The sequence below is a fragment of the Folsomia candida genome, unplaced genomic scaffold (assembly GCF_002217175.1).
Source record: "Folsomia candida strain VU population unplaced genomic scaffold, ASM221717v1 Fcan01_Sc047, whole genome shotgun sequence".
NCBI classification, from domain to species: domain Eukaryota; kingdom Metazoa; phylum Arthropoda; class Collembola; order Entomobryomorpha; family Isotomidae; genus Folsomia; species Folsomia candida.
This window is the reverse complement of record NW_019091239.1, coordinates 57,384-180,702: the sequence shown is the minus strand read 5'-3', so window position 1 is coordinate 180,702 and position 123,319 is coordinate 57,384. Positions and strand designations below refer to the sequence as shown.

Sequence of the window (123,319 nt, the reverse complement as noted above, 5' to 3'; positions counted from 1 at the left end):
TGTAAATACGTGTGTGTATTGGCATAATTAGTATGTATAAATACTAATACATAATCTAGTAAAATTTTTTAATTTGGTTCTATTTTTGTAGTCATAGTCCAATTCGTCCTGTTCATTTCAAAATATTATGCATACGCTTTCCAATTTTTTATAACATTTATGCATGTGTACATATATCTACATATGTACATAGGTAAGATAAATACTAACAAGGGAAGGTCCCCGACTGCTCCACGAGTTCAGGGTACCCACTATGTTTTTTTTTAATCTACTAGGACCCTAGGTGAACGATCCATGGATATATACGTGCAAAAGTCATATTTGGCGCCATGGCGTGGCGCCACATTCGCCAAATAAGTTTGGCGCCACGCCACGGCGTGGCATGTATCCATTTTGTCCGCTTATTTTGCACCTTCGGTGCCAAACTATATTCTAATCATTATTCCAGGGTGAGCTACTTCTAACGTTACTACGGTTTATTAGCTCACCCTGCGTAGCATGAGAGCTATTGAATTCCCCTTGTCCGTCTGTCCGTCTGTCTGTCCGTCTGTTAACGAGTTTTTTGCATCAATTGATGCTAATTAAAAATCCCCTTGACCATTATTGGATAAGTTCGGCGCACCATTGGTATCGAATAATCCGTGGCGTAAATGGTGCGAATTAATTGTGCAAGTACATCGAGATAGGACTATAATTATGGAATAAGTAGCACCATTAGTATCGAGCAATTGGTTATTAAAAATGATGCGTAACAATTGGGCCCTTTATTTACCCCCAAAAATCAATGAGGCGTAACAATTGGACCATCTATTTCCCCCCAAAAATCTGTTCTATTTGTTCGATTTTCCTGCACCATTGACGCTAAAATATATAAATTTTATAATAAATAATTGGGGAATGGATGTCCTACGCACCAATGATGCAGAATATCGGGAGAAAGAACCATACAATTTTTTCAAAGTTTTCAAAATTATGTACCCCGTTGGTCGCTAATGTTCCACTAGTGGTGCAAACTATTTTCGTTCTTCTTTTTATTTTTCCGTTTATATTACACCATTGGTGCAATAATCTATGAGAGTTATAATCTATTTTGTCACCTTATTCCGTACCTTTCGTGGAAAGTTATATGGAAATCATTATGACAGGGTGAGCTAATAAACCGTAGTAACGTTAGAAGTAGCTCACCCTGCAATATAAATTAGGATGTATACAATTTTGCACCAATGGTGCCGCATAAGTGCACAAAGTAAGTATAAAACTCTATAATTTGGTTCCAATGGTGCATTATAATCGGAATATGTAGGTGTAGAATTTTGAGATTTTTTGCATCAATAGTGTAGAATAAGGCGAGGATAAGGTTCATAATGATTTACACATAACTTTGCACCAAAGGTGCGGAATAAGCCGACAAAAGAGATCATAATTTTTATATATTCTTGCACAAAGGGTGCAGTTTAACCGAAACAGAATGCACCACCTGCGCAGTATGAGAAACCAAGGGCCATATTTAACTTTGGAAACTTTATGTCAAAATTGTAGGATTATCTTTTCCGGATATTCTGCACTATTGGTGTGTTTTACATCGCTTCCCCCAATTATTTCGCATCATTTTGTGTTACCAATTGTTAGACACCAATGGTGCTATTAATTTATAATAAAATGGACCTGGTACATTTTAATTAGCATCAATTGATGCGAAAAGGTCATTAACAGACAGACGGACGGACGGAAAAGAGGAATTCAATAGCTCCCGTGCTACGCAGGGTGAGCTAATAACGTTACTACGGTTTATTAGCTCACCCTGCGTAGCATGAGAGCTATTGAATTCCTCTTGTCCGTCCGTCCGTCTGTCTGTCTGTTAGCGATATTTTTGCATCAATTGATGCTAATTAATAAGTCCCACGGGCATTTTAACCCTACTTTGTAGCACAATTGGTATCAAACAATTGTTAACGCAAAATGGTGCGAAATAATTGGAGGAATCGATATATTCCGCACCAATGGTTAGGATTAACTGAAAGTGTAAGTTAGCCTCGCCTGTTGAAATCGTGTCAAAATTTAGTCCCAATTTTAACCATTTCGGCTGCACCATTGGTGCAACATTATATCAAATTTCCGTTATCCCCCGTTTATTCTGTACCATTGGTGCAAGATTATATGAAAATTATGTATCCATTTTGTCCGCTTATTTTGCACCTTTGGTGCAAAGCTATATCCTGATTATTATTCCAGGGTGAGCTACTTCTAACGTTACTACGGTTTATTCTAATATTATTTGCACGTAAATGATTTTCGTGCATTTTCGTGCATTTTCATGCACTTTTCCGGATTTTTGATGGGTGTTATCAAACGTTTAAAAACATTTTTATGCACTAATTTCGCGCAGGTGTTTTTTAACAGCAGAAACACTGGCTGGCGGTGACTTGTTGGAAGAACTTAAATAGATAGAAATGCTTGTGATAAAATAAAGTATAAAAGTATAAACATGGATCATCAGATCACAAGACTTGAGCAAATGAAATATTAAGATAAGAATAAACCGTTGTAACGTTAGAAGTAGCTCACCCTGGAATAATTAGTTGAATATAATTTTGCACTAAAGGTGCAAAATAAGTGGATAAAATAGATTCATAATTTTTATATAATTTTGCACCAATGGTTACAGAATAAACGGGAAATAAAAAAATTGATATAATATTGCACCAATGGTGCAGCCGAAATGACTAGAACTTTCAGCTAATCCTAACAATTGGTGCAGAATACATCGATTCCTCCAATTATTTCGCACCATTTTGAGTTAACGATTTTTTGATACCAATTGTGCTACAAATTAGGGTTGAAATGGTCTTGGGACTTATGTATTAATTAGCATCAATTGAGGCAAAAAACTCGTGAACACACAGACAGACGGACGGACAAGAGGAATTCAATAGCTCTCATGCTACGCAAGGTGAACTAATAACTTATAACTCACAAGTATAAATCGAGCACAATTCGGTCCCATATTCACAATTGTTATTCTTATCTTTACTAATAAATAAGAATGACACAAGAAAATGAATAAATATTTTTTTCAGTGTTTTTACGATTTTAATACTTGCCTACATACTTATTTACATAGATTACTGTGTCGTAGAATTTAAACCCGTTTAAATATGTGCATAAACCGATTTCTTTTTACATGCGAATAAAGGCTTGACTAAAGTAAACCAAATACAATACCAACACTTATCTTAAATGCCTATCTTTCCCACGAAGCAAGTATACAATTAGTTGCATTAGAATTTTCTATCATCATATTCATAAATACAAAAGGCGATCAGACATGGTTTTCACGATTTCGCGCTTGAATATCTCTGGTGCAAATTCGAATTTTGAGCTGATTTTGATAGTCAAGCAAGATAATACTCTCAAAAAGATATCTCTAAAATTTTAAGGCGATAGTTTCACAAATGTCCTCTCCAGTGCCCCCAGAGTTGGAATGTGCCAAAAACATACTTTCCAAACTTAACTATTCATGTGGCATGATTACCAAAGAGTTCAGAGGTGAAAAACTGTTTTTATTATAACCCCAGATAATTATTGTATCTAATAATAAAAGAATCCGTAATGAATAAAATAATGTGGGGTTTCCAACATCGCTGATATTTTGCCCCAAAATGCGATCAATCCGAGCTTGCACGGGAAAATTGACCTGCTGACCTTGAAAGCTGACCCACTGGGTCAAATGACGATTGAGGGTAAAGCTGAAAGTGTGCTAAGTAATATTAAACCAAACAGTCAGCATTTTTGGTAAACAGTTTTGGAGAAGGACCCGAGCTAATCAGCTGACACCGAATCTTAAAAAAAACTCGTGAACTAATTTGGAAAATTAATGGTCAAATTTTGTTGAAAATAAATTTTAATAACTTTTTTGTGTCCCCTACTGCAGAACTATTCTACCTACAAGGTACAAGTGACAAGATGTTTAAATTAATGCGTTTTGGTTAGTTAAATTCTTTCTGAAGTTCGACCCGGATAACGACGGGAGCTTTTCTAAAAAATTTATAGGGTTTGATGAAAACTAAGTCCGTGGGGTGTAACCACTTATCAAAATTTTGTCAACCTACTTACAGTGCAATATACTATATGTACGTTGGATAAAAACAACTTTAGGGATTTTTAGCATCAAAGTCTTAAAATGTGGGGGCCTTAAAAGTGAAGGAGTTGCGTTCACAAGAGCATTCCATCAGGACAAGTAAGAATCTAGACTACAAAATGGACTTAAAAGATAAGCATGAGACAAAAGTGTTTTTATACAGTGAAAGGCATGCTAAGTCCCTTAAAAATAGTCGCAATGGCGATTTTTGCATCAGGACCTTAGAAAAAAATATTTTGTTCGACGCCATTTTGTAAGAACACTGATTTGGAGAACTAAAAAAGGATACCTCTCCAAATTTGACCTTGCCTCATGACCCAGAGTGCACAAAACCGGATATGTTCACCATATGTTCACCTATAGTTTGAGATATGGGCTTTCACATAAAAAATGCTAGAAATCTCTCCAACGAAAACCCATCTCGTGATTTAATTGTGAATTTGTGCAAACCATGTCTAATCACCTTTTGTACATAACATGTACATAAATAAATACTAAAATAGATTTTTACGTCCGAATTTGCAAAACAATTTTGTGAAACAGAATATTGACAATGAAATAGAAGACTTAAAGTATTTCCACTCTAAGAAAAAATACCGGTATTTACCTATGGCAAAATAATGAATACAAATTTTATTAATCCAAACTAAGCGATTCAATAAAAATAATTTAAACGATGGTTAATCTTAAAAAATATGAAAAACGGGTTTCCCCTGAATTCCTTCCTATTGTTAATTCAACATACACGTTTATGTATATATTTAATAATATTTTTTCTAAATTCGCTTAAACATAAACGACATAAGACTTAAGGAAAGTCCATAAATTATGTCACGCACAAATCGCGATTTTCTAAACCTTCCTCGCCCCCTTTAACATGTGTCACATAGACACGATATCATTGCAGCCTTGAACCCCCCTCCCCTCCACGTCACATGATTTATAGACGGTCCTTGATGTGCATCCTGAAAGGGTCGTATTCTTCCTTAAAAGGCAAAATATGAGCTTGGCCAAAAGACAAGTCTGAGCTACTTATGATCCTTTTAGGTCCACCAGTGACCCTGATTTTATAGTAACGTCCGGCATAAAAACCGCTCGATTCCGTGTGCATGCTCCTCACCGCGACTGATATGGCGCTTCTCACTATGGACAAATTATCCTCGACATATCCGTCGCTTTCGGCCATGATATAGTCCGCCTCGTCCCGAGAGACGTGCCAGTATTTCAAAACGGGTCGTTGAGGAAGGTGAAATGGAAAAGAGTTGAACTCCATCCCGACCGCGGTCGTGTCGTTGGTCAGGAAGTACACTTGATTGCGCAGAAGGCCCGGCTTGTAGCGGGAGGGGATATGTGCGAACGCGGTGAACCAGACGGGACCCACGTCAGAAGTTACGCACTTTCCGGGGAGTAGCGTCTCGGTGAGGAAGTAGGTGAAAGCGACCGATACGCCGGTGCTTATCGGGACAGCCGCCTCGTTGCAGAAGGTTGTTTGTGCAGCGCCCATAGGAATCTGGGGAGAAAATTTATATATATGTATCTATTTACATAATTTAGTTGTGCACGTATTAAATAATAAATTGTTAACGAGATGTCTTAATTTCTATACTTATTAATATATATCTCAATCTGTACGAGTTCGGAGTATTACTAGGGAAATAAATAATGACAAAAATTATTGATTAACTATGATGCAAATGTTACCTGCAAATTAGTATTTGATTGGTGGTTTTTAAAAGTAATAATTTCGGGATTGAATGTGATTAGTGAGTATAATTCCACCCTCTTCGCGTAAGTTAAGTATTTATGTTGGCCACAGAATATAGATTCTACCAGAAGAATCGATCTTATGTATTCGAGTGACGCTTATGGAGGAACGGGAGAGCCAACCAAATAACTCGGTGTACATTTGGCCCACCTGGGGGATGGCCCTCCGCATCATCATCATCTCCTGGCATCAAAAAATGATGATGAAAGCACATAGGTGGCGGTGGCACCCCCATTTGTGCACCAGAACACACCCTCGTAGAGCATCAAATTTGTGGAGACGCAGCTCAGAATGGTGTGTTCTGGTGCACAAATGGGGGTGCCAGCGCCACCTATGTGCTTTCATCATCATTTATTGATGCCAGGAGATGTGGCGATGATGATGATGCGGAGGGCCATCCCCGAGGTGGGCCAAATGTACACCGAGTTATTTGGTTGGCTCTCCCGTTCCTCCATAAGCGTCACTCAAATACATAAGATCGATCCTTCTGGTAGAATCTATATTCTGTGTATGTTGGCAGGAGAGAGGCTGCATGGCTACTACATATTCCTGTGTATTAAATGAATACGTGCGATTCATCCAACTCTACATAAACTAAGGAGGGTATATGTATAGCACACGATAAGAAATGTAGCTCTGTTAGATAGATAGCTCAACTTGCCTCAACTTGGTGCGGTGCACGGGCCTTTCCACACTTAGCACCAGAGCACGTCCACACAGAAAAGTGTGCATCATATTACAATACAACAAATGATCTGAACGAAAATCATTCATTTTATGGGTTATAATTTAATCAAAATAGCGGAAATAAGTTTTCAATTTTTTCACGGCGGTCTCGAAAAACAAAAACGTTGTCAATTTTTGAAATTTGGTATAGAAATTATGGTAAAATTGCAGTATAGCGGCCTAGCTCGGATTTGACTGAAATTTTTTGTGTGAATACCCTAAGGTCCCATATGCATAAAAATACCTTTTTTCGCGGCGGTTTCAAAAAATAAAATTTCTAAAAATTTTTGAAATTTTGTATAAAAATAATTTTTCTCTTAGATTTTCATGAAAATGGCTTTTGAAAAAGGAGAGCTAGCTAGTAGTGCTACCTAGGAGAGCTAGCTAGTAGTGCTACCTAGGAGAGCTATCTGGGAGAGCTAGCTAGTAGTGCTACCTAGGAGAGCTAGCTAGTAGTGGTACCTAGGAGAGCTAGCTAGGAGTGCTGGAAACTAGAAATCTCATCTTACCCCGAAAATCTGATTTTACCACAAAATATTCCTATCGTGTGGGAAACTGAGACAAAGTCTTGAAATTCTCTGGAACATCCAAGAAAAATTTGTATACAAAATTTCAATAATTTATAACTTTTTTACTATTGAATGTTTTTCAAAAAATCCTTCATATTCTTGTTCAGCATAGTTTAATTAGTCTATAAAATCATTTTCAGGAAAATCTGAGGCAAAAAATAATTTTTATACAAAATTTCGAAGCTTTCTAGAAATTTTAATTTTCGAGACCGCCGCAAAAAAAAAGTATTTTCTTGCTCAGGGGACCATAATAGGTATTTACACAAAAATTATCAGCCAAATCCGAGCTAGTCCACTGAAATAAATCCGAGCTAGGCCGTAATAATGCAATTTTACCAAAAATAATTTACAAAATTCACTCCCCAATCACTACAGAAGAGAATAAGAACCAGTTCAAAATAATAAATTAAAGAAGGAAGGTTGAAGTTTATTAATTATTTGGAACATTTGTTATAATTTATAATTAATTCTCCAGTATAATTATTCGACTTGAGTAAACAAGAGGAGAGAAAAACAGAACGAGAGTGGGCATGGATGAGTGTTCAAAAGTTGTTTTCCCACGTCCAAAAAGCATCCTCGCGAAAGAAACAGTCTATTCCAAGATATATTTTGTCGTATGTATGTATAGTTATAAATTACAATTTGTAATTTACAAATATGCGTATTTTGGCATAGGATAATATTGACTGCCTGTAAGAAATACTTCAATGTATTTATTCCAGCACCAAAGAACCATCCATGAGTCATTATCATAGATCACGAGACTTGTTGTGCCATGCCAGCCGAAATGTTTGTGATTGATTCTGAAAATATTTATCATTACTTGCAGAACATGAATGGGAAACACCACGTTTGAGACGAATGTCGCAGAAGCTTTGCTTTTAGTCGTGGATATGTACAGAAGTATTTAACGATAAGTGGCTGTAAATGTCATGATACCGATATACATATAGTTTGGGTACTTTTCATAAGAAGTATGTGATAGATTGGGGAAATTTTGACATCAACCAAAACGACTGAAAAGGGAAACTTATGAAGTTAAAGATCGTGAAATCAATAAAAAATGATTGTTTACATTTTGTGCAAAATTTTGAGATTTTCTTAATCATGGGGAGTAGGCAACAATTTTTTTTGAATATGCCAAAACTTAAAAAGTTTTTATTAACTGATATTTCTTAAATGCTTGACCTTTATGATCATTTTAAACCCAAAATTTTGAAAATCCCTAGGAAACTGCAAAACTTGTGGTGTGAAATTGGGTTTTAATGAAGATTTTCAAGTTTGGCGCCACACCTCGGCGCTGTACATGTAATGTGCTGGCGGTGTATTAAATTTTGAATTTACAGATATTCAGGCACCAAAGATCGAAATTAAAATGAATAAATGAATACCTTCATACATAAATTAATTAATAATGATTTATAATTTATTTCGCTTTTCCTTCTAATTGACAGTGTCAATTTGACACTTGTTAGTTATGTAAATATTATTCCTGTCATGATAACGAATCATTATACTGCAAAAAATATGGAACGTCCATATATTACGTTATCAAACAAGTGGTAACTGGTTCGCCTATCTAAGTTCAACATGAGTAAGATTGTGCAAGGGCGGGTGCGAGGTTAAAAAATAAGCCTTTTTTAACAACGTACATAATACATGGACGTTCCCATAAATAATCCGCTCAAGAATCAATGTGCAACTGGAACGGGTCAAACTTGTACCTGAAAGGTAAAATTTGCACTTGATGATTATCCTCGTCAAATTTCGGAATGGTCCTCTTCGGTCCGCCCGTGACCTTGATTTTGTGACTACTTCCGGCATAATAACCCATCAATTTGATATAGACGCTGTCCCAAGCGTCGTAAATGGCACGTTCGACTGTTTCCAAATTATCTGGAACGAAATCGTCACTTTCCTTGATGATTAAGTCGACCTCTTCCCTAGTGACGTGTAAGTATTTCAATTCCGGGGGATAATAAATTTCCGGATTAACATAAAATCGTTCCCCCACCGCGGTTGTGGTGTTGGTCAGGAAGTAAATTTGGTTGGTGCCGAACCACGGTTCGTAGCCGGAGGATAGGTGCGCAAACGCCGTGAACCAGACGCGACCCACGTTATAGGTGACGCACTGTCCGGGGAGGAGCGTCTCGGTGAAGTAGTATGTTACCCAGACCGATAAGCCCGTGCTTATCGGGACAGCCGCCTCGTTGCAGAAGGTCGTTTGTGTCGCCCCCATGGGAGAATCTGTGGTGAAAAATTATGCATGCATTTGTGTTATTAAATTAATCGAATTAGCATATTCGTATGTGCATATGGGCACGTTGGCCACAAATACTTAAATAAGTATTTATGCAGGCACTTTTAGAAATCCAGTATTAATTTAATAATCGGATATAATGCTACAATAAATAATTCCTAACTGGTTTATTAAGAGCGTGAAATTTATTAAGAACATGAAAATTTTGGATTGTCTACTAAAAAGCATTATTTAATTATTTTAATACTATTAAAATCATCTGTACCTACATAGCTGTGTAGGATCAGCTCAGTATTAAAGTTTTACCATAGCGGGAACAAATTTGTACTAATCGGAGCAATTCTAATACCATGCGGTGACAAATTTAATACCGTGAAATGCATGGCTGCCTGACTGAATATATCAGAATTATTAGAGTGTATGTACATAGATATGTAAATATTTGAGTAACAGATATGTTTACCTATGGGCTTCACGTATTTATGTGTACAATTTTTCAGAAACGTATTAGTATACGTAAATGTGCACTTGTGTAAGCAAAGGTTGTAAACGATTAGCAAAAGTAGAATAATTATTTATAAACAATTCAGCTGTCGAGCGTGAGAGAGTGAGTAAGACTGGTTTAGCATCTATAAATGCATACTTACATATGTACATTTGATTGGAAGTATGTACATAACTCCATAGTCCACTATTTACATACATCGGTATAAATATGTTGATGAGTCATATTTGTGTAGTTGGGCTTTGGATTCACATGCATTTATTCTGGAATGATTTATCCAAGAAATCGAGATTTTTGTGTTACATTACATAGTTTATAAACGTCCCCTTATTTATCTACTTCCATAAAGCGTTAGTGTTAAGTCGCTGCCTGACTCTGTGATCGAGTCCAAGTTACCCCGTAGAGAAGACAAAGAAGGACGCGGAGTGAATTGCATGCATGAAAATGCTGCTCCCTACTGCATGAGTCTGCACAATGAGTCTGAACTTCGCCTGCACGTGACTTTCACGTACGTACACTTGCCATCAAACTCAAATTAAATGCCTTTGTATATAAACACAGTGTGCAAGTAAATTGAGTGAGTGAGCAGTATACATACATACATCACTCATCAATAGTGGTTATCATGATAAGTGATCTTGATAAACACTATTAATTAATTATTTTACTTTGATAAACTCCACCCACAGCGAGTGGCATATCAATTCGAATGTATTATTGACGCTGAATCCAACGCCGTCAATGGTTTTGACCTGCGAGGCCTCCGTGACCTTCCCGTGACCGTGGGGTTCAAATATTGCTTATTCGTGATGTCGCATATCAATTCGAATGTATTTTTGACGCTGAATCCAACGCCGCCAATGGTTTTGACCTGCGAGGCCTCCGTGACCTTCCCGTGACCGTGGGGTTCAAATATTGCTTATTCGTGATGTCGCATATCAATTCGAATGTATTTTTAACGCTGAATCCAACGCCGTCGATAGCTTGGCGTTAATTGTAGAAGTTAAAGGGGATTGTGGAAGTTAATGGGGTTTGTGAAAGTTAACGGGGTTTGTGGAAGTCAATGGGAGCGTGGAACGTGAGAATTTAAGTGGTTAGCTATCCAGCCACTCCCACAGGGGGAAATCAGATTGTTCCGTAACCAGGGAAATTGAAATACAGCATGACTTGGGCACTTTGATGCATGTATGCGCTATGACAAGGGACAAAGTCTCTACTGGAAATTATTTAAAGTTTAGGGATTTTGCGCTATGGGCACACCCCCCTCTGGGGGCCTAGAACCCGTTCTTGAACGGGCCTCTACTCTAGTCGTTAAATAAATGCATAATACGTACATATGTACATACTCTCCATTCGCATACTGTTGAACTTTTTCAGAAATTGAGATTTCTGAAAAACTATGCTACTTCTACGCTCGTCCCTCGTCATCACAATTTGAGGAAAATTGAGACTGACAGTGCCGTAGTTTATCAGAATTCTCAATTCCTGTAAAAGTTCAACAGTATGCGAATAGAGAGTACTACGAACCTACGTACATACATAAAACAATGTTTCTGTTCATGACATTCGCCTGACATGTGATCTTTGGGAAAATCTCTAGTCATGTTGTACAAATAGGATACATAAATCGTTTCAGAATCTATCGGAAACATTGCAGCCATAATGTTTTTTTGATAAATTGAAAAATTCTCTATTGTTTGATATGAATTAGTGCACTCGGTAACGAATTTGTTATATATTTTCTGATGGAAAATATTTATTGCGATTTGTCGGCACAAAAAAATTCGATTCATTTTCTTGAGTAAGACTCTTACTCAAGAAAACGAATTACTGTAAGAGTAAGAGTAAAAATTGACCTTATGGAACCGAATTCTTCTCGATTGATACTTCTGAGTCACAAGAAGTTATTCTTATCTTAATATTTTCATTTGCTCAAGTCTCGTGATCTGATGACTCATGTTTGTTCTTTGTTTCACAGGCTTCTCTATTTAAGTACATATTTGTCACAGGTCATTCGCAGCAGTATCCTAAATTTAATGTGCTTATTCTGGAGTTGGGAACATAGATAACATTTTTTTTTCTTTTATGTACAAATTGTGAAAAGGTATCATTATAAGTTACAATGAAACCTTTTTAAGCTACACCAGGATTGTATAGCGAGTTACCTATGTTAAAAAATTAAGCCAAAAATTATGGGTAACATGGTACTTATCTATCGGTCGAATCACCTCTTTGAGGATAAATATTGGTGGCAAAATTCACACGCACGCCTTGATTTTCGCCCCTTGAACGAAAAATGGAGAGAAAAATTGAGCCTTGCGGCCAATCCTTTTCTTCAAAGGGGCCTCCAATCAACGGAAAGATCAGTGTCGCGTGATTCCTAGTTTTTGGCTTGATTTTCTGATATTTATAACTATAAGTATGTACTCAATCCCAGTGTGGGTTGAAAAGGTTCCATTTCTAGTTTATAAAGTTGGATGAATAACACATATTTAGGATCAGTCGCCACACAACCTCTCTCCTGCCAACATACGCACATAACTTGAATTTATATTTTAGTACATATTTAAATATTTGGAGTCACCATTGCCACGAGGTTGGAATTATACTCACTTAACCACCTTACACAATTTCCTACAAAATTTCCACACTTACATAATTCGGAAATTATTAACTTCAGCTAAAAACTCACGTGCAGGTAATACATATTAACAGACAGATTAGTTGTAAGCCAACAATTTTGAGTATTATTTATTTCCTGGTATAAATATGTAAAATACGTGCATGATATTAAATGCATAAATTTACACAGGCGGGTTTAAAGTTGAATAACACCATTATACATTTTAAACCTGACTCTGCCCCCACTAAACGTTTTTAAATGAACATTTCTAAAGTGTAAACTTAATTTTTTGTACTACAAACCTATCGAATTGAAAAGAAAATTGCTGCTTTATTTGTCCTTTCTTCTTTACAATAAATTAGTTCACTATTTTTTCAATTCTATGTAACGTTTGTCAGTATTAAAAATTAAATTTCCATTAAAAGTTCCGTTTATCTCAATATTAATGAAATTAACGCAATTTTAGAAATTTTCATGCATTAAAGCACATTGAATATTTACGGGAACTGTGCAGAAAGCACGTGATCGATTTGAGGGGAAGGGGGGAGTCGAGAAGGGCCAGGCCATCCTAGCATTCCCATGTTAATTCTAACATTGGGCATACATGTATGTAACATGGGGGATAGGGGTCAAAATAACTAACGTCCCTCAAATCGATCACACGCTTTATGTACGGCCCCAAAGAGTACAGCTAGATTAAAAATGTGTTCCACACCAAATGCTTATCTTATATATGTGTGTGTATTTAGCGCTAAATTTAAATTAAATAACGTTCATATCTAATTCTACTTCATAGATAGATTCTACCATGGGCGCCACCCAAACCACCTTCTGCAACGAGGCGGCCGTCCCGATAAGCACCGGCTTATCGGCCGGCATCACGTACTACTCCACCGCGACGCTGCTCCCCCAATGGTGCGTCCGTTATGACGTGGGTCGCGTTTGGTTCACCGCGTTCGCGTTTCTCTCCTCGGCCCGCTACGACGCGCCCGTCGGACTTAATCAGATTTACTTCCTCACCAACGAAACGACCGCGGTCGGCGCGCAGTTCACGGGGCAATTTGACATTCCGATACAACCCGTTCTAAAGTACATACACGTTGCGGAGGAGGACGCGAACAATCTCATGGCCGCAGGGGACGGCTTTGTCCAGAATAATTTGTTCAAAGTGAGCGGAGCCATATCGGCCGCGTTGGACAGCGAGTACACAGAATTGACGGGCTAGTATGCCGGAAAAAATCACAAAATCAGCGTCTCGGGTGGGCCTACGGTGGCCATAAGAGGAATTGACGATTACAACATTCTCGTGTATATATTACCTTTTAAGGAAAAATTTGAACCGTTTATAATGCGTGTTGATTGATTGCTAAGTAGCGTGGGTAAACGTTGTAACTGATTTTTCATGTTATTTTCAAATTAATGTGTCCTCCTTTGAAATTGAATTGGTTTTATGAATTACTATTTATGACCCCCATAGGTCTTTGCTTAAATTATTTAGTTTTATCCACTTTAAGTATAAATTAAATATTTCGGTATGATTTTGTGTATTTACATCATACATGTCAATATTTTCGCCTAGACGTCCATACAACCTAAATAAATGTATGTATGAGTTTTATTTAATCAGAATAAATACATCTGAAAAATTGTTTTGTGAATAAAATAAAATACGACGTTTACTTTCATAATTTCTTAATATATGTACATAGATAAAACAAATATGTGTTTATTTGTAATAAAAGTCTCTACAATTAGTGTTCTATAAAATGAGTGGTCAAATTAACTCAGCCATCTTTGTTCTCCTTGCCTGGAACCCATTCAAGAAGAAAGAAATCTTTATTTTTGTCGCAAATTGTATTCCGGAGCGTGTGTACAAGTATTTACATGCATATTTACTCGGATGAAAAACTTATCACCTTATTTCTGCAAGAGTTCCAAACTGTGACATTTTATGAGGTTGATCAATCCATGAAATGAAGATGGATTTGATTACCAGGAAACGACATTTCTCCTTTGTTAATTTTAGTACATGGTATGATATGTCCGGGATGGTGTTAAAATTTCCCAAATTCGATTACATGTATTTATTTATTTTGTGTGAACCCTTAAAAATATGTATGGTCACATGACGAGGTCGCATACATTCTTACAGAATTAGTGACACATTCGTCCCTCCTTGCTCATTATTTTAGATTAAATGGAAAAATACCAACAACTTAGGGGACGTTCATTAATTACGTAACCCGAGAGGCGGGAAGGGGGTCTAAGGTTCAAATAATTGCGTGCCTATGTGGGCCACATAATGTGACGCATGTTAAAGGGGGTGGGGGTGGGTCGGAAAATCGCAATTTTTGCATTACATAATTTATGGAGCTCCCCTTAAGTCTTATGTCGTTTATGTTTAAGCGAATTTAGAAAAAATATATACATAAACGTGTATGTTGAATTAACAATAGGAAGGAATTCAGAGGAAACCCTTTTTTCATAATTTTTAAGATTAACCATCGTTTTAATTATTTTTACTGAATCGCTTAATTTGGATTAATAAAATTTGTATTCATTATTTTGCCATAGGTAAATACCGGTATTTTTTCTTAGAGTGGACATACTTTAAGTCTTCTATTTCAATGTCAATATTCTATTTCACAAAATTGTTTTGCAAATTCGGACGTAAAAATCTATTCTAGTATTTATATATTTATATGATGATACTTATTACTTGCTTCGTGGGAAAGATAGGCATTTAAGATAAGTATTGGTATTATATTATACTAGCGTATAAGCCCGTCTCCCGCCGGGCGAGAGCTTATTTGATTTTTATGAAAATTGAGTGGAATTTTGCAAAACACTAACCAATTAAATATTTTAATTTATATTATAAGCTGAACTTCTCTGTCGCCGACGTAAGTCAAAGGAATTTGTGATGAACGTGAAACGGGTGTAACATCTTTCAATCGACAAACCCTAGCTAATGTCGGGCACCCCTCTATTACTTCCAGCATAGCGCATAGCGATAACTTTATTCCACACATGAAGGGAACGGAATCCATTCCCTTTCCCTTCCCTTGATGTGAAGATTCCGCTATTTCATCTGAAGTATATTCAAAGGGAAGGGAAAAGGAAGGGAATTCCACTCCCTTATGTGGAAGCTACGTAAATCTATCTTGTAATTTAAACAATTCAATGTAAATGTGGGGTACCCATGAAGGGAACGGAATCCTTTCTCCCTCCCATCATACAGGCATATCACTGGTTTGGAAACGGGCCTGAATGAATGGACCTGAACGGAACGTCGGTAACCATATATAAGGGGGGCACGCCATCCTACTCCCCCAGCAGAGCGATAACCCTATCCCAGGGGGGCACACCCTCTCACTCCCCTCAGCAGAGCGGTAACCACATCCCAGGGGGGCTCGCCCTCCCACTTCCCCCAGCAGAGCGGTAACCCTATCCCAGGGGGGCACACCCTCCTCTTCCACTCAGCAGAGCGGTAACCCTATCCCAGGGGGCACACCCTCCTCTTCCACTCAGCAGAGCGGTAACCCTATCCCAGGGGGGCACACCCTCCTCTTCCCCCCAGCAGAGCGATAACCAGATCCCAGGGGGGGCACGCCCTCCCACTCCCCCCAGCAGAATGGTAACCCTATCCCAGGGGGCACACCCATCCTTCTCCCCAGCAGAGCGATAACCATAGCCAAAATGGATACAACCAATTATTCCCCCCAGCAGAGCGACAACCGCACTTAATTATGTCCGTTAACTTCCCTTCCTGATAAGCTAACCAGCAAGTCCTGGATAACTGACTTATCAACTTTCCAAAACAGTTGATATGCAAATCACTTTCTCCACTTTCACTTCCGTCACGGAAAATTACTTTCACTTCCGTTGCCAACAAACATTTCCAGCTTATAATATAGATTTGATTTATGGTACTTTAGTTAAGCCTTTATTCGCATGTAAAAAAGAAATCGGTTTACATATTTAAACTGGTTTAAATTCAACGACACAGTAATCTATATAACTATGGACTGGTCGGTGAAGTTACGTGTCAAGGTTCCCCCTATTGGTTCAACCGGTTAATAGTTAATTTTGCATATGTAAAAATCATAAAAATTGGCAAATTGGATTAGCTTCATAAAACCGAAAACAGAATTTGATTATCTCTTTTCATTAGAAAATGACACCACAAAATGTAAAGCAGGTGGAAAAATTAGTTTGCCACTCACGCAAAAAAATGATTTTCTCGGGTCGGGAAAGGGCTCGTGACCACTTTATCCGTCAAGGGATGCACCGGACAAAATTCATCATACACTATGCAGATATAAGGATCGTGAAAATCCAAAATATAAAATTTTGCCTTGTCGACCTGTCCACCAACAGACCAAAACACGGACGAGAAACATGAAAAAACTTTTACGGAAAACCCCAACATATCCGTGAGGGTTGCACCCAGAAAAAAAACTATCTTCGCAAGATCAAAGCCAATAAGATGGGCTTCAAAACTGATAAGACTAAAACGCGTCCCCTGATCGTGAGATAAATACATATGTATGTAGGCACATATATACATACCACGTTCCTATGCACACAATGTAAGTATATAAAGCATTTCTGTTCATGTCATTCGCCTGAAACCTGGTTTCTCCAAAAATATCTATATTATACACATGTAAATCGTCTCAGAATCTATCGGAAACATTTCAGACGGGACACATGACACAAATTATTTTTGATAAATTGATATTTTACTTTGTTAGAATTAGTGAACTTCGTAAGGAATTTGGTTGACTTTTTTCAGAAAGTTTTGTCATTTCTGGGCGGGAAATATGAATTCACTGTGTTTAAATGGTAATTCAATTTTGTGCACGTAACAGAAGCCATGGAGTGGGCAACAAAGTGAAGCCATCTCGAACCTCTTAAATATGTATATGTAATACTTCTGAGCCTTTATTATTGTTCTCTCTTAAGAGGACGGGTGACTGACGAAAGTTACAAAACTAACGATTTTTCAAATCGCTGGCATTTCAACAATATTGGATGAATTTTTTTCATTTTTGTTGAAAAATGATCCCAATGAGTTGTATTTTCAGATTCATTAAGAATTTTGATTTTTTTCGAAGGTCAAAAAATTGAATGTACTAAGGCCAAAGGTCACAAGGTCAAGGCTCACAGCCCTCTGAATGGGGTACCATTGGAAAGGTCTTGATGAGAGGATTCAGAATATATATACTTTGTGGGGTCTTGGACCACCCCCTGATTAATTAGAGGCCAGTGAACATTTTTGAGTTTTGGTTTTGCAGGTATACAGACGTTAACACAGGAGCAGATTGAGAGCTAACATGGCACTAGATCGAGGAAAACTCAATAATGCTCATCGGTCTCTAAATAATCAGGGGGTGGTCCTACACCCCATAAAGTATATATATTCTTAATCCTCTCATCAGGACCTTTCCAACGATACCCAGTTTATGGGGCTATGTGAGATTTGACCTTGTGACCTTTGTCGTTTGCGCGTGAAATTTTTTAAATTTCAAAACAATTAGAAATTTGAAAATATAACTCATTCAGATCATTTCTAAAAAACAATGAATCAAATCCATCCACAATTGTTGAAATGCCAGCTGTTTGAAAAATAAAAACTAGGAACTAGGTCACAAGAAAATCTTGTGCACCACACCCACTGGCTCTACAGACTCGGTTTTGGTCTCAAAATAAGCTTCAGAATATTCTTCTTCTAATCCCGGACATAAACATTTTTTTTTAATTGGTGGAAATGCAAATTATCTTTTTTAAAAACTTTGATACATTATCTCAAACATTTTCAGCAACTTTTTTAAATGTTTATATCCGGGAGTAGACGAAGAACATTCTGGAGCTTTTTTTGAGACCAAAACCAAGTCCGTAGAGCCAGTGGGTGTGGCGCACAAGATTTTCTTGTGAACACGTAGAATAACATGCAACGGTATGGACGAATAGATGGCGTCGCATATTTCACCTGTGGGCTTAAATATACGTATCTACATATGTACATGCTTATGAATATTGAATGTACGAGCAGCAATAAATATTTCCAGTGTCTATGTATCTACATAGAGTGCGATTACAAAAGAAAGAAACTTTTGAAAAAAAGCCTGTAAAATCCGGAAAACTTAATTAATTCCAATGATATTTTTAGGGGTTAAGAACAAGGTCCTTAGCATTCAATTTTTTGCTTCATACGGTCCACAGACCCTCATCCTTCCTATCTGGCGAATCTTTTGTCTCGCGGTCCCCAGAAGTGCTTTGCCACTCTTTCTCGCTACCTCCTTTGAGGTGCGTGACAAAATCTGACGGAATCATTTCAAGTTTTTGGCTGGTTTTGTTCGACGACTATATTCTCTCTTGAATAATGCCCAAAATCGTTCAATTGGTCTTGCCCGAGGGACGTAGGGAGCATATTCCTTTTTTGCAACAAAATCGATTTTTTTCGACCGCAGGTAGTCCAGAACAAGTTTTGAATAATGAAATGCTGCTGTGTCCGGTCAGAAAAGTACATTACGATTATTGATAAAGGGGATCAAGATCTTCTTTACACAATCGTTCAGATATCTCTCCGAGGTCATGGTGGCTGTGGTCACGAATGGCTTTGAGACGTCCCCCAATAAGTCCAATTCTTGCCCGATTATGTGCTGTGTGGGGAATTTTGACTTCGGCGTGTATTTGAAGGAATCTTTAAAGGTTTTCTTATTAGTACATAAGTAGTACTTCCTCCCAGGGACTTCATCTGGATCAATCGAGCACTTGGTCTCATCATCCACGACCATAATCACGGGCATGTTTTGCTTGACTCGTTTTTCAGCAATCTGCCGAGAGTTGGGCTTTGCTCTTTTTTGCTGACCTTGGTTGTACTTTGGTACAGGTGTCGCCCTATAGGATTTGACCCCCAACTTCGTATGTTTAATGTCATGTAAACTTAATTTTGCTATTTTCAATTTGTAGCCCAAATTACCATCTGATATCCCAAGGTCATTTTGGCATTCCTGCTGAAGTCTTCGTATCACTTTGGGGGTCGCTGCACGAGCAGGACGATTTTTTTATTTTTTGAATTCAGCATTCCTCCTCCCCTCATACATATCTAAAACTCTGCAAATTGCCCCATTAGGAATTTTTGCTCTTTCGAAGTGGCTATTAACCATTATCCGGACACGCTCGCACACGTTTACGTAGTAGTGGCAAATCATTTTTGCGAGTTGTTCCCGATTTTTTGTTCTCATTTTGGAACTAGTCGAGATATCGACTTCCGGTTTTCTGATTTGGGTAGCTAATCGCATGGACTACAAAACCACGGCGTTTCAATTCAGTGGCAATTTTTCTTCCATATGAATAAATACATGTTCCAAAAGTTTCTTTCTTTTGTAATCGCACTCTATGAATTAGAATATCCCAAGCAAGTATTCATATCGGTCACACCATAATTTTAACAACTATTCACGAATGCCGGATAATATGCGCACACATCCCTCGTGTGTATTTACATAAGTAAAGTATATAAAGTTTTAATTCCAACGTGGGATTACTACTCAAACCATCCTTCCTTCACGTTACATTCACCAGTCCACCACAGCTGAATTACATAAATAAAAATATTTAAGAAACTTGCTGTCATAGTTTCAATCATTACATACATGAATATTTCACGCCTACACTTACACAATTGCTTCTAAATAAGTTTCAGAAATATTGGGTCCATTAGAAAAAAAGAGGTACATAAATACATATTTATGCACACATATTACACGTTGGTATGGATAAATCTAGTAGATATTATCTACATAAATATATTTCCACCTGTGTAAACATTCCATACATGTAAAGTGACTCAATTAGATAATAATTCCTTTAATATTTAACACCACAGTTTCCATAGGCGGGACACAAACGACCTTCTGCAATGAGGCGGCTATCCCGATAAGCACCGGCTTATCGGTCGCTGTCACGTACTACTTCACCGAAACGCTCCTCCCCGGACAGTGCGTGACCTACAACGTGGGTCGCGTCTGGTTCACGGCGTTCGTGTATCTCTCCTCCGGCTTCGACCCGGACGGCGGAGGCCAGCAGATTTACTTCTTGACCAACGAAACCACCGCGGTCGGAAGACACCTGCTGCCTCTTTTTAGCTCGGTCGCGTCCTACTTACCCGTCACGAAGGAGGAGGCCAAGTACCTCATGGAGGAAAGTGACGGTTTTGTCCGGGATGACTATGACGCGGTGTGGAACGCCATTGTGGCCGCGTTGTACAGCGTATACACAACCTCGATGGGATACTAGGGTTGCCGCGGGTAACAGGTCGGGTACCCGTTACCCGCATACCCGCACGATTCTTGCGGGTACCCGTTATCTGCGGGTAGCAAGAACTACCCGCACGGGTAACGGGTAGTTCAGTTTTTATTTAATTTTCGACATAAATCAGTTCACAAAGAAAGTTAGCAGCAACTTAGTCCATTTACCTATAAAAGTGACAATTTATTATTTATCCATTTCAAAATTTGCCATTTGCCAGCAACTGGCGTTTATAGCGAGCGTGTTTATTCGGAGGTCACAGAAGCCTACGGCAGCCTCAAATGCTTATCACATCCCGAAAATGCAGAGAAATTATTGTTTCTCAAGCATAATTAGCCTAAAATATCAATAATAATTTGTCCTGTATTAGTGTCTATTTATGTTATACTGACGAGATTTTAATTTGTGCTTTGAAGGTGAAAACCTCAATCCGACTGAAAGCAAAAATTTTATTCGTAGACAATTTTTTATTGAAAACTTCATTGAAATCAAAGTTTAAAAAATCAAACTAAAAATTTGACCTTTTCTCAAGGTATACACGAAGATTGTCTAGCGAGAATATCAGAAAGTAAAGCCAAAAGTTTGGAATCGTGTGATACTTTCCGTTGAATGTCCACTTTAAAGAAAAACATTGGAGCCAAAGTTCAATTTTTAAGTAAATGATCTGCATCTTTTGCCTCCACTGGACGAAGACCATGGTTGATGGTGGACTTTGAACTCTCCCCCCCATAGTTTTCTTTAAAGGGAATGTAACGGAAAGATCAGTGATAATTCATAAGTTTTGGCTTAATTTTTTTTATATAATTTGCTAAGAAATCCTGGCATAGCTTGAAAAAGGTTGCATTGTAAGCCAAAAAGTCTGGTTTGAGAATCATCTAATGATATCTAGCAAATTATGGCATTCGTAACCTGCACAGCATTATCTCAAACTACTGAACATCCCAAATTAGCAAATAATTCGTTAAATTTAATTAATTCTGAAGGTTGGTTAGTGTTTAAATTAATTCTCATAACGGGTAGCGGGTAACGGGTACCCGCACGGGTACCCGTGCGGGTACGGGTAGTTGTGCTGCGGGTAGCGGGTCGGGTAACGGGTAGCGTTTTCGCTACCCGCGGCAACCCTATGAGATACTATGCCGGAAGTGATCACACCATCCGGGTCACGGGCGGACCGAAGAGGACCGTTTCGAAAATTGACGATTATATCGTGCCCGTTAATATTTTACCTTTTAAGAATAAGTTTGACCCATTCGTGATGCATATTGATTGATTACGCCGAAAATGGGAAGAATGCGCATCGCAAAATGCACTGATTTTTGTTACCTTTATTGATTGGGTTTAAACTATAAATATGGAACATGGGTAATTTTAAACATTTGATTTATGCAAACCAGGTATAGTAATTTTGTGCGAATAAAGGAAGGGTGTTTTCTTGTATAAATTTTTAAGCGGAGCGGAGTGACCTCGAAGGAGAAAATTTTCACTCCTCCGCTCGCCCGCTTGAGAAAAAAAAAGCCGCTACTGTGAACTTTGCCCTCAAATATCTGACCTCCAAGTGCCCATTCAACGGAAAGATAAGTACCACGTCATTACTAATTTTTAGCTTGATTTTTTAGCATATGTCACTAAGCTTATCTCGTGTAGCTTGAAAAAAGGTTCCATTGTTAGTAAACGGAACGAATTAGCGTCCGATTCCAATCCCTGTTTTACATAGTAAATATGCCTAATGAGGGAACCTTTTATAGTGCCCGGAGCTCCCAGCATATACACTATATACATTAGACACAGTTTTTAATACAAGTCCAATGATGTGACAAAATCTCCGTGTCAAAATGACATTTGGTCAAGTGGTGACGATTTTGGTGACGCACGGAACGGTCATTTTCGCCGATGATTTCAATAGCGCAGGTACTCTTTTCACCACACGCTTCTAATCTCACTTCTAAAATTTCAACCCATTTCAAATCACTGACCACACTGGTACTTAACTTAACTACCCTTGCAATATCATTATAATTTACTATTTATCAATATTATTTTTTCCGGTCGAGTTTAAAGATTACAACATTCTGACGCCCACTTCGAAATCTGTGACGAACAAATCCCTCCACTTGATTAGATTCATAAAAAGTTGTAGCATTTTTTTCTACATAATTTTTAAACTCATATTTTAAAGGAAAAGAATAATATTGACAAGCTATAAACAGTAAATAAATTGCAATTATATTGTAAATACAATTAAATTAGGTGCCAGTGACCTCGATGAGCAAATGGCTTGAGATTTCAGTGAGATGAATGAGGAGCGGGTGGTGAACGGGTATCTCCGCTACTAAAAGCATGGGGAAAATGACTGTTCCGCGCGTCACTAAAATCGTCACCACTTGACAAAATGTCATTTTGACACGGAGATTTTGTCACATCATTGAACTAGTATTAAAAAATACGTCGAATGTATATAATAGTTATGCTGGGAGCTCCGGGCACTATAAAAGGTTCCCTCGTAAGTCAAATACGAGCTAAACAGTTTCGGTTTCGAATCCAATGAAAATATTGACTCAGTTCCGGATTCGACTTAAGAAAGCTACTTATTGCGGGCGATTTCTTCATCTATCTATGTATTTTTCCGCCAGCTTTTTGAATGAATAAAATCAATCAATCTCGCTTGAGTTCTACTTAGCAGATTATTTTTCAGTACTTCGCTTTTGTTACTTCATTATACTTGTTACTGGAATTAATGTAAATAGAATACCAAGTTTAGCCTTTTTAATAATGAGTTGCACACCCGTTAAAAATTGGTTACGCAGATATTTTCCTTTTTACTTTTTATTTTTTAATGATTCAAAGTCAGAAAAACACCCGTTTAAAACCAAATAACAAGATTAAGTACTTACGTTCAAAATTTAAGCAGTATCGCACCATTTGCGTCATCCCTTGAGCAATGCGAGTTTGAAAAACACTCGTAAAAACCAGCATGGCCGATCCGTAGATAAAAATGAACGAGAAAGCGAAGGACACATGGAAATATTTATTTTTGCTTCCCCCTTTGTACAGAAATATTTGAAGGGTTCTCCCACAAAAAAATGATGCGAAGAATAGCATTATTATTATGGCTGAAAGGATCACTCGAAATTTTGAAAACTTCACGATGTAGAAAATTTTCCGTTGTCCGTTAAAATATACTCCGTTCACGCCAAGAAACACGGACGGCAGGAGGGCTAGCCGGATTAGTTGAGGGAAGTGTTTTGAATACATTTCCGAAAAATTGAAAGGTATGTACTAAAAATATTTCAGTACGCTCTTAAAAATTGTGTTCCCCTTTTGAAATAGGTATGTACAAACTCTGAATTCTGTATTACGTTCACTATATACTAAACCCGTACCTGTTCACTTTCATTCATTTGACGGATTATTACGATGAAGGATAGTGAATTAATTTCCTGTCATTTCCATGGAAATGACTGAAAGATTTCTTCATTTCAGATGAATAACTTTGAATCAACAGGACTTTTCACTCCATTCATTTTGCACCCTCTGCATAATAGATACATGCATCAAGTAAGAAAAGAAGTCCACTCACTTGAAATGAAATGAATTTGAACGAAGTGAATGAAAATTTTCAGTCAAAAGTCAGGGTGACTGACTATTTTTTTCACCCGGGATGTCTAAATCCAGAGTAACGTTAACTTCATAAAGAGTGAAGTTTACTCTGGCTGGATCTAGCATAATTTATCTAATTTAGAATCCAGAATGTATTTATTTTTCAAAACGGGAACACTATTTTTAAGTGTGTACTAAAATGTAGACTGAGAAGAACAGAGCAGCATTCTGCGACCTTCTGGCCACAAATCAACACGATTTTGCACATAATTTCAGCGACTCGCAATTATAGCTCTCAGCCCGGATGTATTCAACCCAGCTGAACATTAATTTCAAGCTATCAAACTTAAATAATAGACTTGGTTAGAAATGTATTTATGAGAATTATTGGAATTACGAAAATTTCGCAAAATTCAACCGAGTTGATTTTTATTTTGATAATTCTAAACCATTCAGGATTATTATAGTTTTGATGGTTTTGCATGCATGGGGTTGTAGCGCGACTTCACATCCTGTAATTTTTGTAACTTAACTTACAAATAATTCCATTGGTAATTCGTTGATCAAAAATGACATTTAATGACACTGGGAAATTATACTGGACTGCAGTATATGTACAATTTTTTCTGAAAGGTTAATCAAAGGTATTGGGTAAAAGTATGTACATAGCATGCCCAAGCTAACTGGGAGTGAAATAAAACGCTGTGGCTTAAACAGTTTTTGCTTTACAAACTTCTAGTTAATTTTAATGGAAAGCCAGTTAATTTCTGAATAGAAAACAGTTTTTAGTTTTTGAAATTTCCTCCCCCTGCATTAATGCAGCGCTGAAGACGCTGCCTCCAGTCTTCGATTGGTGCACGCACTAAATCCTTGGACAAAGTGTATCATTCTGTGGTCAAAGATTTTTTTTAAAGCTTCTACACGTCTGTGAGGCTTAGACCATACCTTCTGCTCTAACTTTGACCATTTTTCATGATCCGGGGATTTAAATACAGCCAGAGTGATGGTCATTCCGAAGTGGAAGTAAAGTGCAGAATTTAGTTTTTTAGCCACGCTTGCATCATTTTTTCCACTATTTGGTGATGCCGAATCCTTCTGGCAGGTCCATCCGATTCCATTGAACTGGATCTCATTGAGGCGATGTACTACGAACTCAAAAACGTATTTTAAGAAATTTGATCTCCCCACCTTCCCCCCATCTTCAATGAAATGTAGAGGAATCATCCCAATTTGCTCCCACCTACTAAAACCATCATAAAACCTGGATAATATGCCTTTCTGACCTTTTGTCTATATTGGGAGATGTCTTTGACCGATTTTTCGTAGATTAGGTCAACTCGTTTGTTAAAAGATTTTTTCGATGTCAAAATCTTATCATCTTTAAAAAAAATCTTCTCCATTTTTTTGGTGCGTACCGCTTGAGGAGAGCCCTTCATTTCTTTAGTAGGGCTTTGTTTGTGGGTATCATCAAGGGGTGGCAAGTACCACATTTCAAAGCCCCAAGCCTAAGGTTCAGTTTGAGCGCTCGTTGGATAATCTGCGTCAACAACGTCAGCTGTGAGGCTATTTTCCGTTGGAATTTCGTAGATTTCTTCGGATTCTGTCTTTCAGCGCCTTCACGGTGGGTGTGGTCCTTGGAGGTTTTGAAAAAATTCTTCTTCGACTGTACTTAGTCGAGTTGGTCCCTATGAACGTTTTTGTAGCCCGTTTGACTAAATTAAACTGCACGTTCAATTCATGTCACACTTTTCAAATTCGCTATTTCTCTTCCCATTGTTTTGATGAAAAATTATCGCCGCCCGCGTCCCTTTAATATTTTCCCTGTTGATATGCTTTGCAATAATAAAAAAATCGATTATCGGCATTTACGCAAAATCGCACGAGGAATCCAATGCACTTGTCAGATTTTCATTATCTCTAGCGGTTTCGGAGTAAAGAGCTACTACCAGTTACCTTGGGCATGCTATGTATGTAAATAACTACATGTATATACATAAATACGGATAAGCTGTGGTAGAAATGATTGCTCTTATTACATAGACTAGGTAACAAGAACATATGCATACAAGACGTGTGCATACAAGTCTTATGCGTACCTGTTCATTTTCATTCATTTGACTGATTACTGATATGATATTTGTCAGGTAGTGAATGAATATAAATTTCCTCTCTGAAGGATTCCGTCATCTTTGATTAAATCAATGGCCGTGAACGGATTGATCATCACTCGTTTCATTTTAAAACGCATGCTTAACGTATGGGGAAGTACGCACACGCATACGCATAATGAAGTCTAATGAAATGAGATGCTATGTGGATATCAAATGGATTCAAAGAAAATGACTGAATGTGAGTGAAAACCTTAAGTAAAAAATCAGGATGACGGAGATTTAAGTTAAATTGAAACCAATTCCTTAAATAGATGTGCACTTATTAGTTTTACACGAACCAGTCCTTGTGTTACAGTTCCAAATGCGTTACCCACCCCCTAATACATTCCCCTAAACTACCAATTTATCCATATGGCGTTGTCACAAGTTAACCACCTGGCTGAAGCATATTCTCCATTTTCAACGATTCTAGCTATGTCTCTTGCTCACGCGTCAAAACACGGATCAGGTACGTAAATATGTGCATGCATATCTATCTATGAATGTATTAGGCATCTTCCAGAGCTTGATTAGTTTCAGTTCTATATATGCACATCGATTTTTCATACGATTTGAGTTTATTTAAATTATGTACATACGTCTTAACTGAAGGGTAAAAATATTCATGCCTTACCTGGGACATGCATACATAGATAGTTAAGTGGTCAAATAAATTGGGTGAAATCCAATTCGCTTATGCAAGATTACCTTGATAAGCCTTGCATTCGAGAATGGAAGAATTGAAATGGCTTATTCTTATAATAAGGGTATTCAATCGTTATGTTAAGTTCGCATAGACAAAGAACTTTTTTATGTTTTCCGCACAAAATATGCGCTCGTTTGGCGTGTAGACAGCTTCCTAATGTATTACAAAAGTGTTACTATATAAATCTTCTACTTGACTTACATAATTGTCATGAGGGCATTGGGTGTTGGTGAATACGATTCATAAACTGAAGACATAGGGAACATTCATAAATATATTACATACGTAATCAAACCGGGGGGTGAATGATTTTGGGTCGCCTGCCTTACTCGTGTTAAGCTTAAAATAAGTAGGATAGGGAAGGGTTGTGTGATTGGCCTAAAAATCTGTTATTTTTAATGACGTGATATATGTATTGACGTTCCAATACCCTGGAAGTCGGCAAGTTTACGAACCTTCGTAAATGAAAATTTCCACGGCAGTTTTTACGAACTTGTAATATAAGGTTGTTTACGACTTATTTAAGCGAATAACGAATGAATATCCTCAATATTTTGATACACACATACGCCAATAATAAAATAGGATATAATAACATCAATAATTACTCTTGCAGCAACACAATTACAATCATTTTCAAAGAAATTAGATACTAAATAATAGGATTTATAAATACAGGTTTAATATGCGCATTACTTTAGCCAAGGCAAATTTTGTCAAAACAGTAAGCAATGTATGTATTGGTGAATTTTGCGCTAGATTCACACGTCCACCTTGTGTAGTTACATGCTAGCATAAAGTGTAATTTATGGCTAATTGTATCCCTAAAGAAATCTTTAGTTTTTAATTCGTCAATTTTACCATAAATTTTTCGGGATATTTCTGAATTGCGTACATTTTTATATCCTGAGTTGAGTCTTTCATCATTCAAATAATGAGTTTTTTCAACCAGAAATACATTTTTATTTTTACTTTTACTTTAGCTTGTCAAAAATCTATGCAACATATCTCAAAGCCTGAAAGATTCGATAACTTTTGCTCACAATGGAACCTTTTTTCAAGCTACACGAGATAAGCTTAGTGACTTATACTAAAAAATCAAGCTAAAAATTAGTAATGACGTGGTACTTATCTTTCCGTTGAATGGGCACTTGGAGGTCAAATATTTGAGGGCAAAGTTCACAGTAGCGGCCTGCTTTTTCTCAAGCGGGCGAGCGGAGGAGTGAAAATTTGCTCCTTCGATTCACTCCGCTGCCTCCACTCTCGCGTCTTCGGGTTTGCACTTTCATTCAATGCATATTATTTTTGATAAAATTTCACAATCTCGTAAATTGGTGCATACATTCATATAATTTTAAATCGATCCTACATACTATCCACCGATCCGTTATAAAAAAGTATCAATTATTTCCCCGTTTTCGCAATCAATAAAACTTACATCACGCACTATACCACCTAATAAAAATAAGAGTAAATTCGTAATAATTAACACAAATGCTAATAGCTATTCATTTATCACTGATTTTCATTTTCTTCAATAAGTATGTAATTGTAAGTTATCTCTTGCAGCTTTTCTAGTAAAACTTCAGGAATTAGGAAATTTTCTTCATCTGGGTCCGATTCATCATCCTCGAAATTGTATTATTTGGGTGAATGTTTTAGCGACGCACTTATAATTTACTGCACCCATCGTCACTTTTGTAAGGATAGATTTAAAAAGTAAATATAAAATTATATGAATGTATGCACCAATTTACGAGATTGTGAAATTTTATCAAAAATAATATGCATTGAATGAAAGTGCAAACCCGAAGACGCGAGAGTGGAGGCAGCATAGATCGGATATTTTGCGTACTCCGGCCTCCGCGTACTCCGGCCTCCGGCCGGCCATGCGTACTCCGGCCTCCGCGTACTCCGGCCTCCGGCTGGCCACGCGTACTCCGGCCTCCGCGTACTCCGGCCTCCAGAAAAAGTCGCGTACTCCGGCCTCCGGAGGCCGGAGTACGTACTCCAAGCCCGGACTTCTCCTATCTATGTGATCGGAAATTTTGCGTACTCCGGCCTCCGCGTACTCCGGCCTCCAGCCGGCCATGCGTACTCCGGCCTCCAGCCGGCCATGCGTACTCCGGCCTCCGGCTGGCCACGTGTACTCCGGCCTCCGCGTACTCCGGCCTCCAGAAATAGTCGCGTACTCCGGCCTCCGGAGGCCGGAGTACGTACTCCAAGCCCGGAGTACTCCGATCTATGGGAGGCAGCGGAGTGAATCGAAGGAGCAAATTTTCACTCCTCCGCTCGCCCGCTTGAGAAAAAACAGGCCGCTACTGTGAACTTTGCCCTCAAATATTTGACCTCCAAGTGCCCATTCAACGGAAAGATAAGTACCACGTCATTACTAATTTTTAGCTTGATGTTTTAGTATAAGTCACTAAGCTTATCTCGTGTAGCTTGAAAAAAGGTTCCATTGTCAGTACGATTTGTCCTACCGCAAACTGATCATACTTTCCAGCTGCACAATATTCCTTCCCTTCTGGACGAATATTTCCAAATTTTGGGAATTAACTTAATCGGAAAACTAAATATCTCCCTTGATTCGGAAGAAAATCAAAATTTTAAGGACGATCAAACCTTAAAGCAACTCCGTTTCACTAATCGATACCATGCCCAGTGTTACCTGCACATCTTAGTTTTTCTAAAACGGGCCGAATCTTTCAATATGGTACAAAAATCTGGATTTAATTTCAAAACAACATCATCCTGGTTCTTCTGGTTGGTCCATGAATCTGAATCTTTGAAAGAGCTAGGAAAAAATACAGACCCAGATATGGATGAAGATTCGCCCGAAAAATGGTGGATCAACGTGCACCTTATTTTAATTAAGGTGCCCCTAAATCTCAGCGTCATGTGGGCAATGTATTGTTTTGCATGCCTGAAAAACCAGCTAAATTGGAGATCGGATAGTTTACTCTCATACGAAGTAATGACTTCCGACTATTTTGCGCAAATTAACCAAATGAGTAACAAATACCCACGAATAATCGCCTTGCAAGCATTAGGCATAACTTTTCGCCCGGAATCCTGCTACATGAACAAATTCATTGCACGGGACTTATTCGAATGCTCTTTTTTCGAACCACCCATAAATATTGTCAAATCGAGAGAAAATCTTACCCTGAAATTTGTCCAAACCGAGGCCGACCTTACATTTGACCCAAATCAACTCTTACTTAAAATAATGTTTCTTCAACACGAAATGTTAAATGAAGACGTTGTTTCAGCTTTTGTCATGTCTAATTCCATCCTGAAGCATTTGATTATCGAAAAAATTCGGTTTTTATACTGCAAATGGGCTGGAACAGGGTGGAAGCTGGAATGGAAGGTGTTTTTAAGCCCGTTCGCATCGAAAGTTTGGGCCCTTGTGCTGGTGACGATTCAAATTTTGGCGGTTTGTGGGTTAATTTTTAAGGGTAAGAGTCATGCAGTCTACCCGTTGGTGGCTGAATACTCAAAAACGGTGCTCTCCGTATCATTATTTTTTGTGAGTGGGATGTTCAACAAGGATTTAGTGGCGAAGGTTGGCATCGTAATTCTTGGCTTTACTGCGGTGACGAATGTATTTCTGGTGAATGAATATCTCGCCGTGATGACGACGGATTTTATCGCGTACCCGGTCGAGCAAGGCATTTCAAAAGTGGACACTCTCCTCCGTACTGAAGGGTACAGGTAAATAATTAGTGGGTGCCAATTTAAGGGTCCAACGAAATCATACTTTATCCCATCTAAAATTAATAATGCTTCCAATCTTCACGTAGAAAAATCAAACCAATATTTATTTATTCTGCAACAAATTTCATAAACATACCCAACAATATAATTAAATTTCCAAACAAGGAATGAAGTGGACAAGGAGGAATTTTTACCGTTGTTGGATATGGCTTCCATTATTGCGCGGATTATTGCTTTTGATTGGGCACAATTACATTTTCGTTGGGGGTATGTATAAAATTAATTCCTAATTAGGTAACATGATTAACCAGTTGAATCGCAACTACATAATTTAGCATAAATTTTCAAAACTGAAAGCTTGCCTGCAAGATAAGAACGTGCAGATTTTCTGAGTAATTTTCCTAATTAAAATTATAATTCGATTTTTTTTAAACTGTGCAGGATTTTACTGGCAGACGAAGAGGGAGTCGCAGCTTTCTACCTTTTGCAGAAGGATATCGAGGCCAAATTGACAGACGGGTATAAATTAGCCCTCGGAACGAACACTATCCATCGAAACGTTACCCATCGCTATACTCAAGAAATGTTTAATATTATGGTTGAAACTAAAAGCTGCGCGACGGTGGCAGGATCAACATTTGCACACAGGAAAATCGACAACGATCAATTCACAACTTTGGGCGTGAAATGTTTCTTCTTACCAAAGATGGAATTCGTAAAGATAAATATGTTTGCCGGGTTTAAATATTTTCATGCAGAAGTGGCCGCCGGCATTCTGCAGCGTATCGACGAGGCGGGAGTTTTAACGAGGTGGCTGGCTTTAGACAGTTATTCAAAAATGTTGATTATGTATGTAACGCAAAAAGCGGAATTTCAGGAGGTCGATGAATTTCATAAACTCGATTTAGCATCACACCTACAAATATTATTTTACTTGTGGATGATTGCGCTGGGATTGGCGGGATTTTGTTTTGCTTGTGGACTTGTGTCGGTAATGAGGGGTAAATATTAATGTCTGCCTTATATGACTGAAACAGTGCCTTATTAAATATGCCTTACGATGGACTGAATGTTTGCCTTAAACATTAAATTGTGTAGGATTACATATCTGAAAACGGCCTTATTTTCCTAATTAATATCCTCAAATACGCCCCTCATAATGATCAACTTTTGTTCACTCCAGCTCTCCACTCTGTAGTAGAAAGTACATTTATCTGTAGTTTTCTAAACAAACTTTACAATGACCGAGTTTGAAACCACAATTCTCAATATTTCTGATACGGAGTCATCAGACGAAGACAATTTACCACCAAGAAAGAAGGCCAAATTCAAAAGAAACTTCTTAGACTACTTTAAGGGTGCAATTTATGAAAACTTAACAATTGCGGAGGAAATTCTGAAGGCCGAAGGAGAGTTTCGTTTCAAATCTGCCAATCAAACCGAATGTGGCATGAAGCATTTTTATAAGTGCAAAGTATCCAGCAAGTGTTCTGCTAAGCTATATCTGCTTCTCGCTGGTATGTAAATGATTGGCAGTCAATGACCTAATGTAATCGTAAATTATATATTCTACTTTTACTCTCAATATTGTATGATATATGTATAGAAGACGGACAAGACGTAATTCGTTATCAGACCAACACTGCTCATGACCACCTACAGAAAAATAAAACAAGCGGAGTTCAAGGCCCAACGCGACAATTAATGGTCAAATTGCTTAAAAATGGCATCTCGGGTCCCTCTCAAATCCAAGCAAGTATTCGTGATTCCGGTCTTCCAATACCAAATCGAAAGCAAATTTCAAATGCCAAAGCCTACCTAAAATCAATTGAGGCCCCACGAATTGTATCATTAGGGGACCTTGAAAAACAACTATCTGCACTCCTAACAGAACCTACTAGCCAAGATCAAACAATTTTGGTAGGAAAGATCATTGACTTTGAAAAGAAAACATTCCACTTCATGCTATCTACGCCAAGATTGATGCAAGTTCTCACATTTGGAGATTGCTTACATGCTGATGGGACCTACAAATTGGTATGGGAAAATTTTCCAGTCCTTGTTCTTGGGACGTCGGACAAAAATAGAAATTTCCACCCAATTAGCATTGCTGTATCAACCGGCGAAACAGAGCAAGATTATGGCAACATTTTTAGGATTTTAGCGAGTTCATGTGGCACTAAATATGAGCCAAAAGTATTAATTGCTGATTCAGCAGAAGCAATCACAAACGGCTTCGAATCAGTTTTTGGGAGCAACTTCGTTCGAGTGTATTGTTGGTACCACGTGAGTGCAAAGATCAAGGATCGATTAAAACAAATAGAATGTCCGGAAACCAGGCGTGAATTAAAGTCTGACATAGATTTACTTCAGTTAGCAGAAGATAAACTTGATTTCGATGCGGCTGTACATTTGTTTAGGCAGAAATGGTCCGGAGTTGATGCCGTCAAAAACTTCGTTGGCTACTTTATTGGAGAATATATTGACCAAAGGTGCGGCTGGTATGAAGGAACTGCCCCAGGGTTCCCTTCCACTAATAATGGACTCGAGTCAATAAATGGACTCATCAAACGTCAGGGAACACTTCGGAAGAGGCTACCTCTTGGAGAATTCGTCAACTGTATCTCCAAGCTTCTATCTGGTTGGTCCAGTGAGAGAGACCCTCAGTTACCGGATTACAAACGATTTAGACTCGAACCAGTTATAACAATTGCGGCCATGACCGATGCCTACAATTGGCTTAAAGATACCTCTCGTCCATCAACGAGACAAAAAAAGATTAACGATACCATAATCAAGTTTTTCGTACCAGCCAAAGGAACAAGGTCACTAGATGAAAAGGACATAGCCAACTACATTCAGCTTACAGAGAAAAAGTCGTGGAGAAAGTTCGAAACATACCGGAAGACGAAAGAAAAGCTTTGGGTGATAGAGTATGATATTATAAATTGGATGCAATCCCGTTGCAATTGTCCCATGTTTAAAAAACAGCATATTTGTAAACACTTAATTGGGCTCGCTGCCAACCGCAAAGATTTTAATATTTCTGACGCCTGCAAAAATGTTCCAATTGGTATAAAACGACGCCCAGGTCGCCCCAAACAATGTAAACAAGCTCTTATCGTTGAATAATTATATATTTTTTAATTACATGTGTGATCTGGGTTCAAAGATCATGTAAATAAACAAATTTTAATATCGGGAAATTAAGGCACTTTTTTCAGTCGATTTCTATTTTTTTTCAACGTTTAAGGCAAACATTCAGTCAATCGTAAGGCATATTTAATAAGGCCTGGTTTCAGTCAAATAAGGCAGCCATTAAATACCACCCGGTAATGAGTGACCGGGTAAAATTAATTGATTGATTTAAATTGTTTACAAATTGATTATTTAATTTATTATTCATTAAAATTAATTGTCCAGAATTGGTACGACATGATAGCATAAAATTAAATCTGTAGCTAAGTCAAATACACGGAGAATAAAATGTAAGCAAATTGCTACTGAACGGTGGGTATATATGACCTCACCGGTTTGGTAGCGATTTGCTACTGAATTGCAGTATATTTGCTACCATATTTTGACCAACCGTAACAGCGGGATAAGGAAATGCTCAAGATGGTAGCAAATTTACTACAATTCTGTAGTAAATCGCTACCGAACCGGTGAGGTCTTATATAGACACCGTCCAGTAGCAATTTGCTTACATTTTATTCTCTGTACAAATTTCTAAAATTTCCACAAGGAGAATATTGAGAAATAATTATTCCATGAATTCCATACATACCTGAACATTATTCTATTAGATTTCTAACAATAGTATGTTATGCAGCTCGTGCATACATCTGATCAATATCCGCCTGATACTTCTCTTGCACTGGTCGCCTCCTGATTTTAAACGTTGTCGTAATCATGGCATTGATTGGAGTCCAAATTTCCGAACAGATTTTAACCGCTGCAGGGATTTCAAATCTTTGTAGTTTCGCGGTTTTGCAAAAACTCTGAACTTCCTGAAGGTAGAACGCTTCAATTTGCGCATCAGAACACATCTGCTCCCAAGTAATGTTCGATTTGTTAAGACATAACGCAACCTCGGTCATCTAAATAAAATACACAAAGAGCGATTTTTAAAAGTACTTAAAATTACTGTTTGTTCAAAAAAATTGAGACAACAAAATCTGAGAGATTATCTGGCAGATATTTTCAAATGAAATACAGTTCTTTTAACCGTTTAGAAAAACTTCAGGGCTTTTCCTCACTATTTTTTGAACGACGTGTAAGTTCTGAATTTTGATTGTCTTTAAAATTTTACCATTTTTTCGTTCGGAACTATCAACGCGACACAAAAGTTTTTTGAGGAATCTCCAACAATGCAAATGTTATCAATATAAGGACACGTTTTTAGGATGGACTCCACCCTTCCGAGACTTAGGTACTCGCCCATTGATAACTTAACAAAGTCCTTCTTTCTATCTGAAAATTTAATCAAAAAATAATTTTTGGAACTATATATGAAAATAATTCCAAATTTCTCACCAATTAACCGGAAACTCCCGTCCCCCTCGACTTGTCCGATATCCCCGGTTCGAAACCATCTAGTGCCATCCTCCTCGAAAAAATCGTCCTTATTTGGTCCATTCTGTTTCAGGTAACCGAGCGCCACAATGGGACCACCCACACAGATTTCTCCCCTTGGGAAGGGCTTATCTTGAACGGAATGGTTGCCTTCGTCCCAATCGATTAAGCGGACGTCGCAGAACTGGGCGGGGGAGCCAATCCGACCCATGGACATGTCATCGACTACATTAAATTTAAAATTGTCAGGATTTCCTTTTTTGTTTTTTAAGTTTTTGGCGCCCGCATATTTAATCACTAAATATGTGCATACACATCGTACTGACAGCCCCTCCGCATGTTTCCGTTAGTCCATATCCGGGTCCAAGGTGGGGAATACAGAGACAATTTTTTGTAAATTCTTGCGTTTCACGGGATAGTGGGGCCCCTGAAATAGGATTTATTAGTAAAATTTGGAGATGACCGAATTAGAGGTCGACACTGCTAATCGTACTCCGCCGGTGTCATTTTACTCGCCTGCGACGTTGCCGAAAATCGTCAAAATCGGCCTGAACTAAATGGAAGTATGTTCGGATTTAAATTGGTAATGGACATATGTACTTATAGAGGCGAATAATCGGACCAAATCGTCTCTTAGAATTTGACATGTAACAACATATAAATATGTCTTGCAAATTTCTAAAATCTGACTTTTTCTGTCACAAGCTAAAATAATTCCAGCGCAATTAGCATAAGGTTTGTACGTATGTATGTTTCAGAGGATTTGGCTTTCGACATAGGATTCCAATTAGCGTCAATGATGACATCAATTTAAATACAATACATAAGTAACGGCAAATTTGGTATACCATCTTGTAAAATTGCAACTCAAAACCACACTTTGCTCTTTCGAATTTAATGGTGTGGTCGTACATATGTACACACGACTACGTATATATTCGGTTCTTCCAGTTTTTGGCAACTTCCCCACAAGGTGCAAATAAATTTGGAAATTTTTACAGGAACCCATCTGCCATGCTGCTAGCATTTGGACTTTTAACTTTCTTGCCCAAGCCATAAATACATTGATAAAGAAGCATGGCCTGCACATGCATAGAACTACGATTTACCTCCGCACCCCAAAAATTTGATCCGGCCCCCCAAAATTTCCCTCGTTTTCTTCATAATCAAGGCGTCCACTTTGGGGCAGGAGAAGCCCCTGTAGTACCACTTCAACTTGTAGTCGTACGCCCAGTAGAAAACGGCCTGCTTAATTTTACCCGATCCATTGACTTGATCTAAAACCATTTTGTAAATCCTGTCCAGCACGAGGGGCACGGCAGCCATGATAGTGGGCTTGAGGATTCTGGCATCGCCGGAATTGCCCTCCATAATTTTGGGCGACTTGTCGGTCAACGTGAGCGGTGAGGAGTAGCCAATCGGGACACAGCATAAGAAATTGAGAGATTCGGCAACCAACTCAAACACGTGGGCTAGCGGGAGATAGGCGAGGTATAAATCTGAAAAAAATTGAGTACATCAAGGTTGAGGCCAGGTCGCGTCGAAATTTTAAGCGGGGTCAAAATGAGACGAAGTTAGTTCGGGAAAAGAAAATATTTTTGGTTTTCAGAATACACATTGGTGCAACTAACAATAGTAGTTGTTTGCGGCTACATCAGGATTTCGCCCGGAACAATTGTCATTCGAGTACGTATGTGTAGCTTGGCGGAGGTTGTTTTAGCCTAAAGACTAAAAGCGATTTGAAACTTGTCAAATCGCTTTCACATATGAGTACATTTTCAAAATTTCCTGAATATATCAGTTTTGAAATAACAAAATAAATTGGCTTATTCGAAAAGTCGAGCATGAAGCCCACGGTTTTGGTTACGGTTTTGACTGACGATTGCTTGGAATAACCTTGAAAATTCCTTAAATCTAAAAATATCAGTATGCTGCTGATTTCTACCGAAATCCGACTTGGCCGCTAACAGTTTCCTATTGTAAGCCAATTTCCGTACTGGCATACAGAGGCTGCTTACCATCATCAGTAGTATCACCCAAACCATCCGCTATTCCATATACTGAAGAAACAATATTTCTATGCGAGAGTAACACTCCCTTGGGTGCCCCTGTAGAACCGGAAGTGTACATGATAATAGCAACGTCATCCGGTAAAGGAGGCTGCAACTCTAAAAATTAAAAGGTGGTCTTCAGATCATACACATTTTTTGAGGATCCACATTTTGTCAAACACTCCCAAAAATCGCAATATAAAACTCAAAGAGTTATTTCCCGTATAAGAGTTTTAGCTTGGACACTACAAAGCAACTAAATATCGGGTAAAAGAACCTTCAAAATTCCTTCAAACTTCAAAGAACCTTCGGAGACGTATCCGAAGCGCATCAAGAACTAGGAGCCATGTAGTGAATGGTTCCCTATAGTTAATTAATTAATTGGTACACATATTCATGTACCTGGACCACTGAGATTCTTCCCGATTTCAACGACATCTTTAAACTTATGGATCCCCACTTTGTTACTGAAACCCGATGTGTCCGACACTTTGGTTGGATGCTCCATAAAGATGAGGTGCTTAATGTGAGGCGTCTGTTCCAAAATTGATTTGAATTTAGGTAACACTTCGTCCGATGTAAGGACAATGGGACATTCCGTCTCATTCAAGGCGTGGATTACGCCCTCCTCGCCTAACGTGGCGTACAATGTAACAACTGAGAAGCAAAAAATGATTTCCTCATTTGTTAATCAATTTTATAATTTCAGGCTTCTTTGGGTAATTTTATGTCACCTTGGCACGAATTTTTAAACGCAGCTACAGCCGCGATAAGCCATTCGGCCCTTGTTTCGGCAAATATGCAAATTTTCCCGCGTGGCGCCAACCCTAAAGTTGTCAACCCCAAGCAAAATGACGTCGCAATGTGGTCTACTTCTGCATAGGTGAGCCAACTGTATTCACCGAAAACTGCTTTTTTAACAGATTTTCCATCTGGCTGAAATAATTCGAAATGTTAATTTTTTCTTAATTTGAAATTTTTTAGAAAATTGTTCTTATTAAAAAATCCTTATACCTGAATTTGTTCTTCCTCACTTAATAATTGCCTCGTTCCTAAGCAGGGTTTGGATCCATTCTTAGTTATCGGCAACGAGAAAACTTCATGCATCGTGTCGATATTTAAAGTGTCAATTTCTTTCTGGATAATTCTCTTTTCTCGTCTACCCCGTAGTGTGATTGAGCCTTTAGTTTTTGAAATTATATCAGCCTGGTAATAAAAATATACATAAGGATTATTCATTACGACTTCGAAATTTCGCCTCGTGTCATAATTTCGAAGCACAAAATTACGAAACTAAATACTAGCCGAAGTAGATGCCGATATTTGCAAATGAATTTTCACGTCAATTTCTGTTCGAACTTGTGAACTATATTTTAACTTTTTTGCAGTGTGATTGAGCCTTTGGATTTGGAGCATGCTTACGATTTCTTTGTTACTTTTTGATGTTGAAAAACGCAGGCTAAATTGTAATTATGTATATTTATATGTACATATTTTTGAAACATACCAAATTTCTAACACTACCATTACTTTAGGGCATTACCTTAATTTCCTTATGGAGTGCGAGCCTCCTCTCTGCAAGGGATGGATCACCCCGCCGAAAGAAATCCAGTGCAAAACTCAAAAAATTTAGCACAGCGACCACCAAATTTCCCAGAATGCCAAGATTTTGTGTCGGCAATAAATATTTAACTGGTCTCGGCGACTCCACATCTGAAAATTAATATGCAGAATAAACTGATCGTTATTCTGGATGATAAAAATCAAATAATATGTGCTCACGACAACGTATTATTTCGCAACGCATTTAGCACACTTGGAAAACATCAAAAAATGGGACAAAATTAGCAACATATTATTTCGCTAACCTACTAGAAACACCTACATACATATGTATTTTGATGTTGTTTTGATGAATTTCTATAATTTCTCTTGCTGCTGAGGACGAGTTTGTGAAATAAGAACATAACCAAGTGCTGGGTAAATTTGTGAAAACAAAATCCATGGCTGTCCAACAATAGTTTTGCACAATCTTGAAAATTTCGCAAGATTTCGAAAGTTATGTTGCTATATGCTCAATTTGCGAAATATGGGAAGATTGACGTGAGTACCTTAATGGATTTGACCCTTACCTGGAGCAACCTCCTTGTTCGATAAGCTCTTCTTCTCCATACCTGTGCCTGACTGGAATCAAAATAAAATTTCAATGACGGTTGGTATTAGGTATTTCGCAATAAAAAGTTGATATGACGAAATAACCTATAAAAAATGCGCGTGCATAATAAATTCAATCAACAAGTAGTTTTTATAGATATTCATGAACGACATTTTTAGTTACATTAATACATTAATTCCACATGGAAACAAGAAGTAACTATCTAATTATTCACAACTAAACATATTAGTAAGTTCGGAAACACAACTTGGAATTTACGTGCCATATGTGTGTGCATATACACAAACAAACTTTGTTTACAAAGATGTATATCTTTAACCGTGTTTGTGAATTTTTCCCACAGTCAAAAACACATAAAACCCGTATGAACATACATAGGTGGCATGTGTCACAAATAATGAGAAAAATGCGGCGATTAATGTCTTTAGAACATCCATATATTAGGTCAGCAGAGAGATTAGTGGTTTTGGGTAGCCCATCGTCGGATCTTAAGATCCTTAGACGTGTAATGCTTAACATGCGTAGGATAAGGACAGGGGTGGATGGTATACAAAACATACGAGGTACATAAATATTTAGTATACAAGGTATATTCTGATGACGTAATATATGAAGGTCCCTCATTCTCGTTACCGCAACCAAGACAAACAAAGGAATCTTTCGTTAAAGTGTGAATTAAATACATAGATATCCATTTCAATGATATGTACATATGGGTACACATCAGCACACATGTTAAAATGGGAAGGTGGTCTAGAAAATCGAGAGTTTTGCGCTACATAATTTATGAACGAACTTATGGTTACAAGTTGGTTTGCAAACTATGAAATCATATTGAATAAACTGTGTAAAAGCAGGATAACAATATTAAATAAACCATCGTAAACGCACATAAGAAAGTAGCTTCAGACTATTTGACCCCAACCACTCCCACGATATGTCGGAAACACTCAGTTTCACTCAATTTCATCCATAGATTCATTTTTGAAAAAATCTCATTTTGCCCCGACTACACCCCCTGGGTGGGTGGGGGTGTGGCACAACTCGGGATCACTTAATTTCACTCTATTTCATCTATAGATCAAATTTCACTAAAAATCTCATTTTGCCCCGACCACACCCCTTGGCGCCAAGGGGGGTGGTCCCAGTAGCCCCAAAAGTTGATAGGATCCTGCTCCTGGGGTCGCATGTATAATGTCGAAAACCAATTTCGATTATCTTGATCCGTTCTCCCGTTATCCTACTGACGGACAGACGGACAAAGTCTTCGCATAAAGTAGCTAATAAAGTGGGTAGGGCGTCCAATTGACCTCGTCAGATTTCCCCCGTCATATTGACCCCGCGAAAGATTGACTCCAGGCACTACTTAACGTATTTTAACACTAATAGTAAAATTTATTTACTATTCAAATTTAAGTCAAATATGTATTCCAATCAAAAGTACACGTATACATACATCATGTATTTAATATTTTAATTGTTAATATGCAAATTTCTTAATCTATTTTTATCCTCATTTTAAGCTAAAAAATATAACAATTTTTCAACAAAATCATGACTGAACATGTCGATTAATCTCATCCATTAAATTAAAACTTTATAAAATGTCATACATAAATGTAAGTGTAAAGGTAAAAACACGTATACAGTGTCGGACAGATGTCTACGTCCACATAGTCGCGTCAATTTCATTTTCAAATTGTCACTGAACTACTGAACCAATTTTCATCATTGATATATCAAATTCTCACAAATTTAACGTAATTTCATAAAACATATGAGTTATTTCTGAAAATTCTGGGAAAACTGAGAATCATAGTGCAGAGCGAGAGAGGATGAAATTTGAGCGGACAAAAGTCTACGTCCACTTCACTTTAATTGTCAACAACAAAAATCTCTCCAATTTATAAAATCAGGTAACTTAATAAATCTATCAATAACATATGCCGCATTAATTTTTAAATAATTTTCTTCCAGAAAAATATGATGGCGTCGACACGCAAGGAAATTCCTATCGCTATTCGAGATCTTGTCATTCAGGACTGGAAGGGTGGACAAAAAGGGGGGCTGTCGCAGAGACAAATATGGACCAAGTATAAATTAGCAAGGACAACCATCCAGACAATCATTAAGAACTTTAAAGCTAATGGTTCAGTCCAAAACAAGGTCAGAAGTGGTCGAAAACCCATTTTGGCTAACCGAGAAGTACGCCACGTGCTCAACAAAGTCAACGTTACACCCTCACTTAGTGCTCCAAAGCTATCTACCGAGATCAAGGAGATGTTCGGCAAACAGGTTAGTCCTATGACCATCCAAAGAACACTGAATAAGGGAAATTTGAAATCCCACAGAGCAGTCCGGAAGCCTCTTATTGTACCGAGGAATGCAACCAAACGAGTGAAGTTTGCCAGAGACCACATTTCCAAGCCACAAACATTCTGGGACATATTTTATGGACTGACGAGTCAAAGTTCAATGTCTTTGGGTCAGATGGGCGTCGTAGAGTGTGGAGATATCCAAAAGAAGCTTTGAATCCAAAAAATCTCAACCCCACAGTTAAGCACGGCGGCGGGTCGGTAATGGTGTGGGGATGCATGGCTTCAAGTGGGGCAGGAAAAATGGAATTTATTGACGGAATTATGGACCAATACAAGTACCAGGGAATACTTGACCGTAATATCCAGGAATCTGTTCGAAAACTTGGACTTGGACGACGATTTGCCTTCCAACAAGACAACGATCCGAAACACTCTGCCAAGTCCACCATGGAATACTTCAAGAAAAAAAAATTCCGAAGCTAGAATGGCCTCCCCAATCTCCAGACTTGAATCCCATTGAGCATCTGTGCGACCACATTGAAAGAGAAATAAGAAAACAATCTTTTTCAGGAATTCCGGGCCTTAAATCCAGAATTCGTGAAGTTTGGGAAACCATTTCTGAAGATGTGACCAAGAATTTGGTAAACTCAATGACTCGACGCCTTGAAGCCGTCCTTAAAGCGAACGGAGGCCCAACCAAATATTAAAAATTAATTGTTATAACATTCCTTATAAATTACAGTTTTTTTTGTATGTTTTCTCTGACTGGACGTTGACTTTTGTCCATCCAATTGTTTTCATTTTGAATTAAAATACATCTCTGGCCTAAAATAAATTTTTTAGCGGAAAACTAATAATGTGCTATGAAATTACGTTAAATTTGTGAGAATTTGATATATCAATGATGAAAATTGGTTCAGTAGTTCAGTGACAATTTGAAAATGAAATTGACGCGACTATGTGGACGTAGACATCTGTCCGACACTGTAATTCCAGTGATAATGATAACTAAAATTTTTCATACTAAGTAGTAAAAATATGCGCAATACCCCTCAAAAACTCAAGGATTGGTATTGTCCCATAGAGGTCAACGGAATGCACCAGTTTTCCTGCAATTTTCTCGGCGGTAACAGAAGGGTTGGGGGCGGTGACAGCTAAAAATTCGATAGTGCACTCCGTCAGTCGCTAGCGTTTGAGGAGGTCCTGAGCAAATCGATCAAATGTTGGATGGCGAGCAGATAACATTGATGAGAAGGCATTAGTAAATCCTTCACAAAAATTATTGGTCTTCGGTAATTCTTGAATCACGGAGTCTTAGCAATTCCAGTACTCAATTGCAGACAATAGGGATTTCTTATTCCCACGTCGATCAAATCCGCCAATCCATTTGTTATTTAAATAATCCATGTAGCGTTCTAGAACCTCGAAATGGTCCAGACGACTCCACTTCGTCAAAAGCAGCAACAACTTGTTCTTTTGGGACAAAACATAAGGCAAGCAGCTTACGCAATTCTAAAGCCTAGTCTGGATAAGTGTATATAAGTTCCCTGAGCTCAGTATCTCCTAAAATTGAAAATTATGCTGAAATACAAGCAATGCGAGAAATGGGAGTAAGTAATAAGTGCTCTAAATCATAAAATATTAATATACCGTTCATGTGCTTAACATTGCATTGCAGAAAATGAAACCAACATCCTCGCTCGCCTGGCTATCTCTATTAATGAGAACTCTGGTCACCCCACAAAGTACATACATACAACATCCTCGTAATGTCACTTGAGGAAAGACGTTGACAAATGCTTTTCACGAATTTAATATCCATTATATCCATATATTCGATATCTTTACATTGAAATGTTTCAATAACAATACTATTGCAGATAAAATAGTACTAGTGAATATGGTGAAAAATCAACCTGGAAATGCGATATGGCTGATGTATTCCGTTTCTAAGCAATTCGGCCGACTTAGGGATATGTTCGCAGGTGAATATATTACGACAAATTTATGCACCATAAATTTATGCACCTCTTTGGGAAATTTATGGCTTATATTTATATTTATACTTTTTTTAATTTTTCACAGCTTTTTGAAGCTATATCCGTTGCTGTCATTCGACGGGGCTGGGGTATTGTTTACCGGAATAAATTGAAGATGGCAGTCTTTGGACAAAGAAAGGTACAAATCCCTAGTTCAACTTGTCCTATGAAGACTATCAACTGTGGCGTGGACTTAAATGGAACGCCGATTACTACCACACCTTCGTCACCACAAAAACTCGGACAGCCCTACGCAGTTGTGCCGTAAGTTCCGACTCTCCTGATGATTCTTCCGGCTCGTATGACTGCACAACTAATGGGTTTCTAGCTTCTATCCAAACACCACCAAACGTTGCAATTCTCTGTACGATAGTATTTAACTTTTTTTGCCTCGATAAAAAATCAAAAAAACACTATTAGCAGTGGTGTTCACTATTTTTACACTAATTACGACTTTCTGCTTGATGCGAAGGAAATAGGCAAGTATTTCCTTTTAATTCCTCTCAGTTTTACGACTTCTTTCTTTCTTGACTATTTAAATGACCCATCTTCTGATTGAGGTCATTCTGCTTTTCTTTTCGTGGAGACCATCAACCAGACATGAGAGATATGAGAGATGTGAAAAGGGATGACTCAACTAACACGATTAGGGATTCCGATCCTGGACGATTTTTAAATCCCAAGAATCTAGAATCCCTGTCTTAGCCCTGCAAAACCCTGGGATTTTTTCCCGAAATTCAAACATTAAGTGTTAACTTGAAAATGGTCAATCTGGGTTGTACAAAAAGGTGCGTGGCTTTAAAACGTACGGACAAGGCAGAGCATGAGCCTGCATTTGCAATGCTTATGTACCTGCTTACTTGCATATATTTTCCAGATATATACTATATACAAATATACACATCCATACGCATTATAGCAAAGCATGTAATTTTTTCGCTTATCTAAAATATAATAGCAGGGAAATATTATAACAATTTTGTAATAATAATAATAATTGTATAATAGAATTTTTATAATATTATTTAGTTCCAGCAAATTTCAAAATCAAATGCAAGTAAATCAGTTATTCACTACAGCACCACCACCATCTCCAGCTCGTCCACAGTTCTTTTACTCCCAGACAAGCAGAGCGAAAATGGACAGAAAAACATAAACGCCAATACAAACTTAACATTTTCAGAAGTAAGATGCATAAATACTTTGACAATACCATGTAATTTTTTTCGTGCTAAAATTCCCATAAGGCAGCTTCCATTTATTTTTTTTATCTTTATTATTTTATAAGTGTCATATCTACATACTTATTTAACCCTCAAACTAATTGACCGAAAAACAGCCGAAAATTAAATATTTTTGGACGATATTTCGACTAGCATACTTTTTTCGGGAGGATTATTTATATTGCAGGATTTTTTGTTAGTCACAGCTTCTGAGGAGGATGGGAGTTCATATTTTGCTACCAATCATTGCAGAATTTAACATATGTACATCTTTCTTGGTATATACAAGATTCGTGTTTACTACAAAATGAAAAAAGATAAACATAACAATAATCATAATAATAAAATATTAAGCATTTGTAATATTGTTGGAGGAAGGCATACAACATAAGAATGAGAAATGATGCAAAGTAAAAGCAGAAAGATAAAATGGAAAATGAAATTTACATGTGTATCTCGTTATAATAATTCAAATTGCATTATTTGTATCTTATTTAAGCAAAATATCATGCTTTCACAATTCAAACAAACATAAATCAGCAAATAATGGTAGTGAGTCCCTACGAAACGACAGTTCTTGTACTAATATTAGCCATTGCACAGTGGGCCAGATTTAATAAATTTTGGCCAAAAATATATAGGAGCCGTATCTGAGGAAACAAAAATTAGATTTTGGTGTGCAACAATAACCTAAGGCATATATAATATGTGGAAATTTTTAATAGTCACATGACACACCCTTAGTGGGTGTGGCCCTCGGCGACTTTCCGATTTTAGCGAAACCATGTCATGTGATATATCATTTTTCTCAGCTCGACAAGGGGGTTTCGATAGAATCATTGAAATTTTGATACCACACCCCTAGTGGGTGTGGCTCTAAGCAAATTGTCGATTTTAACGTAACCATGTCATGTGATATATCATTTTTCTCAGCTCGACAGGGGGTATCGACAGAATACCTAAAATTGGGAAACTGCCCCCCCGTGGCCAGGGGGGGCAGATTTAATAAATTTTGGCCAAAAATATATATAAGTCGAATTTGAAAATACAAAAATTGGATTTTGGTGTGCAACAACTACCTAAAGCACATATTATATGAGGTAATTTTGAATAGTCACATGACACACCCCTTGGGGGTGTGGCCAATGGCGACCTTTTGAAATCTTATATAAGCATGCCATGCTACATATTTTCTCACTAAGGAGGATGATGGGATCACGATAAAATATCCTAAAAACAGAAACCACACCCCTTGGGGGTGTGGTCATGGCCGACTTTTATACTCTAACCAAACCCTGGCATGCGGCATATCATTGTTTGGCTAATTGAGGGGCGTCGGATGGACAAGTTCAGACATTTTTTTAATACACGAAAACCCAGGCATGCGACATGTGTACCATTCTTTGGGCTAACGTACATAACGAGGTTGCTGATATATACATCATATGTAATGTATGTGTGGCTAGGAGTTTGTCATATCTTGATACAAAATTATCTATTAATATGAACTACTGATTGTTTAAGATTTTATCTGTCAGCAAAAACTTGGATGAGAATATAATAACAGGTCCTGATACGTGAGCAGTTAACTTTGACGTATTATTTTATTTCTCATGAATTTCTCTCCAGCCTCTTATGGTTCGAACAGGTTGGCTTTACTAATCATAGAACTCTTTACAGATTTAATTGCGCATAACATCAAGTGAAAAAAATCATACTAACCATCGGCCAAAAAAATCAATAACACTGTAACTGTGAACTACGTTAGTTATACATATACATACGGTTGCACATATTCTGAACGAGAAAACTAATAAGAATAAGTCTTCATGAATTTGACACCAATGATTCACACCAAAATCAAATACGATCCGGTGTCGCAAGAATATTGCATTCAGAAATAAATAAACCAGACAATGTCTCGCAACAATTTGGATGGCTGAAACAAATTTGCACAAATCTCAAACAAGACAAAACCATAAAAATTGTCCCAGCAGACAAAGGAAATATGACAGTAATAATGAACACAACGGAATACGAAAACAAGATTCAAGACCTTCTTAGCCATCAAAACTATTCGATCCTACCCAACGACCCCACCATATTAATAGAGAAAGAAATTCACACATTAGCCAAAAACCTACTCAAACTTAAAAGACTAGATAAAGAGGAATATAACTTCATCATACCATCGAACTCAAAGATTCCTCGTTTTTATGGTCTACCCAAAGTCCACAAAGAAAATCTACCTTTCCGCCCCATTGTCGACTTCCGTAACTCCCCGACTTACAACTTAGCCCACTTCCTGAACAAGATCCTCAAATGCGTCACATCCAAATTCCCGACTACATTGAAAAATTCATACGAGTTTGCAGAGAAAATCAAGAACTTTGTTGTCCCCCCTGAACACGAATTTGTCTCATTTGACGTGATCTCACTATTTACACGCGTCCCTATTCAACAAACACTAAATTACATCAAACGACGACTAGATTCCTGCACAGAATGGAAAACTAAAACTAAATTAACTTCGAATGAATTAATGAAATTAATAAAAATCACAGTGAACTCAAATTACTTCACATGGAAAGGAACAATCTATAAACAAAACGAAGGTACCCCAATGGGCAGTCCGATATCACAAATTTTTGCTGAATTTTGTCTTCAAGAACTTGAAGAAAAATTGATAATCAATAATAAAGACATTCCATTTTATCAACGTTTTGTGGACGACTCTGGAGCCTGTACAAAAATAGGGACCAAGCAAGACATACTCCAATCCCTTAACAGTTTTCATCCCAGTATCCAATTCACAATCGAATCTGAAGAAAACATGCAAATCCCTTTCTTGGATGTACTTTTATCAAGAGACGAAGATGGCACAATCCATAAAAAAGTTTACAGAAAACCGACACACACAGGAAGATATCTTAACTACCACTCATACCATCACCCATCACAAAAGATAGCCGTAATTGATGCTCTAACTTATCGAGCACTGAAAATTTGCGATGATGAGTTTTTAGAAGAAGAACTACAAACTATAACTGAATCATTAAAACAGAACGGTTATCCAAGAAACCTAATTGAAAAAAGAATCAACAGAATGAAAACCAAATTCCAAAACCAACTCAACACAGACCAAATTCCCGAAGAAAAACCTCCTAGGATCATCCTTCCTTACATGGGACCAATCACACATCGACTAACATCCTATCTACGCAAAAAACCGAATTGTGATTTTGGGTATTTAACGGGAAAGAAAATAAAACAGATCATTTGCTCACACAAGGAAAATCCACCACCAGATAAGGTAGGAATTTACAAAATAAGATGTTCATGTCCTGCTATATACATAGGTGAGACCAGTCGCCCCCTACAGCAAAGAATTAAAGAACACATGAATGACATCAGAAAGAAAAACGTAAAATCTGCCGTAGCACTCCACATCCTTGAAAATCCAAACCACATCATTACCCAAGACTCAGCAAGTCTAATCACTCCAGAGAGAAGAAATTTTCATAGAAAATTTCTTGAAAGTTTATATATCAGAAAATGTCCCAACGCCATAAATCAGGACAACGGAAAACAACTGAATCCAATTTGGTCATCTTTAATGCTGCCACTCATCAAACACCCGTGACAACAATTATAAACAACAAATTAATGTAACTCTCATGTATGTGACATATCGTGTTTTAATTTCCAAATATTTTGTCCCTGATGATGACACGAGTTCCGTGCCGAAAGCTTGGGAAATAAATTCAATTTCTTCCTTCAACCATGTCATCCGAGAATTCTTCTTTAAACTAATAAGAATTGTCATGCTTAAATTCATTAATGTATATTATTCTTAGCATTTGAATAATTTTGCGTTTGCCTTCTGAAAATACATTTTAACTTCTACAACTTAATTTTGAGCGAACTGGTTACTCAGCGTCAACATCAGAATCACCAGATAGCTCGAGTTCATCTAAATGCATTATAACTTCCGGAACCCCACTGGGATCCTCGAATTCGTCGTCAGAATCGTCGGGTGAGTCTATTTCCTGCTCTTCTGGAATGGCTAGGATGTCGACCACTTCTTTCGGGATTTCCTCGCGCTTTTTTTTGCGAAGCCTCGAACTTAAACTCAACGTTGAAATTACTAAATGGTTTAAAAATAATTTTGAAATATCTACTTATTCTTGGGAAAATTTAGTGGGGGCGTGGTTTCAAAATTCTGTGGATATCTACTCGTAGAGCTGAGAAAAACAATATAATACATGATATTGTTTTCGTTAAAATCGATAATTTTCCTAGAGCCACACCCACTGGGGGTGTGGTGGCAAAATTTTAATCGTTCTATCGAGATCCCCTCATTGAACTGAGGAAAATGGCATATCACATGACATGGTTTCGTTAAAATGGAAAAGTCGGAGAGGGACACACCCACTGGGGGTGTGGTCTACAAACTTTAATGAATCTGTCAAGATCCCGTTGCCGAGCTGAGAAAAATGATATATCACATGACATGATTTGGTTAAGGTCGAAAAGTCGCCGAGGGCCAAACCCACTAGGGGTGTGGCATATGACCATTTGAACATTGCTGGCAGTGCCCAAGGTTTCGAGGTATTTTTTCGACCTGCAGTTCGATTTTTAGTCTTTGAAATTTAGCGGTAATCATTAATTATATTTTACAATTTGTTTGACCTTGTAGCCCTAATTTCGAGGGGGTGTGGTCGAATTTAGAAAATCTGGAAATATATATTTCGCCAATTGACCCAAGGTTTCCAAAACAGTCGCCACTTTGAAAATCGGTCAACAATTGGGAAAGTAATCCGAATTTCAACTTTCAATGTTGTTAAGCATGACAAGATCGGCCATCAAGCTTTTCAGCAAGAAATGTCTTTAATTTTGATTCCCCTACCAGAGGGTGTGGTGTTTATACCCAAAATACGTTCCTGCTACCACCTCAGTTTGCTGAGAAAGTCCAATGAGTGAGTATACTTAAAGCATACTTGAGCAAAGGCAATTCAACTTAAATTTGATTTTTTTAACTTTAATGACTAAAAGTGGGTGTGGTTGGAATAAAGCTTGATGGTCGCAGACGGTCGCAGCAGGGTATACTTAGCACACCATGAGCTATTTAATGGCATGAGTTTTGAGTCCGCAATGCGTGAAGTTTTTAGAAAATGTGTTCGCCCTATCTTCGTAATGTATTATGAAAAGTTTACCCCACGGGTACACCCGAGTGGGTGTAACATTTGGTTTTATATTTTGCATTGAGGACATGTTGGTTCTATACTACACGTTGAAATATGTGAATGGCCAATTCAAGATACCGCCTTAATGGCCACATTTTTAGGCTCCTGGCCCATTGTGCATTGGGGAGTACTATACAATGCAAATCGGGAAAGAGATACAGGTGTAGCTGTAAAATCTATACCTGGGGTTCTGAAACTGACTCAAGTCTGCGGATAAGTAGGAAAAAGTCTTCTTATCGACATGTTTCTGTAAAGAATTTCGATTTTCCACACAACTACCCTACAAACATTGCTGGAATGCAAAAATCAAGAATAAACCCGAAGACTAGCAAATGGAGTAAAGAATATCTCATTATTGGCACTCCAAATACTGAATGCAATAATATGCACACAGAAACTTGTTTATGGTGACACTATGCTTGTTACTAAATTTTCTAATTACGCTTTCATTTAATGGACCATTAAGCTGTAAATGCATGTCGTGTAGAAAAATTAAAAAAGCAGGAAGTTCTCATCCAATGCTGAGCTGAAATTTACAATGGAGTACTATTGGCAAAGGTGCAAAAATATTATGCATTGAAGCATACAAGTCTATTCATATTTACTTTATGTTTGAAATACGACTTGATTCTGCAAATTTATCTAATGTAAATATGCTTATTTGTAAATATCATTTCTTGTGATAACATTTCTTAGTATGATTTACTATGATTTACTACTATTTACTAAAACATTGCCCGTCAATTGCTGACTAAGTGCCTCTTAAAATCCTACTTCAATAGACAAGGTTCCGGGTTTTGTTAACCTGGGATGAGGGTCTGCTGATGTTGAATGAATGTTAAAAACTACAAAAAATTTTCCATCTATAAAATGTTTTACCTTGAATTCAAGTGTTTTGCCTCCAGATAAATTGATGATAGAAATGTATGGAACAAAAGTTGCATTGGCAATGGAGACGTCAATAGTTCAACCGCCAAATAAATTAAGTTTACTAGTACCTATTTCCAGCCTTCAGTTGATTTTCACTTATTTTTTGTAACTTTTTCCCCTTCCCCTTCTCTTTTTCTCCTTTCCTATTTGTTAATTTGAAAACGTATTTTATTTCGGAGCTAAAATAAAAACTCAGGATAGCAGGATAGCAGGATTAGATTAGAGACATTTAATATAGACAAATACACGAAATGGAATTGTAAAAAGCACTGTATGATGTAACTTAACATAACTTACTCTAATGCCAAAGTTTCTTGTCCTTTCTGTTAATTTTTGGGTGCGTTTTCTAGGATACTTTTCATAAGAAATGGCTTGTAGCCTTCAAGATGTGTAAATGCAACAAAATAAAATCAATTTTTATAGTGCCAATTTTCAAATATTATTAATTACTAGCGTAACAGATTGCAGTGATCCACCTGTAACCTGATCTTCGCTATTTTCCTCACCCTCACTTTCAGTTTAACTTTGGGATGGACTTGAGTGAAGGAAATGGACTCGGTTCCGCAACATCGTATTCTGATTCAGAGTCGTAAGTATTTCTGGCCAAATTTTTCCAATGGAGCTCTGGGATTTTTGGAAGGAAGAAGACAGTTGCCTTGGACGATATTGGGCAATATTGTTATGTGTTTGCGTGATCGTCGTAACCCAAACTCACAAAGTAAGAATTTGTTTTTCAGTTGCATTTTTGAAGAGGTAAAATTGGTAAAATTGACAATGACTAACGTATTTAACCTTTCACCTACTTGGCTAGTGCTGATCTATCTTCCTGAAGTGGATGTATACGAGTAGGGAATTTCATGAATGACATAAGCCTCGTCACATTGCATTTAGCTTTGAGCATGACCCAAGCGTAATAATAATGGGATTAATTGCAAATAAACTTGACAAAGTTTTCCTCAAAACAATTATGCCGCTTAATCATGAAATATCTATTGACCTAACTTTATGTATGGCAACTGTTAAAGAACTTTCACCGGCTTTTACTTACATACATTTGCATGAGCGTTTTGACGCTTGGCCTGTTCTCTTTGACATTATAAGGTGAGAAAATATTAAAGATTCGAGAAGATACAGATATTTACATATTTAATTCTAGTTTAACTACATTAACGATCAGGAGTCAAGTGAGAAGGAAAACGAGAACGATGGCGACGCCGTCGACGAATAGAACCGTGGACAAAACAATTTTACATAATATTTTTCATTTTCTTATATTGTAATCTGTTATGCACGAATCTTAAATGATACAATTGAAAATATAAATGAAATTATTTTACACACATTCTTCTACAGATGTATGGACAGGGTAAGATATTAAATATTTCTGCATGATTTACAAATCCAAAACAGGTTATGATGAAACACTACTGGGTATACTCACCGGGTATGCAATGTATGCTGGACACCGATCGATCAATAACGGGCCATTCACAACTTTTATTTTGTTGCTAGCTACATCACTGGTACAACTGGCCGTTTGACGTCCGTACTATCGACACAACTTGTAGAGAAGTGAATTTAGCCCGAAAATTAGGTCATCTGGCTAGTATTAAAATATGTATGAATTGTATACATATCATGAAAAGGCTCGATCAGTGTCATACATAGTATATCTGGTCCATCGACTCCTAGTCTGAGGGTATTTAAAATCATTTTATTTTACTCCTCAATTTAAGTGAACTCATGTTCAATAAGGTACTGATTTATATGTTTATACAATTGATTACTTAATTAATTTTATTTAATCACAAATCCTTTTCGAGCATTTTGTGCCTATTGAACTGTGTACTGCACGAAAGTTTTCCAAATTAATCAACTATCAGCCAAATGTTAGTAACACGTCTAACAAACGGGTTCCTATTCAAATTCTACCTTTTACATGCTGTTAGAAAGATCAGAAAAAGTGAAGGCAGAATATATTTATAGTTTACGATCACGTGAGAATTGAACAAGATTTGTGCTTGTGATTCTCCAGAATTTAACATAGGAATATGGAGATTGCACGTTTACATAGCATATTATCACATAAATACAATACCTCAAAAAAATTAACATAAACTACTGTACTACCAATCCGTCTAAAATTATTACCAAATCAATATATGCATGTACCTGTATTCGATTTTTAAGTGTTCATAACTACTACATTTAGACTAATTTAATTATCCATTAATTCCCAACATGCTGTCCGACATCTTCCAAATTCCTGAAAACTTTTCCTACCGCTTCCCAATATCCGATCGTTTGATACGGGAGGTCATATTTTTTCGCCAGGGCGGCCACTCTATCTCGAATGAGGTGATTATTATACTGCGGCATCTGCGGGAAGAGATGATGCTCGATCTGGAAGTTAAGATAACCCATCCACCAATCCGTCAACGGGGTGGAGGTGATGTCCACCGTGTGCTCTAAGCCGTACTCGACCCAACTTTTCCCTTCTTCGGTGACATCCAGGTGGGTGTGGTTCAGGGTAAAAGTCCCAAAAAGGTAGAACGCGACGATGAAGTAGATGACCAATGTGTTGACAAGTCCAAGAAATCCGGTGAAGATGAGATGGTGCAAACACACGAAGAAAGCTTCATCATAGGCACGCTTCAGATAAATGTAGCGAGGGTGGAGGAAACTATTTATACAAAAATTAAATGGGAAATTAATAAATTTTTGTAAACGAAATGTTGCAAAATAGTTAACCCAAAAATGGGATATCTTATGCTTAGGGCGTTATAAATAAAGCCATTTTTACATGCATTCCTTACGTAAAGATGACTTTAATTATAAAGCCTCGACTATAGTTTTACGTCTCTTGCTGCACACAACGGCAAAAAAAGTAAAATCAAAAATTTCCGACATTTTTTACTCAACAACACATCGTATATTGAAATAATGTCCACTTTTTAAATAAACTACACCTCAAATTATATCTATCTGTAAAATGGGGAAGGCTTAAATTTGAACATTTCCAACCGTTGACCTTACGCCATGACCTAAAGACCCTCTCACACTGATTTTCGAAAACTTTGAAGATCACATCTCATAATTCAAATCGGGTCAAAAGTTATCGTGAATACGGAAAGAAGTGCGGACGGACGGAAAAACAGGTCATTACCATATACGGATTTCACCCCTTCATAATCGCACATTTCATTGAAATGATTTCAAAAGTTAATTATTTATTACTCCAAATTTTACTTACAGTCTCCAAAAAAGCCCGACCAAAAAGGTATCAAATACGAGAAACAATTTCGCTTGGTTCCGAATAAAGAAATTGTTGATGGAAGATCCCTTATTCTTATAGTCTCGAAGTACTTTCTTGTTAAATGCGATGAGTGGGAGGGTTTCCAGATCAACGTCGTGCCTAATACGTTGCGGCATCGCGTGATGTCTGTTATGTTGGCTGTTCCACCAGGACGGCGAAATCCCGATGCTCAACGAGAAGGCGAGCAGGTGGATAAATTTGTCGATTTTCAAATTTCCGGTGAGTGACCGATGCCCGGCTTCATGTCCGACCCACCCGCAACGACCCACTCCTAACCCGGTGATTAACAGACCGAACCATTGTACCGCCTGGGAGGTACTACTCTTGGTCAAATAGATTCCGTAAATGATGATGACTGCCACTTCCATGCAGCGAAGGAACACCCGGAAGTAGGACGGGGCGTAGAGCCCTTCGGCTTCGAAAGCGGATTTTAACGTGGCCAATTCCTTGTTGAAGAGAGCGTCGTTTCGGGTGCGATTTTTGTCAGAAGGAGAAAGACCTTATGAAGAACAAAGTTTTAAGATGAGTGTTTGAAATTACCATGATTAGAGTTTAGGGGTCGTTCATGAATTATACAACGCGATAATTGATACGCGATTTTCTGCACACCCCCCCCAATTAACACTTGTCACATAGGGGCGATAACATTCGAGCCTTAGCCCCCCCTTCCCTCTAACGCGTTACATACTTTATGAGCTCCCCATATTTAAAAAAATAATTGGCTACAATAATAATATCTACATTTTTATGAAAATTGCGGCGTGCCAAAATGTTGTGGACGTGGGGATAAAATTCATGAGGATTTACAAAAATTTTTAGTTTTGCAGGAAATTTATTTAAACATTACGCCACCTGTGCATTCAATAAAGCGTAAAAACATGAGTCCACTTAATTCTGAATTTTTAAAAATTTAAAATTAGTCTGGTTAATATCGGACACTAAAGCCACTCATGCCTAGGGGTCGTTCAAAAATTATGTAACGCAAAAATCTCGATTTTGTAAACCCCCACCTAAGATGTGTCGAACAGGCACGATATAATTGGGCATTATACCCCTTTCGCGAAACAAAATTTATGAACGACCTCCCACGCATTGAGCGAGTGAACTCCTAATATGTTTGTGTTTAAAATATGAAAGATATTTTTTATTTGGCAACGAAGTCCTTATCTACTCACCATTTCCCACTCCTGCCTCCCGTTTTGGTAGCTGGTTCAAAAACTTTGTCGCCGTGGTGATGCACCTCCCGTGAAACTGGTCAAATGCCGCCGTGGCGTCTTCTCCTTCTTCCGTGTAGAATTTGATCACGTTTCCCCCGGGGTGACGAGGTATCCAATTGGTGACGTCGTAGTACTGCTCATTAATCAGAACTTCTTTTTTCCCTTCACATTTTGGAGGTGTTGGAATATGTGGCCCCATAGTGGTTAACTTCTGGTATATTTTTTGGAATATATAAAAATCCCGCAACAATATAAATTTATAAATATAAAATCTTACAAGAGTTAATGGATTTCCAAAACTTGCAAAAAATTCGGAAGTTTTGCAGTAATCGGATAAATCAGATAAGTCAGTACACAGTTTTTTTGTTAAATATGTAAATACGTGAGACCTTCTTTGCTACTAAAAGACAATTGTTTGCTGGTTATTTACTGAAAAAATTTCGTGCTATTTGAAGTCTGTTTCATCCTGAACATGTTTAATGAGCTGGAATATAATAAGACATGTGTCGTAAAAAACTAAGGCAATTACGTGTTCAGTACATAAGCCGAAGGTGCCACGCGTTACAAAAGTGTTACTTGTCACGAAAGCTGAAACGTTCTAATTAAATTATTTCAATTTATGAAATGAATTGGGAAAGCAGTAGCATAAAGAAATGTATGTAACACAATGCAAGGTAATGGTCTGCAAGGATAATGTGTGGGAATTAAGCTTGCGTTTCCTTTGAAGTGGGTATGAATCTGGTGCATATTAAGGTACATTCCAGTCGTGGGTACCGTATTGCATCTCAATTATTGTTTGGTCTGCGTCAACTGGAGGATTGTTATCATAATTTATTATAATGTATCTACTTACATACAACCTGGAATCAATTTGCGCAAAATTTCTGAAGTTCAGGAAGTTCAGGAAAATTAGCATGCCATTACCAAAAGATTGATATTTTCACGAAAAAAAGATGGTACTCATTTCAGGCACGAAACTTAAGTAGTTTGATAAATTATGTATGCACACTGTTAGAAATTTGGGATAGTCGGACAGGTATTAATTTCTGTATATTAAAATTTAAATGTATAAAAATTACACCGGTCTGTAAAATTTTGACATCGATATGGTAAAACTTTAATACCAAGCTTAAATTACTACGCGGTATTTACTGGGCTCGGAAGCCGTGGGAACATTAACATTGCAGGATAGGCAAGGGAGGGGTTTGCATAACATGGCCATGAATTAACCATGGCGACATTGTCCGCGTGTCCCCACGCTTCAGCGGTATTGCTGATCAATGATATTACTTTGTTGGAGTCATACACATATGAATACCACGTGGTACTATTTTAATACTGGATTTCTAAGAGTGCGGTCATCGCGATGGGTCTAACCATCATATGATGAATTGTTCTACCCGGAAAAAGTTCCATTTTTATTTTACAATGTCTAGACGTATTATATAATTTAATCAATTAACGAGAAATTAGCACTGTGCACACATCCGGCTCCCACGTACTACATACACCTATTGCGCAATAATAATCCGTAAAAATGCATGGAACTAGACGGGGATATCATTTTGATAATCTTCATCAAACAGTCCTTTCAGGTACATATAGACAGATTTCACAAACTATAAAATATGCCTGAAAATGTAATAAATGTGTTATTTGAATAATTTTGATTCAAATTTATCCTTAAACTTACTCATTAAAGGTAGATAATTACATGAAAGTTTATATATGTGTGTAAAGCCTGGTCCCGATTATAATTCTGTCAAAGTTTCCTCGTATTTGCCCAATGACTTATTAAGTAGCTTCGGCTACTTTATGCGAAGAGTTTATCTGCCCGGTTGTCTGTCGGTCTGTAAGCAGGATAATGCAGGACTAGCAATGCAAGTCTTTTACGTGTACAACTCAGATCGGGTTGGGACCAATTTTATTTTGTTCACCACAAAAAATAAGCATACCCGTATTTTTTCATTTTTCATAATGCGCTAATTTGAGCGCGTGTCGCGAATTTTAAACCATTTTTCAGCCAAAACCTTCATTTTTAAAAGTCCTGTAAATTTTCAACATTTTTCGAATTTTAGCGCGAATTCAAAAATTCGAAAACATGTCTCTTCAGAATGATTTACCTGACTTACGAAAAATCCAATTGTGTCGAAATTTGAATTTCAGAATTTTTTGCCAGTTTTTGAAATTCATTAAAATTATAAACTCTTTAAAATTTTTAATTTCTCAAAAAATAAAGCATGTGGATTTTTAATAAGTCAAGTAAGTCATTCTAAACAGAAATATTTTCGAATTTTTTGATTCGCGCAAAAATTCGAAAATTTGTGGAATTTTTAAAAACCGAGCTTTTGGCTGAAAAATGTTTTAAAATTCGCGCCCCGCGCTCAAATTAGCGCATTATGAAAAATGAAAAAACACGGGTATGCTTATTTTTTGTGGTGAACAAAATAAAATTGTTCTCAACCAGATCTGACAAGGGACACTCACGACCTGTCGTTTGAGTCCAGGGTACCCACTATGTTTTTCAGAATCTACTAGGACCCCAGATGAAGGATCCATTCATATTTCCGTGTAAAACTCATATTTGGCGCCATGGCGTGGCGCCAAACTTAAAAATTTGCATTTTCGACCAATTTCAAACCCCCATAACTTTTGAAGTTTATGTCGGATTTTTAAAATTTTATGCTTAAGATGATCAGAAAAGTCGAAATTTTAGAGAAAAAAATAAAAATAAAAAAATTTTTATTTTTGAGATATTTTTAGCATTCTTTCGACGAACCCGAAATTTCGAAATTTTGCGAAAAGTTAAAAGCGATAATTTTGGAAAAAATTTCATAGAATACGAAAGTTGAACTCCTTGTCATGATTTTTGTCAAAAATTTTGAAAATCCGTCCAGGATTTCAAAAGTTACGGCGGTTTTAAAATGAAAAACCATCAAATTTGGCGAATTTGGCGCCACGCCATGGCGCCAAATATGAGTTTTACACGGAAATATGAATGAATCCTTCATCTGGGGTCCAAGTAGATTCTAAAAAACATAATGGGTACCCTGGAGTCAAACGACAGGTCGTGAGTGTCCCTAGTGAGTTGTACACGTAAAAGACTTGCATTGTAAGGAGGAGAGGTTGTGTACTATCAACTCCCGGATCTCGATGCCCTTTGGAAATGTTGTAGTGTCCCACGAATGAACAACAACCCTGAAGTGGTTTGACTCCATGACCACATTTGCGCCCGCCACACCCACTCAAAGGTGCCCACAAATCGCTTTCACTCCAGCTTTCACTAATTCAAAACCATGCCAAAAATCCAATTTTGCTCCGATTTTCAAATTTCTTTCACCATTATACTCCCAGATAGTTGCTTTCTTATTTCCAACTTCAAACTCAACTTTTTGAAATTCTTACCCGATCAGCAAGGAAATATGAGAACTACGCAAAAACTGCGTTGCATTTAGTTGCATTGCGGAAATTTCCATAAGCTACTGAGCTTTTGCGTAATTTATTAGCAACTTACTGATATGCTAAAAATATACTGAAAAATGACGAAGAAAATGTGCATCGTATTGCATATATTAAAAACTGAGAGTAGCCTGCGAATAAATCACGCAACTTCTATGCGTGCCACCGATGAAGTAATAAATTGATGATATTGGGCACAAAAGTTGCGTAAATTATGTGCTAAAACTTTCAAAATTTTTTCGCTCAGGGAAGACGAGAAAGTTGCATAGATTCTGCGAATATTTTGCGTAATTATTTCTTCGCCGCCATTGCTTTTTTAACTCGTGGTCGATCGTATAGCATTCCTCTACCCTGTTAAGAAGGGTAGGGCTCAGACACAAAATATGTCTTCCAAGTATTCAATCGTCGAGTTAAAGCCAAACAGCAAAAATTATATTCCTGTTGACCTCGTGGCGTCCCTGTGGCTGGCTAAAGGAAAGAAGATTTGTTCCTGACCCCCTTGCTCAAGTCCAAAGTTACGAAATCTAATTAAAAGTGCTTCCGCCCCCCAAGATCCGTGGAAACAAGTTCCTTACTCAACAATTTTAGGAGGTTATGGTAAAAATTCATTCTTATCAAATATCACTGATCGGAGCTAAAATTAAATTTTATTCCCATTTAGAAATATATGGAGAAGCCATGAACAAGCTCATCTTAACAGAAGAAATTTCAAACGTGGACACAGACTCCGATACGTCGGTTATATTCCAGAGAACAACATTATTGTCCCGAGCACGTCATTATTTGAAAATTTAACTCACGTTAGCAGTAATGATGGTATACATCAGTTTCGTTATTTATAGTTTTAGTGAAATTCCCGACCATAAAAGTAATATCTGAGGTATTTATAAAGTTAGTCAATTATTTGCAATGTTAATAATAGATAGAAGCGCAATTCGTCAGAAATGTTGGTTAATTAAATCTGGCAGAGACCAAATATGTGGTTTCCTTTGCATAAATGTTCCTATGCAGTTCCTATTTAAATGCAATTCATATTTAATAAATCATTTAACGTGTTATATTCGTTTTAAAATAATCTTAATTTCTTCATACAAACTGCATAAAAGAAGCATGGAAAAGTTGCAAATAATTTGCGTGAAAATCACGGGAGAAATATCTGCAGAAATGTTAAGCAAAATGACGCAATAATTCATAGTGATTTCTGCGTCAAAACTCCCGCAAATAATGCGTTGCACTGATAATCAATTCTGCGCAACGATTACCAACAAATCTGCACAATTTCGGCGGCCATCGGTTGCAGCAGATTTGCTATATCACTTTTGCGCAAATTCAATGATATTTGCGTATCGGGTAGTATTATTAAAATTTAAAATTCTGAACAAGCATTGTGGTAGTAATCAAGAAAACAAATTATGCCTGCGAAATAATCATCAAAAAAAGTGGAAATAAGAAAGCAACTATCTGGGAGTATAATGGTGGAAGAAATTTGAAAATCGGAGTAAAATTGGATTTTTGGCATGGTTTTGAATGAGTGAAAGTTGGAGTGAAAGCGATTTTTGGGCACCTTTGGGTGGGTGTGGCGGGCGCAAATGTGGCCATGGAATCAAACCTCTTCAGGGTTCTTGTTCATTCATGGGAAACTACAACATATTCGAGATCCGGGAGTTGATAGTACACAACCTCCCCTCCTAAGTCGAGATAATCGAGATAGGTTTGTGTCATCAAACATACAAACTTTTAGGGTTAATTGGACCACGCCCTCCCTCGGCAGCACGGGGTGTGGGCGGGGCGAAATGAGATTTTTACTAAAATATAATCTATAGATGAAAAATAGTTAAATTAATCATTTCCGCACTATGGTAGGCATGGTTGGAGTGAAGTAGTGATTTTGAAGCTACTTTTGTACATGCGTTTGCTACAGAAGATTCATTAATTATGTAACAATTCCGGTGAAGCATGCAAATGAGAATGCATATGCAATCACCAGACGTCTAGTCTCTTTTGTTCCCACATATGTACATACCTACATACGTACATAAATAACACCCACCTCAACATCTTAACTTCTTACCCGGCTTGACCACCTTCCAGTTCGCACGCTAATTATTTATAAAAATGGAAAAACCTCTGATTTTTGCATTAGCAATACTTTAAAAGGACATGACGCAAAGTAAATAGGTTGTTACATAATTATTGTGTAAGACAAGTGGTTGTAGATTATCGGATATTATGAATGCATAATTTAACCGGTAATGCATTTTTACCCAAGTTTATGTACATATGTAATACCTATGACATTGCTTCACCCATGTAAGTGTATATCATCAACATATGTAATACCCAGTAACATAACATTAATTAATTTTCCCGTCGGGAAAAACCAAACGTGAAAACTACCTGGTTAAAAACCAAGAGGAAATTCGTTTATTGATGAAAATCAAAAGTTAAGTAAGCAATCAATTTATTTACGACATGAGGAAAAAGGGGTTGACATTTCCTGTCACAACGATTTTTGCATTTTCATCTCATCTTTACAAAGAAAATAAATTATAACTATGAAAATATTTGTTGCATTATTTGATGAATGTAACAATTCCTAATTTATTTTTTCGCATTTGATTACACTCTTAAAAATTATGTTACCCTTTTTGAAAAGTGAAATGCACTCTGAATTTCATTTTAAATAAGTAAACTACATATAGTAAATTTTACTCTTCACCAAGTCAACGTTAGCCTGGATTTGGTATAGTTTATTCAATTTTTTTAGAGTGCCTTTACTTTTTAGAAAGGGTTACATGTTTTTAATAGTGTGAAGTTTTTTAGATAGGGAAAATACGACTTGTACATATGTACTGACATAAATATGCGACAAGTGATTATCAAGCCATGAGTATCAAACCGATAACATTCGAGTTTATTATCAATAAATAAATAAATACAGAAATATAAATCGTCATTTGTAACAAATAAACAAATCGTCATTTGTAACAAATAAGGAAGAAATTGCAAATCTTTTAATTAGTTAGCCCTAAACTTTATTCATATTACACACTAATCGATTTCCATCTGGAACGGTCGAAAACTTTTCTTATACGGAATAATATGTGCGGGAACTTCGTAATCATCAATTTTCGCAATTGTCCTTTTAGGTCCCCCAGTGACCCATATTTTATGACTACTTCCCGCATAATATCCTGTCGATTGCGTATAAACACTGCAAGCCGCGGCCATGTAAGCATTCGCCACGGCGTCGAAATCGTCCTCGACAAAGGCGGGACTGGCAGCCATGATGTACTTCGCCTCGCGCCGGGTGACCCGTAAATATTTCAGTAACCCGGGTACTATCGGGATCAAAGCGGGCGTTACTTGCACGCCGACCGCAGTAGTTTCGTTCGTGAGGAAGTAAATTTGACCGAATCCGCTGTCCGGGTCGTAGCCGGAGGACAGGTGGGCAAAAGCGGTAAACCAGACGCGACCCACGTTATAGGTGACGCACTGCTGGGGGAGGAGCGTCTCGGTGAAGTAGTAAGTGATGAGGACAGATAAGCCGGTGCTTATCGGGATATCCGCCTCGTTGCAGAAGGTTGTTTGTGTAGCTCCCATGATCTATGACAAACACAGAATTTTATATAAATAAAAAAAATAATATTAAGTTGGGTATCTGATTATGTTTGTGCATATTAATTATGTATGTACAAAATTGCCAGTATGTATGTACATATGTTTATTTGGTAACCATGGCAACTTAGGTAATATATTTCATAATGTTTTACATCAATATTTTGAGATTAGGTTTAATCGATAACTTACTTTCAATAATTACTGCTTATACAAATTTGAAATTGCCCGAAGCTTAATTTACCGTACTCCTTTTATTTATTTTTTATAATGTGTAATTTTTTATTGAAACATGGTGTTGAAGATAAACACATAGGAATTGTATGAATCGTGTTAAATTTAAGATAGGATGTACATGCGTTACTAAATTTTAATGATTTAAATTTTAATAGATAATATTTTTTTTCATGAAGTGTGAAATGATGACGAGACAGGATTGTGTATGTATAAACATGGAACGAATTTTGTGCCGTTCATTTTTTGTCGGTCAAGTCCAGGATGAGAAAGTTTACTCTTTAAATTCGTTCGGTTACGTGTGGTGCTCATGAACAATGTTAGAAATGTAGAGAAGTAAGGCAGTTATTCATTTCTCCATATTAAACTTTGCTACCGGTTGGTATTAGAATTATACTGCTTCGTAAAAATTTTCTACCAAATTGGTATTAATGCGTAGCTGTTACTAGACAGTATTAAAATACTTGCAGTTTGCAGAGTCATAAATGAATATCGCTCTAACAAAAGATGGGTAATCTAGCTAAAATCTTAATTGCCTTGGTGGAAAGTATTGCTTACACATTTATTTGCATAACCAATACGTGGATGAATTTCAAATAATCCAGAACTGATCAAGCCAAATCACATTTACAGATGTAAATACTCATATTCCAAGATATTCATATTCATAATTCTAGTGCGTACATACATACATATAATGTAATTTAGAAATTACTTTCTCAACCTTGAAAGCACGAGCGTATGTACCTAAATACCTATGTACACTGTTAGAAATCTAGTATGGTCAGGCATGCATTGAGTTCTCGGTAGCCAAATTAAACTTACATACTACTGTTAAAATTATGTATCCCAGTCTGTAAAATTTTTTCACCGATATGGTGACATTTTAGTATTATTGCACAGAATATGTAACTTAGCAATGCCACTTTGCTGGATGCGTATATAAATACTACTAGGTATTACATATTTTGATACTGGATTTCTAAGAGTGCATGTGTCTACTTAAATAAGTATGAATTTAAAAATGATTTTATGCATTTCGAAGTAAGTACAATAAATATCGGCAAAATAGTTGTCGACATGAAAAATGAAGAAATACATATGTACATAGTATTCAAAGCCAGCAATGAATCAAATATTTATTCGACTAATCGTAAAACAATTTACGATGCCGTTATTATTATTTGGCCTGGTGTCATGAAATTGAAATTTTGATTGATTCCAATCACCCGACACGATACCATTAAACTAGCAAACTTGTCAGAATTTAATCTAGATTTTATTCCCAATATGTATGTATGTACAACTTCTAAGCAAACTTCGAAGATATATTTTAACCGCAAAATAAAATTTCAACTTGAAGTTGATACACCTACATAGTTCATACATTCATACTTGAGTATTGTCTGCGAATATTTCTTGCCGCATAAAAATGACAAGCAAGAGTCCACTATCAATAATCAATTATTGGATTCGTCGTGAATCATGTCGAGATTACAAATTATCCCTTTGCTGGGTCCGTCATTTATCAGAAAAACACCATATTTTAGGTGAACTCACGTCAATGAAAATTCCGCATTGCAACTCCCACATATACGAAATATGTACATTTAATGGTAAATTTTCAGACACAAATGACATGGATTTTCAGCAAAAAGTTTTTTTGAAATGTGACAAATTCCTCAAAATTTTAATATGTACGATCTTTTACTTTCGGATAATGTGAGCACGCCCATTACGTATCACTTGGTGACAATGTGTCTCTCGCATTGCGTAACGATTGCATTCCACCCGCTTCAACGTGAATATTCTTATCAGGCTGGCTGATAAGATCCCTCCGGTAAAAAGTAATCATGCATTCAGTTGCTACACATTAACTGAGTCAGTTATTCGGTCCAACAAATTTGTAATTTAAAATAAAAACTTTTGGATTAAATGGAGAAAAATGGTGCCGTCGACGCATTTCATCTCGTTAAAGAGGAAGATCATTCAAAAATAGTTGCGGTGTTAAAGAAAAGGTTGCCATACTCTGGGAATGTGAGTAAACCAATAGTAATCAATTACCAATGATCACTCTTAGAAATCCATTATTAATATAATCATGAGCGGATTCATACATATGTGACTCTGCCGAACTGGTATTGAAAAGTAATACCGTGTAGTAATAGCACGTATTAAATTACGTTTTACAACATTAAGTTTTACCATATCTGTAGAAATTTTTTACAGATATAATTTTCTTACCAAGGGGTTGCAAATTTAATACCGAGAAATAATGTAATTAACCTGGATTAAACTATTGTCGTAATTTGGCAGGTTTTCAACATGGCATCAACTCTGCATAAATTCACGTCTGAAATGAAATGCTTCAGTCTGGATGGGAATCTTGGAGAGGATGCAGTAATTATGATCACATTTACGAGAGAAGTAAGTATGTATGTACTTTAAAAAAATAATCATGCATTTTTTTGTAATTTGAACAAGCAAGCTTTTTTATGGAATATTATTTAATTTCCTTATTTGTGTATTCATGTAAATAATTCATTTAGAAATTAAGTTTCTGTGAGATTTTAACGCAAAGTATTTTTATTTTTGCCACCATTTTTCACATTTGAAGTTAATAAATTGAGAAGAACTCGGAGAATTTGTTAAGCTAAATATGTATGTACATAAAGTTTTGTAAGAAATAAAAGTTTCACTTTTTTAAAAATTTGCAAAATTCTAAATTCATGCTTTTCTTTTAACCTTGGATTTACTGTTTTCAAATATACTTATTTGTACCTTGTTTCCCAGGATTACGGCCAAGATATAAATATCTCGCTTCCGGAGAAGTTCGAGCCATCGGAGTACACCCGAGACGCGTTTGCATCGACTAAAACAATCGACTGGGTGGGACCACATCTTTTTGTTTGTGTCGACAGGAGGATTTCCACCCTCATTTTCGAAATTGATACGAGGAAGTTCCGAAATTCTGTGATTTTTAATCCCGCTTATTCATACTGGATTAGCAAAGAGGACGCAGAAAAGTTTGGCTCCCAGTAAGTAACAGCAACAAATTAGCAGAAATTACTGAAAGTGAATATTTATTTTTGGGTTTATACAATTCAGAATTTAGTTGGATCAACGTTTTCAAAAACTCGATCCAATCCTATCCTTTTTTGGATATTGAAAAATATCCGCTCCATTCTTTGGATTAAACATATACCTAATCCGATTGCGGGTTATCCAAAAAAATCTATCCGACTCTTTCAGTCGGACGGATTTAAGAAAAAAAAATTCCAGTTCACTACAGACGATCTTGAGACGGCAAAATCAACAATTTTATTTTTCCGGATTATTGGATAGATTTTTGCCCCTTATTAAACTTGTTTTCGCTTTTAAATTGTGTACATAAAATTTTGAAAATGTCTACTTTCCACTGGCACGGGTGTAAAAAACTCACGCCAATAATTTGAACTCTTAAAATTTTAGTTAAGCTCCAGCCTTGGAATTAGTTTATTTGAATATCTACTTCTTTATATCATAGGAGTGACGGAGATGGCGTTTCCGTAAAAAAACTGGAACGAATCCAAGGCGTAAAATTTATCCTGGAAAATTGGAAATCTTCCCGTGCCGGGACGGCCATCTATGTCAAACGGATCATCGAGAACAGCCTGTCCGCCGGCGTGTACTGTGGCGATCAATTGATGGCGGCCGCGCTCGTGTCTGGATATGGGCTTATCGGTCCGATAACAACGTCGGCACCATTCCGGCGACAAGGCTGCGCAACGAAATGTTTCAAATTCCTGTTACAAGAGATGGCCAAAGAGGGTTTGGCGCCGGTCAGCTCGTCCGCGCAGAATAATCGGAGCTATGTCCAACTCCATGAAAAATTAGGGATGACCGTGACCCACGAATCGGACTGGATTTTTCACACGGGCTCCGGTGCCGATACCCGGCTTGGTCCGACGGCGGTGCAACCCGCTAAAAAGGTTAAGCTGTCATATTGATAAGTGCATATTTTGTGTATTTATGAAGCTGTTAAAAGGAATTTGTTGTTATTTTGGTAATAAATAACTTGGTGGAAGAATATTAAATTTGTTACTACGATTAATTAGAGCATGATTTTTTGAGGATCGAGGCAATTTGAGACGAGTTAAGGTATTTTGTTCGTACAACTAACGATTTTTCTCACTTAAAATTTGAATTTTTAATACCTCGCCTTCACGGATAATGGGTTGGTCGGGGGTATAAAATATTGGCGGCGTTGAATTCGTTGTAAAGTTTTAAAACGACGCAGCGTATCATAATTAATGACAAATTTTGAATATAACCTCTCGCCAAAGCCAAGTTGAAGATCAAGGCTTGGTGCCCCTTTTTCAAGCTATTTGTTGGATGATAATTATAGGAACGGCGTTGGATTAGGTCAATGTATTCTGGAGACATTCTGCTTACAGATGGACGGACAAAAAGTTAACAATGAGCAGTTGACGCTACCTAGGATTAGCAAATACCCATCCTCGCAGATTTCAACTTTTACAGAAATTGAGAATTCTGAGAAACTACGCCACTGTTAGTCTAAAATCCCCTCAAATAATGCTGGCAGGGAACTTTGAGACTGGCAGTGCCGTAGTTCCTCAGAATTATAAATTTCTGTAAAAGTTCAAACCTGCGTGGATGGAGTGTACATATGTATGTATTGTGTTTTACGTAATTAATACACACACCTACAAATTCCATTTTATTAAATTTATTTCCTGCTCAACTAACCTAAACTAATTTTGATTTTGTTCTTCAATTCGTGTTAACCTTATGGGCTGAACAACAACGGCATTTCAGACGAAATAATGGTCCTGTCTCCATAAGGGGACATTACGACATTACGATTACGTTTTATTTAAGCATCGTATGCTCATTCGATAATTGATGACTAAATTACTTCAGATATGTAATTAACAAGCTTGATGTCAGAGGAATATACATAATTCTTTGAAATTATATAAATCTGGTTTATCCGAACTGACGCGATCAATCATTTAATGATGGTTGCCGATAATTTATATTATGAAGAATTTTAATTTCCATACAAGATAACAAATTCCTGGCGAAATTCAATGAATTTTAGTCTTATCATTAAAAATAATTATCTTGATCATCCTAACATGACATCCTACAAAAATATAGATACATAGTTACGTAACTTAATTCACTTATCAATTGCAGTTGGATATGCAGTCGAACTTATGTACAAGTGGGTCAAGTCGTAATAAAAGGGCAGATTTACCAAGAGCAGCAGTGTCAGTATCATAAATTGAGTCAATATTTAAATTAATTAAGGTTACACTTAGCCAAATTTTATTAGCTTTAAAGAAAATGCGTCTGCTCACTTTTAACGTTGCAATTTTATTTCTGCACTGCGCAAAATGGATTGAATGCCAAACTTGTGATGGAGAACCGCAGGTAAAGTAGATTAGTCTTTTTGAAATTTACAAAAATGAAAAAAAAATTCAAAATTTATAATTTTTGGGCTTCCCCAAGTATGTACATATGTAAATGTGAATGAAAAGTAAAAATAAACTTCCCACCAAGCTTAAATTGTGGTGTTTAAAAAAATTTGAATCCCACAATTGCTCCAAGCTTTCTCTATTTAAAGGTTAAGCATACTTACCTAATTTAGAAATTTTTCAAAGCAGGTGTATCACTGTTAAAATTTTGCATGCGAAAATATCTGTGTGGTTATTTTTTCTTGCTCGTAAAATAAAATTTGTTCCAGTTAAAATTGAAGTAAGTACTTAATGCATACATACGCTTGAAACATTTGAATTGTCAGATGGTAGAGTGTCCCCCGTGGGAGGAGGGTGTGCCCACTTATCACCCGTATCCTTACGACTGCCGGAAGTTCATCGAGTGCACGAATGGGGACCCGGTCGTGCAATGCTGTCCACCGGGGACGGTGTGGAATCAAGATATGCTTGTCTGCGATCACGAAGGTGTTACGCCTTGCGTCATCGTGACCACTCCTCCCCCCACGTAAGTAAATACATACTCCAATCGGAATTTACACAGTAATGACTGGGTATAATCAATACTAAGGAAATTTGAATATAAAAATATGTATAGTTCTAAGATTTACAACTGCAAGTTTAGTGTCAAACTGCGAATACATGCTTGCGTTAATACATATTTTATAATTTTATGAATCACAATATTTTACAGAGGTTCGACACATACCACGGAAGCACCCACAGCCGCATCAACCACACCAACTACGACCACGCCAACTACAACCACACCAACTACAACCACTCCCACAACTACTACGCCAACCACGACTACGCCAACCACGACTACGCCAACCACGACTACGCCAACCACGACTACGCCAACTCCAACCACTCCTACAACTACTACACCAACTACAACCACTCCCACAACTACGACGCCAACTACAACCACTCCTACAACTACTACACCAACTACAACCACTCCTACAACTACTACACCAACTACAACCACTCCCACAACTACGACGCCAACTACAACCACTCCCACAACTACCACGCCAACTACAACCACTCCCACAACTACTACGCCAACTACAACCACTCCCACAACTACTACGCCAACTACAACCACTCCCACAACTACTACGCCAACTACAACCACTCCTACAACTACAAGACCAACTACAACTACACAAGGTACCACCACCAGTACGCCTCCTCCCATCATCCCAATTCAGCCTGGAGTCTCTTACACAATAATTAACAGGTTTAACAGCAGCGTAAGCAAATCACTCCATTCAGCAAAACGCTTTAATTTTTTTATATGTTTTCGTAACACATTTACTAAAACAGTTTAATATTTGAACCATTGAATGGTTTATGCAAATAGATGGCACTCAGCGTCTACCGATCTATCTTCACCGATTTAAACAAAATACACGCAATTCCTCATGTCATCAGTTGCTCGGACTTATCGCAAGTGTTCAGGCTACAGTACATCGGTAAGTATTTATTCTAGAAGAATTCCTTACCAGTTCCCATTTCTGAAACATAATTTTGAAAAAAAATTGCGAACTAATAGATGCGCAATTCCCAAATAAATTTCCGAAGTTGGGAAAAAAAACTTGGAAAATGGAAATTTTTCCATTTTCCAAGTTTTTTCCAAACTTGGAAATTTTGTTTGGTAACAATGCGACCTCATAATAAATACCCTCTCTGTTTAAATAGCGTAAAACTATGATTGTACATGACTGTGATAATTAGATCTTTCGAAATCATTAACACTACACTCTTAGAAATCCATACTTTATATGACGTAAAATATAACTCGATATAACTTCCAAAGTGCCACTACCCCACTTATAGCGAATCGCTCTCTCTCGGCCACAAAGTAAGCCATTTTACCCTGTAACAATATTCACAGGGTAACTGAGCGCCCAATAGGGTAACGACCGTAACCCTAAATCGCGTTGATTATGACTTTACTTTCTTGCTTTGATGACCCCAGGAAAAGTTACTTAAGCGTAGTCGCAGTATTTAGTACTTTAATAATATATTTTATTTCATATTCAACATTGCATTACAAATTACCCTTATTATCAGGCTTCGGAAAAACCCAGGGTTTTAATCAAAAAGTAACGACCCAGGGGTTTTAATGGGTTTTAATGGGTTTTTTGGGTTTTAATGGGTTTTATGGGTTTTATTGGGTTTTATTAGGTTTTACATAAGTAATACATTGAACAACAATTTTCACTACTATTGCAAATCCAATTTCAATTAATATGCAAATCCTACTTGTCCATGTTAAAATTTGTATCCGTTTCGAAATAGTCCTGTTTAACTGATCATAGTTTAATACTTTATGAGAGTATATATTACCTTTTTCTCGAATACTTCCTCTCATCATAATGAAATCCAAGTTGTTTAAAAGTTTTTAAACTTTAAAATTTCAATGCGATCTTAACGTGTATTATAAAATTCTGGAAAAAATCGAGTACTTATGAGCAATGAAAGTACGTATGTATTATGATCGAGAATATAATAAGTGCTTTTTACAGACACACTTCTTTTGCTCATAATAAAGTACTTCGCTGTCCATAAGTACTGGATTTTTCCAGAGGTGATAATTAAGATCGTCTTGAAACATTTTAAAAAACTATATAAATTAAAAAATACTACAGTATTTTGTTTAATTTATTCGCTGAGATGAGAGGAAGTATTCGGGAAAAAAGTATTAATTATGACAGCAAAATGTAAATTAAATGTAATTAAATTATGTATGCTCAGTTAAACATACCTCGTTCCGAAATTATTATTTTTAAATATTTTTGTCACTTGAAACTTGTAATGGCACTCGCTGATTTATTCCTGGTTTTTAAAACTTACAGTATTAATCAAATAAACTGCTTAGCTGCCATGAAACAACTTCGTCTAACGTACGACAGCTGTTTTCAGCTTTTAGAATATAGTTTTAAGCTGAAACACAGTTAAAACCCATTAAAACCCGAATAAAACCCATTAAAACCCTAATAAAACCCATTTAACATGGTAAAACCCAATGGGTTTTATTCGTTAACAACCCATTAAAACCCATTAAAACCCAAAAAACCCAACCCAATAAAACCCTGGGTCGGAATACCCTGCTTATTATGAACCACTAGTGAGGATGTTTGTAAACGCTGGACCCTGTTAACTTAAGATAATTTTTTTAATGTTATACTAAAGTTTTAATATTAGTTTTGCACTTAAAACAAAGATATACCAGCTAAGTTCTCACAAATTGTACAATGCATTCCAAAGGCGACCTAAAATGACGTAGAAAACCTGACAATTTTCTCCTGAAATTATTAACAGAGTCTCGTCCGTAATATCGTCATCTGTTTAAATACAATTAAAATAAAAATTAAACGCAATGTAAATTAAATTTATGTATAAATTATGTAAATTATGCGAATTTCTTACCCTTCAGCGTCCCCGTCCAAATTGTTGCAATAACCCCCTCGTTTCCTCCATTATTTGCTTATGAGTTAACTAACTAATTAATTAATTATCAACTTAACTATCAGCACTGACTGGCTGAGCTGCGAGTTGTAATGAGAGCGAGGGAAAAGTCAGCGTCTGGTTTGACCAAGAATATTCTAAATGGGGTTTGCTTACTCTAAATGGTATAATAGCTTACTTTGTGGATTAGAAAATAGTGGTTTTACTCCACATTTGGTGACTTTTGTGATTACTTTGAATGAAGTTGACCATTTTACTTCGAATCAAGTGAGGTTTACTTTAAAGCGCATAACGTTCCATTTTACTTCATGAAAAGATATTGCATTTTCTAAGAGTGTAATCATCTAAATTTTTGAATAATCATTCCGAAACAAAATTTTGGCTAGAAACAATATTTCTTTTCTAGCGTCAACCCAAACTTATTTGATCCGCTCTGCACTTGGGACCGGAAGTCAACAATGGACTTGGAATATTCACCTCAGTCCAACCAACAATCCTCGCGTATTTATTCATGTATGTATGACAATTAGGGAAAGTTGATTATTTCAAAAGTTCGTCTTGATAATGCATACATATTTTCAGTCGACTAACGACCCAGAATATCTGAATGCCGACTTTAAAATACAAATGGTTGGGTCAAGTAATTTATACACGATTGAAAACCGATACCACAGGCAAACCACTTTCAAATACACTGGGTAAGTACTGTTAAAGTACTTATGAATGCATGCAAATATGGAAGAATTTCGCACCAAAGTCCGTAACCACTAACATACATAAGTCTTCAAAAATTAGGATACGAACGAAAAACATGCCTTTAATCCTCGTAATTTTGTTAGCAAAAATTAACTTAGAAATGTTTGTAACTTTTGTCAAAAATTCGATGGTTTACGTGGTTACGGGCTTACGAAGATTGACGTGACATTTTTCAGTATTTATTAAGGATCTCAACGAATACATTTTTATCCTCGTGACCAGGGTGCCGAACGATATCGGGATAGAACTTGATACCGTAAGTCCTCCAGACGTTAGTGATCTGCCACAGTTGTGGGGTTTCGTGCGGTGTCCGTAGAGAACCCATATTTATCTTGCAATTTAATAAATGGGAGAAATACAATTTATAAATTAACACAAAATTTAATTGATGCTGAGCATAGTTAATTGCATATATACAGTATGACTCGAGAGTAAGTACATATTTGCATATACATACAACAATTACATGTAAATATACATTGAAAATGACTTGGAAGGAGTCAAGAAAAGATTACAAATCTTGGAGGTAAAATGTAACGTGCGGATATCTCACTCGCCTTAACTTACATATATGTATGTATATCTACATAGTTCACCTTCACGGAAAACCCGGTTTTTACTCTTGTCTAGACTGGCGAATAAAACTAACTATTTTCATACATAAGTCGATGCGACGGAATTCGCTTAACGTGGTTAAATTAAAAAGTCATAAAGATAGATGTGCATCGCAAAGTTGCATAACTAATACGTAATATGGATGCACATATGTATGTGCATCCATGCTAATAAAAAATGTAATGCAATATCTCGAAAAAATGTGCTTCTGACTTATGTATTTATGTATGCAATTCTGCAGATTCAGGTACTCAGGATATTTGGCAGAATGGTATTAATAACCTGCAAATTTTTGAGCTTAAATTATATAGCAGCTCTCTTAGAAATATAGTATTAGAATAATATACCATGCATAAATGACTCTACTACTGGTAAGTAACACCGTAATAGCTCAATATCAAAGTTATACCATATTTCACTAGCAAATTTTTACGGCCTGGTACAATCTCAATACGAAATGGTAGTACATTTAATACCTAGGAATCAGTATCTGTTTGACCATACCAGATTTCTAAGAGTGTGGTTTCATAGAATCCACGTGCTCGCTTAAGGTACGAATCCTTACTTTTCCAATGATTGGGTAGCCCCCTTTTAGCAAACCTGCACCCCTGAATAATTCTATGTATGTATTAAAGGAGATGCGGTTGTGTTTAAAAATACCAAACATCACGCCAGGATATTTTATCGGTGTTGAAAATACGCCTGGTTTATGTGTGATCATTAGCCAACATTGTATTTTTGTCCAAAGTACATGCATAAGGAAAAATGCTACATAACTAATGGTACGTATTGAAGCATCATGTCGATTATGTAGATTTCACTTGTCAGGTACATACATATGAATAGCCATGTGCATACCATAATTTATTCGGCAATGATTTTATTAAGGTTTAATAAATATTTAATAAAGCATTTTATTTCATAATTTAGTCTACGACAATGTTACTAATGTTACGGATTAAATTTAATTAACCGCAAACAATTAGTCCCAATTGGCATTATTGAATAAAAGCTTACTTCCTATACTGGTTTTTGGTACTTTTAAGAAACATGCACTTTGTAAGTACTTCGTATGAAGATATATTTATACGTCTTTCATTGTACGTAAACATATGCTTATCCACCCCTACTACCTCGAGAAAAAAAAATCAGTCATAACACAATCAAAAATCTGGTAGGGTCAAATAAATTTATACTCCGTGTACTGGTATTGATTTGGTAATAACTTCCTACCTGATTGGTAGTAGTTTGTTTCCGAGTTGTAAATTTCTCAGTACCACACAAAATTACTAAACGGTAATGCCCGTTGTTACCAGTACCGGTATTGATTGTCATAGGCATCTGTACTCCGGTCAGTAATGATTTACGTATTTATGCTGATAGCATGGACCAGTTTAGCAAGAGTTGATACACATGCAAGTCAAATCTGTAGATCACTATGTAGTGTAAATATGGATGTGGCTTAAGCAAAGTCTGCCAACAGGTTTTTTCCATGCATGCAACTTTGTAATACTTACCACTAAATACACGTATATCATCATGAATACGTAAGTACGTACTTGCATCCTCCATGTTAATTGCATTGTATGGAAAATCTGCAGAGACTCGTCCCGAACAAGCATCCACACAAACTTCACATACAAGGATTGATCTTTACAAGGAGGATGAAAAAAAATGTAGCTGTTTTGTCTGAATGGTGTCCTACCCGTGAAGATTAAGCGAGATTATCATTCATACGTATATACGTGGGTGTTTTATTATTGATTTTCAAACGGTATGTTCCGCACTGTTTCTGACCACACTTTTCACGAAATAACATACTTCAAATACATTTAGGAGGCTGTGATTTTTTTCGGTTCCGTAGGTTAACATTAACACTAGCAGTAAATCAGTAAAATTTACCTCGAAAATACTCAAAAATTTACGATTTGATTTCATTATCACCTTAACATCTTTCCCCTTGATGTTTGTGTCCAACTTTCGAAACGAATAATAATCAGTAAGGGTCCAATCTGGACTGTACGGGAGGTGGTTTATGACGGTGAAGCGATTTTCGTCTGCAGCATCCCTCGAAACCAGCGAGGTATTTGGTGACGCGTTGTCGTGTCAAAGATGCACCCAACTCTTTTCTTTGACCCCACGTTTCTTTTCAACCGTAGCATGCAGCTCCTTCGGGCTTTCTGTATATGATGCCACATTTATCGTAGTATTTCAGGCAATAAATTTTATAGGGAGGGTACCTTAGGTTTCACAGAAAATGGTCATCTTCCATTTTTTGGTAGATTTTTGCACTTTTGAGTTCACGGGCGGCGGTGACCCCCTGTGTTTCCATTGCATAGATTATAGTTTGGTCTCATTATCACAGTAGTAAACCCAAGTATCATATCCAACTACTGAAGTATAAATCAGGTTCCAGTTTTCATCTAAAAGGTCAGAATCTTCATTACAAAAGTCGACTCGATCCAGTTTTTGGGATGGAGAGTACAATTTTGGTACCCTATGGGCGGAAACCATTTTCATACCCAAGTCTTCAGTTAACATGGAACAAATTGCTGGTTTTTGAACACCCATCTCATCAGCTAAATTGGACAGTTTCAATCGTGGATCTCTCATTATTGGTTCTCTAGTTACTGAAGGTTTCCTGTGGAGGAAACGGATTTTGAGCGTCCTGGCGATTTTTTTGTCAATGACCTCTTTTCGCCATCATTTGAAGTTATTGACCCAATTTATGTTGTGCTTTGTGCTTGACAGTTTTTATCGTAAACATTAAGCATACAATCATAAATCTGCGACACGGATTGCCCCTCCAGCATTAAAAATTAAATCACACTAGGGTATTTAATTTGCAAATATGACATTTTTTCCGTCGAGGTAAAGTTTGCTGATTTATTGCTAGTGTTTATGTTAACCCACAGAGCTGAAAAAAATCACAGCCTCTTAAATGTATTTGAAGTTTGTTATTTCATCAAAAGTTTGGTCACAAACAGTGCGGAACATATCGTTTGAAAATCAATAATAAAACACCTACGTACTTACGTACAGCCATAATCCGTGCTCTGATAGTGAGAATGAGCTAAAATATTGCTATATTTATACGTACCAGATGACAATGTACATACCCCAGTCAGTTGTTCTTTACAACAGGACTCAATTGATCACCAAAAGTTTATGTGGCTAGACATACGTAAGTGAAATCATTCATCAAATTCATACTACATACATACATACATAGTTGGACATACTATAAATACATACATACAAGTTATTTATTTCTAAAATTTTCACAACGCATTTTAATAATTTCATAAAGAAATAAAGAATCTGTGATTAATTGTATTTTCGTTGTGGTGATATTACAAAACTGTGATAAATAATTACATAATTTTCTTTCGAACCGTTGAAAATAATAAAAACTTAGTTTACTAAAATGGTGGATGGGTGACTTTAGACTTGAACAGGTAAGAATAAACTAATACTTTACTGGATAAGGAAATAATTGACCAGTTTGCAATATGCAGATTTATACATGCTTTTACATATTTGTAAGTCACCCTTCCGAACTTAAAATTCTTTGAGTTCTATTATCCTCGTTTAAGTAAGATTTTCTCATAATTTGCACATGTGCAAGCATAGTTCATACTAGATACACGAGAAAGAGGGTTTGTATCATGTTAACTAAATATACATTTTGACTTCAACTGTGAGAAAATGTTCTGAAGATATGCATCTGGGTATTTACATATTTACTACACTCTTAAAAACTGGTATTTAATCATTACTGACCGAGTAATAAGAAATGGGTTCGGTAAACTCGCATGCATGGATAAAGAACTTGGCATTATTTGAGACCTCAATTTCTAAGGGTGTAATCCTATCCAGCAAATATTGCAACCAAAGTAACTTATGTAATTGCATTTAATTATTGTTTACAGTCAGAGTTTATGAAATTTTTTTGCTTGAATGAACATATCTACGCATTGGAATTTTATTACTCAATACATACTGCGAAATGAATATGAATGTATGCTAATCACGTTGTTCTTTTTTGTCGGCTATGTGCCTACAGCAGGTGCTAGTTTCGTAATATGCTATTGGAAATTTCTTGCTGGATCAGCCAGTTACACAATTGCAGCCATGTGGAAGAGTTGTAAGCCAAATGAAGATGCTCCACCAGGTAAAAAAATATGTAATACCAAATGATGTGTACATTGTTAGAAATCTGGTATAGTGAGGCAGGTATTGATTTCTTGGTGGTAAAGTTGCTACTTGCTACCCATTGGTAGTAAAATTATACCGGTCGGTAAGAAATTGCTACCGATAAGGTAAAACTTAAATACCGCGATATTATTATTTATGTACGTGCTATTATTTACCAATACCACTTTGGTAGAGTCAATGTTATTACCACTTGGTATTATTTCAATACTGGATTTCTAGGAGTGTATCTAAAGGATTTCATATATCCAATAATGAAATACGATTTATTGGTTATGATTTATTTTCAGGTGTGGAATCTCTAAAACCGGTTAAATACCTGTTACCGACAATAAATCTGGGATTTCTGGGAAATGTGGTGGTCGCTGGGCTTAATTTTTTCAGTTTCATACTGGACTTATTTTCATGGGGTGAATCAACCCTGGCAGCGAGGAAACTCGCACTCCATAAGGAAATTAAGGTACATATTATTATGTAAAACTTACTTGGAAAAGATGTAAAATTTGAACTGATTATTGAGGGGGGGGGGGGATTTTGCCAAATTTAAAGAAATTAGCACACTTACTGGTTGAATTTTTCGTAAGTAATGCGAGCGTTTACAGAAGAGATAGGAATACATACTCAAAATTTTCAATAACCACATTTTGATATTTTTCATTTGACTACATTTTTTTAAATCGAAAAAATTTGTATTTGTATTTGTATCATTTTAGAAAAAAACAATTTCGAAAATTTTATAAAAATAAAGGTTTCACAAAATTAGGGAATTCATCATAACCAAATCTGCAATATTCAATAACACGCAATAATGAGAATCTGGTCTGTATGTTTCTTAACATACAAACTGGACTTCCACGTGTGACGAAGGTCAAGTTCAAATTTCAACCAAATTCCTTGCCGAAATTCATTTTGTGTTAATTATTATGTAAAACAAAACAATGCGAGCATTTATTACAAGTTCCATTGTTGGAAAAGTTAGAAAAAAAGTTCACAAGTTCGTGAAAATGCATTTGCAAGCGTTCACATCTACTTAGGCTATGTAGCATTTACATACATGCGTCGTATTTTTTTAAATAATGATGCGACCGGAACATGCTATGTAACTCTTAATGAAAACCCTCATTATTTTTTTAACAGGCTGACATAGTTTCGAAAACCAAAGGCTCAATCACACTACGAGGAAAAAGAGAACAAAGGGCAATTCAGAAAGAATTTGACAGTTTAAATATCACCACGATGCATCAAGTTTTTTCATTGCCGATCAGAAAAAACGGGTCGAGACACTGCCTAGGAACGAGACAAGTGTTAAGTGAAGAAGAGCACATTCAGGTAAAGGGGATATTTAACGATGCAGAAAATTTTCAGAAATTAAAAAAATGAGAAAGGGCCGTTCAGAAATTACGAAATGCAAAAATAGTGATACTCGCCCCCCTTTAACATGTGTAAAATATGCACGATATCATTGGAGCCTTAGACCCCCCTCCCCCCTGTAGCGTTACGTAATTTATGGATAGCCCTCAATGAGGGTATTCACAATTGAATATCGTAAATTAAGTAGTTTTCAAAGAAAAAACAAGGGGCCAAGCTTCTTGCAAATCGTAACCTTAGTAATTCGGTTTTGCATGACAAAATCTTGCTCCCCTTACAAAATTAAGTAACCCTCGTAACATATTTTACGATACGAAGAAGATTAAGGATAAGAAGGAATCACAAATACACTCATTTTAAAGTATTCAAAAAATTGCAGCCGGATGGAAAGTCCTTGAAAAAAGTAAACCTCGGTTCATACACTTGGCTTACTTATGCAGAAGTGGACCATATTGCAAAATCATTCTCCTTGGGATTGACGAAATTTGGCTTGGCGCCACGCGGGAAAATTTGCATATTTGCGGAAACTAGGGCAGAATGGCTTATCGCAGCGGTGGCAGCGTTCAAAAATTCGTATCAAGGTGAGAAAAAATGAACCTACTTAATTGATTGTGACACTGATTAACAAATGAGGAAAATCATACAAATATTTCTTGGCAGTGGTCACGTTGTACGCCACGTTGGGCGAGGAGGGCGTCCTCCACGCCTTGAACGAAACGGAATGCCCCGTTGTCCTCACGTCGGCGGAATTGCTGCCTAAATTCAAATCAATCTTGGAAAAGACGCCTCACATTAAGCACCTCATTTTTATGGAGCATCCAATCAAAGCGACGAATACATCGGGTTTGAGTAGCAAGGTGGAAATCCATCAATTTAAAGAGGTCGTAGAAATCGGGAAGAAGCTCGGTGGGGCAGGTATGCAAATTAATAGCTTATTTGCATAATCTCACAGTGCCCCTTAAATCTTAATATCTTTTACCTACTCTCCGTTCGCAGGTTGAGCTTTCAAAGAAATAGAGAATTCTGAGAAACTACGGTGCTGTCAGTCTCAAAGTCCCCCGTCAGCATAGTTCTAGGGAATTTGAGACTTACAGTGCCGTAGTTTCTTAGAATTATCAATTTCTCTGAAAGTTCAACTGGGTGTGAATGGAGAGTTACTGTCATCACTGGTTCAAAACATATTTACAAATTAAATTACGAACCTGTCACATTTTCATTGCGTTGTCATGTTTTATTATTTTAGAGCTCCGACCTCCTCTACCGGACGACGTTGCTATTATCATGTACACTTCCGGTTCTACAGGGACCCCGAAGGGGGTGTTGCTCTCGCATAGAAATATTGTGGCCTCCCTGTACGGAATGACGGATGCAATGGGTGACACTTCTGATCGGGGTAAAAAAACGCATTTAAACTGATTAACATATAACTTATCTGTTAGGTTGCCCCGTTTTATGAAGCCTTTGCTTTTCTCGAAATAAATATTAAGGCAATTCATATCGTTCTCGGCAACCTTGTAAAATCCGTAAAGTGACAAAGTTTTAAAAAATTGTATGCATTTCTCTTAAGGAAAATTAGCTTACTAACAATGAAGGTCTCCCAACGTATGCTCACAGATTTGGACTAAACCGCTGTCAATCGATCACAAATATAATTAGTATGAAATTTGCAAATTGAACTATCTGCCAATACGCAGGTTTGGCGGAGATATTTGCATTCAAAGCAGAAAAAATGCGCAGGAAATTTGGAAAATGAAAAATATGCCAGCCTTTTGGTACGTTTTCTCTTCTTTTTATGCAAATATCTCCGCCAAACATGTGCATTGGCAGATAGTTCAATTTGCAAATTTCATACTAATTATATTTGTGATCGATTGACACTAATTTCGTCTAAATCTGTGAGCATACGTTGGGAGACCTCCATTGTAAGTTTTGTAAACTTATTCAGATCTAGGGCGTCTATTTATTTTGTAGAAGCTTGTTACATAATACTACAAAGTTTACGAATTTTATTTACAACATTACCAAAGACTGCTTGAGTTGCCTAACTGTCTAAATATTTTTTTTCAGATACATATCTCGCCTATCTTCCATTAGCCCACGTGCTCGAATTGGTTTCTGAATCGCTCTGTTTCTTCAGCCGTGTCCCAATCGGGTACTCTTCACCGCTCACCTTGACAGATAAATCGCCCAAAATTATGGCGGGAACTACCGGCGACGCCGGGATTATCCAGCCCACTCTAATGGTCTCGGTGCCCCTTGTGCTGGACAGGATTTACAAAGTGGTTCTAGATCAAGTTAATGGCTCGAGTAAAATTAAACAGGCCGTCTTCTACTGGGCGTACGATTACAAGTTGAAGTGGTACTACAAGGGGTACTCATGCCCTAAAGTGGACGCCTTGATTATGAAGAAAACTAGGGAAATTTTGGGTGGACGGGTCCGCGTTATGGGATGTGGAGGTTGGACATAATTTATTTTTGGCTATAAGAACAGAAGCTATTGAGAATTATTGTTGTGGGTCACCTCATTTACATAAGAACAGTTTCATAAGAACTTTCCCTATTGAATGCCCTTTGTACCTTACTTCCCTCAATAATACGTGTAAATATGCAAATGAGATGCCCCACTACAACAGCTCTACTGTAGATATGCATGTGTTATATATTTGGCATTTGAGACATGGATAATATGCATGAATACAGGGGGTGGGCAAATATGAGATTATCCAGGGAGAAATTTAAACTAATATTCGACATAACACACATTTTTTGCATGATGCCAACTTTCTTGTGATAATAAATGTTCGGAAAACGTTGACTCAAAAGTTAGAGCGTATTCGTAGGATAACGATGCTCAGAGTGCAACCGTATGGACCACCTTCTGTACATATTAGATATTAATCGGAGGGTGTGTCAATCCACTATATGTACATAAATGTGCCTCCCTAAAATATTTTATTTATTAATGCCACCGTTTATTTCTAGGGGCCCAATTATCCCAGGAAACTCAAGAATTTGCCAAAATTTGTCTATGCCTTCCCTTCCTAGGGATAGGATATGGCCTAACGGAGACCTGCGGTGGGTCGGCAACTTCGATGGGTGCGTTTTAAAATTTTAACAAATTTTGCAAAAATATGATTTTAAATTTTACACAGTTGCGGATCTGTCTGTGGGCCGGATTGGTCCTCCATTCCAGTGCTGCAATATTCGCTTGATTGACTGGGACGAGGGCAATTATTCTGTTCAAGATCAGCCCTTCCCCAGGGGAGAAATTTGCATCGGGGGCCCAAATGTGGCAATGGGTTATTTGAAAGAAGATGATGCAAGCAAGGACGATTTTTTCGAGGAGGGTGGCACCAGATGGTTTCGAACCGGGGATATCGGACAGCTCGAGTCGGACGGGAGTTTCCGTATTATTGGTGAGGAATTTAAGTAAATTTTGAATTTCAGGTATTTCTTCGTTCATAAATCAAACTGATTTTCATTTTGATTTTCAGACAGGAAAAAAGATTTGGTCAAATTACCAATGGGCGAATACCTAAGCCTTGGAAAGGTTGAGTCCATCCTAAAAACGTGTCCATACATTGACAACATTTGCATTGTTGGAGATTCCTTGAAAAACTTTTGTATCGCGTTGATCGTTCCCAATGAAAAATTGGTAAAATTTTAATATAAATAGAAATTGATTACAAAAATAGGGTGATTTTACGATTTTAAATATATACCTATCTTATTTAGATGATGGAAGTTGCCTTTCGTCTCAACAAAGACAACATTACCTGGGAGCAGATGTGTTCAGATGGGCAAATTGAAGCATTTTACCTCCAAGTAGTTCAAGATTTTTGTAAATCCGCGAAACTCTACAAATATGAAATCCCTGCCGCCATTAAAATTTGTTCCGAAATTTGGACCCCGGACAATGCCATGATCACGACAACGTTTAAGCTTAGGAGACGGGTAGTTCAGGAGAGATATCAGACAGACATTGATTATATTTACGCACGACTGACATAAATTAATTTACCTGGTTTAAATTTAACACAAACATTCTAGACAAAAAAATATAGGAACGTGTCGCCTCAGGTTTTTGCAATTTTTAAAAAATTTCTTTCGAATGCTCGGCTTACCTACAAATAATTCCAGAAACTAGTTTTTTTCTGAAAACTCATTTGAATTTGCGCTGTCTGACTTTGATGCTTAAAGGCTTTAAGGAAATGACATAATAAAATAATTTCATTGTTTTAAAAAAAATAATATATAAAGAGTGTATAGGTGAGAAGTGTACAGATCGAGTCTTACTTTGCATATATCAAACAGTTGGAGGGTCAATTCTCCTTACATGACCCAATGTCTAAACTCATCAATAACCAAGGGTGGGCAAACCAAACGCCAGGTATGGGTGAGCGTAAGCTCAAAAGCCTGTCAAATATGAACTACACTCATTTTCGAAAAGTGCAACATTTCAGCGAATCGAGGGAGAGCACAAAACTTTTAAAATGTGATAATCCGAGTCCACAACACCCCTATTAGCACCACTACATGCTTGCTACACATCTGCCATCTTTCTTCGAACCTTCTACTGATAATGGAGGTCTCCCAACGTATGCTCACGGATGTGGACCAAACTAGAGTGAATCGATCACAATTTGTGCGGTGCTGATCCAAGGAGTGCAACAATCTTTCGTTTTTGTAATTTAATCAACCCGTTCCACAGCTATATGTACTGTGCCTTGAGCGGAGATATTTGCATAAAAAGAGGAGTATGTATATGTCTTAGAGAAAATCAAAGCTTCCGACAATTGAGTTTGCTATTGGATATGAATGATCATATAACAATGATGCGATATTCACCATTCAAAATTCGAGCAAAATTGGATTTTTGGCGGGGGTTCAGTGAGTGAAAACAGGGCTTTTTTCGTGTTTTTGGCGCCTTAGAGTGGGTGTGTCGGGCGTAAATGTGGCCATGTAGTCTAACCGCTTTAGGCTTTAGGTACACTCAACCATTGATGGATCACTTGAAAAATGGTCCATGGTCCATCGAGGGACCAATTTTGTTGTTGTCCATAGTCCTTAATTTTGGTCCAGATGACCATGGTCCATTTCGAGCTATTGTCCAAATGGCATCGAAATCTGTTCTTGACAACCTGGTAAGTTCTAATTCTCAGTTTACCTTCACGGCAAAATCATATCAAATGTTGTCTTGAGGGAACTATGCATATGCATAGTTCATAGTATCATATGCATCCTCCCCTCCTATCTCTTCCTCGTCTCCATATTCATACATTGATGTCACATGACAGTCTGAAACAAAATAATCCTAGCGTAAAAGATTCCCAAGAAGAATCCCAGCGTAACCTATAACCCTAGCGTAAAAGAATCCCAGCGATTGGAACATTTGGGCGATTCGGTTATAAATTTTGTAATAACGAACTATTTATTTCGCAGGTTTCCGAAAACTAAGGAGGGCGTGTTAAGGGCGTTTGTTGAGGGCGTGGGCTGCAGCGAAGAAAGTTATCTACAAATTGTGGAAGGAAGACGGTGGAATTGATTTATAAAGCAAACCCAGGATATTGTTATAATATGGAGAAATATGTGGCCTTTATACCACCCAAATCAACCCCCACCTTAACCCAAATCCACCCAAATCCACACCTACCCCTATCCAAATCAAACCCCTATTCACCCCGACCCAAATCCAACCCCTATTCACCCCCACCCAAATCCAACCTCTATTCACCCCCATCCATATCAAACCCATATTCACCCTCTACCAAATCCAACCTCTATTCACCCCTATCCAAATCAAACCCCGTTTCACCCCCTCCCAAATCCAACCTCTATACACCCCCACCCAAATCCAACCCCTTTTCACCCCCTCCCAAATCCAACCCCTATTCACCCCCACCCAAATCCAACCTCTATTCACCCCCACCCAAATCCAACCCCGATCAACCGCCACCCAAATCAAACCCCTTTTCACCCCCTCCCAAATCCAACCTCTATACACCCCCACCCAAATCCAACCCCTATTCACCCCCACCCAAATCCAACCCATATTCACCCCCATCCAAATCAAACCCATATTCACCCCCTCCCAAATCCAACCTCTATTCACCCCTATCCAAATCAAACCCCGTTTCACCCCCTCCCAAATCCAACCTCTATACACCCCCACCCAAATCCAACCCCTATTCACCCCCTCCCAAATCCAACCTCTATTCACCCCCATCCAAATCAAACCCATATTCACCCCCTCCCAAATCCAACCTCTATTCACCCCTATCCAAATCAAACCCCGTTTCACCCCCTCCCAAATCCAACCTCTATACACCCCCACCCAAATCCAACCCCTTTTCACCCCCTCCCAAATCCAACCCCTATTCACCCCCACCCAAATCCAACCTCTATTCACCCCCACCCAAATCCAACCCCGATCAACCGCCACCCAAATCAAACCCCTTTTCACCCCCTCCCAAATCCAACCTCTATACACCCCCACCCAAATCCAACCCCTATTCACCCCCACCCAAATCCAACCCATATTCACCCCCATCCAAATCAAACCCATATTCACCCCCTCCCAAATCCAACCTCTATTCACCCCTATCCAAATCAAACCCCGTTTCACCCCCTCCCAAATCCAACCTCTATACACCCCCACCCAAATCAAACCCCTTTTCACCCCCTCCCAAATCCAACCTCTATACACCCCCACCCAAATCCAACCCCTATTCACCCCCTCCCAAATCCAACCTCTATTCACCCCCATCCAAATCAAACCCATATTCACCCCCTCCCAAATCCAACCTCTATTCACCCCTATCCAAATCAAACCCCGTTTCACCCCCTCCCAAATCCAACCTCTATACACCCCCACCCAAATCCAACCCCTTTTCACCCCCACCCAAATCCAACCTCTATTCACCCCCACCCAAATCCAACCCCGATCAACCGCCACCCAAATCAAACCCCTTTTCACCCCCTCCCAAATCCAACCTCTATACACCCCCACCCAAATCCAACCCCTATTCACCCCCACCCAAATCCAACCTCTATTCACCCCCATCCAAATCAAACCCATATTCACCCCTATCCAAATCAAACCCCTTTTCACCCCCTCCCAAATCCAACCTCTATACACCCCCACCCAAATCCAACCCCTATTCACCCCCTCCCAAATCCAACCTCTATTCACCCCCATCCAAATCAAACCCATATTCACCCCCTCCCAAATCCAACCTCTATTCACCCCTATCCAAATCAAACCCCTTTTCACCCCCTCCCAAATCCAACCTCTATACACCCCCACCCAAATCCAACCCCTATTCACCCACTCCCAAATCCAACCCCTTTTCACCCCCTCCCAAATCCAACCGCTATTCACCCCCACCCAAATCCAACCCATTTTCACCCCCTCCCAAATCCAACCGCTATTCACCCCCACCCAAATCCAACCTCTATTCACCCCCACCCAAATCCAACCCCTTTTCACCCCCTCCCAAATCCAACCTCTATTCACCCCCACCCAAATCCAACCCCGATCAAACGCCACCCAAATCAAACCCCTATTCACCCCCACCCAAATAACATCCAACCCCTAACCCCGAATTGTGTTCTTGATATAGACATAGATTTGAGAAGTTCAACTTAATATCCATGCACCTGTCATATTAATGAGTGAGGAAGTTATTATGTAAAGCTGATGTTGAGCAAAGCTGGAAGATTTCTTAGATACCAGTATGTTTAGATAATTATGGAAAATTATAAAAATAAATAAATAACATGGACTATATTTATTTATAAGGGTGCACTTCAAAGACTTTACTAAACGCATGACAAATAAAGGAAATCACATTCAGTTCACAGTCGTAAAAAATGAAATTTACCCTTCATGTAAGTACATAGTATGTACTACATTCACAAAGTTGGTGATGGGAGAACCTCTGTGGTAAAGTTTCTCCCATCAAGGGAATATTTACTTGTACAGCCAAGTCTCCCATTTAACAGTAAAATAATTATTTCTTTTATTCAGTAGAGTATAGAAGTGTGTTCGCAGAGAATGCATTATTTTACATCATTATCACTATAAAAAACAAAACGACTAGCGTACAAAATGTCCCGTTCTAAAAAAACTTAACCTAATTTCGTTTATAATAAGAAACAGTAAATGTACCTACATATGTATGAAGGCATTCTACGTAAGGGGAATTGCTCACCATTCCTGACAAAGTCAAGCCTGCTCCAACCAAGAATATTTGTGCATGTTTACAACTTGGAAATAGGAACAAATTCCGCTCTCTAAATAAATACATACATATATCTTCATGTCAATATTTTTACCGGAAAATTACATCAGTTAGATAAACTAATAATTTTTTCACAACGATGCAATAAGCAAATTGTGTAATAAATAAATCTTAAACCAGTGCACAGCTACCATTTTTTAGAAAATTTCACTAAATTGCAGTGATGGTCCCATTTGTGTGATAATTATCACACAAATGGGACCATCACTGAGTATGCTTGACATTTATATAAAAATATTTTATACATATTTACCTCCATGCATAGTAGTAGATAATTTAACATAATTTATTATCAGGTATTATGACCACCTTGAAATTGGAATCTTCCATCGGATACTATTTTGAGAATAAAAATTTCCTAAATCAAGCATTACACATGCCAGTCTTCTTGACAATCATCACAACATAAAAGATCACCCGAGACTGCAACATTTGGACAATTCAAAGATAAATTTAGTAATAACGAAATATTTACCTCGTCGATATCCTGACGCCAGTGGTGAAGAATTTTCTACCTTGAAGAAATCATTGGTCGGTAAATCGTGTAAGAAAAAGATCGCGGAAAAACTCAATTTACAAAATGTTGTCATGATGGATAAAAGCGTGAGAAGATTAACAAGACAGGATAAATTTTTGGACCCCTTGATCGGCGCAGTGTACGAGGATGCGAAACAAGAAAATTCTTGCAGTGGTTATCGTCAAGTGCAAGATGTTATCTATAAGTTGTGGGGGTTAGAGGAAAAATATAAAAATTACATCGTACCGACATTTGCGATAATCATAATTGAAATTCTTCCAGATTTACTTTCTATTATGCAATAGAATATGTCATTACTCATTAGATATATATAAATATATACAAACTTAAATTTGTATGCATATGGATACATAAATTAATTATTTTTTAAGATTTGTAAATATCTCGTCAAATCTTGTGTATACATAGTACATATTGAGTTGAGATCCCTGCATCAATAAAGTTTCAATTCTTTTGTTTATGTTGTAACGAATCACAAAAAATTGCGTCTACATAAATACATTCCTAATTTCCATTAATATTTACCTAATTTTCTATGTGAGAATTACAATATTTATAAAACTTTCAGATACATATATTTATAAGTATCTTATACTGTCATAAAAATGAATCAAGTATAGTGGTTATGTACATGGTATTACCTGGTGTATGTAAACATGTGTTTGCGAAATCATCACCGGTTGACGACAGTTTTGTCGTCACGCGGTGACAAACTTTATCAAGACGCCTCTACTTGCTACACGCTCGGCCATTTGCACAGAATTTATTGCAATGTATTTACATTCAGCATATCAATTAATTAGATCTAAATAATATCACTAACAAAATTTTCGTAAAGTCCATAATATTAGGTTTGATTATTATGAATCTTATAATTAGGTTGGATGGCACTTCAGCTACTCGTACAGAAATCTGTAAACACAGATCTGTATTTATGAATTTAAAGTAAGTCCACACTAATTCCAAGGACGCACTCTCTCTGTCTCAAATAGTACTCGGAATCACGTCTAAGTTCGCCAACTTGTTTGAGTTCTTCTTACGATTCAATCTTACCCGGGATCCCGGAAAAGGACAGATTCTGAATTTTATTGCGGTTGAAAATTTAACCAGTGCTTTGTTACATGTAATCAAAATCCAATAAATCATCTTGAAAATTAATTTTCGGTACCCCAAAAAACATTCAATACCAAATGGCATTCCCATAACTATAAGCAGTATTGAAAACCAGATAAATATTGTTGAAATGTTTCCTTTTAGCTGCAGTGGGGAAACTTTCCTATTTCCCATTGCGCTGTAATTGTTTTTCCGGCCATAATTTTGTTCCACTAATTGTCTTCCTGATTCTTCAAATTCAATCAACTTGCTAACGATCCCGGTTTCTCCTAGCCGCTTCAACCATTTCCGAAGATTTGGGTCTTGTAGCTGGTTTAACTTCCATCCTATGGGAAAAGACACGACATTTTCTACACCCATATCCCATTGATATTGTCCATACTTCTGTCCCACTTTAGACTTTATCTCGCGCAATTCATCTGACCACCCAAGATAAGCGAAGTTTCTACAAATGTGATTCTTTTTATATTTGTTTAATAGCAAATTCGACGCAAATTTGGTAACAAAATTTTGACTTCTTAAAAGCTTTAGCGTCTTATTTGAAGCTAAGTTCTCCACTGACCTAGAAGATTTTAATGTTAAACGTTCAGCGTAGCTATGCTCGGTCAAATAGAAACTTGTTGATATTTTACTATAAATCATCATGTTTGAAAAAAACGTGAAATTATATTTGAACAAAGTTTCAAAATGTTTAAATCGTATTGGTTCCATAGGAGAAATAATAGTCGTCATGTTATCCCCTTTGAAGGCTCCCGATATTACAACGCAAGAAAGAATTAGCGGGAGAAGTATCATGTAAAGGTGAAAATCTTTTTGAATATTTTGTGCAGTTGAATTTCCATGTTCTAACAACATTTCGAACGGGAAACAAAACGCCGTTACTTTAGAAACTTTTTGCCTTTTTGGTGAAACTACACAGGCCAAAAATATACTAGAAAGAACCCAAGTTATTGCCAAACCAATCCACGTAGTTAGGTCGAAAGCGTGCATGAGGACCTCCAAAGACGACAATTTCTTTTGTCTATTTGAGCAACTGAGGAATGTAAACGCTTTTATTCCTTTGAACAAAATGACGTCCAATTCGGATATTGCATTTATAACAGGAAAAATCATATCCCATCTGTGACATTTACCATAATTACAATTTGGATAATCAAAGAATAAATCCCCTTCCTCATATTTTGTGACCAGATTAATTGAAGAGTTATCAAGAAAGGTACGTTGTAGCAGAGTTAGAAGAAAATGGTCACTTTTATATTTTAGCTTGTGAATTTCTGACAACCGTGTTGTTTTTTGGGCAGGAATGAAAACTTCCTCATTAAAATGATCAGTTTTTGTTATGATTACATGTAAACCAACCGCCGTCCAATTTTTGTCAAAAGATTCAAAAGCCTTTTCCAAATGTCGTAAGAAAAGAGTGGAATCGTGTTTATGGAATGTTCTGTTGTATTTATCACAATATTTGCAACAAAGGAGCATGTTGTTAATTATTGTACCTTCGATAGAAAATACAAGCTTTTTTCTAACAAATGTTACGGAATACAACGTAGCTGGTTCTAGAATAATGATCTGTGCCAATTGGTTTTCCTTTAATACATCATTCAATTCTGACGTGCCATCTACAAAAGGCGAGTGTTTGGGTATAAAAACGTGGTATTGAGGTCTTGGAAATGTTTCTTCAACTAGATATTTTGAAAAATATTTTTCATTTTTTTCATTTTTTTGCGTAAAAAACTCTTCCATTTCTGAAGGTTTTGGGGTCCTTGTGTCCTCCTTATATATATAAAACCTTGTTAGACACTGCCAATTTTTTTGTTGACTAAATATCACTTTTAATGCTTTATTATTGTATTTTGGATCCGTTTGGTTGACGCATGGTGGAATATTAATTTTATCTATGGGGTCTAAACGTACCCACCTGCACCAGGTTTGTTCTTTAGAGTCAAAATCAATGGTAATCCTGCAATATCTTATGCAGATGAAGCGTGTAAGAATAATTGGAACCGAAGTAGGTGGAAGGTCAATATTTTCGTAATTTAGTATGCTTACCACACACCCTAAGAATAATTCAATGTACTTTCCCAAATTTGAAATTTCCATCGTCAAACGTTTAAATAAAAGTGTAAAGCTTAAGTCTTAAAGTCCAGGCTTAAAGTTTGACTTCAAAGAAAGAGTTTACTGCAATACATTGAGACAAGTGTTTGGGAAAAAGCTGTAATATGAATTATTAAATAGAGCTTCCTAAGTTGACTTGACACGAAGGCAAAATCAATACTTTTAGCTTTTCCTATGCAATGTCAGAAAACTTTAAACCGGGCCTTCGTATATAAATAAATAAGTAAATACTTTGTTTTTAAGTTTTTACAATTAGAATTTATGGCAAGCCCATAATCAATAATATGTAAACCAGTGGAAAATGTTCCGTTCCAAATCGTTGGTTCCAACTTTATGGTGTAAAATTCAATACTTTGATTGCAAAATTGCGAATTTCTTTTATTCTGAATTTGATATGTATGTTTACTCACAGGAGTTGTAATAGAATCCCACAGTGTCGTCATATGCAAATGTACAAGATCATGATGCGTAACTGTTACGCGGAGCGGTGTGAATGCTGCACAGGGTATAGTATGGGCTATTCAAAATTATTAGCAGAGAATGTGTTTGAAACTTATGCTAAATATCAGTATTTATTTCAGCATTTTAGCTTTTTGATCTGACTTGGCCTGACCTGGAAGATCAATGTAAAGGCCAATAACAAAATTGGGTGCAGCTACTGTCAGTTTTCCGTTTTACAAGGGGAGTTATTATGCGATACACATTATATGTAACATATCAGACTTCAAATTAATCCGAGGATAAACGATGAATTAGCGATCTATGCTGCAAATTGCACTTTATATTTATTATTTTTATGTAATCAACTAATTTTTTTAACTATGTAAATCTTACATCAAGCACAATAATTCTTAATTTATTTTAAATTTACAGAATACATTTATACCTTGACTACATTTAAGGCAAACTTTAATGCGATTATTAAACGGGACTAGTTGGTCAAGAGTAATAACGAAACCGTGTTATGAATACAAAATTCCTGGACCACCAACGGAGTCAAGGCTTCCACGAAATTGTTACCAAACTCTACTCTTATGGATGTCGTGGCCCTCAGCCTCTTCCGATCTTCCTTCCTCACGCATATCTCTTTCTGTCGATTCATCCACCCAATACTAATTCTATTCAGGTGCGCAGCTACAGAGAAATAGGACATTGTCATTGTTAGGATTGCCACGTAAATTATAAGCAATCCTATAATTATCACTGGGTTGGGGAAATGTCCAATTTTAATTATAGAAAACCCCACCAACACTTGAAGCAAAGGACCGACTAAAGCTAACGTTAAAAATATACGATCTTTGACGCATGAGTTGACAATTTTCTCAAACACTTTTAAATTACTGTATCGTGTAAACTCGTCATCACGATAGCGATAGTCATTATTTCGGATAAAAATAGTAGAATTAATTAGAAGTTTTTTGCAGTCCAGCCACAATGCCGCCATACTCGTGCCCGCTGTTGAGATTGCATAATGGATACCTGAAAGGCATAATGTTCGATACAGGATGAATTCAAAGATTGCCAATCCGGCCTGCGTCCATCGCCATAGTTGCGAATTGTTTCCGTCGAGATGACACAAAAGGGAAGAAAATAAGGATGGAAAGCATGGCCAAATAATAGACAATACCCCCACGAAAATTGGAACCAATAAGCCTCCAGCATAAAAGAAATACACAAGAATTGCTAAGCATTTAGAAATCAGGCCATCTTTTTCTGCAAGTGATGTATAAATGCATGCAATTTTAAATTTTCCAAACCAAATATATTTCTTCGTCTATATTAACTACCTTTCCTGGCGGCAATATAGTTTAGCAGTTGACTTGGAGTTGGATCTCGACTGATATCACAAAGCATAAAGAATCCAAACAAATTGGCGCCTGTCAACGTCAGTCCTGCAACCATGTGGATTAAATCCGTAGACTTCGTCAGTGTTGATATCACCTGACATACCAGGTGGACGGCGTGCAAACCAATCCAAAGATATGGTTTGATTTGCTTCCGTTTTTCGATAGGTATGAAAATTTCACTATCATGATCAAACGCTTGAAAAAGACAGTTATAGAAGTCGGCAATTTTGATGGATCGTTCAATCCCTTTGAATGCTTGGGGAAACATTGTTTTACGAATTATATGTATGGCTAACTAATTTGATTAGTTAGCCAGTGTGTAGTGACCAAACACAACGGTTGAGGTACATGGATTCAAATTGGAATAGTATGTCCTTTAGTCGGACAGTTTCCAAGTTAATTATGTCACAAATGTATATTTTAATAGACGTAACACCTATCGTTCTCTATTCCGAACAATGCATGATTTCAGGCTGCAGGCTTCAAGTAATTACATCAAATAGATTTGAGTCAGCCAACTGAGCGTGAAATTGGAAAACAGTTGGGATATGTCGGGCTTAGTATAGGTAAATAATTCTAACTAAATATGTAATCCGTAAATGTTTATGTATTCTACGTGCATATACGTATGTAACTATGGAATTTGACTAAAATATTTGAAATGCAAATATTTGCGTGTAATACTTAATTTCAAACATCCCCACTCTTGTTGACAAACATATCTTGAGCATACCTTTGATTAACTCACTATGGAGAGACAAATAACGAACAGGAAGCTAGTATTGATCATCAATGCTAGTTTCCTGTTTATCACTTTAGTGTTTTTAAAGCATACATGGGTCATCCCATTACGTGTGGTTGACCTAATACCGTAATGACACAAGTGTCAGACGACAAACCATGTTTCGATAAGTGCATGTCCTGCAATACAATTCTTATATAGTTAAGGTCAACATTTTGAATTATTTAGTTTTAGCTGTATTTAATATAAAATTATTGCTTAACTCTTCAATTCAGGGTTGCCCATGTTTCTGTTTGATTTCAGAACTATCACAAATCATAAACTGTATAATTTAAACAAAGTCGTATGTGTTTTAAACTCTGATAGATAACTTATACGCAAACATGTGTTGACACTTGGGCGTACACATAAGTGAGTAAGTTTAAGTCAGGTTTACTAGGACTGAAGCAAAATAACTCATAAAATAACTCAAGGCTTGCTAAATTAAATATACTTCGGAAAGCATAATAGCGATACTATTTACTAGAGACATTACCAGCGGCGTCAGTGTCACTGCCGTTCCAACAATTCACCCAATCTCCCCCAGTTGGCTCGGTCGGTTAAAACCTTAGTAAAACCATGTACCGTATATATTTATAAAATCTAAGTCACAATTGATAAGAGCAATACAACAAATCCTTGTTGCTTTGTTATGAACCCTGATTGCCTGATTTGTTTTTTCACCGTATCTGCAGTCGACTATTATCAAAAGTTAAACTGGGTTAAATGTTGAGCAATAAAGGTAACTTACATATGTACCATAAGTTGTCTACGTTGACCTCAATTGTGTGGGCTAATATGCAATTAGTGACACCCATTCGATACCTTGATCAACTCCCTCAAAATATTTCAAACAACATAAACAATCATGTCATATTCATAACAATCCTCCTAACAACCGGATGCGCAGGACTTTATACAAGAGCTTGTCCTTTAGAACCGCCCTGATTGTACAGACCCCGGTGTTATTTTTCATACCAAAGAAGCAAACTTATCAAACTGTTTTTTCTTCCAGTTCTGAAATCATTCAAGGTTCATGGTCGGTATGGTTATGCTATTACTGTATTTAAATAAGTATAAACTATATAATTTTTTATACAAGGGGACTTTATGTATGGTGTGTGTACTTAATTTATACCCAAAATCTTGATGAGACGTACTTATAACAGAAGTAACGATTTTTTAATGTTAGGTGGCGATTTTACCGACTGATTGAATTTTTTTCCACACTGCTCGACACCAGTCCATGCCAACATGTTTCAGTATTAGCATTCCACTGCCGGCAAAATCTAGTGAAAATCTCTTAGATTCAAAGGACCGCTAGAAACTAATACTCCAACCCTTACCGTTTAGCGTGATATAAATGCTGAAAAGAATGAATTAATCGTCACCAGTGATTTCGGGTTTTGGGCAAACCACGCAGTGGCGTCTGGCTATTCAAACTGGACTTTGTTCTATAGAAAAGGTTTTACAGGAAATTCAACAAGCCCTTCAGCAGTAGGGGGACTTGTAAGTGTGGCGAAAAGTTTCGCATCCGCTGTTATCAGATGTATTCCAAATTACATGTCGGATATGATACCATTTTTGCATGAATAGCGCAGCCTCTTTATTACAATACTTCTAATACTTTACGTATCCAAGTAACCTCAAGAGTCATTGTATAACACAAAATAGTGAGACAACCTTCACCCTTCATAATGCGACATCCTGACATGAATCCTGCACATACATACATAAATGTACGTATTTATATGTCGATCAGGAGCCGAATTGAAGTGGGGGACCAGCGTTTATCTTTAAAAGATAAAGTAGCTATTATGTATTACGCCTAGCTATTGAAATACAATGTTAAGTATTGTACATATGTATGTATGCTTGGGGTGAACGCATATACATAATAGACAAATATATGCAGTTCTATTGTTGATGTATTATTATAAGAGACTTTTTAACTTTTACAAGTATGCGTTTTTCACTAATACGAAAAAAATATATTGTATTGTTGTCATTGTTACGGACACATGTGAAATTATGCTGAAGGATTTAATGCATTAAAATTAAACATACTTCGGACGTCATACATACACATCTATTTGTGCAGATTTTTAGTTAAGTACATAAGTAATGGACTCTTCTAAATTTGAAGCGGTTTATGTATGTATGTATTTATGATTGTATATGTATGACAACTCTAATGCATGCATTGTCACTGAGTTTAATGGATGTTTTTTACTACTATTCATACATTCGTTGATATCTCTCTGCATGTTAGTAAATATGCCCACCAGGATGGGAGAGACGATTAGAATGTACCTATGCAGAACACACATCTCATCTCACATAAAACATCTGGGATTTCAATTATTTTTGTAAGTTCTTGTTCTGTGAAATCTTTGATATAAAATTTACTAAATATTATGACTTGCATAGTGAACTAATTCTGGAAACGGTTACTGCTATCACCACTCGCCATCATGTTGACGGGATTTGAAGTATACATAAGTATTGTTTCGTACCGAATAACTATTTAATAATTAATTAAAATGTTTACTTACATAGAGATTTTTTGCAGGCTGGAGATTCTAAATATCATTCTGATTATCAAAACGATACAACTACCAACATCCAAGTTGGGCCGATTCTTATTCCAGATGTATGTGAATTTAATGTGTTCTGATTGTTTGAAATACTCAAATATATTTCCGTACATGTTTTAGAATAATTCTTGCATTCGCATTTCACGTTAAAAATTATATATTTTTGAACTATATTGACCTCGTAATTTCTCATTTCTGAATGTTAATTCACATTTTCCAGGTAATGCCTCACATCTTTAAGTTCCTTGGAGTCCAAGACATAAAAAAATGTCGGCTAGTCTGCAAATCATGGCATTACTTTGCTACCCCTGTACTTAAAGCGAATTCAATGACCCTGATTCCATGTTACCCTGTGGGGGATGACAACAACGATATTTTAGAAAGACTGGTACACTTCTGTCCAGTCAATATCCATCTGGAGATTGAATGCCCTATAAAATGCTCAAAGTCACCCCGGAATCCAAAAATGTTTCCGAATGTGACAAATTTGAAATCCATTTTTATCTCGTATCCAACAAAGAAACTACAGTGGCAGACGACCGTCTGCAAGAAACTTATTGCCAATTCGGCCAGTACTTTGGAAAGGTTAAGTTTTCAATGGAGCGGAAACCAGTTAGATTTTGCTCCCGTGCATCGCACAGTCTTCCCAAAATTAAGGGAACTTGAGATATTCAAACGATCGCTTCCGAGATACGAAGATCTCGAAAGAATTGGTCAAGTTGTTATAGAATCGTTCCCAGCTTTAGAAAGTCTGAAAATTGATTCTGGAATTTTGTATAAAATTTCAAAGTTGGGAGTCCTACCAAAGCTACCACTGTAAGTGGGTATCTACAAATAAATAGTGGAATCTCCAAACTATCGGATTTATACGAATTGATTTCTAATTAATTTACAGATCTCTCAAGTCCTTAGAAATGAAAGGATATTCAAGCTACAAACAGATGTATTACCTTCTTAACATTCGTTGTTCTTTGAAGACACTGGTCTTAGATAGGGTTAAATTTGATGATATTGGCCATCGTGTTGACGAACTACCAACAATTCTATACAGCGTCCTAAAAACGTTTTCACCCACTTTGGAAAAACTTTCTATAGATCTGCGTTGGTGGATAGGGGGTAAACAATTAGAATGGAAATTCCCAGTGTTTCCGGTTATGAAAAGGTTGAGGGTCGTAAATAATGGTGTGCTCGAAAAAATTGCATTTGAAAATCCCTGTTCAGACGTTTTTGGAAGGATTGATTATAAAGTGTGTTTTCCTGTCTTGGAAAGTTTACATGTTTGCATTGAAGCAATTAATTTGTCACCGTTGGATGCATTTCTTCCGATGGAAAATAACGGATGTTCCATGGTTGTGGATTGGGTGAAAGAAATTGACATAAGGCGGATCAGGCTTTTCGGTTCGGGCTGTTCCACGATAGATATGACAACCCTTGAGGCGAGAGTGTTGAACATTTTTCCCAATGCGAGACGAACGGTAAGTTAAATTTAGAAATATATACGTTTATTGTGATATTTTGCTGTGTGTAGATTTTTTTTACATGTTTGTTTCTCCTGTTTATAGATAAATATTTCGTAATTGTTACTGATTAATCATGGCGAAAACCTTGATCATGTCTTAATGTTAATGGACGACTTGGAGATTATTGGATAATTAAGAATAATAATTATTATTCTGCACATCTTTAAAATCCTTGTGTATCCATTGAAACGTAAAGTGGCTGGAATAGAGTTCTTGTAATATGTTGTTATATAGGAGTCAGAATTTAGTAAATGTTTTAGGAAAAAAATTCGTGATGCGAGTCCAGGGGGACACGGGGACACTGCACCAGTTTTCAGATGTCCCCCTAATCTGCCCATGTTTTATTAACCCAACCTTCTCCTATCTCACGATGTTAAAGTCCCCCCATGACCCCTCCCCCACCTCCGCCGCTTCTGTAATTAGTATAATCTTTTTAATTTTCATCCGTAAATTGTACGTCCCCATACTATGCGATATAAAGTTATGTATGCATTTAGTGTAAACCATGCAGTACTGTTGTTAACGGTAATGAACATAAGTGTTAAATTTAGTACTACAACCAATAAATAACGGCGTAATATTTTTAAAATTCGATGATAAATGACTATGGAAAATTTCCATAGTCATGATTTCCATTGGAAATCATAAGAAATCATGGGATTGTGAGGAACGCGAGGAACTTTCTCTTTTGGTAAAGGAGACAAAGCAAAGGGCCCTTTTGGGATCCGACATTTCACCATTTGCATCTGTTTATTTCGCTTGTCCTTCAATAGAGGCGAGAAAAGTTTGTGAACATATAAATTTCCCAGTAAACCGAAAGTTTTTACTTTTTTGATTTACAAAGCCTTAGTTATCGCCGTAAAGAAAGTGATCATGTACAGCGAGAAGGAACAAGTAAGTTGTTGATTCCAATTCCATTGACTCGTGTAGATATATTTATGTATGTAGGTAATAATATTATATAATAAATTTCCGAAGGAAGAAGACTCCACAATTAATCATACCGATAAATTATTTTTATAAAAAACACTCTGAGGTGAGGCAGTATTATTAGCGATAAAAAAGTAAAACAAGAATTTCTTAATTTTTTAATTTGACAGACATCATGCGTACACGGGATAATTAAATACATATAAAATCGTAGTATTTCAATTCTTGAAAGGTTGCCTCACCGTGGCCCCACAATCGTTTTCAAAATTATTAGAGAAATTACATATTCGATATTACATGAAGAGCTTAAATTTATATCTATCCTGAGAATGTCACTGAAATAATTTTAAATCGGTTTCAACTGAACAACATCAAACTGCAATTTTCGTACTAAAAAGCAATAAGTCCGGGTAAGTCACTGGTCATTATCCTCAGAACATGTATGTGATTACCACATTATGATACCACTGATAACTTGCAACTTCTGAGTTTAATTGCGATGGTATTACAATTTGAAAAGTAGAACGGGAATTTTACTTTATGCTGGTATTGATGTTATACATCAGATCATAATATACAAAAATTGGCCTAAATTCGCTACAACTCCACAAAACCTATACATGTATTTAAATATTGAAAGCGATTGTGGGGCCACGGTGAGGCAACCTTTCAAGAATTGAAATACTACGATTTTATATGTATTTAATTATCCCGTGTACGCATGATGTCTGTCAAATTAAAAAATTAAGAAATTCTTGTTTTACTTTTTTATCGCTAATAATACTGCCTCACCTCAGAGTGTTTTTTATAAAAATAATTTATTTTATAGTTTGTATATGTAAATACATGTATACTAGTGTTAAAGGTCACTAAAGAATTCTAATCAGTATAAAGTGATTTATGACCTTTGACATGGCCTACAGGGTCATATGAAGGTCAAAGGTCAAAAATATCGACGACATCGAATTTTGGGTGTAATTTCCTTCCAGAAAGATGTCCTGTATTATAAAATAAATGGAGCAAAAAGTGCAAAAACATTTTGAACTCGTAAAGAATCGAACCCGTGAACACTATCGTCACAACCCGGCGCTCTAACCACTATACCCCCACCTCCTTGCATAGTAAATATTGTAAAGAACTCGTATTTATTTTTCATTCGATAGAAATAAAAAGTTTTAAATTGTCTCTCAGTCATTCATTTGACCTCTAATCAAAAAAATTGCAATTTAAAACAGATTCACCTTAACCTGGAGAAATTTTAAAACTCCTATGTTATTTGTTCAAGTTTAATTTTACCCCCTTCAAACCGCGATTTTTAACGGTAAAACTCAAAAATTATTTTTTTTGAATTTTTATGACACTGGAGAATTGAATTCTGTAATCAGATTTTTTTTGTCATTTTGCTTAACGACGCGTAGTTTAGCCGTGAGAATTGTGAGACCTTTTGCGTGGTCACCCTAAAAGCATACTGTTGGCTTCGCCGGGCCCCACCTGAGCATATGCATGCTTTGGTTCTGTGAGGGGCCCCGCTTTATGGGGCCCCCCGCCTCACCTCAGAATAAAACCAGCATCTCCAACTCCGGACCTGTTCTTATTACAGATGTAAACTATTAAATATACGTTTAACTTATTGTATTAAATCCTGGTCAACTATTAAATCGTTTCGCTTTGGATTAATTTAATGCTATCTTCTTAACCCCCAGGTTATTAGTCCTCTCTGTAAATTTCTTCACATCACGGACATCAAGGAGTGTCGGCTAGTCTGCCAATCTTGGAATTATGGAGCTACCCCTGTCCTTAAGTCTAGAACGAGGACAAGCTTTGAATTATGTCCCGAACCAGATATTTTAGATCTCGTAGAAAAATCAAACTTCTCTCCTGTCAACGTTTATCTCAAGAAAGAACCCGGACTTAGTCCGGGTTCTTTCTAGATCCAGAGTAAATAGTCCGGCGGACTATTTACTCTGGATCTAGAAATGCTGCCTCACATCGGGAATCTTAAATCAATTCATCTCGATTACTCTGTTCGTTATGGACAATATGATAGTTCGCTGGAATTCTGTAAGAAAATTATCCTGGCGTAGTCCCACAATCTGGAAGAGTTAGAGTTGAAGTGGGGTTATGGCTTCCCTCCTTTACAAGGTACCATCTTCCCAAAATTTAAAAAACTCGTGACACGTCGTATCTGGGATAGTGTCTTTTACCACGTGCCCATCACTGATCTTGGTCAGGCAATTGCGGAGTCGTTCCCAAATTTGGAATCTTTTGAGGCAGAATGCAAAACTTTGTGCAACTTGTGAAAGTTACAAATGATAGAAAAATTTCCCAGGTACGATTCTTTATAAATATTTGTGTACGTACAGGCCATTTCATAAGTATGTAACAGGTCAGACTGATTTTTTTAAATAATTAAATTGCTGAAAATATCTAGATTATAATTTCGAAAAGCCCGTCCCGTTGAAATTTTCTGTGAGATTCTACATAATTCTGATTGGCTATGGGAATTACGATTTAGGAAATTATGAAAACTGGTACTTAGTAAACTATTTATTTAGTTTTTTACCAGTTTATTTTGAACGCATGAAACTGTGTGCATTTCTAAACCCTGTCAATTTCCTATTAAAATTACCGTCGACCTGTTAATTATGAGATGCTGTGTATTTTTAAATTAATAAATTAAAAATTATTTAACCTTATTTTCCTGATTTCTCTTAGATCACTGAATTCTTTAACCATTGTGGAATCTTATGAGTTCCTGGTCGATGGATTACGGTGTTTACTGGACATTCCTCATAATTTGAAGAGACTTACCTTAAAGTCGTTGTTCATACGGGATAACATTGATCTGGTAGATCTGTCGTCAATTTTTTACAACATTTTAAAGAAACATTCGCCCGCGCTGGAAGAACTTTACACGACATACGACGCAGGAGTTTCGAAAGTGGATTGGAAATTTCCAGTTCTTCCAAAAATTAAAATATTGCATATATTTGCAGATATGTTTAAGAAAGTTAAATTCGAAAGTAGTCTCGGCTCAGGGTGTTTCGAAGGGATTGATTACCAGAAGTGTTTTCCTGTCTTGGAAAACTTGCATATTGACACGAGAACATATGATTTTTCTGGTATAACTGCATTTCTTCCGTTGGATGCTGACCAATATCAGGTATTGGAATCGCTGAAAGAAGTTGAAGTAAATTTTTTGCCATATGATTATTCTAACAATGGTTTGACAGAGTATCCGAAATCAGTTCAGGTTCGCATATACAGGCAATTGTTCGCTATCTTTCCAAACGCGAGAGATTCGATTAATAAGCAGTTAATGACAATTAATATGTCATAATTTGTTTTGTGTGTCGTTATGAAAGTTGCACATGTTTATCTAGCGAAGGTTACAAGTCTAGTTAATTTAATGTACTTGACAACTTGTTATGTAAGTATGCATGTATGTATAAATTATTGCTAAGCAGCATTGATTGATGTGTTGAATTCAGGTGTACTACATATATTACATGACAAATATTCAATATCAAAATTAGCATTTAAGTATGTATATTATGCTTTTGATCGATAAGATATAAATAATACCTACCTTTTAAGTTATCAACAAGTAAATGTTTTTATAAAACATAAACAAAATCGGATCACTCTTACTCGTCTTTTAATTTTTTATCGTAGCTATGATACAAATTATTACTTGCAACCCTATACTTAAATATGTACATATTTTCGTTAGCAAGAACTTGTCGTAGCTTAGCAACTATCAGTAATGTGTAAGTATGTGAAGTGAAGTGCATAAGACCATAGCTTTTAACGATCCAAAGTTCATATTTTATGACTTGAATTTTGATAGACTTTTAATACAAAATGTCCAAATTCAAATTTTTCATACATTTTCAATACATTAGATATTTTAGGATAAGAAAGTCAAGTACAATATTATAAAAGATGCGGTATCGTCACAGAAAAGCAGTGTCACTGTCATACTTATAAGATAAATAGTATCCTGAACATAAGTCGTACTAATTTAAGTAACGTTCTGAACCCTTCGTGCTAAAAATTTGTGTTATACAAACTTTCTACCACTATTAAATGTATAAAGTTAAAGCATGCATGATTGATGCTCTGTGTGCAATTGCATTTAAGTTGTATATGTCTCGTACAATTGCATAATGCAATTTGCATTGGCCGCGAATGAAGCTATAGAATTCTGCAAGTCATCGCTTTGTACCAGGATAAAATCTCTACCAAACCTCTCAAAAATTCGTGGTGGCAAGTACACTCAAAATAATTCTTTATAAGCGGCGGTGACCATATGTGACTCTGCCACCATGGTAATAAATTTGTTACCACAGGTTGTAAAGGTATTGCCAAGTTGGTAATATTTGTCACTCGCCAGCTGGCAACTATTGCCAGCCTGGTAATAAATGTACGACTGCTAAGCAACATATTTGTTACCATGGCGGTAGCGTCATATATATATATATAGTCACCGCCTGATAAAAGCCTGTTACCAGTTTATTTTGAGTGTACTTAGAGAGGAATTTTTTCAAATGCTTACTAGTAAAAGGATAATTTTTTATTCATCATGTTAGCAAAAAAACCTTTAAGACGAACCTTGTGATTTTTTTGTGGATCAGTACTGTATTTACTAGGATTTCTCATGGGGGGTCTAATTATAAGTTAATGGGAAAAGAGCTTGTTTGCTCCATATACAAGTAAAATTTATTTACCTGCCGAAGGACAGCGTGTATCTTCAATAAAATTTTAAGTAACTACTAATCAATTTGTTCTTCTTCTTCCCCCGGTGTCCTCAGAGAGAGGAGTATTGTATCTTTTATGTTGTCTGCTTTATTTCATCTGAACTTGGTAGCCAACCAAGTTGAGACATATTTGTTGGTTTGGTTTTGGGTTGGTTTTGCATACACAGATTATTATGGTGGAAGACCTGGTGGTCCCTGACAGTACAAAGTTAAGATCGAGTGTGGGAACATAAATATACTTAGATATGTGTAATATCATACTAAATTTTTGTATTACCCTTACAGTATTCCGAATCCTATGCATTTAATAGATAAGGCGCTTCAAAATTATTTAATTGATCACGATGTCTTTTCTTCATATACAACTTCTCCATGAATTGTTTCCTTTTCAGGGCAGCCTTATTTTCCTTATAGCTGTGTAATAAAGTGTTGGGTTGATCCCTTGGATATATAATTTGGGAAAATCGATCTGTAATCAAAGATGATGTTTTATTTACAATTGATTAATTAAAATTGAAGTCTTTTTAAATAATTTGACCTATGTACCTCTTTCTTTACTTGTCAAAGGAGTTGAACTTGGATCATGGTCATTTCTGGTGGCAACGCCTCCAGGTTGAACTTTAGCCACACTTTCAGGTGGTGGAAGTAACTTGTATACCTTCAACGTTTCCTTGTGTTCATTTCCATAACATTCTCTCCGATAACTATGAACTTCCTTCAAAATTTTAAGACCTTCTTCAGTTGCCTCATCTGTTCCAATCCGTACTAAGCAACGGCCTAAATTGAATTGTGCAGTCCTTCTCAGATCGATATTTTTGATTTTAACCGCGATTCGAAATTGATCAATTGCCTTCTCAAACAAATCCCGTTTATAAAAGTAGTATCCTAGTGTTCGAACGGATTCTAGATATTCTGATTCAGGCTGTAATCTTTGCTGAATCAATTCCTCCAATGTTTCTTCTGCTTCCTTAAACCGACCCAATTCAATGTAAGCGCTTGCTATATTCCTTCTAGTTATAAAAACTTTGGGGTGTCCCTTAAATGAATCGCCATATAGTTGGCGCTGTTGATCCAAAACCTTTTGAAAACATTTCAGGGCGGCTTTATGCTCTTTCTTGTAATAGTGAATTCCCCCAATAGAATTTAGAATCCCTACTGAATATGCCGCATGTTCCCCAAATGCTTCACAGGAGCCTTGATACATTTCTTTATAGATTGTCATGGCGGTGTCCGTATCCCGAAATCTGGTAAGTGCTGAGGCATATTGTTTCGATAGATCCATCCCGATTTTAAGAGTCTTGTGTCCCGAAAAGCTACACCATTTGTGTACAGCTTCTGTAAAGCATAATTTTTCTCGGAACAGAGTTAACCCTTCTAAGCGTTTTACTATGCTCAATCCCACTGCCAAGATATGTTCTGGTTCTTTATCGTTGTTGGTTTGCAAAAGTTGAGGAAAGATGTGCACAAATTGAAGAAGTTCTAATTGAGAAAAGTCACTAACCTCATCGGTCTTGCTGAATATGAATGTTGTTAACCATTTTAGAGCATCCCCGTTTTGATCACATAATTGTTTCAAGTACGGTTGCGCTGCTGAGCTAACCTCAAAAAATTCGTCATCTTCATCATCGACGAAGGAGATTAACAAAGCCTGTTTAAGGATTGCCAGAGTGGGCCTGAGCTCGTTATTCTCATTCTCTGGTAAGATTTTCTTGATAAGTGCGATACTTATTTCTTGAGGTCTTAAATGTGCTAATATTTGAAGCAGTTTCCAAGCATATGGTTTCTCCTGCATATTATTAATTACAACCTTCAGAGTATCGGAAAGGCAGTTTTGAAATTGTTTGCTTGTTTCGCTTCCGTTACTTCCGCTTGTTCTGGAATTTTCCAATAGTTTTATAAATTCTGTAAGTGAGAGGGGAATGGAGCTAATCTCGCTATTCTTTTTTCTAATGTATGATGCAGCATACTCCAGAGCAATGGGGTAATTGTGGGCCATAGCGCAAATTAATTTTAGATTATTCAAATTTTCTGGTTTGACAATTTTTATTCTTAGTAAACTTTGCAAATATTCGTTTGCTTCTGAATCGGATAGGGGATCGATTTTCCTTGCTTCGCCCTTGTCTTCTAATTCAGAACTTTTAAAACGGATAACTGCAACTATCATTACTTCATTTCTGCAAGTTTCCAGTAAGCTCAATAAGTCATATTGTTTTATAATAGATTCTTGACAATTCTCCAGGATCAGAATCCATTTGCATTTTGCGAGTTTATAAATTTCATTCGAAATGACCCCCAGCAAATTGTTTGGTTTCCATGTCTCCAACTTCTTCAGATTTACGGGCAGAGAGATTTTATGTATATCCTGAATATATTTTCCAAAGGAGGCACAATCGTTATGAAAATTTAATGCATTGATGCAATCCAAGGAAGCACACGCAAGATCATCAATTGATTTACTGGTTTCCAAGATAAACTGTGACACAGTCCTGCTCTTGCCCATCCCTTCTAATCCATAGACAGTAACGAAGTTAGATTTTGGCTGCGAATACTGTTCCCTAAGCCACTTGATGTTGTCACCTCCGCCGAAAAATTTGCCGGGATAATTCTTCATATGAAAGCGAATGGGAGAATGGAAGGACATTCCGGTTAACCGGTCTGAAATTATGAATCAGTTTTCTATATCAATTCACCCATTTTCATTTACTCTATCTATGGCATCGAGCCATGCAAATTATATTGTTATCTAATTAATTATTTATTTATTAATTATTTCTAATTTATACTAGAAATAACCATTATTACAATCGCAACATCTATTGCACATAAAAGAAAAGAATAGAATTTAGAATATGAACAAAATTTAATGCACCACCATGTCCTCCATATTATATAGCTGAAACTTTCTTAAGTATACGAGACAACGTAATAGCTAAAACTCTCACTACGGCAGTGGGCCATTAAATACATGCCATATAATATTGGACACGCTCTTAGGCATTTGGTATATATATAAATGCAAAATATAAAAATGGAAGTAATCATACCATATAATTTTGCATGCTGGCAATTTTTCAATTCATGCAATAGTTTTTTTTCAAAATCCTCAGACTTCTCACTCATACCGTAATCTACTAGATCATTAATTAGACTATATGGCTGCAATTCGCCATGACGTAGCTTATCTTCCAAAATTCTCAAACTAACAGCACGTGTAGGATCTAATATTCTCCCATAAATCTCTTTCCAGTCAAGAAGTAGAGGATCTTCCAAGTGAGCCTTTTTAATTTGCTGGATTCTTTTCAACAAATTATCCATTTTGAAAAATATTACAAGAAACGAAAGAAGTGGACAAAAACTAATTGCATCAACAAGTTCTGCAATTGGCTCGCTATTGACGGAGGATAAATCATTTCAATATATAAAGATACTCACATCCTGCTTTGATAAGTATGCTTTGATAAGGCTGGACAAATATACAACCGCTTTTCTAAACACTGATTAAACGGTTGGCATAATAAAACTGATAAGAATTATAAACAAAATATCGCTTTTATCTGTTAATCGATAATAGTGGTATTCCTGCATGCATACATACAATTATGCAAAGTGTTCACCCTATATGTTGGAATTTTCAGAAAAATTTTAAAACAGGTTGATAATATACAGAACGACATCTTTCATTCAGGATAATTACATATATGCAGGATAAAAATATGTATGTATATTTTAGTGGCACATTACTCAAAAACAAAATATGCAGGTTGATTTAAGTGTTTTTTTTAGCCTCAAAATAAGAAATTTAGGTATGGCGCTTTCATAAATATCAATTTTAATTGATCGAATTGATTGATCGAATCCTTTATTGTTTGTAATTATCAACTGTTTGTTATTTGTTTACAAATAAAACTTTATTAATTATGCATACATGTTGCAGAATAATTATATCTCGAATAGAAAATCCAGTATTTACTACAATTTTCTCTTTAACCACTCCTTAAGAGAATGTCCCAATTGGGTTCGAACCAACAATCTTTGGGATCGGAAGGAACTCACTTTGTAATTGACCTTAAACAAAGAAGAAGATTATTTAAGAAATCAATTTATTTTAATATAATAAAAATAATATACCTGCAGTGGTAGTAAAATCCGCAATGGTCAACTCCATAACCAAATCATGTAAAGTTGCATTTCCTCCACTTTTCTTGATCCATCGCTCCAATATTTTCGAGATGGCCTGCCCATTGTTAAAATTTCTCATGTCGACATCTTCCAACTTAGCCGTACCAGACAGAACAATACAAAATTGGTACCATTTTTCTTTAACAGCGCAATCCTTCCGAAGCGCGTCGGCAACTTGAGTTAACGGAAATTTGGACATTACACGAGGAGATGATCAAGTAGTAGCTGGGGTGGAATTGGGGACAATATTATTCTTCAACAGCCAGATTGTAACCTACTCAGTTAGCACACAGATTGGGCATTTCTCGCAACTAAGGAAACGATGGAAGAACCTAAAATACCATGTTGACAAATAAAGAGCAATGACTTTTATTTTACTTTTATTTACTTTTATTTTTGGATCAGGCTATGTAAATAAGTTTGTACAGTAGATATATATTTCTATTTTATCCGTTATGTATGTATGTTGGTTATGAATCGTTTGCCTTAGTTTACTCTTATTGACGGACCTACATACAATAAATATATGTATTGACTTATCTTTCTCATTCAGAAAATTGGTAACATAAAATTCAATCGAATGTACAAATATGCTTTTTGAGCTAATAAAAACTTGATAACCCAATTGTATTGTATTGTATTTTCACACCGATTAACCTGACAAATCATTTATTTGACGGCGATACCATGTCCTGGTTTACATCAATGTAAACAGTAAATGCAATCAGCCCGATGGGCTCCTTATATATTTATGTGGTATACAGTTACCTGTTTAGTAGCAGGATGGATTTAATCGAGCAAGTTTCAAAGTATGGAATGAAAATATGGCAAATCAATCAATACTTATTCAAAAATTTGCAACACATTCTGTTTACAAAACTGGAAAAATTCTGGGGCAAGGATCTTTTTCTGTGGTTGATAAACGTAAGTACGTAAATTTTTAGAAAGTTATATCACATCAAAAATAATATTTTATTTGATTATTTTAATTAGGAATTTTGGGGGGTAATTATGTCGCTATTAAAACAATAAGAAGGCAAAGCAATATACTTTGTCAAGTTAACGAAATTAATATTTTAAGTCGGCTTTGCCATGATAATGTTGTTAAAATGTTTGGTGTCCTTGATGATCCAGATCCAGGTAAAATAATTTTTAACAATTTAAATTTAAAATCTAATTACTTAGTATCTGTACTGATAAATGCAATATTGAAGATACCAAAATCGTACTGGAATATCTAGAATGCGGTTGCTTATTTGAATATGTGTTAAAGACAGAAATGACTGAGGTATGTATATGTACAGCGATATCTACTTAATTAAAGTGGATTGACTTATCAAATTAATTGATTCCAGTCGGATCAACTAATTATACTCAAAGGTATCTCCAAAGGTATGCAATATCTGCACGAGATGAATGTGATCCACAGGGACCTCGCATCCAGAAATATATTGTTGGGGTCGCAATTGACTGCAAAAATTTCAGATTTTGGGTTCAGCGTGCTTACAACTGTTGCCAATTTTTACGCATATTTCGAATATTCGGTGAGTGCCTGGAAGATAATTTTATACAAGCAGAATATCATTTAAACTGTTACACTGTGGGACGTTTAGAAAGAAGAACTTAATCGCATGCCATATCGCTATCTTCCTCCTGAGAGCGTTGCAGGGCTACTTGATACACCTGGGACAAAGTGCGTCTACTCTAAATCTGGAGATGTTTGGTCATATGCTGCAATAATTTATGAAATGATGGTGCCCGGGAAGGTTCCATTTCATGAATTTGGGACAAACAATGTGGTGGTATGAATAAAATTCTTGTTGGAACACCTCAGATATTTGTAGCTAATGGAGAGGAGAATCTGCTTTCTGGACAATCGAGCTTAGATTCAGGGTCTCCTAAACACAGTGGTTTATGCATTTCCTGAAAAAAACATCGATTAAACATACGATTTTTAAACGCCGTCAAAGCATACTCCATTTTTTGATCAAGTTCTGATCCAAAAAACACTGAGGTAATGATGTTTTATTTTGACAGGAAATTGTACGACGAATTTGCAAAGGATTCTATCCAATGTGTTGCCCTACCAAATCAAATAGCTTTATGAGTAATTTATCACAAGCAATATTTAAATGTCCGCGAGATCAACGACCGACTTTCGAAGAGATTCTAAAGACCATTGAGAATCGTCTGGAATGTTTATCCGTCAATGATTTCGCAATTTCACATCAGCCAATCTCCCAAGCACAAAAAACCGAAGATGGAACCAACATGACCAACGTTGCTTTAGGGAGTGTGGACAGCGGGATTGGTAGCACATCATTTAGCATGGATAGTACTTGTGGTATTGATGTTATTACTAATTTGCTTTTTAACAAGATTATTAAACTCATCTTGCTATCTATAGATAACGACGAATTGGACCAATTAAAGAACTGTTCCGATATTAAAGCTGCAGTTGTGCTTCAAAATGTCACAACCGTTTTGCCCGACATGGATTTTGCAGAGGGAATTTTTAAAAAGTTTGGAAGACCGAACCTTAAAATTAATGCGATTAAAAGACTAAGCTCTAAATCACTCGCGATCGTGGTTAAGAGCAGATCCAGTAATACAACAATGAATCCTGAAATGATTAAGGCCTTGTCCTCCATGGTGAATGACATTAAAGCATGCTCCTCTGTGTACAGTAGTTCAATAAAGGTAGATTTATATAATCGTGAGGAATTTAACCTTGACGAAACTGGTTGATGGTTTATGTCGGTGCTAAGCTTAGAAACTACGCTTGGTTAATTTCTAAAAGGTTATTTTTAACAAGTATATAATTACAGTGTGTGACACTATTGACTCACTTAAAAAACGCCAGCGTGATGTTTTTGTTCCCGCATGTTATATTTCTTTATCCAAATCTTTTTTTCCAACTGGGGAATAATAATTTTCCGTCAAGAACAGAAATTCACATTTAAATACAAACATTACAAGGAGGCAGATAAATTGCTCGAAAATTGCAAGTTTCCGTAAACACCATGAGATGTTTGAAGGACCGACATTTTGTGACTGGCAAAAGCGTCCTTGCAGAACCACAGTGCTTTAACCTACCACTAAGAATATAAAGAAAAACAAGGAACATGACTAACCCAGATACGTAGGAGTATGTAGTTTCAAAACGTACACTACATACTTCTCAATCCGTTTATGGATAAGTTAAATTAAAATAAATTGCATTACAATACTAATATGAATTACATTTACATTACAATTAATTTCAATTAAATTTCAATTATGCACAAAGATTTGCGGTTAACAATAAGAATATTGAATAACCGTCCTGTTACTTATGTATGTACATATTTCCGTCTGCAAGAATTTGTCGTAGATTAGCAACTAACAGTAATGCAGTTACAAATTTATATGATGCTAAAAATTTTCACAAAACCAGGACAGGGTGTTTTTACAAGTAACAAATTTTATTATATATTGTATTAAATTTTTAATCCGATTTTAATAATTTTTTTTCTTATTTTTAGCTTACACACCAAAAATTTACTTGGATTCCACAATTTCTCCAATAATTTCAATAGCTTCAATTTTAGTTAGTGCCCCCTACATAAAATAAATAGCACATTCTTATCTTTTCTATCGAGAAATATCTACATGCAAAACATACCACTGGCAAATCCACAGCAGCCCGGGCCGGGTAGTTTTCCGCGAAGACTAAAATAAAATAAATCCTATTTGCACAAATTTACGAAGCTTACCTTACAAGTAAGACAAGTTTAGTAATTGCAAGTCTAATATTTTACTTGCAAAATTTCATAAGGTAAATACGTAAATCAGTGACGTCTTGTTGTTTTGAAAAAATTGACGGTTTGTATGACACAATCATATTTATTTAAAATCACATAGTCAAAGGTTTTATGAGCTTTTATCAAATTTGGAAAAATAGAAACAAATAAGTAAATACAATTTCAAATTTATTTTACCAGATTACAATTTTACGTAAGAATGTTGAATAAAAATGTGCATCACTGTTAGGATGGTCACCTGCTTGCATTTGTTTTTAGGTGGGCGATTCAATAGTGGACGGCCCCATTATTCAGCTGAATAGGTGTTGCACCTTAATGGTGCAAGCACAAGCCTCGAGTGAAATGCAGATTAATTTGATAAGATTATAGGCTTATTAAAATGCTTAAATACGCTTCCTCGAATATCATTCATAAATTTCGTGCATATGAAAACGATATCAATTATTATTAAGTGAGAATGCCTCTGAGTGATAATAACCTAACTCACACAATTTTTAGAAGACTTATCTGAAAATTATAAATATTAGCCAGATAACAGCAGCAAGTTTGCAATTTGTAGCAAACAAAAGTTCAACATGACATGGGGTGTTCGATGATCGATGAAATTACCACGGAATCCGATTTTTAGATCAGAAATTGCTATAAGCTTTTTCAACTTGGCGCGACTTGCCACACCAGTTGTTGCGGCATCACTATGTTTTCGCATATCTCGAACAAACTTGCCCGATGAGACGTTCACTTTTCCGGAAACGGTGGAGATGAAGCCGTAGATCGGGATAGAATTAAGATAACCAACGGGTAACAAAAGGAGTCCTGGATTGGTTAGAAAGTCTCTCCAGAGTCGAATAAAGATCACTGTGCAGCAAGTACACACCAAGGTCAAGGTGGTCAACACAACGGGTAGAAAGAATGTTCGAAAAATGCCGTTAAACTGGATTTCTAGCAGGCAGGTTTTGTCTATTTATTTTGTCTTTGGAATATTTTCTGATGAATTGTTTAGAATATGAATTATATAACAAATCTGCGGCCATTTTAAAATTACTATCAACGGATTTCCGTTCAGTTTGCTTGTTGTGCACAATCATAATATGAAATGAAATATTTGTTAATATTTGGAAATATTCAGAGGGCGACGATGCTGATGATATTGGACCTTTATTATGTAGGTGGAATTTATTTAATTATTTTAATCGCACATCCAAGACTCACCTGTGATATCCTTTTTTAAGGTTTAGTTTATTGTACATAACCTTCAGCATATCAGAATTCCACTTAACCGAATGGACGAAGAATATTAGGTCTAGAATTATTATATTTGAATACTTACAAGTATTTTTGTACAATACATGACTTTGTAATGTATTCTGTACCTTGTTCTACGACTACTTGGACCGCCTACCGTTTGGATTACCATTTCAATGCATTTTAAACGACACGATTATGTTGCGCTAATAATTATATAATGATTAATACTACGAACTTCAAGCTAAGATTTATCTGTAAATTATCTATAAGTTAATTATTTTATCTATATCTGCTTTGTCAAATTTTTATTCGAGTTATGTCTGCAGGTGTCTAGAGCTGAAAATCAGTACATGTGCTGACGCTCGTCCGACACCTTTAATAAAAACCTATCAATCAATCAATCAATCAATCAATCAATCAATACAAGTAAGTACATACATAATTTATTAAATATACAAATCTAGTTTTATTACGTATTAGTGGGTCACATATTATCGTGGTAATTCTAAAAAGACTGAAATACAAGTGATCATCACTTACTAGGGGTACTAGGCATCTGTTACCTGGACCTAGCTATGCCACTATATACATTGGATGCATTTTTTAATAGTAGTCAGGCAATGTAACAAAATTTACGTGTAAAAATGACATTTGGTCACTCTATGACGATTTTTGTGACGAGCGCAAGGCATCATTTTGCTGCCTGTGGGGGGTTGTGGGAGTCGAGCTGGCTCACCCCACTCAACGTAAAGACGCGTCCCACACCACTCCTCTTGCTTCATATTGTTTTTTTCTCACTTTCACTTTCACAATTTTTTTTGCTTTTGATTGTATTAAACTTTATATTGTGACCTCAGTGCTAATGACAGAGACATGATAATGTAAATAATACATATGTATGCATGTGGAGGAAAAATTCATTGACACACATACAAATTTAGAAAAGAAGCTCTTCACATAATTTTCGTTTTTTTTGTAAATCCGAATTTCTAAAATAAATATATAAATATATATGTTCTGCATTTTCACGTAAGGTTGAGCCTTGGCAGAAATTGAGATTTTCATACGTTCCGTCTAAACTTCGTAGGTCAGTTAAAATATACCCAAAAAATTTTATCTCGATCATTTGGCGTGAAAGCTCGCCATATATTTTATTGAGTAAAATTAATTTTAAAATCTTTCACGACAAATTAGTTTGATTATTGATCTGAATAATAATTCAATTGAATATTCTGCATCCGATAGTTGCAAAAATTACTAAAATTCATTTTATTTAACAAAATGTTTAGATATTTTGGATATCTTTCACGCCAAATAGTCGAGATTATATTTTTTGTGTGCATTAATTTAACTGACAGAACAGAAGGTGTTCGCGAGATATTCATATGAGGCAGGGTGAGAATGATTTGAGCAGGAGTCACAAATATGTAAACAGTCCTGTCGCCATCCTCATTATCCAATTTGTAATGTCTCCCCACAAGTTCTTTTTCTCCCCAAAACCTGTTGTCCTTCAAAATGTGACCTGTAATTATTTGTGTGTGTGCCTGTTTGTGATTGGTGCTCTGTGTCTTGGAGGTCGCCCTTCTGGTCCACCTCACCTAAATTATTGTGTAAAACTTGAACCATTCTCATTTCTGTGTGCGAGGAGGAACATTAGGCCCAGTCACTTCTAAATTGAGAATCACAATTTGTAATAATATTGATACCTGTGACACAATTAAAAACTCTAAATTGTAAAATTACTCCTCGTATTTGCCTTATCGTCGCACACATTATTACGCCGCCACACCCACCACCACCGTCGCCACATTGCACACTACATAATAATAATAAGTCCTCTCTCTCATTGTCGCCAAGTCATAACATCACACATTCTCACGAACATAAATGGTCTCGCCCTGAGTGTATAGTATTTCAAGAACAGAAGGAAAGTGGCGTATGTAGTTTCATGAAAATTTCAATTTCTGCCAAGGCTTAACTGTACATGGAAGAACAGTATATGTTCATCTTCATACGTAACAATTTAATATAAATTTGATAAATAATATTATATGTACTTATGCATATAAAGCGAAATTGTTTGAAGGGGTTTTTCCTAAATTTGTATTTGTGTTTAATCAGTTTTTTATTCCAGATGCATATGTACATATGTATTTACATAATCATGTCTGTTATCAGAACTGTGGTCGCAATATAAAATTTTGCACAAAAGTGAAAAATATTGAAGTGACAGTGAAAAACAAAGTAATATATGTAAAGCGAGAGGAGTGGTGGAGACGCGTTGTTACGTTGAGTGGTGTGAGCGTTCTCCACTCCCACAACCCCTCACAGGTAGCAAAATAGCAGCCTTGCGCTCGTCACAAAAATCGTCATGAGTGACAAATGTCATTTTTAAACGTAAATTTTGTTACATTGCCTGATACTATTACAAAATGCATCTAATGTATATGGTGCATAGCTAGGTCAGGTACAGATGCCTAGTACCCCTAGTTAGTGATGGTTAATTCAAAAGAATCCTACATATGTAAGCCGGCTTCATTTATAAGTTTTCTTTAAATTATTCATCGACTTGACGTTGTTTTTTTTAACTTAAGCGTTGCCTGTACATATTTTGTTAGAATTAGTACGACGATATTTACATGTTATCATACATATTCAATCCTACTACGTATATATGAACGAGTAGGTACAAGTATGCATCATAGTGCTTCACATCCAGGCATATTTATGTCTTTTATACTTGTATCATTCCAGTTTATTGTAGAGCACACTTGATAATAAATGTTATACGCCAAACGGCACATTATTTTTTATTAAAGACCATAGAAAATGAGACTAATGAAATTCCGCAGAGTATTAAGCAATTGGAGCATTGCCGAACTTTATGGTACACATCGATAGATAATGGCATTGCGAGTAATCTCATTTCTAAATAGGATGGAATTTTCACGCCCCAGAAACACGTGCTCATTTGACTAAATTGGAAGCGGCAAGATGATGAATTTGAATCTATCCTATTTATATTTAGATTATCAATAGTACATATTTAGGGTCCTATGGGGTAAATGAGAGGAATTTATAGAATTTTTCTATCTTATGTGTATAATTGCCTAGCCACAAAGGTTGGAAAATTCATTTACCCCAGACGACCTTAGATAAGTTAGATAGGTAAGTATACATATATGTATGTATATACTTATAAATACCTATGCATGACGCGCATTTATTTCGTTTATTATGTAATTATACCAGATTACAGTCACGGATTTACTATTTTTTGCTGGTTGAATTCAAGATTAATTATCCAAGTATTGCGACTTACCGACAATTTATGTACATATTGACACAAATATTGCATTCATGTCACAACTCAAGTGTGCCTCGGTTAAGGTTGGATTATCTGATTAGTGCGAACTACTTATGGGCGGCTGACACAAATAAATCAATTATCTAAGTGAATAAAAGGCAGCCTATTTAAGCCATTTATTACGTCATACTTAGTTAGTCGTATAATATTCTTGGTGCCCGTTAACATATTCTCAATTTTCTCCTGCATCTGCATAACAATTGTGTGGATTCACGCAATGCCTGCTAAATCAGTAAGCTAATTGTATAATTAGTTCAAATTTTTATAAAAAAGTTGATCCATTAATTTCAGGTCGTAGTATTTTTCCTTGCCGTGGTTATCCTTCTTGTCCAGGACGGCATTGCACAAACCAAACCTATGACTTATGATTGCAAAAAGAATGGGTTTTTCGCAATAGATACACAGACAAAGAAAGATAATTTTTGCCCCTGGATAGCTGAATTTTGTCGGCGGATTGTCGCAAAACCTGTCAACTGTCCTGTTGGCAATTCCATCTGCGACTTTGTCCGCTGTACGTTCATCCACAGTATGGGGTTTTCTCGACCGTATTTTACAAATGTGCTGAAGAAGTGCTACCAACGGATGACTTGTACCAGTTTGATGAAGTCAAACAAGCATGCTTTATGGTTTGTGATGAGTATTTATTTACTCATTCTTAATACTTGATACGGTTGATTAACAATTTGTGAATTATGTTTCCTAATATAGCTGCCAGCAGCTGGATAAGTTTCTGGGATACAGCGTGGCTGAGACGATTTAATGGCTTCCGATACTTCGTCATTGTAACTTAATCAGATATTGCAAAAAACAAACTAGGCAAAATTTGAAAGTGTCTTTCTTTTAATTATTTTTAACTTATTAAGTCCTAAGAGATTCGCAGCTGACATTACATACGAACTTTTGAAACATACAATAAGATATAGTCTGAACTGGATACGTACACATGTCAACCATATCTGTTATATATAGATATACAATAACACGATGTATTTCTCTTAAGTACAGTCTAATAACTACGCTTACATCATACCTTATCACTAGCTGGAAAATGGCAAAAACAATACAAAATCCTATATGCAATAAAGATAAATTGGTAGCCAACATAATCTAAGGATAACGTTATTCATAAGTTGTACGAATGAACCAGAAGGCGTAAACGTGAACTGGACTCTATCCCACCGCCACTCTTGGTCCATACGATAACAAAATCCCGTTATTTACTCAAACCCGTTCTCATTGTCCGACTTCAATCGGGTTGCAAATTACATCGTAACGCTGCCACATAATCCAGGTTGCCCAGGATTGAAAAAAAAAAAAAAAAACTCCTTTCTGCCACAGGCATTTTGGGATTTGGCTAATTGCACTGCTTCCAAGAGTTGGGCATTGGTTTCTAGGATCAGTAATCCCTTGCCAGAGCAGGGGGCATGGGAGCTGGCCAACTCGTGTCATTTGAAGTTACGTTGAGTGTGAATGGCTTCATAGCGCTTGAAATTATATTAGCGATGCTATTTATACACTGAAAATTTAATCTGGTGACAACCGATTACCTGTCTGTGATAATATTAAGTACATAGATACACAATGATAATAAATCGTAACCGAAGTAGAGTAATTTTTGCCATTGTTTCTTTCTTCGTAAATGGTCAGAATTTTCTCTAAAGCCAGTAACAGATTTCATTACCATGCGTATTAGCGTCATACGTATTAGTATCGAGTCATAATCGCTTGTTACCAGTTAAAAAAAATATGACATCGAGTAATCTTATCTGGGAACATACTAACGGAGCCCATCTCGATGGAATACTTTCGCCAGACATATCTGATCCTCCGCTTCGGTATGGAAACCCAGTCTCGCGTTTATGGCAGATTATGATCCTGATTGCAGGAGCTGGACCGAAATAAAAAATGGTGTGATTCCTTTTTTTTATCCCAGCGTCCGCGGTCGGAGCAGAGATTCCACTAAATAGAATAGTTTGTTTTAAGATAAAATAGCTATAAGAATGTTTCCAGAAATTTGGCATGCCACTTTACACCATGTTACATACAAGGCTTCAGCAATCCCGATAATTGCTCTCTATTAATTTACCATAATTGCATCCGACGTGACACCCCCAACACAAACCGGTGTATCGTTATGTATTTGCTTGCTGCTTTTGGGAAGGTCGAAGCTTTTGACGACACCGCGACCACTGGGATTAGGTTTTTGGAGACAATACGAAGAACTCACCAAAAATGTTCAATATATTGGGTTACTGCATATTCAAATACACTGTTGTTATTTAATTAGTAACTGCAATAAATCATGAAAGTATTCTTACCTCTTGTGTGGCGACTTGCAGGCTTTTTGGGTAACCAAATTCTGTAACTTTGCATTATTTCGCCGACGAGAAGGATGGGCAATTATTTGGATTGAGTCGGAATCTCCAAATTCAAGGTACACTTAAAACATAGAAACAAAAAAACCGTACCGCTTGTGGCCATAATGGAATACAAATATCATCAAAAAGAAAAAAGGTTTTGTAATAAAAAAAATTTTATAACTCATAAACCTACTATGCTGCCCTGTCAAAGTACCACATGTCCGGTGAACTCCCCAGAAATGTGGAAATTCCCTTGACCGTTGAGCTTGCCACTAGTTCACAAACACCATCAAATTTGCAGAACTAGATATCTACTCTGTAGAAGTCCACCCTAATCTGACCAGTACTTCGTTTCTGGGAACATTATGCGTTTTTGTTTAAAAAAAACTGGTTAACTATGCCTCTCTAAAATTTAAGTAATAAGTATTTCTAATTAGCTTGAAGGCATAACATGTTACCCTTTTCACAATGAATTGGCAATCTGCCGTATTGAGTGAGGCGGAGACCGAGTATTGTGGAGCGTGATTCTCATTAATCCTCTCCGGCTCGTGGTTTCGTCCACAGGACATAGAACTTAAATATGAGGAAAAAGATTTTATAATTGTAAAAAGATATATTATTTTGTTTAATAATAGCAAGAACTTACATCTACAACAATCTCCTAATTCCTGACCCCACATTCACCTGATCTTTACGGCCACCCTGGACTTTACATTTTCCACTGGAGAGAAGTACGTTTTAAAGTTAGAGATAAATTAATAAGTCTAATAGTCAAGTGTGTTTTTTACATACCCTGGTAAACAAATTCCCATCTCCATCCCCGCATTGTGTTCCGGCAGATACGATATACTCACAAATGGCCATGTACATGCCTAAAGTAAATGGGACCTAAATATAAAAAAATTAGGTGATGCAGTATACCTACGATAAATATTCTAGTATTAAGTTGTTATTTATTTTTTACATAAGACTTTTCCAGAACGGTGCTGTACAAATATTTGTTGAAAAGTTCTTACGTTTTCGGGTTCCTTGCTGGACGATTCTGCATAAAACTTTACCCCACTTCCACCCACATTGATGGGCCGTAGCTTCAGCAAGAAATAACAAGGAAATTTTGTTAAGAATAAGGAGAAAGAGAGGAGAAAAGGTATGAAATATTTCATATTCATTCTGCGACGTTTCAGGAATAAATTTATCAGATTTGGTGGTCTCACACCTGATTGAATCAAGTGTCGTTGAGCTGAAAATTTCCCAGGGTCGTGGACCTAGATTATAAGAAGGTGTGTATGTACTTATCATCAAACTTACGAGTGGGGACTACTATGTAAGTAAAGTTCGTATGTAAATGTCAGCTGGCAATCCTCTTCAGGACTTAATAAGTTAAAAAATATTAAAAGAAAGACACTTTCAAATGTTGACTCTGCAGTTTCGTTTTTGCAATTAATCTGATTAAGTTACATGACGAAGTATCGGGAAGCATTAAATTCGTCTCAGCCCACGCGGATGTATCCAGAAACTATCCACGCTGCTGGCAGCTCATGAGTGTGTGAACCATAATTCACACAAAAATTTGTTAAATCAACCGTTATCCAAGTATTAAGAATGAGTTAAATACAATACTCATCACAAAACCCATAAAGCATGCTTGTTCACTTCATCAAACTGGTAAAAGTCATCCGTTGGTAGCACTTCTTCACACATTTGTAAGAATACGGTCGAGAAAACCCCATACTGGTGAACGTACACGCGACAAGGAGTCTCAGATGGAAATTGCCAACAGGACAGTTGACAGGTTTTGCGGACAAATCCGGCCCGAACAAAATTCAGCATATCCCAGGGGCAAAATTTATCTTTCTTTGTCTGTGTCATCTATTGGCGAAAAACCCACTTTGCAATCTAAGTCATAGGTTGGTTTGTGCAAATGCACGTCCTGGACAGAAGGAAACCACGGCAAGGAAAATACTACGAACTTGAAATTAATGGATCAACTTTTTTTATAAAAATTTGCAACTAATTATACAAATCTAGCTTACTGATTTTAGCAGGCATTGCGTGAATCCACACAAATGTCTATTGCAGATGCAGGAGAAAATTGAGAATATGTAACGGGCACAAAGAATATTATACGGACTAACTAAGTATGACGTAGATAAATTGCTTAAATAGGCTGCCTTTTATTCACTTAGATAATTGATTTATTGTGTCAGCCGCCCATAAGTAGGGAACGTTTCGCCACTAATCAGATTAATCCAACCTTAACCGAGGCACACTTTGAGTTGTGACCATTGGAAGGCAATATTTGTGTCAATTATGTACCAATATATTGTTCGGTAAGTCGCAATACTTGGATAATTAATCTTGAATTCAACCAGCAAAAAATTAGATAAATCCGCGACTGTAATCTGGTATAATACATTAATAAACAAATAAATGCGCGTCATGGCTAGGTATTTATAAGTATATATACATTACATATATGATATACTTACCTATCTAACTTATCTAAGGTCGTCCTGGGGTAAATGAATTTTCCAACCTTTGTGGGCTAGGCATTATACACATAACGATAGAAAAATTCTATTAAATTTCCTCTCATTTACCCCATCAGACCCTAAATATGGTACTTTTGATAATCTAAGATATAAAATACGATAGATCAAATTCATCATCTTGCCGCTTTCCAATTTGTCAAATGAGCACGTGTTTCTGGGGCCGTGAAGATTCCATCCTATTTAGAATTGAGATTACTCGCAATGGCCATTATTATCGATGGTGTACCAATTGAAAGTTCGGCAATGCTCAATTGCTAATACTCTGCGGAATTTCATTAGTCTCATTTTCTATGGTCTTTAATAAAAAAGATTAATGGCCGTTTTGGCGTATAACATTTGACTTATTCAGTTGTGCTCTACAATAAACTGGAATGATTACAAGTATAAAAGACATAAATATGCCTGGATGTGAAGCACTTATGATGATACTTTGTACCTACTCGTTCATATATACGTAGAGATTGATATTATGAAGCATGTAAATATCGTCGTACTAATTTCTACACAAAATATGTACAGCAACGCTTAAAGTTAAAAAAAACAAACGTCAAGTCGATGAATTAATTTAAAGAAAACTTATAAATGAAGCCGGCTTACATATGTAGGATTCTTTTGAATAACCATCACTACTAGAGGTACTAGGCATCTGTTACCTGGACCTGAGCTATGCCACCATATACCATTAGATGCATTTTGTAATAGTAGTCAGCCAAGTAACAAAATTTACGTTTAAAATACATTGGTCACTCTATTGACGATTTTTGTGACGAGCGCAAGGATGCTATTTGCTACCTTGAGGTGGTTGTGGGAGTGAGAACGCTCACACCACTCACGTAACCAACGCGTCTTCCACCACTCCTCTCGCTTACATATTTTACTTGTTTTTCACTGTCACTTCAATATTTTTTCACTTTTGTGACAAAAATTTTATATTGCGACCACAGTTCTGATAACGAGACCATGATTATGTAAATAATATGTACATATGCATTCTGGAATAAAAAACTCAGATAAAAACACAAATACAAATTTAGGAAAAACCCCTTCAAAACAATTTCGCTTTATATGGCATTAAGTCATAAATATTATTTATCAAATTTATATGTAAATGTTACGGATGAAAGATGAACATTATACTGTTCTTCCTATGTACAGCTTAAGCCCTTGGCAGAAATTGAAATTTTTCAATGAAACTACATACGCCCACTTTCCTTTGTTCTTGAAATATATACACTTCGGGCGGACATTTAATGTTCGTGAGATGTTGTCATGTTATGACCTTGGCGACAATGAGGAGACAGAGGACTTATTGATTTATTATGTAGTGTGCAATGTGGCCGACGGTGTGGTGGGTGTGGCGCCACCCGTATAATGTGTGCGACGATAAGGCAAATACGGGAAGTAATTTTACAATTAGAGTTTTTAATGTCACAGGTATCCAATATTATTACAAATTTGTGATTCTCAATTTAGAAGTGAGCTGGCCCCTAATGTTCCTCCTCGCCACACAAGAAATGAGAATGGTTAAAGTTTTACACAATAATTTTAGGTGATGGTGGACCAGAAGGGCGACCTTCCAAGACACCAGAGCACCCAATCACAAACAGGCACACACACAACATAATTACAAGGTCACCACTTTTGAAGAGACACAGGTTTTGGGAGAAAAAGAACTTGTGGGAGACATTACAAATTGATAATGAGGTGGCGGACAGGGAACTGTTTACATATTTGTGACTCCTGCTCAAAAAATCATTTCTCACCCTGCCTCTATGAATATCTCGCGAACACCTTCTGTTCTGTCAGTTAAATTAATGCACACAAAAATATTAATCTCGGACTATTTGGCGTGAAGAATCCAAAAATATCTAAACATTTTGTTAAATAA

General features: G+C 36.7%; 12 protein-coding genes and 3 long non-coding RNA genes across 21 annotated transcripts; 9 read left to right on the top strand and 6 right to left on the bottom strand.

Moving 5' to 3' along the window:
• Window positions 1-4,732: 4,732 nt before the first annotated feature.
• Window positions 4,733-5,986, bottom strand: LOC110861921. Its single transcript, XM_022111057.2, has 2 exons — window positions 5,840-5,986; window positions 4,733-5,648 (listed from the first exon to the last, which is right to left on the bottom strand). The coding sequence occupies exon 2, from the start codon at window positions 5,640-5,642 to the stop codon at window positions 5,079-5,081; it is 564 nt and encodes a 187-aa protein (XP_021966749.1). The 5' UTR covers window positions 5,643-5,648; window positions 5,840-5,986; the 3' UTR covers window positions 4,733-5,078.
• Window positions 5,987-8,602: 2,616 nt separating this feature from the next.
• On the bottom strand, window positions 8,603-10,100 carry LOC118433341. Its single transcript, XR_004833329.1, has 2 exons — window positions 9,922-10,100; window positions 8,603-9,445 (listed from the first exon to the last, which is right to left on the bottom strand). It is a non-coding gene; the product is annotated as an uncharacterized LOC118433341 (long non-coding RNA).
• Window positions 10,101-12,410: 2,310 nt separating this feature from the next.
• Window positions 12,411-14,282, top strand: LOC110861955. Its single transcript, XR_002549113.2, has 2 exons — window positions 12,411-12,661; window positions 13,383-14,282. It is a non-coding gene; the product is annotated as an uncharacterized LOC110861955 (long non-coding RNA).
• Window positions 14,283-20,160: 5,878 nt separating this feature from the next.
• On the top strand, window positions 20,161-22,455 carry LOC118433313. Its single transcript, XR_004833312.1, has 3 exons — window positions 20,161-20,328; window positions 20,484-20,866; window positions 22,049-22,455. It is a non-coding gene; the product is annotated as an uncharacterized LOC118433313 (long non-coding RNA).
• Window positions 22,456-32,274: 9,819 nt separating this feature from the next.
• Window positions 32,275-34,315, top strand: LOC118433325. The gene is made up of 2 exons (XM_035845130.1): window positions 32,275-32,598; window positions 32,688-34,315. The coding sequence occupies exons 1-2, from the start codon at window positions 32,322-32,324 to the stop codon at window positions 34,211-34,213; spliced, it is 1,803 nt and encodes a 600-aa protein (XP_035701023.1). The 5' UTR covers window positions 32,275-32,321; the 3' UTR covers window positions 34,214-34,315.
• Window positions 34,316-34,463: 148 nt separating this feature from the next.
• LOC110861889 (long-chain-fatty-acid--CoA ligase 4) lies at window positions 34,464-39,905 on the bottom strand. The gene is made up of 11 exons (XM_035845129.1): window positions 39,840-39,905; window positions 39,251-39,420; window positions 38,722-38,913; window positions 38,442-38,643; window positions 38,110-38,364; window positions 37,675-37,824; window positions 36,766-37,155; window positions 35,970-36,083; window positions 35,618-35,881; window positions 35,394-35,554; window positions 34,464-35,181 (listed from the first exon to the last, which is right to left on the bottom strand). The coding sequence occupies exons 1-11, from the start codon at window positions 39,877-39,879 to the stop codon at window positions 34,906-34,908; spliced, it is 2,214 nt and encodes a 737-aa protein (XP_035701022.1). The 5' UTR covers window positions 39,880-39,905; the 3' UTR covers window positions 34,464-34,905.
• Window positions 39,906-53,331: 13,426 nt separating this feature from the next.
• Window positions 53,332-56,755, bottom strand: LOC110861888 (acyl-lipid (8-3)-desaturase). 2 transcript variants are annotated; one of them, XM_035845142.1, is made up of 4 exons: window positions 56,450-56,755; window positions 56,131-56,383; window positions 54,893-55,454; window positions 53,332-54,322 (listed from the first exon to the last, which is right to left on the bottom strand). In XM_035845142.1, the coding sequence occupies exons 2-4, from the start codon at window positions 56,369-56,371 to the stop codon at window positions 53,869-53,871; spliced, it is 1,257 nt and encodes a 418-aa protein (XP_035701035.1). In that variant the 5' UTR covers window positions 56,372-56,383; window positions 56,450-56,755; the 3' UTR covers window positions 53,332-53,868. The 2 variants fall into 2 exon arrangements, with proteins under 2 accessions (XP_035701035.1, XP_021966713.1); XM_022111021.2 differs by having other exon boundaries at window positions 56,131-56,380.
• A 5,767-nt stretch (window positions 56,756-62,522) lies between these two features.
• On the bottom strand, window positions 62,523-63,723 carry LOC110861975. The gene is made up of 2 exons (XM_022111106.2): window positions 63,442-63,723; window positions 62,523-63,237 (listed from the first exon to the last, which is right to left on the bottom strand). Exon 2 carries the CDS (start codon window positions 63,232-63,234, stop codon window positions 62,683-62,685), a length of 552 nt encoding a protein of 183 aa, XP_021966798.1. The 5' UTR covers window positions 63,235-63,237; window positions 63,442-63,723; the 3' UTR covers window positions 62,523-62,682.
• A 1,617-nt stretch (window positions 63,724-65,340) lies between these two features.
• On the top strand, window positions 65,341-67,554 carry LOC110861960. Its single transcript, XM_022111095.2, has 4 exons — window positions 65,341-65,520; window positions 65,800-65,910; window positions 66,277-66,521; window positions 67,010-67,554. The coding sequence occupies exons 1-4, from the start codon at window positions 65,419-65,421 to the stop codon at window positions 67,470-67,472; spliced, it is 921 nt and encodes a 306-aa protein (XP_021966787.1). The 5' UTR covers window positions 65,341-65,418; the 3' UTR covers window positions 67,473-67,554.
• A 1,738-nt stretch (window positions 67,555-69,292) lies between these two features.
• LOC110861887 (histidine-rich glycoprotein) lies at window positions 69,293-70,230 on the top strand. Its single transcript, XM_022111020.1, has 3 exons — window positions 69,293-69,492; window positions 69,583-69,634; window positions 69,679-70,230. The coding sequence occupies exons 1-3, from the start codon at window positions 69,293-69,295 to the stop codon at window positions 70,228-70,230; spliced, it is 804 nt and encodes a 267-aa protein (XP_021966712.1).
• A 6,731-nt stretch (window positions 70,231-76,961) lies between these two features.
• LOC110861918 (long-chain-fatty-acid--CoA ligase 4) lies at window positions 76,962-83,700 on the top strand. Its single transcript, XM_022111053.2, has 12 exons — window positions 76,962-77,022; window positions 77,905-78,012; window positions 78,344-78,513; window positions 79,191-79,382; window positions 79,801-80,002; window positions 80,082-80,336; window positions 80,665-80,814; window positions 81,489-81,878; window positions 82,404-82,517; window positions 82,574-82,837; window positions 82,916-83,076; window positions 83,157-83,700. Exons 1-12 carry the CDS (start codon window positions 77,007-77,009, stop codon window positions 83,430-83,432), a joined length of 2,298 nt encoding a protein of 765 aa, XP_021966745.2. The 5' UTR covers window positions 76,962-77,006; the 3' UTR covers window positions 83,433-83,700.
• A 1,298-nt stretch (window positions 83,701-84,998) lies between these two features.
• LOC110861885 (extensin-1) lies at window positions 84,999-87,005 on the top strand. The gene has a single exon (XM_022111019.1). It carries the CDS (start codon window positions 84,999-85,001, stop codon window positions 87,003-87,005), a length of 2,007 nt encoding a protein of 668 aa, XP_021966711.1.
• Window positions 87,006-96,379: 9,374 nt separating this feature from the next.
• On the top strand, window positions 96,380-100,355 carry LOC118433306. 3 transcript variants are annotated; one of them, XM_035845105.1, is made up of 7 exons: window positions 96,380-96,487; window positions 96,549-96,610; window positions 96,691-96,771; window positions 96,936-97,531; window positions 97,611-98,190; window positions 98,278-99,129; window positions 100,155-100,355. In XM_035845105.1, the coding sequence occupies exons 2-6, from the start codon at window positions 96,593-96,595 to the stop codon at window positions 98,290-98,292; spliced, it is 1,290 nt and encodes a 429-aa protein (XP_035700998.1). In that variant the 5' UTR covers window positions 96,380-96,487; window positions 96,549-96,592; the 3' UTR covers window positions 98,293-99,129; window positions 100,155-100,355. The 3 variants fall into 3 exon arrangements, with proteins under 3 accessions (XP_035700998.1, XP_035700999.1, XP_035701000.1); XM_035845106.1 differs by lacking the exon at window positions 100,155-100,355 and having other exon boundaries at window positions 98,278-98,425; window positions 98,496-98,824; XM_035845107.1 differs by lacking the exon at window positions 100,155-100,355 and having other exon boundaries at window positions 96,549-96,620; window positions 98,278-98,824.
• Window positions 100,356-102,806: 2,451 nt separating this feature from the next.
• On the bottom strand, window positions 102,807-108,364 carry LOC110861958. 3 transcript variants are annotated; one of them, XM_035845103.1, is made up of 5 exons: window positions 108,054-108,364; window positions 106,970-107,990; window positions 104,472-106,580; window positions 104,203-104,394; window positions 102,807-104,120 (listed from the first exon to the last, which is right to left on the bottom strand). In XM_035845103.1, the coding sequence occupies exons 2-4, from the start codon at window positions 107,238-107,240 to the stop codon at window positions 104,222-104,224; spliced, it is 2,553 nt and encodes an 850-aa protein (XP_035700996.1). In that variant the 5' UTR covers window positions 107,241-107,990; window positions 108,054-108,364; the 3' UTR covers window positions 102,807-104,120; window positions 104,203-104,221. The 3 variants fall into 3 exon arrangements, with proteins under 3 accessions (XP_035700996.1, XP_035700995.1, XP_035700994.1); XM_035845102.1 differs by having other exon boundaries at window positions 104,209-104,394; XM_035845101.1 differs by having other exon boundaries at window positions 102,807-104,394.
• A 528-nt stretch (window positions 108,365-108,892) lies between these two features.
• On the top strand, window positions 108,893-112,099 carry LOC110861917 (ephrin type-B receptor 1). Of its 2 annotated transcripts, XR_004833305.1 has the most exons (8): window positions 108,893-109,028; window positions 109,098-109,244; window positions 109,319-109,392; window positions 109,460-109,648; window positions 109,718-109,906; window positions 110,142-110,448; window positions 110,512-111,558; window positions 111,629-112,099. XR_004833305.1 is itself a non-coding variant. In XM_035845104.1 (7 exons), the coding sequence occupies exons 1-7, from the start codon at window positions 108,929-108,931 to the stop codon at window positions 110,850-110,852; spliced, it is 1,347 nt and encodes a 448-aa protein (XP_035700997.1). In that variant the 5' UTR covers window positions 108,893-108,928; the 3' UTR covers window positions 110,853-112,091. The 2 variants fall into 2 exon arrangements, 1 of the variants encoding a protein (XP_035700997.1); XM_035845104.1 differs by having other exon boundaries at window positions 110,512-112,091.
• The last annotated feature ends 11,220 nt before the right edge of the window (window positions 112,100-123,319 follow it).

Bases quoted from the DNA above. Each gene is read 5' to 3' on its own strand.
- LOC110861921 (XM_022111057.2), bottom strand. From the start codon at position 5,642: ATGGGCGCTGCACAAACAACCTTCTGCAACGAGGCGGCTGTCCCGATA.
- LOC118433325 (XM_035845130.1), top strand. From the start codon at position 32,322: ATGACCGAGTTTGAAACCACAATTCTCAATATTTCTGATACGGAGTCA. The intron at 32,599-32,687 runs GTATGTAAATGA...ATATATGTATAG, and splicing joins GCTATATCTGCTTCTCGCTG to AAGACGGACAAGACGTAATT.
- LOC110861889 (XM_035845129.1), bottom strand. From the start codon at position 39,879: ATGGAGAAGAAGAGCTTATCGAACAAGGAGGTTGCTCCAG. The intron at 37,825-38,109 runs GTACATGAATAT...TTTAATTTTTAG, and splicing joins GAAGAATCTCAGTGGTCCAG to AGTTGCAGCCTCCTTTACCG. The intron at 37,156-37,674 runs GTAAGCAGCCTC...AATTTTTTTCAG, and splicing joins GGGTGATACTACTGATGATG to ATTTATACCTCGCCTATCTC.
- LOC110861888 (XM_035845142.1), bottom strand. From the start codon at position 56,371: ATGGGGCCACATATTCCAACACCTCCAAAATGTGAAGGGAAAAAAGAA. The intron at 55,455-56,130 runs GTGAGTAGATAA...GTTCTTCATAAG, and splicing joins GGAGGCAGGAGTGGGAAATG to GTCTTTCTCCTTCTGACAAA. The intron at 54,323-54,892 runs GTAAGTAAAATT...TTGTATAAATAG, and splicing joins GTCGGGCTTTTTTGGAGACT to TTTCCTCCACCCTCGCTACA.
- LOC110861975 (XM_022111106.2), bottom strand. From the start codon at position 63,234: ATGGGAGCTACACAAACAACCTTCTGCAACGAGGCGGATATCCCGATA.
- LOC110861960 (XM_022111095.2), top strand. From the start codon at position 65,419: ATGGAGAAAAATGGTGCCGTCGACGCATTTCATCTCGTTAAAGAGGAA. The intron at 65,521-65,799 runs GTGAGTAAACCA...GTAATTTGGCAG, and splicing joins GGTTGCCATACTCTGGGAAT to GTTTTCAACATGGCATCAAC. The intron at 66,522-67,009 runs GTAAGTAACAGC...TTTATATCATAG, and splicing joins GCAGAAAAGTTTGGCTCCCA to GAGTGACGGAGATGGCGTTT.
- LOC110861887 (XM_022111020.1), top strand. From the start codon at position 69,293: ATGGTAGAGTGTCCCCCGTGGGAGGAGGGTGTGCCCACTTATCACCCG. The intron at 69,493-69,582 runs GTAAGTAAATAC...AAATATGTATAG, and splicing joins GTGACCACTCCTCCCCCCAC to TTCTAAGATTTACAACTGCA. The intron at 69,635-69,678 runs GTTAATACATAT...AATATTTTACAG, and splicing joins AACTGCGAATACATGCTTGC to AGGTTCGACACATACCACGG.
- LOC110861918 (XM_022111053.2), top strand. The intron at 80,337-80,664 runs GTATGCAAATTA...TTATTATTTTAG, and splicing joins GAAGAAGCTCGGTGGGGCAG to AGCTCCGACCTCCTCTACCG. The intron at 82,838-82,915 runs GTGAGGAATTTA...TTTGATTTTCAG, and splicing joins CGGGAGTTTCCGTATTATTG to ACAGGAAAAAAGATTTGGTC.
- LOC110861885 (XM_022111019.1), top strand. From the start codon at position 84,999: ATGGAGAAATATGTGGCCTTTATACCACCCAAATCAACCCCCACCTTA.
- LOC118433306 (XM_035845105.1), top strand. The intron at 96,772-96,935 runs GTATGTGAATTT...CACATTTTCCAG, and splicing joins GGCCGATTCTTATTCCAGAT to GTAATGCCTCACATCTTTAA. The intron at 97,532-97,610 runs GTAAGTGGGTAT...ATTAATTTACAG, and splicing joins GTCCTACCAAAGCTACCACT to ATCTCTCAAGTCCTTAGAAA.
- LOC110861958 (XM_035845101.1), bottom strand. From the start codon at position 107,240: ATGGATAATTTGTTGAAAAGAATCCAGCAAATTAAAAAGGCTCACTTG. The intron at 106,581-106,969 runs GTATGATTACTT...TCATAATTTCAG, and splicing joins CCAGCATGCAAAATTATATG to ACCGGTTAACCGGAATGTCC. The intron at 104,395-104,471 runs GTACATAGGTCA...CTTTGATTACAG, and splicing joins TTTGACAAGTAAAGAAAGAG to ATCGATTTTCCCAAATTATA.
- LOC110861917 (XM_035845104.1), top strand. From the start codon at position 108,929: ATGGCAAATCAATCAATACTTATTCAAAAATTTGCAACACATTCTGTT. The intron at 109,393-109,459 runs GTATGTATATGT...AATTGATTCCAG, and splicing joins TAAAGACAGAAATGACTGAG to TCGGATCAACTAATTATACT. The intron at 109,649-109,717 runs GTGAGTGCCTGG...TGGGACGTTTAG, and splicing joins ACGCATATTTCGAATATTCG to AAAGAAGAACTTAATCGCAT.